This window comes from Antechinus flavipes, chromosome 4, assembly GCF_016432865.1.
Source record: "Antechinus flavipes isolate AdamAnt ecotype Samford, QLD, Australia chromosome 4, AdamAnt_v2, whole genome shotgun sequence".
Lineage (NCBI taxonomy): Eukaryota > Metazoa > Chordata > Mammalia > Dasyuromorphia > Dasyuridae > Antechinus > Antechinus flavipes.
In genome coordinates, this window is record NC_067401.1 from 26,600,589 (window position 1) to 26,736,417 (window position 135,829).

General features: G+C 43.3%; 3 protein-coding genes across 5 annotated transcripts; 1 reads left to right on the plus strand and 2 right to left on the minus strand.

Moving 5' to 3' along the window:
• Positions 1-4,694: 4,694 nt before the first annotated feature.
• Positions 4,695-63,600, minus strand: RPA1 (replication protein A1). Its single transcript, XM_051992168.1, has 17 exons — positions 63,427-63,600; positions 56,737-56,787; positions 56,194-56,272; positions 55,320-55,428; positions 50,844-50,932; positions 38,877-38,969; positions 36,234-36,363; positions 34,556-34,658; positions 32,913-32,981; positions 32,565-32,757; positions 32,282-32,421; positions 31,863-32,011; positions 28,507-28,639; positions 26,431-26,607; positions 24,225-24,332; positions 6,057-6,143; positions 4,695-5,748 (listed from the first exon to the last, which is right to left on the minus strand). The coding sequence occupies exons 1-17, from the start codon at positions 63,457-63,459 to the stop codon at positions 5,635-5,637; spliced, it is 1,857 nt and encodes a 618-aa protein (XP_051848128.1). The 5' UTR covers positions 63,460-63,600; the 3' UTR covers positions 4,695-5,634.
• A 162-nt stretch (positions 63,601-63,762) lies between these two features.
• SMYD4 (SET and MYND domain containing 4) lies at positions 63,763-86,599 on the plus strand. 2 transcript variants are annotated; one of them, XM_051992170.1, is made up of 11 exons: positions 63,763-63,898; positions 68,357-68,499; positions 68,683-68,827; positions 70,607-70,696; positions 73,144-74,308; positions 81,147-81,329; positions 81,647-81,813; positions 83,568-83,700; positions 84,204-84,320; positions 84,509-84,632; positions 85,845-86,599. In XM_051992170.1, exons 2-11 carry the CDS (start codon positions 68,369-68,371, stop codon positions 85,996-85,998), a joined length of 2,409 nt encoding a protein of 802 aa, XP_051848130.1. In that variant the 5' UTR covers positions 63,763-63,898; positions 68,357-68,368; the 3' UTR covers positions 85,999-86,599. The 2 variants fall into 2 exon arrangements, with proteins under 2 accessions (XP_051848130.1, XP_051848129.1); XM_051992169.1 differs by lacking the exon at positions 85,845-86,599 and adding an exon at positions 84,774-85,838 and having other exon boundaries at positions 63,814-63,898.
• A 2,168-nt stretch (positions 86,600-88,767) lies between these two features.
• Positions 88,768-113,485, minus strand: SERPINF1 (serpin family F member 1). 2 transcript variants are annotated; one of them, XM_051992171.1, is made up of 8 exons: positions 113,335-113,485; positions 104,551-104,636; positions 102,333-102,537; positions 100,440-100,595; positions 98,919-99,122; positions 91,431-91,573; positions 90,990-91,200; positions 88,768-89,107 (listed from the first exon to the last, which is right to left on the minus strand). In XM_051992171.1, the coding sequence occupies exons 2-8, from the start codon at positions 104,629-104,631 to the stop codon at positions 88,848-88,850; spliced, it is 1,260 nt and encodes a 419-aa protein (XP_051848131.1). In that variant the 5' UTR covers positions 104,632-104,636; positions 113,335-113,485; the 3' UTR covers positions 88,768-88,847. The 2 variants fall into 2 exon arrangements, with proteins under 2 accessions (XP_051848131.1, XP_051848132.1); XM_051992172.1 differs by lacking the exon at positions 98,919-99,122 and adding an exon at positions 97,914-98,117 and having other exon boundaries at positions 113,335-113,473.
• Positions 113,486-135,829: the final 22,344 nt, after the last annotated feature.

The window sequence follows — 135,829 nt, forward strand, 5'->3', positions numbered from 1 at the left end:
CTGCCCCATTTCACTTGGTGAAATCAGCTACCATGATTTCAAGCACCATCTCTATGCAGATAAGAAATGCTACCTGGAGTGATTTCCTACTCTTCTCTTTCCCTAATCCCCAGTAGCATCAATCTGCTGCTACCATGACTCTACTTTGGCAATAATCTCACGTCCATCTGCCCATGTCTGTTTTCCCTGCCACTGTCCCTGTCGGTTCCTGCTCAGCTGGACTATCAGTAATAGTCTTCTGACGGGCACTGCTGCCTGCAGCTGTCTCCCTGCTATAATCCATCCTTCGCTCCAATGCCAAAATAACCTTCCTAATGCACAGGCTTGGTCACGTCACTGACAGGCTCAAAAACTTTCAGGGACTTCTCATTACCTAAAGGATAAAATCAAAGTCCTCAGCCTGGCCCTTAAGGCACACAATCTGTTTCCCAGCAGCCTTTCCCATGGCATTTCATTCTACTTTCTTTTGAAAAATTCTCTATTCCAACCAAAATGGCCTGTTTCCTGATTTTGCCCTGCGCCTTTCCCCATCCATGTCCTTGCACCAGTCCGTCCCCAAGGCTGGGAATGCACTCATTCCCTTATGGTCAATTATTGAAATGCTTTTCTTTCAAGAGTGGGCAGAGGTTCCAGGCCCAATTCCTCCAACAACCCTGCTCTCACCTCAAATCTTTCACAGCACTTTGTCCCTCTGCTCTGAGAGAGAACCCTATGCACTCCATGGAGAGAGACCTCGATTCGGGGTCAGGCAACCTAGGTTCAAATCTTACCTTAGATATTTGATGATCCTGGGTCTCAGTTCCTTCATAAGTAACATAAGGAGACTGGACTCAATGTTCTTTGGTCCTCACAACTCTTAATTTAGGATTTTATACAATTTTCCTCTGTGTTTATAATATTCTCCTTTATGATAGGTCCATGAATATGTATTCAATATATGCTTATTAAATGAGTAAAATGTTTGCTTTTAGAAAAAAAAGAACAGATTCCCCCCTCAAGTAGGTTTCTACTTGTTTACACAAAAATCTAGGGTAAATTTTTTTTTTTCCTTTTAAGGAAATCTCACTTTGGGGGATGGTGTATACCTAGAACAATACGAAGCTTTCTCATATCCTCCATAAAATCTAACAGTTTTATGAACATCCTAAGGAATAAAGTGGGAACAAATAAATCAGGCAATTTGCATACTTTCTGATCACTTAGTATACTGCCATTCTAAATATTTACCTGAATAACCAGAAGGAAGGAGGCAGCATGGTACAGCCACAAGATGCCAAGTCTGAGAGTAAAGGGAGGTGAGATCAGGGTTCCCTCCAAGCCCATCCCTCATATAACTAACTGGAAGCCAGGTCTATTATCTCTCTAAGCCTCTGTTTTCTCATCTGTGAAATGAGCACAAACTTTTATGACTTATCTTACCAGGATATGGAGAGGATCAGATAAGACAAAGACCTTTTGACTAACATAAGCTTTCATCAGAGAGGACAGGAGCCATAGCAGGAGAGCAGGCCAGAATAGGACCTTGGCAGCCCCTGCCTTATTCAGAACCCAACCAGAATCCAGGAAGCCTCAGCCCAAGCAATAGTAGGAACTGACTGAGCCTGTCCCCTGGGAGCTGCCCAAGCATTAGCAGAACAAAGAGCCAGGGAAACATATCTGGGATCTCACAAGAGGCTTCTCGGGGTCACAGGAAGGGATGGAACAGCCTTCTGGATTCAGGACATTGCAAGGAGAAGAAAGGAATCAAGAAAAGGGTGATTACAAAATCTAAGTTAAGCCACCAAGAAATTGGGCTAAAATGCAAGAATTCCTGAAGAAGGTGGGAATTAATCTGTGTCACCACATCTAAGACCAAACAGGATCTGTTCACATCATCAGAGAGAGACGCACCATGGGAAGGAACATAATGATCCAGACCAGAAATAAGAATCAACAGGAGAAAATGAGGAACACAATGAAGAAATATTAAAGACTGAGAGAAGTCCAAGAGGTGAACCCAGAAGAGTATTACTCCAAAAGTTAGAGCCTTGGAGAAAAGATTATGAGCAGTACAAGAATACCTGGAAGAAATGGAGCAACAGAGACAAAACACAGCATGAAATGACAGCTGGAGAGGACAGTAAGCAAGAAGAATTGATAGCTTAGAACAGGGGATAGATCTTAGCCAAGATTTGGTCTCATTAAAAATTAATATGAGCCCAAAAGAAAGTGATTGCCTAGAGAAGGTGACAAGAAAAGACTGAAAATTACCAGAACCTCGAACCAACTTCATGCAAAACCAAGAAATTCAAATCCACAAACATTTCTGAAAGGCCAGTTCTGGCCACATGAGCATAAAATAGGAGCTCTGAAACTTCTTCCTAACCTCAGGCCTAAGGCCTGGATCATGGACAGCCAAGCAGACCCAGGAGGGTGCACAGCCAAGTTTGAGAGTGATTTGGAAACAAGAGCCTGCTGGTAAGGCAGACGTGTGTGCATCATCACAGCACTCCAGCATATCAACAGTTTTGTCAAAAAGATTGATTGAGAACCTGCCCTCTTCCTGGAATAGTTTCTCAAGATAACTTTTCAAACTGTTTTTTTCTTTAACATCACCAAAACCTTAAATCTGCTTAATTAGTAAGTCAAGTGAAATGGATTCTCGTGGACAAAGTTTCCTTTGCAGGAGATCGATAATGACAAGAACCACCAATTCAATAGAATGCTTCTTCAGGAAAATTCTTGATTTTTTTCCCCCCCAAAAGGCAGAAAATTATCAGGAGAGTACCTCATGAGGCTAAGAGTGGGCAAATCTGGCAGAGAAGCGATTAAAGAAAAAAAAAAAAAAGATGAAATTTTTCCACTAAGAGGAAACCATAGTAGAGGGAACAGCTTTCTAACAAGTGAAAAGCAGGAAAGAGGGCTGGACTGAATTGCTACCTGAGGAGCAACCTGTTTCATTTTCTATAAATAAACCCAGAAGGCATATTGCCAAAAGAAATTCAAGTCAATATAACCTTTCTATAGTGTGCTGCCAAATTTCACTTTCAGACAGTATATTAATTACGTAGTCAATAAGCGTGGGTTTCATTAGTGTATTAAATACCACGATCGATAATATTTATTCTTTTCAAAGACAGGCCACTCAGAAAACAAGGCGAGGGATTTTTGACCCTGCAGTTCAAAAAGTCAGCACAACACACTAGAGACAAGCAGGGCTTTAATGGAAAGCATAAAACACTGGAAATATAGACAGAAATCGGATTATTACGCTTTTGGTTTTTTCCCCCCACCACTCACAATGATACTGAAGGGAATTCAAGAACCATTTAAAATAAAGGCAAAATGATTAGATTTTTTTTTTCCTAATTGCTTAACACTGATGTCATGGTAGACGTGACAGAGGCATTGATCTCTAAGTGAAAGATGTGAGATAGAACAACAGCAACACTCCTCTGACTAAAGCCAAGAGAATTATAAGGACTGTGGGCCAGAATCTATTTAGGAGATCCTTGGGGACTTGAAGCTCTTAAAAGCAAACTAGTGGAGCCAGTTTCTGATGTTTCTCCACTGGTGATCTGATTTCCAGGAGGGAAATCTGCTAAAAATCCTCCCTGGAGGAAGCCTCTTGCAAGAACGCCTCCCCAAATCACAACACAGGAACCGCTGGTCTGGTCACATGGTACGGTAATAGCCCATCCTTCGCCAGGGAGCAGAGGATACACGCCGGGCTCAATGCTCAGGTGCCCATCACATGGACACCTGGGGAACGCAGCCTTTCTCCTCCAGAAGGATATGGGGAAGTGGGGGAGGGGGAAGCAGGCAGGAAAGAACAAGTATGAACAACTAGTTACAAGATGGAAAGAGAGATCATCCCTTCTCACCCACAATTTGTCAATCCAGAGAGGTGCTGAAGACTATAATTTTCTAGTTGATGCTTATAAGCAAGGTCAGAAGGAACAAGCAATTCTACAAAAAAATCCAGAGGCCTCAGCAAGAGAAGCCAGCGCGACTCTGTCACCACCTTCAGAGGCGAAGGCAGTTAAAGAAGGAATCTGGCCAAGCAATTAATGGTCCTGAGAAAAAATGCCCTTCAAGTCCTTTCTCAGAAGTGGAATTCCTTTGCCTCAAGCTTGTAGGCCCTGAAAACAATTGGACACCTCAGGAAGCAACAGGGACTGAGCCAGGGGCTCGAGAAGGAGCCTCCCGAACCTATTTCCATAAATTAAAATCCAGTTCGCAAGGCTGCAGTGGGTCTGCAACACTGCCTATAGTTGGAGGGATGTGCAGCAAATGCCAAGCTGTGAGCTGCAGCCAACGGACGCATAATTAATGTGATTAGAAGCACACAGAGCAAGCATGCTCTGCTGACTGAAAAGCCCAGTAGCATAATTACTGTTTTCTATACTAGCTCACTGTCTGTACAAATTTCAAAGCCTGGTTGGTTTTAGACTGCTGTGTAAACGTCAATAAAATCCCCAAAGTGCCAGATCATCAGCATTCTTGGGCACAAAACATATCCTTTTTTTTTTTCTTTTAAAGATAAATTTCAGGGCTGCAAACATCAGGAATAGAGATCTCGATGCCTCCGTCTAATCTTAGAGTTCGTAATAAGTTAACATCTCCCCCAAGTGAACATTTATTATGAAGGCTAATTAATTGCTTTCCAGTAAGTAGAACCCTTTTGAGTTCAAAGAAAGTAGGATTCACAGAGATCTAAATATACTATTTATTGAAACAAAGCAATAGAAACAGAGGGTTCCCCCTCCCCCTTCTTTATAATTCTCTCCTTATTTAAACACAGCTTCAACCAAAATTGAAGAAGTGAAACATACAAATGCAAGAAATATATACAGGTAGGAAACGTGTACAATCATCAATTCAAAACGTGATGTTAATTGAAGTGAAAACTCAAGCAACGCTTTGTAGTCGCCTAGATTTCCCTAGGGGACAGTGAGTCAATGCTTATCAGCCTTCCTCAGAAGAGACAATTTTGATTAATATCAGGCCCATCTGACTCAGTCTATTAAACCCTGAAGGAAGGATATTCTTCAGATATAAGAGATACGGCTTTGATTAATAATTCTGCCGTCTTGCCATTCCAGGCATTAACAGCGACGTGGCCCCTCCAGGAGGAGGAAGCCTTTGAATTCTAGGAGTAAACACTCATGAGCACACTCAGGTCTTTCTCAGGCTGCTCTCTAGCACTGCCTTCCCGATTCCTTTCCCAGAAAGTTCCCAAAGTGTCACCAACTGGAGCAATGAAACCTCGGGTATACCATTTATTCTTCCGGCTTCAGATTTAGGGCTAATTACTTTGAACAGGACTCCAGCCTAAAGATAATGACATCTTAATAAAATCGACAAATGCCTGGAGCTAATGGCAGTGACAACTGGTACAACACTGAGCGAGACTGGCCCCTGAAGTCTGACATGGATTAGGGGTCACAAGATCTGAGCACACGCCTCTTTACCTACCAAGGGGTTCCCGGGCTCACTCGACAAAGAAAATTGCTTAGTCCACCATAAAGGGCAGCTCTGCCCCGTGCAGCTAAAGCTTAATTGTCACACAGGGGTGGGAAGAGATCAACTTCACATCAGCTCTGGGGTCATTCTGGGGAGTGTCAAACTTCTACCCAATCGGCAACATTCTTCTCACATTTGCCGAGCCGCCGCGTTCTTCCTGATGTTCATGATGAGCCTCTTGCCATATTCTCTATAGTCCACAGGCTTCACGTCCACGACGGAGGCCTTGATGCGAGATTCATCCTGGGAAGGAGAAGAGCTATGGGTGAGGGCCTCTCTGCTCCCCAGAGGACCCCGCTCCTGCCCCTCCCCCCCGACTCCTAAGTCACTCTGATCAATGGGCAGATAGAGCATCCCTTACACTCCCAAAGAACCACAGACTTTGCTAGCAAGGGCCTCTAGAGCCTTCACCTTAGGGTGACAGCAGGGGGACCAGGTCTTTGGGAGACCCACAGCCTCAGCTGCCCCCATAACTAAGTCTGCCCTAATGTGGAGAAAAGAAGCGCAGTGACCCCCCAGGCCCTGCCCTCCTCACTCCCAGTGTTACTTACATTGTAAGTCTCCAGTTTGACTCTAATCCTGAATGTGTAGGAACGAAAGTTGGCGTTCTGGAAGACTTCCTCAAAGGCCTGCTCGTTCTGTAACGGGCAAACAGAAGACAGAGATATTGGCGGGATCACATCATCTCAACACGATTCACACGTTCAAAATCAGCTTAATTTCTGAAGTACATATCTTCTGACAAGATTTTCACTCCCAAGTTGATAGAAATTAGTTGTCAAATCTAATTTCCATCATAACAAATTCCAGACAAGACAAGTATCTTGGTTCTAAATTTTATTAAAATCAACACTTTTGGTCTTCACCTTTCAAGACTGGGAGATCTGGAGAGTAATTCATTCATCAGGACTTTAACAAGTACTTATAGGAGATACACCCTCCCTTCTAAGTTTTCTTGACTACTCTCTCCAGGCTCTCCCCCATCTGCCCAAATGATTCTCAGTCTCCTTTGCTGGATCTTCAACCACGCTACACCCACTAAGCATGTGTCCACCATCTCCGTCCCCACTAACTTGGTGATCTCATCAGCTGCCAATAATTCAATCACCATTTATTCTACCAAATGTATATATTCAGCCTTACTTAATCTCTCCCGAGCTCTCGTATTGAGTCAACAACTGATTTTTGTGCATATCAAAATGGATATCTCAGAGGAACCTTCACATTATCCCAGCTTTCTACTACCATTGAGAGAATCATCATCTTCCAGTTACCAAACTAAAAACTCAAGAGGATTCTTGATTCCTCACTTGCACTCATCTCATATATCCATCCTATTGTCAAATCTTGTTTTTACCTTCTTAACATATCTCATGCAGATCTCCCCATAAAGTTATCATCCTAGAAATAGTAGGAGCCCATCACGTCTTGCCTAAACTATTGCACTAGCTTCGGTTCCCCAAGAGATGGGCTCCTCCTCAGCTTCCAATTCTCTGCCACTACAAAAAAGAGTTGCTATAAACATTTTTGTACATCTTTAATTCGTTTTGCTTAGTTACACTCCCCTCCCCCACTTCTCCTATTCCCCTTGCATTCCCCTGTTTAGTGAAATTTATTTCTGTACCCAACTGTGTATACGTCCCTTTTTCAAGCAGTTCAGATTAGAATGTTGCTTACCCTGGGACCCCTTCCATTTGGATTTGACATACTTTTTTCCTATTTCCCACTTTTTCCTGTGTAGTATGTTTCTCATCTCTATTGAGACCTAACAGAAAACATTCTAGGCCCTGGAGATGAAAAGGGCCAGAGGGAACACATGTATCATCTCCCCATAAAAAATCGTAAACAGTTTATTCTTATTCAGTTCTTTAGGATTGTTTGTTCATGATTATCCATTTGGGTTGCTCTTGACTTCTGTGCCTGCACTTCAAAGTTTTTGTGTACCTCTGGTCTTTTCCTAAGATAAGCTTTGGATTCTATTACATTAAAAACATTTTAAGCTCTTACTTCATCTCTTTCAAGAATTCTTGTTGAATATCTGCCTAAACTGATTTTTTCTCAGAGCCTTTACCTGGAATAGTTTTCTTCTAGGTTTGCATGTTAAGTTTACTTGTCACCATGATCTTTTTTTATGGTGGGATTTTTGGGTTGGCTCATTCTTCTGGTTTCTTTCCTGATTTCTGACTTTAAGTTAGGGATGGGCTCAATGCATTTCTAGAGGGGAATGTCTGGTCCAGGAGGGGCAGAGTGGTGGTTCAGCAGCTACTTTATTGGGGTATTGAGTACTGCCTTATTCCAGGATCCAAAGAACAGCTCGGGCTGGAAACCTACAAGATTTCAGTGCTCCCAAAGTAGCCCGATCCAGAGACAAAGTCTGGTGGTTGCCTTTCTGCTCTGGGCTCTGCAAGGGGATCACTGAACAATGTTTTCTCTTATATCTTTCAAGGTGATATAATTCTGCAATAACTTTGGGAGTGCTTTGTTGGGAGAAAGTATTTAAGGTAGAATTTTGTTCTTCCAAGGAAAAAAAATTAGTGGCAACATTTAATTGAAATAGAATCTTGTACTCCGTATTTTCCAGTCAATTATGTGATGATAGAGATGTGGTCTATTGTGGAACATCACTTGTGACGTGAAAGGTTGCTTATTCCCTTTAATTCCCTCAGAAGGGAATTATTATTGCATATTGGGTATGTAGTCACAAAAAATTCTATATACGATGTAAAGTGGGCCTATATGGTAGTAGCTATTATTTTGATCTAAACCTTTTTACTTGTTGTTGGGTGTCCTTCATTTTTGAAGAAGACCAATGACATCATGAAATGAATTAGAATCAGATTGTGAGAATTAGATTTAAGTGAGACAGAACTGCACAAAGTCATCAACCTTACTCTTCTTCCAGTGACAAAAGTCAAGATATGACTGGTGATGGTCCAGTATACAGTGGATGACCTGGTGCCTAGTGTGTGACCAAGTTCTAAGAGACTGCGCCTACTTTATTCTCTTTCATGGTCACTGGAACAAACTGTTCGCATCCAATGGTTCTGCTGGGAAAGTCTTCATATGCTTGGGACAAACACCCACACAACTCACCAAGGAGCTGAGGTCCCTCAGATATCACATTCTGACTTAATCTGTCAGCCAAGATGGTTTACTAGGGTGCAGCCATTGGCATGCTAGAGCTTCTTAGAGCCACAAATGAGAGGTGCATGAAACATGTGGACATCAAAGGTAGATGAGAAGTCCTGAAAAGGGAGGCAAGTCCTAACACCAGAGGTGCTAATCCTCCTTAAACCCTTACCTCGTTTTAGTAATATAAGTTCTGAGAGTTTTTTCCCAGTCCTTTATCTTTCTTTTCACTATTTATTTTGAAAATCAATCCCTAAAAAGTGACCCGCATGTCCAAAATTGTTTGTGGCAGCCCTCTTTGTAGTGGCAAGAAACTGGAAACTGAGTGGATGCCCATCAGATGGAGAATGGCTAAATGAGTTATGGTCTATGAATGTTATGAAATATTATTGTTCTATAAGAAACAATCAGTAGAATGATTTTAGAGGGGCCTGGGAAGACTTACACGAACTGATGCTGAGTGAAATGAGCAGAACCAGGAGATCACTGTATGCAGCAATAATAAGACTATATGATGATCAATTTTGATGGATGTAGCTCTCTTCAACAATGAGATGTTTCAAACCAATTCCAACTGTTCAGTGATGAAGAGAACCAGCTACACCCAGAGAGCACTGTGGGAACTGAGTGTGGACCACAACATAGCCTTTCTACTCTTTCTGTTGTTGTTTGCTTGCATTTTCTTTTCCTTCTCAGTTTTTTCCTTCTTGATCTGATTTTTCTTGTGCAAGATAACTATATAAATGTGTGTGTGTGTGTGTGTGTGTGTGTGTGTAAGATTTAACATATATTTTAACATATTTAACATGTATTGGACTACTTGTCATCTAGGGGAGGGAGAAAAGGAGGGGTAATTTGGAACAGAAGGCTTTGCAAGGGTCAATGTTGAAAAATTATCCATGCATATGTTTTGTAAATAAAAAGCTTGAACAACAACAACAAAAAAGTAGTTTCACACCCATAAAAAAAAAAGAAAATCAATTCCTAAATGCCCTCAAAATTGGTTCATCCCCAGCAATTGGTTCACCTCCAGTACACATCTCTTCTGTATATATTTTGGTCCTATCCACTTGCTTTTTTCATCCTTGTCCTTTTTTAGTGCCATTTCCCCTTGTATGAGTACACAAAAAAGATAGCTGGTTTAGGAATGAAATCTGTTAACACTTTGTCCTTTAACATTCCTTCTTCCTAAATTTTATATCTTCTAATATATTTTTTGCCATCCTTATTTACTCCCACTTTTGAATCAAAATCATCAAGTATCAAAATAAATGTTGGAGTAATTTAGGAGGATTTATTGAACTTTTCATAATTTCTCCACCTCTTCATCTTCTGAAATATATATTAGTGCAAAAACACCAATTATTTTCATGACAGCCTTCTCACAAAAACTTACTATTATGACTACCCCAGCTTAAGGCCTTTATAGCCTCCTAATTAATTTCTTTGGTTCCAGTCACTCCACTCTGCAATATATCATCCATGCAGCTACTAAACTGCTATTCCTAAAGCACAGGTCTGCTCATGTTACTCAAGAAGTTTTCATAGCTCCCTACTGCCTCTAAGATAAAAAGTAAGCTTCTATTTGGCATCTTCACAAACTGGCCCCAACCTAACTTTCCAACAGATCTCTCATGACTCTCCCTCACACATTCTACAGACCAACTCACAGACTCCACTTTTTGCACTATTTCTGGGAAAACTCAGGCCTGGAATGCCTTCCCTCGCCTCCACCTCCTGGATCCTTTAGCTAACTTAAAGCTTCAGCTCAAATGCCACCTCTTCTCAAAAGCTTCCAAATGCCCCAGCTATCAGCTTATCCACTGGAAGTCCCTTTGTGTTCCTTTGGCAATATCTGCACATATGCTGCTCTTCCCAGCAGAAGGAAGGATCCTTCAGGAGAGAGTTGTTGTGCTTTTCTCTGTGTATCCCCAGTGCTTCATGCAGTGTCCAGGAAGTGCTTCCTGAATTGAGCATGTTACCTGCACCGGTGAATGCCCCATAAAACTAACTCTGCTGACTCGTCATGACTTTTCAAAGTGAGTTACCCTTCCTTTTGTACAACCTCCTTTAATTGTCTGATTCCCCAATGTAATGTGTCCTGACAAGGACTTCAGTTTCAGAGTGTTTACACTGACTTTTTTGTCCCCCAAGAGCAGGACCGAGGGCCATTCTATATTTTTTGTAGTTTCACAGACTGCAAAAGAATTCCTCATCAGTGTCCGGCCTAGCTCTCAGAAAGGAGAAACACACCCATCACTCGTGCCTTTCCAACAAGGTAGAACCTACAAGAACTTGAACAGCCTTTCAAGAACCAAAGATCCTCTTTGTGATGCAATGAAATAACAGATGAGGTGGGACATACAAAGACAAAGAGCTGTCTGCAAGAAGCTTACTTGCACTAGTTAACACATGTAAAAGAATCAAGAAACCCTGAGTTCCAACTTGGCTCCAGATACTTAACTTCCTCAGTTACTCATCTATACTACTAAGAAAATAATAACACTTACCTTCCAGTGGTTATTGTGAGGAAAAGGAAGGAACAAGAATTTATTAAATACCTGCTATCTGTCAGCTACTGGATTAAGCACTTATACACTTATCATCTCATTATCATTTCCTCCTAACTACTGGAAGGCAGGTACTATTATTATCCCCATTTTACAGAATAGGAAACCAAGGCAGACAGAGGCTAAGTGATATGTCCAGGATGTCACAGATAGTTAAGTGTTTGGGGCTTCCTGACTCCAAGCCCAAAGCTCTTTCCACTAAAACAAGATTTTGTAAAATGTACTGTAAAGCTACAATTGCTATGGAAATGCCAGCTATTATTAAGGCAGACTTGGAGGAGGGAAGAACATTAGCAATTGAAGGGATCAGTAATGGCTTCATGTAGGTGGAACCTGAGTCTTGAAAAAAAGACAGGTTCTAAGAGACAGGTGAGAAGGAGGCACATTTCAGGCAGGTAATGATCAGCTTGTGCATGTTGAGCTCAGGGAACAGAGAAGAAAAGGAGTGACAGGAAGACAGACTGGCAAGGAAGGCAGAAGCCAGGCTAGGAGGGCCTTTAAATGCCAGCCTGAAGACTGTTCTTTATCATAAAGGCAATAGGGAGTGAGTGAAGACATCTGAGCAAGAAGAAGCTAACAAGGAAAAACCCAAATCTTAGGAATATTAATTTAGCAGCTAGAGAAAGTTCAAAGCCCAATCAGAACTCATTTCTATAGAACAGGTGTGAGACTATGAGAGTGGAGAAAAGACAGGTGAAAAAAAAGTTGGAAACAGAATCGACAAGATTGGGCAGATAACAGCACACACTTAGGCAGCACTTTGCAGTTTCCTGTCCCACAAAGTCTTTCATCTGAACTGTACAACAATCCTGGAGATAGATGCTATCATTATCCCCATTTGATCACCAAGGAAACTGAGGCAGGGTCCCACAGCTAGTAAGTGTTAGAGCCAAGATTCCAAGTCAGACCTTGGATGAGTGGAGAGGAAGGATCAAACGTGATCCTGAGGCTGAAGATCTGAGTGATCAGAAAGACAGAGGTGTCTTTCACAGGTAAAGGTCATGTAAAAAGGAATCCTTCTTTTGACTTGAACTCTGCATTGGATTTCTTCTGTTTTGTCCTTTGAACCTAACCTATTCCATTGATCAACTAGTCTATTTCTTAGCCAATACCAGATGGTTTTAGTAACTGCTGCTTTATAATATAACTTTAGATCTGGTACAGCTAGGCCACCTTCATTTGATTTTTTTTTCATTAATTCCCTTGAAATTCTTGACCTTTTGTTTTTCCATATGAACTTTGCTGTTATTTTTTCTAGTTCATCAAAGTAGTTTTTTGGGAGTCTGATTGGTATAGTGCTAAATAAATAGATTAATTTAGGTAGTATTGTCATCTTTATTATATTTGCTCGCCCAATCCAAAAGCATTTAATATTTTTCCAGTTGGTTAGATCAGACTTAATTTGTGTGGAGAGTGTTTTGTAGTTTTGCTCATAAAGTTTCTGATTTTCCCTTGGCAGATAGATTCCTAAATATTTTATACAATCAGTAGTTACTTTAAATGGAATTTCTTTTTGTAACTCTAACTATTAAGTTTTGTTAGTGATATATAAGAATGTTGATGACTTATGTGGGTTTATTTTATATCCTGCAACTTTGCTGAAGGTGTGGATTGTTTCTAATAACTTTTTGGTAGAGTCTCTGGGGTTCTCTAAGTATACCATCATATATAATCAGCAAAGAGTGATAATTTGGTTTCCTCATTGCCTATTCTTATTCCTTTAATCTCTTTCTCAACTCTTATTGCCAAAGCTAGCATTTCTTTTCTTTTTTTTTTTTTAAATTTAATTTTATTTAATAATAACTTTGTATTGACAGAATCCATGCCAGGATAATTTTTACACAGCATTATCCCTTGCAATCACTTATGTTTCGTTTTTTCCCCTCCCTCCCTCCTCCCCCCCCCCAAGATGGCAAGCAGTCCTATATATGTTAAATATGTTGCAGTATATCCTAGATACAATACATATTTGCAGAACCAAACAGTTCTCCCGCTGCACAGGGAGAATTGGATTCAGAAGGTAAAAATAACTCGGGAAGAAAATCAAAAATCAAATAGTTCACATTCATTTCCCAGTATTCCTTCTTTGGGTGTAGCTGTTTCTGTCCATCATTTATCCAATGAAACTCAGTTAAGTCTCTTTGTCAGAGAAATCCACTTCCATCAGAATACATCCTCATACAATATCGTTGTCGAAGTGTATAATGATCTCCTGGTTCTGCTCATCTCACTTCAAAGCTAGCATTTCTAATACAATATTAAATAATAATGGTGATAGTGGGCAACCTTGTTTTACTCCTGATCTTATTGGGAATGGTTGCAGTTTGTCCCCGTTACATATGATGCTTACTGCTGGTTTTAAATAGATGCTACTGATTATTTTAAGGAAAAGTCCATTTATTCCTATACTCTCAAGAGTTTTTAATAGGAATGGATGTTGGAGTTTATCAAATGCCTTTTCTGCATCTATTGAGATGATCATATGGTTTTTGTTAATTTGATTATTAATATGGCCAATTATATTGATAGTTTTCCTAATATTGAACCAGCCCTGCATTCCTGGTATAAATCCTACTTGATCATGGTGTATTATCCTGGGGATGATTTTCTGTAGTCTTTTTGCTAATATCTTATTTAAGATTTTAGCATCAATATTCATTAGGGAGATTGGTCTATAATTTTCTTTCTCTGTTTTCAATCTACCTGGTTTAGGTATCAGTACCATGTCTGTGCCATAAAAGGAGTTTGGTAGGACTCCTTCATTCCCTATTTTTTCAAATAGTTTATAAAGCATTGGGGCTAATTGTTCTCTGAATGTTTGGTAGAATTCACATGTAAATCCATCTGGTCCCGGGGATTTTTTTTTAGGGAGTTGATTAATAGCTTGTTCTATTTCTTTTTCTGAAATGGGACTATTTAAGCAATTTACTTCCTCCTCTGATAATCTGGGAAGCCTATATTTTTGGAGGTAGTCATCCATTTCGCTTAGGTTATCAAATTTATTGGCATAAAGTTGGGCAAAGTAACCCCTTATTATTTTTTTAATTTCCTCTTCATCAGTGGAAAGTTCTCCTTTTTCATTTTTAAGACTGCCAATTTGATTTCCCTCTCTTGCTTTGGATTTCTTCTGACAAGCAAATACCTCTGATAGATGAACTTTCTCCCAATTCATGTCTCGATTGATGTTATTTATTAGGGGGATGAAGGGGGAAAGGGAGAGGAAAGCAGTTACTTCTGAAGGAATCTTGTATCTAATATGTACATGAGGGACATTTTGTTGGAAGAAAACCTTTAAGGGAGAATTTTGTTATGTAAAGTAAAACATTACTGTCAATAAACACCACATACTACAGAATCTTGGAGAAGGTTGATAGAGAAGGTAAAATGGAGAGAAATAATACGAATTCTGCTTGTTGACTCTGATACCTATGGGATCTTTAGATGGCTGGTATCCAGCAGGCAGCTGCTGAAGGAGTACCAGAACTCATGAGATTTAAAGATTTATAAATGAGGAGGTAGTTGTGTAGGAATGATAATTGACTTCATGGGAGCTGATGAGGTCATCAACAGAAGGGAGAAAAGGAGAGGACAAGGACTTTTGGAGAACTCCTACACTAAGGAAGCAGGACATGAACTATGACCCAGGTAAAGGAAATTGAGGATTAAGTAAGCAGGAGAGAATGATCAAGTATCTATCAAAAGCTGCAGTAAAGTCAAGAAGGATAAACCTGAGAAAATACTATTAGATTTCATCCTTAAAAGACCACTGGTAATCTTGTATCTTCATTTTTTTAATTCTCCCCTTTCTAATTTTCCCTAGTTACATGTAAAAGAACACTTTTTTTTTTGGTTATACATGTACATTCATATGAATCATATTGGGAGAAAAAAATCAGCAAAAGGAAAACTATAAGAAAAAAAAAACACAGAAGAAACATAGCATGTGTCGATTTACATTCAGTCTCCATAACTGTCTCTTAGCATGCGATTGGCATTTTCCATTCAAAGTTTATTGGAATTGCCTTGGATCACTGAACTGGTGAGAAGAACCAAATCTATCATAGTTGAACATCACACAAACTTGTTGTTGCTATGTACAATATTTTTCTGGTTCCGCTTATTTCCCTCAGCATCAGTTCATATTTTATAAATCTTCCCAAGCCTTTCTAAAATCCAACTGCTCATCATTTATTATAGAACAATAATATTCCATAACTTTCATATTCTATAACTTATTCAACCATTCCCCAATAGATGGGTATCTACTCGTTTTCCAATTCTTTGCCACAACAAAAAGAAGGGTTCGTTCCCTTCTTTTATGATCTCTTTGGGATACAGAGCAGCAGTGGTACTATTGGATTAAAGGACACACACAGTTTGATAGTCCTTGGGACATAATTGCTTTTCAGAATGGCTGGATTGGTTCATGACTCTACCCACAGTGCATCAGTATTCCAATTTTCCAACATCCTCTCCAACCTTGAGGATTTTCCACTTTTTGTCACATTAGCCAATTTGATAGGTGTGAGGTGTACCTTGAAATTGTTTTAATTTGCATTTCTCTAATCAATAGTGATTTAGAGCATTTATATGACTATGAGGAAAGAGCACTTTCAATCAAGTTTCCCCTACCCTTAAAACAAACTCCACTAACTCCTATGATCCTCTCCAGCTATGTCTCCCGTTTTTCTCAGCCAAACTCCACAAAAAAGCTTTTGTCTCTTTCTCTCCTCATTCTCTCCTCAGCTGATAGAAGATGGGCCCAGACTTCATGGCTCGACTGAAACAGCTCTCACCAAAGTTACCAATAATCTCAACCACCAAACTGAATGATGTTTCCTCAGGGTGAATGATTCTCGCCCCCTCTTCAGTATCAGAGACATGTGGAGTCCAGCCCTTCCATCCCCACAACCCTGCTCCAGATTTCCGTAACACTACTCTCTGCTGGCTCATCACGACATTCCCCCAACTAAGGTATTGTACGAGCTTCCATCCTGGGTCTTCTCTTCTCTCTCAGCAACCTTGTCATTTCTGTGCAGATGATTCAAGATCTCTATACCCATCCCCGGTCTCTCCTGGGACTTAGGTCCTATTACAGACATTTCAAACTCAACACATGTAAACTCATTATCTTCTCAAATCTGCCCCTCTGGCTGACTTGCCTATTTCTAGTAAAGGCCTCACTATCCTACCAGTGTTTCACATTTGTAACCTTGGCATTGTCCTGGACTCTTCCCTCAACCATCCATCTAAGTGCAAAATGTGACCATTTCGGGATTCACCACCTTTCCCATCTCTGATCGCGCCTCCCCTCTCCCAGTGCCATCTCCCCTCGGGATCACAGCAATGGCCTCCTAATTGGGCTCTCACTTGGAGCTCCTCCCCCCTCGAGTCTCTCTTCCATACAACTATCAAAGTTGATTTCCTTAAAGCAGATCTGACCCTATGAATTCCCTATTCAACAAACCCTGGTAGTTTCCAGTAGCTTCTAGGATAAACAAATTCTTCTCTTAGCTTTTAAAGCTCTATGCAGTTTGGACCCCAGTGATCTTTCTGCCCTCACTGAGACGAGGAAGGGAAGGAAATAAGCCTTTGTTAAGTGCCCACTTCATGCCAAGTACCGGGATCAGTGCTTCATAAATATCATCTCGTTTGAATCTCACAACAACTCTGAGATAAGTGTTTGATTATCACCATTTTAGTATGAGTAAACTGAGGCTGACGTGGTCTGGCCTTGCAGCTAAACCATGTCTGAGATCGGATCTTTCTTACTCCCAACCCCAGTGCTCTCCACTGCACTACCTTTTAGAATGTAAACTCCTGGTGAACAGCGATTGCTTTACTCCTTGCATCTGGAGCCCTAGCACCTAGCACGGGCTCTAGTGTTTAATCAGTTGATTATGTGGTAAGATCAGAAGCCAGAGTACAATCAATTGACAAGGGAAGAAATGGAAGCATTGAGAGAAGATAGTAAAGAACATATCTATGAAAGAGAGGAAGGATATAGGTCAATGGCTTGGAAAAGTATAACTGAGTGAAAGTGTTTTTTAAAAGTAAATATGTACTGATCTTTTGTTTTCATATTTTTACATTTCCTAATATATCTCCCCTCTAAAACACTATCCCTCATAACAAAGAATAAATTTTTTAAAACAGCCCAGCAAAACTACCCAACCTTCCCCCAAAGTCTGTCCTCCTCCACAGCCACACCCAGTTTCCCCAGTCTGAAAAGGAAGAGAAATGTGTCTGTAAGGGGAGGACAGAAGAGACCTGGACAGATTTGTAGGCATCAAGGAAGAGCCAGGTGATAGGGACCGAAGATTAAAGAAAGGTGGAATAGGCAAAGAGGGTAAGCTCCCAAGAAAGGAGGAAGAGAGGTTCAAGTACATCAGTATAAAGCTTGCCTTTGGCAAGGAGAAAATCCACTTCTCCGTGACATTCTGAAACCAGGAAGAAAAAACAGGGGATGATACAGAGAAGTTCTGAAGTTAAAAATAGGGGAAGGGGAGATCATAACAGATAGCTTTTAATCTCTCTGGAGAGGAGGAGGCAAGGTCAGTTGAAAAGAAGGAGGTAGTAAAGGAGGCTGGAAGAGAGAAGAGGTTTAGCAAAGCTGCTGGGGTCGTGTAATAGTTAATTACAGAAGGAAAAAAAAGCCCTGAAGTCCCAAGTGGGATAAGATAAACTTAGATGGAGCTCAATCAGCCAAGTTGTAAAAAAGTTGTTACTTCCACCAGCAACACAGAGAAGGCAGATGGTGGGAAGAAACTAGGGCCCAGCTTTAGCCAAGCTTGAATGGAAAGCGCAGGCCAAGAACTGACGGCTATCCGATCAGAGGGCAGCACAGGTGAGGGAGAGGGGCTCTGCTGGCTGGGGCCAAAGTCAGGATTTGGTGGGCCAACCCCTGGAAAGGAACTGCAGACAGCTGGAAAAGTGTGGAAGTGTCGCAAGAACGGTGTGAGCTGAGGCTGGGAGGGAGCTAAGGGAGGCTGGAAGAAAAGGGCAAGAGTAATCAAAGGAAAGGCAGGCTGCACGCATGGATTTGAACCAGGGTAAAAGGCCCAGCTTTGCAACCACCAATTTGCTTCTGTTTTCCCTGCTAAAGATTACAACTATTCTCTCCTTCCATTCACCCCAGGGTGGTCATTGGGTGCATGGTTCTCTAGGCTTAGCTGACTTTGCTCTGCATCAATTCCACAAATCTCCACATTCTTTTCCATGATATTGTTTCCTTCAGAACAGCAATATTCAATTACACTCACCCACTAAACTAGAGGTCTTCAAACTATGGCCAGATGCAGCAGCTGAGGATGTTTATCCCCCTCACCCAGGGCTATGGCCCACAAAACAAAGTTTTTTGTTTTAACTATAGTCCGGCCCTCCAACAGTCTGAGGGACAGTGAACTGGCCCCCTATTTAAAAAGTTTGAGGACCTCTGCACTAGACTTTCTTAGATACAGTGTTCCCCAGTCAATGGACACCCAGTTTAAAAAAAAATTTGTTGCTAACAACACAGATCACTGCTATAATCTCTGGGGTTTATGAGGACTTCTGTTTTTATCAATGACCTTTTGGGGCAATGTGTCTAGCAGTGGAGTCTTTGGATCAAAGGATATGGATGTTTTTGTCACTTTTTTCTTATAATTCTAAACTGCTTTCCAGAATGATTGGTCCAATTTCCAATTCCATCAACAGAGCATTAGTATGTCCATCTTTCCACACTCCCTCTACCACTAACTATTCCCATCTTATCTTTGTCAATTTGATGGCTATGAGCAAAACCTCAGAGTTGTTTTGCTTTGCATTTCTATCTATTAATTATTTAGGAATATTCTTTCATATACTAGCTTGCAATTATTTTCTGAACATGTCTCTTTAAAATCTAAATTGGTTGATGAGTTCTCTGTATATCCACACCAATTTTTTTTGGATAACTCCCCCTTTTAACTCTTCATCCCAACTGTTTCTTTGTATCTTCAGAATTTCAGTCTTGAGAGCTTCCAATTCATCCTGAATAACTTCCTTTGTAGAATTTTAGGCCATGAGAGCCTGCCTATTCTTTCTTAAAACATTTTAAAATCTGCTCCTGTAAAATCTCCTGGGTACTTCAGACCATAGCCAGCTTTCCTTTCCTCTAATATGAATAAAATAGAAATGGTTACTTCCCCCTCAGGTTCCTATGTATTCACCTCAGGACCAGTTCTTCCTTGCTGAGAGTGTAACTCAGAAAAGAGGCTGCCCTTATTGGAAAGAACATCTACTCCACTACATGGAAAAAAAGCTTTAAATCTCTAATAATAAGAGTAATGCAAATCAAAACAACTCTGAGGTTTCACCTCACATCCTGCAAATTAACCAAAAAAACCCCAAAAATGGCAATAGTCAATGTTGGAGGAGTTTTGGAAAGACAAGTACACTGATACATTGTTGGGGAAGCTGTGAAATAGACTGATTATTTTGGAAAACGATTTGGAATAATGCAAATGAATGACTAACCATACCCTCTGAACCAGATTTATACCCCAAGGAAGCCACTGATGATAAAAAAAAAAAAAATCCACATACTTCAAAATAGCAGCATTTTTTATGATGGCTAAGAATTGAAAATGAAAGTAAATGTCCATCAATTGGGGAAATGGCTCACCAAATTGTGATAAAGAACATTATAGAATGTAAGATGTTAAATCTATATGAACTAATGCAAAGTGAAGTAAGCAGAACCAAGAAAACAATATAGATATTACTACAACTGTGTAAATGGAAAGAACTATTCATCCCAAAAGCAAAAGCTTACACAACAAAATTATAAAGATCAAGTGGGATGACTGAAGAGATAAGAGAAGCCATTTTTATCCTATACTTTTGTTGCACCTTTACACTAACAGGCATCACACATTGTACAGGTTCTCTGACTTTTTCTATATATCAATCAACCGTGCTGACTTTTTTTCTTCCCTAAAAAAAAGAATGTCAGAAGCAGGTAGGTGGTGCAGTGGATGGAGCACCAGTCCTCAAGTCAGGAGGACCTGAGTTCAAATCTGATCAAGTCACTTAACCCCAATTGCCTCAGCCAAAAAGAAAAAAGAATGTCATGTGGCATATGCTCTCAGGGAAGGGGAGGGATAGATGGTATATTATGGTGATGTAAGAAAATAGCAATAAACTAACAAACACACACACACATATACAAAAGGACATGAATTTCTGAAGAACATAATCATTTCATATCTGCATTTGTATTCCAAGCACCCAATAGTGTTGAGCACATAGTAGGTGCTTAAGATAAATTTTGACTGAATGGTTAAGGCAAGTCAAGAAATTAGTTACTCTTCTTTGGGTAGGAGAGACCATGTCAAGAAATGTTCAGATAAATGAAACTTCCTATCACTATCTCCTCCTCTATTTATTCTTTCTGTGAAGGGACCCAGTTCTCTACTCCAATGGCAATATCCATTCTGTTGTGCCTCGACAATGCTTTGTTTTCTGGACTTCCTCACACAAATTTCCTTTTTAATCTAAGACACCACCCTGCTAAGTGCGAAGACATTCTCCCACACCCCACTCTTTCATCTATCCCATTGTATCTGAAGAAGGTACATCCTTTTCAGCGCCAAATTCTAGCCCTGAACTTCATCTTGAGTCTGTGTCAGATGAAGTCAAATTTGCATTATCATTTTAGGATCGTTAAACTACTTTGTTCTTATTACTTATTACCCCTGCTTCTTATTTAGTTACCTGGAGTCACAGACTCTACTGCGAAATTGGTTCTTGGACATTTTCTCTACCCTTTTCTGGATGTCTTGACTGCTAGCCTCCTTTCTAGACTGTAGCTACTCTCCATAGTATTTAGCTTTGCAGATCTATATAGATCAGAATCATCTGATAAGTGATTCAACATTTCCCTTAGTTTCTTTCTTTTCACAAGAGGAAGGTTTGTCTAAAGCACTGGAAACTTTCAAATGACATTGGGGAGCTGAAGACATGGGAAGCACAGAGGTGGCACCAAACATCTTTAAGAAATAGGGGAGCTGGAAGAAATCCAGCAAAGACCAACCCTGTGGGGGCAAAACCTCTTAGGTTTTGACTTTGCAAAGAACACCCCCCATCCCCCCACCCCACTCATCCTCTCTCTTTGAGATTGCCCTATTGTAAAGGCCAAGGCCATTATTTGTGAAATAAGATTGTTGTCTGGAGGTTCTGACCAGCCAAAATCAAACAATGAGCACTAGCAGAAGTATATAACTCTTTCACTTAGCTAAGTGGAAGTTAAATTTGAAACCTAAGTAGGATCACTTAAAATACCAGTACAATTCAACTATTCCAAAGTGGTTGGATCTCTCTGGCAAGAGTTATTTGTATATTAATCTCAGGGGAACAGGCGTATAAAAAGCTTTGTGCTTGTTGGTCTATTCTTTAAAAGTTACTTTGTAGGGAAATGCTATGAATATGTAAACTGAACATAGTCAAATGTGCAAAAATTAAATCATTTTCTCTCTCCTTCCAAGATGAAGGTAAGTGTCGGGCTCACACTGCAAGCATATGATGGCTCCTATGGGGAGGGGTTTCTATATGTCCTCATTCAGCAGCAGTGAAGGCAGTTAAATTTAATAAGCTAATAAAAAATCCTGAAAGGCCTGCATTGAGTCTTACAATCTGTTATGAAAACAGAGGGCCAAGCAGAACAGACAATGAGGATAACACCACATTTTAAAGCTCATTTTAGTTGCTACTGGTAAACAGTTTGGACAGAATATTTTCAGAAAGCTAGCAGACAATTTTAGAGATGGGTAGGGGATGGGGCAAAATAGAAAGAATTGAAAAGGAGGACAAGAAAGAGAATGTGCCAAATAAATAGCAGATAAACTAAGATTACTAAAAAAAGATCAAGACCTAACTTTAAAACTGTTTTGGGTGAACAAGAAAAAAAATTCCTATTTATCTTTGCATGGCTTAAAGAATATCAAATCTCATTGGTCTAGTTCTGATACTACCTCTCTGGCTGAACTGAAAGGAAATGATCATTAACAAACCTATATGCAAAGTTTATCACACTGGAATAAAACAGAACTTGGCAAATGCAACTAATCTAATTGAGGCCTACCTTCTGGTGTATTCCACAATAAGCATCAAATATACTTTGAAATCCAGATTTTCAATCAAAAACATATGAGATTTTGAGACTTTGTAAAAGAAATACTCATTTTAGGTCTGCTGCCTGGCCTTTCTGTCCACTAAAGTTGTTCTGATCCATGCAGGTCTACTCAAAGGCCTGCTGTTCCAAACAGCAACCTTAGCTGATCTGTATTGCCATGATCAGAAACAATCTCTTTTCCTTTGGTCTTAGCTTGGTTTGTACTTCTTGTTTTCTGCTGCCTCAAGTTTCCCTATTAAACTGCTATGGGTGATTTAATCTTTTAACTCTTATCTACCCCAAAGCATAGTCCAGTGCAAATAATAGAAATTTAACAAATGTTTAAGCTGAATTTCCTTGAAAAAGCAAGTGCCATTTATGCACTGAAAATATGGTCTGAGAATATCTTAAATAACTGAAGAAATATTCAATGTTCATGGCTGGGCTGGGTCAATACAATATAATAAAAATAAAAAATATCACCAAAGTTAATTTACAGATTTAATGCTGTACCAAAGGGATACTTTACAGAGCTCAAAAAAATAATAACTAAATTCGTTTGAAGGAACAAAAGATCTAGGATACCAGGGGAAACATTTTTTTAAAAAAGGAACAAGAGGGGAAGAGCAATCCTCAAACTATCACTCAATCCCTCATGCAATTTCTCAAATCCTATGGCAAGTTTTTTTTAAAAAAATAGACAATGAAGAATCAGAAATAACTGAATTCCACAGCAAAATGTTTGATAAACTTGAAAATATAAATGAACTAGAAGAGAACTCTTATTTGACAAGACCTTACAGAAAAACAAGAGAGAAGTTTGGCAGAAATCAGGCTTAGACCAACATCTTACACTGCTGAGTTCCACAATAAAATTCAAAGTGGATGTGACCTGAATATTAAAGATCATACCATAAAAAAATTAGAAGAGAAGTAGATATTTATTTATCTTGCAAAACTATTAGTCAATGAATTTTTAATGAAGAGAAGGACAGAGGCAATTAAAAAAGATAAAGTAGATAATTTTGATTACATGAAATTGAACCGTTTTTGCATTAAGCAAAGTAGGATAAACATCAAATCAATAAGCATTTATTAAGCGCCTCCTATGTGCTAGGAATTGGGTGAAGCACCAGGGATATAAGGAAAGACAAAAAAGACAGCCCTTGCTTTCCAGAAGTGCAATCCAATAGGGAATACAGCTGTATACTATATTCAGGATAAACTGGAGATAATCAAAAGAGGGAGGGCACTGACATTAAGGAAAATTGGTAAAGGCTTCTTAGAGAAGGCAGAATTTTAGCTCAGCTGTGAAAGAAGCCAAGGAAAACAGGAGGTAGAGAGGAGGAAAAAGAATTCCAGGAATAATTGGGGACAGCCAATGGAAATGCACTGAGTCAGGAGGTAGGAATGTTTTGTGCAAGAAAAAGCAGAGGCCATTGTCACCTAAAGACTGGGAAGGTAGAAAGGGGCAATGTAAAAACAAGATAAGCAATGAACTCTATTATTAAAAGCTGATTGGTATTCCACCCAGATTTTCAGAGGCATCAGATGTATAAAACAAGGTATGCCCTTACATCAGATGATCTTGGAACCTCTGTTGATTTGAGCCATCCTAGTATCAAAAGCACAGAACTTGGGTGAGCACACCACAGTAATCAACGTTCTACATTTAGCTAAGTCTCACAAGTGCCACATAATCTGATCTCTTCCAGGGCATGCGTATATAACAATGTACAGGACAAGAATCTGGGTTTCAACGTGAATTAGATTGGGAAACAAAACACAGAGAAAACAATCTAAAGAGGAAGAAATCATCAGAAAAAAACAATGTCCACCCAGAAGGTCGTTGGGAAATCTGTATCCTTCAAATCAGAAAGGTGACTGACCTTGTCTTTTAATTCCCCAAGATAAGCAGTGTTCTGCCCAAGGATAGCTTCTGCAGATTCCTGGAAACAAGTCACCCACTGATTCTCCTGGAAATCCGCAATATTGACCTGAAAAAACACAACCCCAAATTATTTCCCCCAGAGAAAATAAACAGAAGCCACAAAGGTGGTCTGGTGATTTCAAATCATGTCTATTAAAGCTGTACAGGAAACTATTATTATACACCAATAGTCAGCCCATAAAAAGAATCTGTTTTAAAACCAAAACCCAGATGAAAAGGAGAGCACAGTACAACAGTACAATGTAGACAGAGGTGAAGACATAGTCTCTCACAACCCCTGACACACAGAACTTGAGTTTGCCCACATCCATTTGCCACTGCCCTTGAATCTGGATATTTTCATAAGCTTCTCCTTTATGACACGAGATTTATGCCTTTGGTTTTTTATTTCAGTGAGACTATATGCTCCATGGGTCACACTAGGGACTTCACCCAAGGCTCTCTCTCCCTTACTAACAATTCTCCATTGGTGGGATGGGGGTGGGGTGCCAGAAAGACAGACAAGGCATAAATGTGAGTTGAGGGGTTTAATCCGGACTTAAAATCTTCTTGTTGTAAGGCAGCCAGCAAATTTACATTCAAACCTAAGTGAGCAAATGAGATGAGAACAAAGTGTTCCCAACTTGGACAGAGCACAGGAAGCTTGAATCAGCAACAGCATCACCACAAGTAAGTGAGGGTGGGTGGGAGGGTGCGGATGGAGGATCAGGCTGCAAATATCTCAGCCTCGAAAGTAAGCAAGAGAATCAAGGATAAGACGGGAGGAAAGCCCTGGCCCAAGAAGCAGAAAAGGGGGTGGGCATCCCAGCCCAACCACCAAGGACTGGAGGGGATTACAGCTGCATCACTCTCCATCTGAGGCTCAAGTCTTTCACTTTTACATTCAATGAATTACTGGGACTTAAAGTACCCTTCTCACTATTTCTGGAATCCATGGGGTTTATAAAAAGGGCTCATTCTGTTACTGACATGACCTGATAGGTGAAATATGGTAATAAAATGTGGTAATCTTTCTAAAATAACAAGCAGCCACACAGGGCACAGCAACGGATCACATGTCTACATGGATCCCAAAGCTGCCACAGTCCCTAAGAGAGGAAAAAATGGCCTCACATTCAGTGAAACCAGAGTGGCAATCGTGAACACATAGATCCAGGAGGAATGAGTGAATGTGCATGGGAATTCTGCCATTTAAAGTTTAACAAAAAAGCTATTATGAAAGAAATGTCTACAAAACAATTTATCTCAATTCTGCAAAAAGTGCAGGGTAAAAGACCCCAAATAATAAACCTGACTGTAGACAAGAGTTTTTCTGCTAAACTAAGGTTCTGCATGGCAACTTAGGGTAGTTATAAACCCTTAATTTGTAAGAGGTTTTTAAAATGGAAAGAAGCTCAACTCTAGCAGAGGAAGAAGACGCCACCATTTCAACATCACTCAGAGACGTTTTCCTCTGAGGCAGGCTCCATTAAGGCCTGGGAAACAGAACATTACCTACAAGAAAATGAACTAAATATAGGGATCAGCTGTACAAGTGCAATTACTGCTCTCCAGAAATGCCATTTCAAATTAATTTATCTTCATAACTGTTAGCAGGCAAGTGCCACCGATGCTCTAATTGCACCGCAGGCCATACTTGTGGACTAGAATCAGGAAGGGTCGCCAAACTCAAATTTCTGGCAAGAAGAATGACTTTTTGTAGGAACAAGGTATGCCAGTAAGTTTGCTGAAAGCCAGCTTTCCTCCCTGCTCATTTCCAGGACCCTCAAAAACTGTTGCATGCTCACTGTTCTATGGGCTTTCTGGCTGCTTTACCCCAGCAGACACTGTGCAGATGCTGCACGCCCAGGGGAGTCAGGAAGTCTGGGTTCACGTTCTCCTGGGTGTTGGCTCTGAGACGGCAGGGAAAGAGGGTAAGCTCCATGAGACGGTGTTAGCAAACGTCTTCCTCCCTTCCGCATACATCATAATGCTCCACAGTAGATGCTAAATGAGTTTCACAATAACCTCAACCTCAAGACCTACATTTTTTCATCTGTAAAATTGGGTCTCATAAAGTAATCCATCACAGAGAGTTATCACACACAAAATGCTCGGCAAGTCGTAAAGGGCTACTTATATGCGAATGGGCCTCAGAATCTTACCGACAAGATCATCCGGTACTTGAAGCTGGGAAATTCACGGTCACACTTCTCACATCGATAGAGTCCATTCTGCTGGTCTATCACTTTCTTATTGCAATCTTGAGAGGGACAAGCCTGGTACATACAATTCTCCTTGCGAAGGTACACCACTGTTGCCACACAACTAAAGTAATCCGCCTTTCAGAGGAAGAGAAGAACAAGACACTGGTTCACTAAACCTATAATTCGGACTACAATCACAGGCAACTGGAGGGCTTCAATGACAGGCTATTATGTAGTGTTATTGAACTATTCAAGGCCTTAAAGATCCCAGGGTTCACAAGGAAAGATTTCTTCTAGAGTATTAGAGTTCAAGCATACCAGTGAGAAAACAACCACCCCCACCCCCCCACTTCCTATAAACTGTTAATATGAGTCTTCTCTTTCAAAAGACAAAGATTTCTGTCCTTTGATTTTTCTTTGCAGAGTGATCAATCGCCAGCATGCAGACCTATGAGAGAGCTCTATATAAAATCTAGAAAGCTTTGGCCAACCAGCCTTTTAGTCAATCTGTTTGGGGGGCATGGGAGAAGACCATGGTTGAGAATGGTCTTTGTCTGTATTCAGTCCTAAAGCAGGTTCTGGGATTCCCTCGAGTCTTCCCTCTGGGATATAAAAGCAGTGATAACTACCTACTTCAGAGGGTTGTTATGAGAGAAAAGTACTTTATAAATCTGAAAACTTGATATAAATGTGATCTACTCCTACTATCAGCTTTGAGGAGCTCTTAAGGTTCCTTCAGATTCCCATTTAAGTGGTACAGAATAAATTTTTAAAAATATACAAAATTAAAAGGAAAAAAGATGACATTTTCTAAGTCCTAATAAAATGCTGGGAAATCAGTGCCATGAAAATCAATGTGAACTCAAACTCATGGGCTTCAATAACACAGAAAGCAGCTCAGTCCCCATTAACTATGGGTGTGTCAGGACCTTCCACACCACATCCTGAATTCAGAGAAATATTAGAAGTTGAGGAACTACTTAGGACCGATTATTGTATGTTTTTTCTTTGTCACAAAGGTGGGTTCAAAGAAAATGTATATGTACACAAAATGGCTGTGTGTAAAAACAAAAAGGCATCAATAAAATTACTTTTAAAAATATACTTAAATATAAATAAATGTTTAAAAACACAAAGAAACTGAACAGTTCTGGAGTTGAGGTTAGGACTGGGACAACCACATGAAAGCTCCAGCCTTCCTGGGGGTGTTTGCTTTAGACCCAAATGAGCTTCCAAGGCCTCAGATATAATTCAAGGCCTTTGACTATCTGCTATACAGCCCCAACGCAAACCTCTCCAATCCCCAATCACAATCTTCTTGATTTTCTGGCCTGGGCCAAGTCCAGAACACATGCTAGAGGAGAGAGCCTGTTCTGTACCAGAAGACAAATGGTTTCATGGGTGGCTGCTCTTCAGTCCCTTGCCTGCTGTGAGGGGAGCCAAGGCAAAGGGAACAGGGAAGTGGCTGCTAGGTGACTATCTGTTTCATGTTTGATCCTCCAACATATACTGATGAAGATGATGATAAAAACAGATGAGGGAATGCAGTGAGTGAAGTGAAGCAAAAGAGAAGAGAATTCTTCTGAATAAGTACTGAAAAGATAGCTGGAAAATAAGACTCCATGCTAGATGCTGTCCTTCATAGGCAATGTGAATGGTCACTCTCAGGCTGAAATCTGACAGAAACTAGCAAAGGCATTAACCTCAAAGGCCTCCAAATTCTCAGGGTAAACAAAAACATCAGAAAATACACCTATTGGAGGAGTAAACACTTTAAGATCCAAGATCAATCACACTAAAGAACACCATGAAATCAAAGGAATTATTATTGCTATTTCAATCTTCTCTTGTTCTAAGTTCACAACAAACAGGAAAGTCCTTGAAGTTAATTCTTGATGTTACTTGTTTGACATTTGAAATGATTTCTGGGTTCTGAAGTTAAAATAAAGAAAAAGGAGAGGAAAGGATTTTTTCCAATCCTGATTCCTGCTGCTGACTTTTGGGACCGACAGGAAAGTAAGGAGTCCGGCTTACCTTGTCACCTTGCCCCAGATTCTCAGATTTAACGTCATACAAAGTTTTCCAATTGGCATTACTCCCTCCAGTTCCTCCACCTCTGGCATCAGAGATCGAAACAGCTTCTAAGGCCTGTCCTTCCGAGTCAAACCTGAAGAGCCAAGAGAACTAGAATAAAGGAGCAGCCCCCAAATGAAATCAATGCCAGCTTTGCCAAGACCTGACTTGCTCCCTGAGGCTAGAGAGCGGATCTTTATTTTTCCTCCCCATAGATTGTTACAAACAACAGACATTTGCGTAGGACACTCACTCCGACCACATTTGGGTAAAAGTTAGTTCCATTCTGATTGCATTTTGAAGGCAATTAACACAAGTTGTAAATGACCTCCACATGCTTATCTCAATCGCTATGATGCCACCCAGTGGTCAAGGAACACACTGCAAAGTCCTAATTCACTGAACCACTTTCCTGGGAGCTATCAACACTGGTTAGGGGCCTAAATCCTAAAAACAGTTAAATTCCAAAATGGCAAACAAACAAACATCTTTCAATTAAAGCAAAAAATAAAGCTGAAGCTCTGCTAATAACACTCCTATGTACATGGCCCTTGAAGGCTTACAAAGTTCCTCCTTTAATATTAGCCCCTATTGGACTAGTGATACTCAGTTGGCAGAAACAGTACTACCACTACTACTATGAAGAAGTACATCACATGGCAAAAACGCTTACACCAAAATATTGTTTTAAAAGTTGATATGGAAAGTCAAAATATTAAATAATCCCCAAATCATTTACGTTAAAATTTAAAATGAATTGCACCCTTCCTCCCATCATGGATTTAGCTCTTTTCTTAATGAGGTCTTTATGTTATTATAAAAACTAATTTGTGTTCCCTAAGCAATATGAATTGATATGAAAGAGACAAAAAGCACTGCTTGAAGGAACCTGTCGAGCAACAAGGAAATGCCAACCTGGCATTAAAAATATGCTGCAGATAATGGAGAAAGTGGATAACTGAGAGTTGACCCTCCCCATAATTGCCCACTTATGGCAGGCCACCTTGCCAGGCTGAGCTGCAGACAAATGCCTTCTTGTTCTACCAGGTAAGCTGCAAAATCCCTCACACAGAAGCATCAGTCCATAAATCTGTCTCAGCACCACCAGCAATACTAGTTTACTGTCTCAAAAGCTCCAAGGAGACATTTCCCACCATAGACAGCTCATCAGGAGTCAGCAGAGCAAGGAGAGAACAGCCCCTCTTACAATAAAAACTCCCCGTTGTTAGAGCTGAGAACTAATGCCCCAACACACACACACACACACACACACACACACACACACACACACACACACACACACCTCTCTGTCTCTCTCTCCAGGCAATAGCAGAGTGTGTACAAAAGTCTCTAGCCAACCCTCAGGCATCTATTTAATTCTAGTGACTTTTTATGTTGGCTGGGATCAGTCCCCTCAAAAAATTAAGGGAAAACAATTTAATGTGCCCATACCAATTAGACTTGCCCTTCTGGATTTAAGTGACTGTTATTCACTAGCCTAATGTAAGGGGAGGGGGATTAAGCATATTTTAAAAGTTAGATTAAAAACTTGCTAAAAAAAGGCATGAAAATTGATGTATTCATTACATCCATGTTTCACTTATAATCCTCATTTTTGGTTATTATATATGTCAACATCATAAGCCTGTTGATAATCCTAGTTTATAATGCAATATTTTCTTTAAATAAACCTTGGCAAAGGAGGGAGCCCCTGGTATGGAACCACTTTTGCCGGAGAGAGGGAGGCTTCACTTCTAAGGAGCGATGGACCCAAGGAGCAGGATGAGGCAAGCTTAGACGTGTCTTAACTATGCTTGTTGTTACATAGACTATGTTTTTCTTCTTGTATTGAAGGATTTGGGGGAAAAAAGGAGCTAATGATAGGATCATCCAAAAAAAGGAGAGAGAAAGGGTGGGGCAGGCCACTGAAACATTTTTAAAATGCAGAAGAGACGAAGTTCAGAAAAAAACACAGCCAAAAAAGGATAATTTTCAAAGAAACATGTAACCCATAAGCTGGATACAACAATCACATTTTCACATGTAATTCTTTCTTTTCAATTCCCCTTTCTTATGGAAATTTTTTTTGGGGGAGGGAGAAATTTATTAAAAATTTATTTTAAAAGGTTATCTAGATCAGACCCTTCATTTTCTGAAAGGGTTTGGGACTCCTAAGATTCATGAAGAAAAGTTAAGGCCACACAGCTGGTTGGCACAGCAGCATGGCAAACCAGGTAATGGTTGGGCCTCCAAGCAGTAAAAAGCTGAGTTGGGATTCAGGCTCTGACACTTTCTGGATGCTGAGGGATCAGGGTCAATTCCCCTACTTTTCTCTCTACTTCTCTAACCTACGTAGCTTCCTCTGCTTAAAAAAAAAAAGGGGGGGGGAGGTTGGGGGGAAAGAAGATATATATCTGCCCATAGAATCAACCACGATATATGAAAACCAAGTTTTGCACATCTCAAAAGACCACACAAATGCCCGCTATCACTCCTGCTGGCAGAACCATTCCCTCTAACTCTACTAGTATGTCACAGTAAAGGCTTAGAACCCTAGAACCCACAAGATTTTATCTACTTTCAGAGTGAAATGGTTCTTTATTTAAACTCTGTGACACAACCTGGAAGCCATGCATGTCTCCCTTTAACTACAGCCACATAATTTAAGCTAAAGCTAGTTAAGATGTTTTCTTTAACAATTCTCACAAATCATGTTTCAATTGAAGTGGTGTTCTTTCAATGCAGATTCTAACTTTCTGAAAAAGAAGATATATTGTAGAGACCTTAGCAGGCTTTCCTTCTCCCCAGAGTGCCTTGGGAGTGTCAATGGCCTGCTGACAAAAGCCCATTGTTCTCATAGCGCTTTATCACAGAGTCCAATGAAAAAAACAAAGAAGAAGATGATGTACTCCAACACCAAATATTTCAAGCACTCCCCTCCCCCATATCAAGGAAAACCTTAAGAGACCCATAACATGGATCAAATCTCAGAAAGAAAAATGTTCTCTCCACTAAAGCTCCTCAAAGCAGAATTGCTAAAGTCTAACTGTGCTTGCTTTGGGAGGATCTGGGTCAGCTGGCAATGCTCTCACTTTAATTGCCTCCCTCCGACTCTTCAAGGTTTGTCATGGGATTACAGGTTTGTCAGTTTAAGAAGCAGAAAGCCATCCTCTCAGAGGGCATGATGCCTCCCAGAAACAGAGAAACCAGCCCCCCAGGCGACAGGTTACAGGCCCGACAGAAAAACCAAGGAAAACCCCATTCTCCACCAGGCGAGGAGTAAGGGCCCCTTTTTGGGTGTCCCCACAAAGACCTACCATCCACGTAGCTTAAAAGCCTCTGGAATGTCAGGATTCACAAGCATGGTGCTTGAAGACAGCACAGAGAGGCTCCGTCCACCAAAGTCAGAGACCCGGGCTCCCTTGATGGCCAGCACGGGCTGTCGCGAACCATCGAATCTGTCAGCCTGCAATAATCAGCCAAGTCACACACAGAGTTCTCGGGGCTCGAGGCACTCCCTCAGGCCGGGTCACACCTTGAGTGGCTTGTGCACATGTTCAGGCCACCCAAGAGGCCAGGATTCTCTCAGCATTGCCCCAGAAACCACAAGGTAAATCTTTAAAGAGCGATATGTTTTATCAAAAAAGGATCAAATGGAGGACTTTGCATTCCTCAGACAATTCCCCCTACTAATTCCAGGCCCCGACTTCTACAAAGGTCCCGATTGAGAACTTACCTCTTCTCCCCACAGAGTGGTTGTCACCACCTTCCCCGACGTGTCCATCAGGTGGATGTTCCTCTTGGAAACTTCTCTGTTGGATGACTTCACAACCACCTTGCTGGCATCTTCGTAGCTTTTACAGACCCCAATTATGTCTGAAACAAGGCACCTAGTGAGGGATCTGGGAAACACTGCTCCCAAAGGAAACCTGAAGGACCCCAGTCCTGCATCCCCCAGCCTTGCCCACACATAACTGCAGGATTAAGTCAGTGGCTGCCCACCTCACACACGCACTTACCTACAAGTGAGTCTTTAGCCTTATTCTCTAGGTCACCAATCACTGTGAAGTCAAACTGAACTGTAGGTAAGTGATGGGCATCCTCACAAAGCACAACAGAGGTCTCATTATTGAAGGTCATTTCATAGTCATTCTTAACAGCTGTGAACTGCTTATTAGCAATCTTCAGGGTGCCTTTGGAGAAGTAATACACCTAACAAAGACATATCAAGTCATGAGATCTCAAAGCAGGGGTATTAACTTCAACAATCATCATGATTCCCATCCCCACATACGTATTCCATCATTGAACTAATTTCTAGGCAAACAAATAACTGTGTGACTCAATACTTCTAGTTTCAAGACTACCTTATTCACATCGATGAGGGGAAAGAACTTGTCTACTTGATCATTGAAAGCAGTCGCTCTGATCTCACCCTGCAAGAAAATACAAGCAACAGTTAGAATGTCCAGTTCTGTGCAAAATCTTGCCAGACCAATTCATAAAATCCAAAAAATTCACTAGTGGATTTGAAACAGGCAGCCAAGAAACACCCAAATGTATATAAATTCAGTTCCAAGTAGGATGAAACTCCCTAACAATTACAGCTGTGAAAAATTGGAATGAGCAATCCTAGAAAGCTATCCCCTTTCCTCAAGAACTCTTCAAGTAAAAGCTTCCCAGAACCTTTGATGAGTATGTTGCAAAAAGGATACATTTTTAGATAGAGATAGACTAGAGGGAGCACAAGGTGTTCCTAACGCTGATATTCAGGGATTCTGTACAATTACACTTTTTCAGTTTTTCAATTATTAGATTCCGTCTGCATGCCTTATTGATTTGGAGTTAGGAACAATAAAGAATAAAATTCAGCTATGTTTCATATTTCAACACATAACTAGCCCAATTCTCTCCACCCTTCATTCCCACATTAAATTGTTAGGAAATTAGAGATTCACTAGTTCTGCTGCAAAAAAAGTTTATTTACTTCTTCAATTAGGTATTGCTTTATATCTGCCAAGTTTGGTGTGACAACCCATTCTTAAAATACATGGCAACTAATGCCAGATCAATAAATTGATTTTCAAAGTTGCTAGTAGCTTAGTTTTTACTTTCACTGTCAGTTAAAATGCTGCTGATAGATCAAAAATGGAAATAAATGGCTGAAACATCCCACAAAGATAGATTAGAATCATAAAAATTCAATTCTGAAAAGGACCTAAACACTCATCTATTCCAATCCCCTCAGTTATTGACTAAAAGAGCTAGAGGGGAGAGGTTCATTGACTGCCCTTAGATATGCACGTGTTGGCTCCCTCAAAACCCCACATGAAACTAAAGTGAACTCCAAGAGGTCAAAGATGTTACTTAATGATTGGCACAGTCTGTGAATTCTGGTAGAATTAGAACTCAGGTCTCCAGACTCTTGGGCCAAAGCCCTCTCTACTGCCTTACCCTGTCTAAACATCTAAGTCATTGTGGGCTTGTCACAAGACCTAAGTTCTGGTTCCATCTCTGTCCTGCCCCAAATCAGTCTAAAATTTCTTCTCATTTCACTAACCCACCCAATCATTTTGTTTGGATAAACCATAAGGAAGCTACAGCCAGGAATCATTCCCCAAAGTCCTTTCACTCAGACCAAGGGATCCTGTGGGCAGCTCTGTGCATTGCAACACCCACTGTTCTGCCCAGCAGCCAGCATCACAGCACTAGCACTTTGCTTGCCAAGAACCCAACAATTCTTCTTGTTCCTTCTGCCCAAGGGACCATTCATGTATTCAGAAGTCTAGCTCCAACAAGTCTAAAAGCTCTCATTTAAGACTAAGATACAAAGTCTTATTTATGACTCTCGGCCCCAAAATGACCCAATACAACAGTCCAGGTCAAAAGAACTCTATCAGCTTTCCTTTTGCCTATCCTGGCTTTCCACTGGACAGATAAGCAAAAAGATGAGTCCTCTGTTGTTCAAGGGGTCAAATGCTTCTGTTTCCCAATGACAGGCCCAACTTACACTTTCATCAACCATTTCAATAGAGAAAAGCTTTCCTTCCCCTCGGGAGTTGCTCCAGGTTCGGATCTGACTTTTATTAGTAACACGAGCACAAATTGTCCACCTGGAAAATAAATAAATATCAAATGTTCAGAGAATCCCATTCAAAGAAAACATGGCAATCCCCCTACAACCCCACAATGGTCTCCTTGGCCCAGGCCATCTCTGCTCACTAAGCAGGTTATTTTGATCAAAAGAGAATACTCTGTCAGCTTAAAGAAAAAGCAAACAACAAAGTAGACAAGATGATAAAATGTTAACTTATGCTCTCAAAGAAGTAAATGCATAATCCATCTTCCTCTCACAACATAAACTAAGGCAGCAACAGATCCTTAATGAAAAGCCCTAAGCTAAAAAATCCAGTGCCCATCAGTCAACACTTGCGGTTTATCAATTCTTTCTAATTCTGTGAACTGTTACAAATAATATTAAATGTCATATCCCACTTCTGATATGAAGAAATGAACCCCAAGTTATGGCCTATGGCAAGGCTTCTTAAACTTTTAAAATTATCATGTATATATCAAACATTTACTGATAATCATAATTTCACAACCCCACATTAAGTTACAAGACCTCACAGTTTAAGATTTGGTCTATGGAATCAATCACACTGCATAACAAACCCAAAGGATCTCATGGGTACATATCTAATTTTTAGATTTGGTCCCATTCTTCTAAACAAGATCTAGATGACAACCCCCACAACAACAATAATAACAATGATAAAATTTATCATTTAAGGTTTACTTTAGTTTTACAAAGGTAAAGTGCTTTAAGGTTTACAAAGCATTTTACAAACATCTCATGTCACCTTAAGTGAAGAAGCTAAGTTGCTAGAAAGACCTCTTACAATACCTCATATTACTTTTCTACTCAAAGGAAGCTATTAAAAAAGTATTATCCATGAAAGGGCCTGGAAAAGAAAGAGCCTCTTTTTAAATTGCTCAGGTTAATCTGATTTAACAGATTAATCTAGATTACCAAAACTGCACTACAGTCTGCAACATACTGCCAATTTTAGCCAAGATCATCATAATTATCTATTTTGAGGATGACAATCTCCTGCTGATGATAGGTATTCAGAAGCACAGCATTGTCAATGGACACCAATATTCATTGCTGGTATTGTATTGGTCTGAATATAGGCTGTGCTTTCCACCTATTAGGGCTTATGTAAAATCCACATTTATTCATAATCAGATTTAGCTTCCAGTGAAATTGAAATAGGTTTTTTTTTTTCCCCTCCTTTTAAAGAGATTTTATTTAGAAATAGGGCATATGTAGGGAGAGGAAGGGGAGTTAAAAAGGGAAAAAGCTTAAATTTAGACCAACATCCTATTCTTTTAATTACTATCAGCTGATTATTTTTTAAAGATTCATATTTTTCCAGTATAATAACCTCCATTACTTGCTTGCTTTGTGAAGTTTACACATTTCTCCTTTTTTATAATTTTAATGTCTAGGGGACTTTTTAAAAAGCTGACAGATTATTCAAAAGATAAGAAATTAGCTCCAACAACAAAATTTCCACAAACATCTGGTATTCCTACAATTGGCACACAAACTTCTAAAAAGATCGAAACCACTTTTAATAATGAGGAAGAACGTCTTGAGCTTGGCAAGTCTCACAACTCACTTGGACTGGTACGGATTGAGGCTGGCAATGGGAACAACTTTCAACTGGGATCCTCCGGGGGTGCTTAGATTAGTGCTTCCAACTTTACCAAATGTCTTTGAAACACCATAGCTCTTAGTGGCCGTAGAACCTTTAAAATATACACAAACACCAAAAAAGCCTCATATTATTTATCTTGTATAAACATTGTATTTACAGCCAGCTCCATGATGAGATTTATATAAAACAGTAGGAAACATATTCAGGTGATATTTCACTTCTATCCATATCCAATTAAATAAATTAATAGAGGAAGGATGGGCAAGGTAGTCTACAGGAAGAGTAGAAGAGGGGTTTGAAAAATGGTGTTACTAGGTTCTAATCCTTCCCAGTTCTATTTCTTAAGCTTTATTTGGGAGTGTTGGCCATTCATAAGATCATGGAGAAGCAAATACAACTTTTTTTTTTTTTTTAAAGAAACACAATATGATATTGGGGCAGCAATCACAGGCAAAAGAAAAAGGTTCTTCTGGACTTGTGGAGATCTCATTCAGATAAATAAATTACAACCTGACAAAAGTGTCATTTTGTCTCAAGAGAAATTACTGTCCTAGAGATGCTAAGATAGACTAGGGCATGAAGACAATGGTGTGACTCGGCATTTGGTCACAGGGCAAGTGGTTGGCAGAAGAACAGTTCTGATCCCACCAGTGTCAATGAACAGCCCAGGCCAGGCCAGGCCATACTGTATGCTCCCTGGAGAGAGTGCAGCAGTAACTAATGCTCCTTAGCAGTTGAGTCTCCTCATACATATTCTGTTTCTATAAATACTAAGATTATAAATTAACAAACTATCCTTAAAAAAGAGGTTGGTTTAAATTTAAAAAAAAAAAAAAAAGGGGGAGGGGGGAGGGAGGGGGACTCTGTCACTCATTTAACAAGTATCTATTGAGGGCTTGACACCAGTTGGATATTTGAGATACAAGAGTAAAGAAAGGACATAAAAGCCTGACCTCAAAGGGTTTTCATTCCACCAGTACCAGCAAAAGACACAAGCTGTAACCAACATTAGTAATTCTCAATGAGACAAGCCTATAACACTCTTAAGGGAACCTCTGCAACCAGTTTGGCTTCTTCCACTACAAAGGTCAGGTTCGGTTCTCCTTCCACCACCCAGCAAACGTGGGTTTAAGGTTGCATGAACTAATTTTAAGATTAACTGAAGACAGACATGGGCATAAGTAGATTGCAATGTATGACCAATGATGATGTCCTGAACACAAGAAAAAGTATAAAAAGCATGCTATTGTGTATGCATATGATGGGAACAGAAAGCAGGCTGGTCACATATCAAGAATGAGAGATAACAGATGGACAATACAAGAGAGATACTGTTCCCACGAGATCCGCAGAGGGAATGAGAACAGTATCACATTGGTTAAATACTTTGTTAATGAACAAAAATATTTTATGTTAATGGACAAAAATCACCCAGGATGAGAAGTTATGAAGGGATCACAATGTGTCAGTGAAATGATTACACACATTGATGAAATTCTCTATTCAAAAGATCAAAGATATTGGGAAGGTACATCTGAGAGGAAAGCATATGAAACAGTCTCAGTAAAATGAAATGACTTCTGGCCTACCCTTGTGTTAATGCCCCATGACACTGCAGCCATTCAGCAGCACAAAAATTTGGGAACTGACTCTATGGTCAAACAATCATCACAGAAGCAATGAGAGGAACCCCAAGTGGTAAGAGGAGTGAACAGTGAAAGTCCTGGAAGCTGACTTTCCAGGAGAGCAGGAAAGAGCATTCTGCTCACCAAATGCACTTAATGGCAATGGCAATGTATCATGCCTATTCTGAAAATATCAAAGTTTTAATTTCGCTCCTCTCAGAATTTTAGCATTGAAAAACACAAAATGACTCTTAAAAAGGTGTGGGGGCAAAAGGAGGACTTAGTAATTTCTAGTTAAAGCAGTGATTGGAGGAATGGGGGGAAGAGCAACACCTGAAAACAGACCCAACCAAATTTTAAATTATGGGCTCCAATTTGGAGGTTTCTCAAATAAAGGGCCCTCAAAAGCAAACAAAATGATTCAATTAAAATTTTCCTGGATCTTCCATAAAGTCAGAAGAAAATACTATTTTTCAATGAAACTGAAAAATAAAGACTTTCTGACCAATATAAATGATATGGTTCTTCAAGCAAAAGATAAAAACCCAAGAGAAACTAAAATGGAAAAGAGAGAGAAAAAGAAACTAAATTTAATGAAGCAGATGGTGAAGAACAACTAGCTAAAAGATAAGAATTTTAAAAGGTATGCAAATGAACAGAAAAGTAAGAGGATATAAAATTCAAGGATGTGTGAGAAACTCTAAGGTAAACTCTGAAATGCTAAGCATACTACCATACATTAATACATAGATTGGCTATACATCACTTAAAATGATGGATGGCTAAGTTAACTTTAAAAGTCTTGATCGTTAACTCTGTCTTTACAGCATGCAGTTTACAATCAGAATTTGAATTATTTTTAAATCGTCCAAAAAAAGTGTCCATTAGCCTCCTTTTACCCCAGATTCAATAGCAAGCACTATGCAAAGACTTCTTATTCATAAAGCATATCTGTAACTCATCTCATGGCAGGACTTACCCAGTCCTGAACTCCCATTCTGTTGCTGGGGCTTAGTGGCTACTGGATTAGCGGCTGGCCCTGGGGCTGGGGCTGCTTGCTGCTGCCCTTGTCCTATGGATGAAAAAGGAAAAGGCAATTCAGTACAAAGAACTGGAGTTACAAGTTACTTAAATCATCTTGAGTTAAGTGAGAAATATAAAAAGTCTTGATTTCACAAAAGATGTTTCTGGGCCTGAATTCACACTGGGACATTCAAATGTGTGCAGTGAATTTGCCAAGACAGAAGTGGGGGGAGAGGAGGGGCGCATGCAAGCAAGTTTATTATAAAAAGAAGCAGGGTTGTCTCCATTGACCTTTCACCTCCTCACAATTGATGGCTTTCAGTTTTAATAAGGTTCTTCCCTAAAGCCTACTCCTTTCTCCTACATGAACCTGCAGTAAAGTCACCGGGCTGAATCTGTGACATTATCGCTATTTCCATAGCAACAAATCGATGTCATCAACAGAAGTGCGAGTGCACTGCAGGCTTTGGCAGAAGAAAAAGCTGGGGGGTAGGAGAGAAGCCTGAAAGCATCTCAATTGGCTCTGAAGTGCTCCAACTTCAAAGGGAACGGCTCCATTCAGGAAGGCTTCTCTCTCTCCCTTTCCCCCAAACAAAGCAACCTTCTTTCCCAACAGACAGTTGATGGAAAATAAGAGCTGAAAAAGTCGTTGGTAACCATGAAGTACAAGTGAACTGCCTCAGCAGGGAGAGCTGAGGAGAGGGTTCAGAAGCAGGGGCGTCAAGGAAATAGCAAGATTAGTAGGAGCAGGAGGTTAAAGGAATAAGACTCTCAAAAAGAAATAAGCAATGACTTCTAATGATATTAAGGTACTGACTTCTCTCTAATCACTCAGACTAATTTTTATCAAGTAGAAAGATAAAAGTGGAAAAATATTATTTAAAAATCATTTTAAAAGCAATACATCTAATTTTGGGGATTTAACTATGATTGGGCATTAAATTTGGCAGTTAATCTAATCTATCTTTTTTCAACTAGAAAGCATACTAGTGAGGTTCAGAGCACTGCTTAGGGTGCTATGGCAACTGCAATGGAGAATGATCCTGGAGACTAATTGCTTTCTACAGCTGGGCTCCCCAGGCTTAGGCCATTCTCCATCAATGGTTGTTCCAACTGGGGAGATGAAAGAAAGGTCTTGATCCCATTTTTCTGGGGCTAGATGATACAGTACATAGAGCACTTAGACTGGAGTCAGGAAAACCTGAGTTCAAATGTGGACTTAGACACTTACAAGCTGTATGACCCCGGACAAGTCACTTCCTCATCTACAAAATGAGCTAGAAAGCCACTCCCATATCTTTACCAAGAAAATTCCAAAAGGGATCATAAGGAACTGGACACAACTATAACAGCTCAACAACATACAGATGGCATACACCAACTTCCCGTCCTCCTTTGTCGCCACAGTCAATCAAGAAAAACAGGCCATCAAGATAATATAACTGAGCAAAAATGGAAAGGTTAAACAACGATCCTCATCTCTAGCTCTTCTGCTGTTGCAGTCTTTTTGGGAGGAAGAGAGCTCAGAACTGTGATTTCACTGATTTGGAGAATGCCCTCTACCAGGGAGATCACCAACTCTTCCTTATAGTTTAGTGAGTCAGCAAGACGTGGAGAGACCACCTCAAATGGGTCAGAACTAAGACTTTGTGAAGCAAGATCTTCCTGCTCCATCTACCTCATCCATTATACTACTTCTCCCTCCTTCTCATGCTGACTCCACTCAGGAGTCAACACAGTACTGCATCATATGGTCTGAGCCCAAGTAATCACACAATCACGTAACCATCCCAACTGCAGCCCATTTTCATGTCACCTTACAATGGAGAGTTCTTTCAGCACAGAGAACACCAACGACCTCTACAAAACTGCTTCTGACATTTTTGTAAAGTTAATTAATGACATGTACAAGATGTGCATTTTCTACAAACTAGACATATATCTGTATATTTAGTTGTATGTTCATATTGATTGTCTTAACATTGTCTATATTTCCTAGTGTTTCTCTTCCCCCCTCAGAAAACTATCTTTTTTAATAAGGAATAAAAAAAAATCTGCAAAACTAATCAATCAATCAAAGAAGACTGACATTGTATATAGTGTTATCCACCCAGTCACCCACCTCTGCAAAGCAGCAGGGTAATCTCTTATCCCATCTCTTCTTTGGGTTCAATTTTCCATATATGTCTGTTGGGTTTTTTTGGTGCTGCTATGTCCACTTACACTGCTGGAGTCATTCTGTACACTGCTTTCATGCTTCTCTATAGCCATCATATTTATAGTTTCTTACAACACAACAATTTTTCATTATATCCATGTTCCCTAACTTGTCTACCCAATATCCAAAACAATGATGTTATTAAGAATGGCAATTTCATATTTAAAGATTCTTTTCATTCTTTTGTGCATGTCAAATTTACAACGGCATTTGTAAAGCATGAATGCATTTCCCTGATGGTGTATCATGAAAAAAACATCTATAACATGGCCCAGTTCATAAGATATACCAAGTGAAAAAAAAATTTTTTTAATACCCCATTTATAAATTGGTATCTCCTAGTATGTTCACTTCTACTGGGAACCTCATTGGAAACCTCTTGTCAAATGCTGTTTAAATTTTCTGATTCTCTCAGATAATAAACTAAATTGGAGTCCTTCAAAATCTGCTTGTTCAAATCCTTTATTTCAGAAGGGGAAATTTGAGGGATGGAGGTGTTGTCTGCCTAAGATCACACAAGAGATCACACAAGAGATGGCCAAGCTGAGATAAAATCCAGATCTTACAATCTGCAGTCTGGTGTTCCTTCAACATTATATGGGGTGTCAAAAAGTTATCAAACTGTGCATACCCTTTGATCCAGCAGTGTTTCTATTGGGTTTATACCCCAAAGAGATACTAAAAAAGGGAAAGGGACCTGTACGTGCCAAAATGTTTGTAGCAGCCCTGTTTGTAGTGGCTAGAAACTGGAAAATGAATGGATGCCCATCAATTGGAGAATGGCTGGGTAAATTGTGGTATATGAATGTTATGGAATATTATTGCTCTGTAAGGAATGACCAGCAGGATGAATACAGAGAGGCTTGGAGAGACCTACATGGACTGATGCTAAGTGAGATGAGCAGAACCAGGAGATCATTATACACTTCGACAACGATATTGTATGAGGACATATTTTGATGGAAGTGGATTTCTATGACAAAGAGACTTAACTGAGTTTCAATGGATAAATGATGGACAGAAACAGCTACATCCAAAGAAGGAATACTGGGAAATGAATGTGAACTATTTGCATTTTTTATTTTCTTCCCGAGTTATTTTTACCTTCTGAATCCAATTCTCCCTGTGAAGCGGGAGAACTGTTCGGTTCTGCAAATATGTATTGTATCTAGGATATACTCCAACATATTTAACATATATAGGACTGCTTGCCATCTTGGGGTGGGGGGGTGAAGGGAGGGAGGGGAAAAAAACGAAACATAAGCGAGTGCAAGGGATAATGTTGTAAAAAAAATTATCCTGGCATGGATTCTGTCAATACAAAGTTATTATTAAATAAAATAAAATTTAAATTAAAAATAAAATAAAATAAAAAAATAAAAAATAAATAAAAACATTATATGGGGTGTCCCAAAAGTCTTAATGCAATATTAAGCTTTAATGGTAACAAAACTATACTAAGACTTTTAGGAGAACCTGGGTTAATACTGGAGTATAATGTCATCCTCAGGACTACATCACAGTTCTGAGTTACGGGGGGGGGGCTTTCAAAAACAACATCTTGAATTGAGAACTAAACCAATTTAAAATGTACTTTGTGCACTGGATATCATGTAAAGGTATAACAAATAATCATTTTAATTCCATAGTATGGGTAACATTTAAAAAATTCTACTAGGGAAGGAATGCATGCAACACACACTTATTTGGACATACATTCACAGAAAGGCATGCAAACAGAGGATCCTGCCTCAATTGTTTTAAAATTTCCTGATAACTTAAAACTAACAGAATCCAACTGGGGAAAAAAATCCACCTGATCAATTTTCTTTGTATTTCACTAAGTTCTCAATAATGAATCATATTCCCATCAACACAGCTAAGTACTATACAAGACAGATTAATTACAGGCAGTAACAATTATATTTTATTTGCTCAAGATAATGTAGCAAGTTTGATTACATATACACATGCAAATAGGCAGTGTTAAACATAGGAGCTTCAAAATCCAATAATCGTCCAATCCAATAATCGTCCAGTGTCTACAGTATATGAAATATGAATCTGTACTCTTGTGCATTAAAGCTTTATTACTGACATTTCGAAAACTCAATAAAAATTACTTTATTTAAAGTGGGAAAATGACAGCATAATGGGATTAAACAAAAACCCTTCAATCTACATTTCAGTATTCCTCTGCCCACTTCTTGGATTGAACTAAATTATAGGGATGCTCTAAAATATGCCCTACTCACTCATCCCATAACCAATGCTTCTGCATTTCAAAATACAAATAAAATCTCATTACTGCATTACACCACCGTAAATAAGCATTCCCTGTAACAAAGCCATTTTCAAATCTCAGTGCTTTATTGTAACAATGTTTTATTGATCTAGTTTCAATGAATCTTCACTACAGATAATCCCAAATAACAAGTGACTTTTGGAGTCCTTACATATGTAAAACTTTCACTAAAAAGAAGAAAAGTTAGATGATTTGCCCAGGGTCACAGAGCTAGTGTGGGAGGTCAACTTTGACTTCAGATTTTCTTCCTCCCCATTAACATAGGCTTAAAATTTTTTTAATTTATTATTTATTTTGAGCATTAATTAAAAAACAAAAACATTGAGTTCTGATTCACTCCCTCCTTCCTACTTCTTTTCTATTCAGTGTAAAGGCAACAATGGGATCAAAAAAAACTTCAAATTTATTATTTATTTTGAGAGTTAATTAAAAAACAAAAACACTGAGTTTTGATTCTCTCCTTCCTTCCTATTTCTCTCCTACCCAGGGTAAAGGCAAGAATGTGATATCAATTATACATATAAAATCATGAAGAACTTATTTCCACAGTAACTATGTTACAGAAAAAAGAAAAATAAAGAAAGTGAAAAAATTATGCTTCAAGCAGTATTCAGACAAAGTCTTTCTTTGGAGGCAGACAGCATTTTCATCATTAGTCCTTTGAAATGGTCTTACATCACTCTATGGCTGATAAGCAGCTAAGTCATTCGTTGTTAATCATTGTATAATATTGCTGTTACTGTGTACAACTTTTTCCTGTTTCTGCTCCCTTCATTTTACATTGATTCATCTAAGTTTTTTCAAATTTTTCTGAAAGCATTCTGCTTGTCATTTTTTAACAGCACAATCCACTACAACCATATAGCACTTGTCTGGTCATTCCCCAACTAATGGGCATTCCCCTCAATTTCCAATTTGTTGCTAGAACAAAAAGATTTCCTATAAGTATTTTTGTACATATATGCCCTTTTTCTTTTATCTCAAAATAGTGGTATTCTAGATCAAAAAGCATACAGTTTGGGGGTATAGTTCCAAATTGTTTTTCCAGAATGATTGGATCAATTCTAAATTTCATCATCAGTACATTAAATTAATGTCACTTTCTCCACATCCCCTCCCAACCGATGTCATTTTCCTTTCTGTCACATTAGCCAATCTGACAGGTGTGAGGTGGTACTATTTTAAAAACTACTTGTTTTAATTTGCATTTCTGTAATCAATAGTAATTTAGAGAATAGTCATTCACATGACTGTAGCTTTGATTACTGAAAACTGCCTGTTTATAGCCTTTGATTATTTACCAGTTAGGGAATTTTTGACGCAATTCTCTATATAGTTAAGAAATAAGAATGTTTTATCAGAGAAACTTGCTATATATATTTTTCCAATTCCCTGATTTTTTCTAATCTTGGCTGCATTAGTTTTGTTTGTGTAAACTTTTAAAATTTAACGTAATTTGTATTATCCATCTTACTTCCCTGTAATCTTTTGTTTGGCCATATATTTTCCTTTATCCATAGATCTGAGTATCTGCTCTAGTTTTCTCCTCTGTAAAATAAGCTAGAGAAGGAAATGGCCAACAGCTCCAGTATCTCTGTTGAGAAAACCCCAAGTAGCTAGGTGGCTCAGTGGATAGAGCACCAGTCCTGAAATCAGGAGGCCCTGAGTTCAAATATGGTCTCAGATTCTTAATACTTCCTAGCTGTGTGACCCTGGGCAAGTCACTTAACTCCAATTGCCTCAGAAAAATGAGAGAGAAAGAGAGAAAGAGAGAGAGAGAGAGAGAGAGAGAGAGAGAGAGAGAGACAGAGACAGAGAAAGAGAGAGAACGAGAACCTCAAATTATGGCAGGAAGAGTTAGATGTGACTGAAAGAGCTAAACAACACTGCAGTTTGAAATCTGATCCTGTCAGCCCATATTTCTTTTTTTTTTTTCCATTAGTTCCCATGATATTCTTAAACTCTTGTTCTTCCAAATGAATTTTGTTAGTATTTTTTTCTAATTCTGTAAAATAACTGTTTGACAGTTTGGTTGATATGGCACTGAATAAGTAAATAAATTTAGGTAGAATTATTATTTCTATTACACTGGCTCAGTCAATGCCATGAGTTTAGACCTGTCTTATCTGTGTGCAAATTGTTTTGTAATTGGGTTTGTCCTTGCAGGCAGACTCCTAAGTACATTAAGCTATCTACCATTGACTTCATATCTTCTTGATTCCAGGTTCAATGCTCTATCCGTTGTGGAGCCCAGATGATAAAAAGAAAAAAAGAAACCAAGAACACTGAGGAAAGGAACAGAAAAACCAGGATGGTGCTCTCCCTCACTTTTCCAAGTGGCTTCAGGAACTTCTTATGCCTAAAGAAGCAGAGTTCCACTCATCCTTGACCTAACTTCTACAGACCGGTATCAATCACTTGCAAAACAGGTATTTTAACAAATTCTATAATCACAAAACAATTGGTGATCTTCTGGAGAATTCATAAGTCTGGAATTTTATGGACCCTCTATTTCTAAGTTATATTTCTCCATTTTCTAGATTGGCATCAAATTACCACGGTTTAGAGTGGATGTAAAAAAAAAAAAAAAAAAAGGCTAAAACTCCAACAACTGATATTTTATGTTAATACTTATTAATTTTTTAAAAATAAAAGCTTACATAAATTCAGTCTCAAAACACATTAAGATTCAAACTTATCATCACGGAACAAGATGACCTATGACTAGTACAAATCACATCTGAGATAATTTTTTCAGTAATTTTATAAATAAATGTCACAACAAGTCTATTAATAGGACAAATGGGATTTTATTAGGGCATCTTTTAGTAATGGGGTCAATCCTTAATTGATGAAGCAAAAAAGCTGACTGTGACTTGAGAGATAGGAATCTGCTCATATGCAACAGAGCCCTAAAGCATGTTTCCATCTCGCTTAATCCCTCTCAATAAATGAACCAACCAACCAACTGGCATTTATTAAGCAGCTACTATGGAAGAGGCACCATGCTGAGCACTAGAGATATGAATGTAAAAGTGAAACAGTCCCTGATCTCGTCTATCAAGGGAAAGCATGCACATAATCATATACAAAATAATATCTGATAAGTGACAGGGGCAAAAGAGCAGACACCCCTGCCAGGCCCTTGGAGACCTCCACAATTTGGCTTCAATACTGTGTCCCTGGATAGAAAGGCCTGGTGTGCTGTGGCCCGGGGTCACAAAGAGAGATGACTAAATGACTGTACAAGAACAACCACAATTCTCTCCCAGCTTTTTACTAGACTCTCCTAATGTCGTAGAAAGCTCCTTAGAAAACTAGATTAGTCTCCCACTTCTGTGAATTTGCAATTTGCTGCAAAGGTGACAGACTCTCCTATTGATGATCCAGCCACCACTTAAGGAAATCTTTACTCCTTTTAAGTGAAGTGCATCACATCCTACGAAAGTACAAATTTCAAGAAGTCTTCCCTAATCTTTGCCCCAGCATATGAAAGTTTTCTTAATGTCCCTTACACTTATCCAAGTTTTCCAAATCCAGATCACCTATTGTGATATATGTATATCGCATCCTCCTTATTTTATTTTACTCTTTGTATTCCAAATGCCTTTCACACAGTGAATGGATGCCCAACAGAACTGAATAATACTTTCTGGTGAAAACCACAACCATCTGTGCAAAGATTATTGGGGATTTGGGGGAGGCAACTGGGGTTAAATGACTTGGCTGGGGTGACAGAACTAGTCTATTTGAACTCAGGTCCTCCTGACTTCAGGGCCTGTGCTCTATCCACTGAGCTACCTTGCTGTCCCATGACCAAAGAGTATGAAGTAAACAATACAATCCTAATAACCACAGCTATTTCCACAGGAGGACAAACTTTCTTACTTTGGATGAACTCATTTTCAGTTGAGAAATCATTTAGAGACAAGAAAAAATGAAAAGCTAGAAACCAGAATTAGAAAAAAATGAAAAGAGAAAGAAAAAGATACTGACCAATTTAGAAGTACAAGCTAAAGTTTCTCACGCTTATAAGCTCATGTTTATATTACAAACACTGAATAGATATACCCATATTTGATAATTCTGATTTTTTTAAGTCATTATCTTTTCAATGAAATATGACAAAAATATCTCCCAATAGCCATGACAAAAACCTCTTAAACTAAAATTTTTCTACCTCCTATTGACTTCAAAGTATAACATCTAGTTTAATTGACTTTGGTAAACAAAATAAAGAGAACTTAAATTTTTAAATTTGCTCCACCTAGAAGTGAGCCTTGGGGCAAAACCTATCTGGCTGTTGACTGGAGGCCAAACTCAGCATTCCATCCACCCAGGCCCACCCTGACCATCTAGCAGGACAAGAGTTTTGCCCTCTGTCTGTCCTCCAGTTAATTGGCTTCCAGGTTAAACCTCACTCCCTGACTGTTTACCACGTTCCCTGCTCTCCATGTTCTACTTGTTCTTGGGGACTTGGACTTAGATGTTAACATACCCTCATGTAGCTTCTCATTCACCCATCTCCCACGATCTGTTCCTCTCCCCTCCAGAAGTGACTCACAGCTTATCCCATTCCACCCACAAGTGTTCTAGTTCTACTACCCATTATGTTCCTCTGACCATGGCATTTTATCAATCTATCGCTGCCCAGACCTCCTTCCCTCTCGCTCTGTTCCTGTCCTCCCCCCAGCCCTGTCACTGTACCCATGCAGGCTCCTTCCCATTCATACTCCTCCCTTCAATCTCTTAACTCAAGACTTCGCTTATGTCTTCCTTATACTCTTACGCTCCCTGTTTTCACCATTTTGCTGTTCATTCCTTTCCAGCTGCAACCTTGGAATATTCCCATCATTTGCGTTCTCTGCTCCTACACACAGGCTGCTGAATGCAGATGGAGAAGTCACACAGCCAGGACTGGGCCCCTTGCTGCTGTGCCCACATCCTTGGCCTCCCCCACACAGCTGGCAAGCTTAGGTTGGCCCCGGTCATGGCCCTGGGCAAGAGGTCTAATCCCAAAGCCTCCTAGAGCAACCACAAACTCGTCTCTCAGACTCCAGAGCTTTTCCCAGCTGGGGCCACCAGTTGTCCAAACTCCTCCTGGAGCACTCCTTCAAACAAACTGACCTTCTCTCTGCTCCTGGCACACCCCTCTATCCTCCATCTTCACCCTGTATACAGACTGCCCACTCCCTCCACTTAGAACATCTCTCACCTCCACCTCCCAGGACCCCCACGTTCTCCATTCTCAAGCCCCAAAGTCCTCCTCTCCCCACAGAAGTGATCTGATTTAAGAGGCCCATTTTAATTCCTATTCACATGCTGTTCTCCCTAACAGAACAGATCTTCAAGGGCAGAGATCACTTTGTACCCCTAGCACCAAGACAAGTGTTAAATACATAACAGGTATTTGAGAAATATTGGTTAAATAGAGTTGTTGAAAATAACCAAAACCATTTATTTTCAGATATGACAGAAAAAAACCAGGTGGCTGGCCTCTGCAGGGAGCATCCAGCTGGTGCCACCCAGTACTGGATCTCTCCAAACCAAGCAGCCAGAGTTCTGGTCAGCAGTCCCGATCCCCAGAATTGAGGTTTCTGCCCCTGAGACTACTGAGATAAGAGCTTTCGGCTGACTTTGCTTTCTTCTACTTGGATCCCCAGCACTAAGCCCAGGGCCTGATGTGGAGTAAGCACTCAGCAAATGCTTTGTCATTCAAATCATCATAACTATTCTAAAAAGAAACTGCCATCGCTGATGTTGACACTGATGATGACATATCGAACAAATTTACATCAAGCAACAGTACAGCTCTGTAGGAAAAATTATGAAGTCTTCCTGACATTCATTTTTATTTTGAATTAAATAAAATCCCACCCTCTCGTAGCATTTGCTCTGTCCCTAATATTAGCTCGAGTCCCGTCTTCACTGTTTCTCTTCCCTCTGGTCCCTGGTTTCTATCTGAGCATCTTCAGATGCCCCAGCCTCCATACTAACTCTCAGAATCCCTACACAGAAGCCCTGGCTTCCAGCAGGATTTTCCCAAGTGCCACAATTTCATACTATATATAAAATTGCTAAGAGGCCTCTCCACGCATTTGAATATAATTTGCACATATTTACATGGATGTATCATCAATTTTCAAATTCAAATTGGGAACCCTGAAAGTAGCCATCTTTTTCTTTTTTCCTTCTTTATTAATCTCTCAAGCCTTACTAGAATGACCCAGATTCTTCCCATAGCATAATAGGGAAAAGCTCCAAAGTATTTCTTTGCAAGATTTAGGTAGACTAAGTAAGCTCCTCTTAGCCAGAACTCAGGCATTCAGAAGCATCGGATCCAGAGAGTCAAACAGAGTCTTGTCAGGCCATCAATAACCCTCAGTCTCTGAAGGCACAGCATCTTCATCTGCCTTCCCAAGTCTTTCAAGAAGCAACAATTAAGACAAATAAAAAGAGAAGCTCACACCAATCTATGACTCGATTTATGAAACAACCATGATCCAGACATGGTCCCCAGCCATTTCAAAAAATGATGATCATTTTTAAAAGTCCAGTTAATCACTCTAGTGCAATGATAGATCCTTTCTCAAGTCAACCAAAAGGAGTAGCAGTATTCATAAGATTTCCATCTTATGAAAGATTCAAAATCAAGAACTATTTAATATAAAATATTAATGTATCAAATACACCTTTCCAAAAAACTACAAAGGTCGGATCGGCTTGTTATCAGTTACTAAATATCTGAAGGCCAAATTTAACATTTAGCAGAAGATTTCATTAGAATAACAGTTTGAAGAATTTCTAAGAATGTTTAGCTAGGCAAGATAGCAGTTGCCTCTTAGCAACAGTAAGTGATACAGAGACAATTTCAACAGATGACTAACTATAGCTCACGAGAAATATGCTGTCACATTAGTCAAGAACCTGGGGAGAAAACAATCATTTATGTAAAATAAGCTATGCGCTGATTTTCCAAATAACAATGATATTTTAATATGGGATTAGTCTCACTGATGTTATTTTCCCTTATCCAAAAAAAAAAAAAAAACTCAGGTATTTAATTTTTTAGTCTTTAAAAAGAATTGTAGATTTTGTCATTCATGACATATTTATGTTATATGCACTTTTTATCCCTAGAGACAAGAATGCATTTGAAGAAAAACAGCTGAATTTAAATCATGTCCAACATTAAATAGAATTTTCCCTCTTTTCTTAACTCAGCATGTAACAGATTTCCTTAGAAATGGAAAATGATGACAGAATGACAATTATTACCAAGGGCCAAGAATCCTCATTTTTTTCATTAACGTATAAGTAAAATGAGAGGGATCAAGATGGTATACTCTAAACATTCATTCAATTTGGTCATCTGAACTATGCAAACAGCTATGCCCTACCTTCATTATAGGGCACTGGATTGCCAATCTTTCCTCCAACTTCATCAGCAGATTGCAAAACTTCTAAATCCATCAATATAACCACCTTCCTATAAGGGCAAAAGAATACAAAGTTAGAATCAGTAAAAGGAAAAGTACATGTAAGCTTAAGACCTCGAGCTCTCATGCAGGCTGCTTCATAAACATTCAATCCCTACTGACTATTCTAATAATGACTTTCTCTGCATTAACTACTTCTGAAATGGCCAAATAACTTGGGAAATAAGTTATTCTAATGATTCTCACACTGAATATTTCCCTAATTTTTTCACTGCATATTTTGTGTTCCATGGGTACATTTTCTCTGTTCTAAAACATAACCCTTCCTTGCACCTCTTAAACATAATAATGCATCTTATTTCATAAACAGCACCTCTTCAAAAGGGGCAAATGACACAAGGAAAAACTCCCAGTAGTAATTCCCAGCTTGTGGTTCATTGATTTCTCAGGAGCTCCAGAGCTATTGCAAAAGGTATGTGTGTACACACACACACACACACACACACACACACACACACACACTCCCCACCCCCAAGCAGAATGATTCTGTTCTTTATTTAACACCAACAACATGCAGTGTGACTCATTATAATAAACACATTTTCCATAGACTGAATGTCTCACACATATATACATTATTTTTCAAATGTATACAGACACCAATAACATTCATTGGTGAATGCACAGCAACCATGTTATCATTTATTTTCTCAATTAATACCTACAAATAACAGAACTACTATCATATATATAATGTCCATGAAACTTTTTGAGGTTAAAAAAAATGGTCTTTATATGAAAAAAGGGTAGGAACAACTACAGAAGTAGAATGTTAAACAGCTTTAACAAAAAGATTTTATTTTCAATAGTATCAGTGTATATGTATATGTATAATTAACTGATGTGGCTTTTATATTTTCAGTAAAAATTCAACTTACACCAACAGTTGTACAGATTCAATAAGAGAAATAATAAAAATAGGCAAGACCATGATGCATCTGAATCAATAACTCCATGAAATAAATGGTACAAATATGATATCCCCAACTAACAGATGAGGAAACTGCGGCAGAGGTAACTGATTTACTCAATATCCCAAAGCCAACAAGTGAGAGGCCCCTATTAGAACTTGGACCTCCTGACTTTCAGTCCATATGAAGTTGCCTTTCTCAAAAAACTCCTTTTTTAAGTCTTCAACTGTTAAAATAAAAAAAGATGAAGATCCAATGGACCCTCCAAGAAAGCCTGAGTCTACTTCCCAAAAACCTGCAGATATTATTTTATATGAAAAAACCTTTGATCAGTGAACCGAAATATGACACTGCATTCCAGAACAGGAAATCAAGGTTTCTCACAGAAAAAGGTACTTCAAAAATGAATACACTCCAAAGCTTCAGATATTTAAAACACTTTTTGAAATATATTCTAGCATGTTTACCCATGTTGCCAGGTTACAGGGCTAACATTTTTTCAAAAGTGAAAGGATCCATCAATTAATTGGACCTTTGCTTCTCAAGAAATAAGGAATGGGGGGCAGCTAGGTGGCAAAGTATATAAAAGACCAGCCCTGAAGTCAGGAGGATCCAAGTTCAAATTTGACTTAACACGTCCTAGCTGTGTGACCCTGGGCAAGTCACTTAACCCCAATTGCCTGGGAGGGAGGGAGGAATGAATAAAAGGTAAGGAACACAACATTTCTCAAAATAATTAATAGATATCTAGGATATACTGCAACATATCCAACATATAAAGGACTGCTTGCCATCTAGGGGAGGGGGTGGAGGGAAGGAGGGAAAAAAAAAAATCGGAACAGAAACGAGTGTCAATATAAAGTAATTATTAAATAAAAATAAAATAAATAAAATAAATAAATAAATAAATAATAGAAATCTTTGTTCAGCTTGCCTCAATTTGGTATCCTGCTTTCAGGATTTTACCATTTTATCACCTAAAACACAAGTAAACAGGTATGAAATCCAAGTTGATAATTAATCAAGTTGATAACACTAATCTCTTCTCCAAATCCCATAAGGTTTCTAGACTTTGTTTGTGGTCTTTAGTTAGTCTGTTTTGATTGGGGGAACACAGAACTGAGAGATGCAGGCTGGAATGAAGGAGAAAGGCTCCCCAAGTCCTGTGTCTGGCATATACTAGCTATCCGTCTGCGGATTCCAGATACTCGTCTCCAACTGGAAGCCATCAAGGAGATGCCAAAGAGGCTTTGGGAGAGAACTCCCCACCAAAGAGTTCACAGGACCAAGTATTCCTTCTCTTCCTCCTCTCAAAAAATATTCGCCAATAATTGTGAGTTAAAAGTAAGAATCACAAATCTTGGAGAAACTAGAACTCATGTTCCCCCTCCCTTTCCTTTGCAAGTGGAAGAGAAACTGTGATTCACCAACATCAAAGGGTCAAGCTCACAACCAGAAAGAGTCAGCAAACTGAATCCTAGTACAATGTGAGCTCCTGATCCCTAGCTGGGACTTAAAAGCCAACTGAATGAAACTTCAAGTTTGGGAGATCTAGGGCTCATGGGAAGAATGTTTCCTTCAGTCACTTGGACATCAGATGACAGCATGGAAGAGCAGCCACCTAAGAAAAAGAATCACTGGTTCTGAGTCCTGGACTTTCCCTCAAACTTTAACAAGTACTCTCCCCTCTCTGCTCAAGTCTATAAAATCAGACTAAAGATGCCTGTTCTGTTGAATTTATGGGGCAGACGGAATCAAAAGGCAGCACTGCACCATGGTCACAAATCACTTCAAAGACATAGGCCTGCAATGTCACGGAAGACAAGTTATGTAGACACAGTTAACAAGAGGTGAAAACCACAAAAAATTACAAGCAGCAAAAGTTATTTTTACACCTAAAAATTTGCTTTTCTCTCAAGTTAAAGTAAAAATGAGCAGTCATAGACAGGCCTTACTCAGAAATAAGTTTTTAGTAATATGGGCTATTTGAATTCTGAAATACTATAAATTATCACTTAAGTACATTCTTTTAATTCTCATGAAAGCTATGCTCAGAAGGTCAGATTATTTATTAAGGTGGTTAATATATATATACTTCAACAACAATACTATATGACGATCAATTCTGATGGACCTGGCTATCTTCAGCAATGAGATGAACCAAATCAGTTCCAATGGAGCAATAATGAACCCAACCACTACACCCAGCAAAAAAACTCTGGGAGATGACTAAGAACCATTACATTGAATTCCCAATCCCTATATTTTTGCCCGCCTGCATTTTTGATTTCCTTCAAAGGCTAATTGTACAATATTTCAGAGTCTGATTCTTTTTGTACAGCAAAATAACGGTTTGGACATGTGTAATTATTTTTTATTTAATTTATACTTTAACATATTTAACATGTATTGATCATCCTGCCATCTAGGGGAGGGGGTGAGGGGAAAAATTGGAACAAAAGGTTTGGCAATTGTCAATGCTGTAAAATGACCCATGCATATAACTTGTAAATAAAAAGCTATTAAAAATTTAAAAAAAAAAGATGCTAAATATAACTAAATGTGGCCCTCATTTATTTAAGATAAAACACCATTTAATCTTCAATTCAAACATTTAAGTACCATCTAATATGTTGGAATACCGGCACTGGGAATACAAAGACAAAAACTAAACATTTCCTTACAGTCTAGGAGGGGTGTGTGTGTGTGTGTGTGTGTGTGTGTGTGTGTTAAGGATGAACCATGGTACAGGAAGTCTACTATAGGCAAAGAGCCAGGATTCAAATTGTCCCCCTGTAACTGGCAAATCATTTAATCTCAATGGTTCCCAGGTACCTTATACTAAAACAAGGGAGCTACAAGATACTTGGAGCCTCTGAAGAAGGCACAGGATGACCGCTGAGATGCCTTCCAGATCTTTATGATTTTCTGAGTAGAAATAAAATACAAAAAAATTTTTTAAATGGGGGGAAAAAAGGGAAAGAGAGGGAAATCACAGAATTTGAGAGTAGAAAGTAGCTCTCCACTCCAACCACACACAAAAGGATTCTTTACTATAACATCTAACAAATGTCATCAGAAAAGGAGTCTGATAGGTAATACTAGGTTAGGTGCTTGAAATGTGTCTTTACATTGGGGCTCTACTTCATAAAAGTAAGCCATTAATCTAAAAGCTCCGATGAGAAATAAATATATAAAAGGAAGTCAATGTAATAAAGGATCCTTCCCTCTGCCATCAAAAAGACATTAAAAAACAAAAAGTTGAGATATACTTTAACTAGTGATGTTGGATAACCAGTATATTCGAGGTCTGAACCAGTCCTATTACTACTACTTAATAAAGCCTCAATTCCTGCTTCCTAAGGGCTGCCCATTTTACAGACCTAGAGTTAGATTTATATGCTCATTTTAACAAATTAACATCCCCACTCAATGAAACAGGAAAGAAAGAAAAAAGAACACAGACCTTCCAAATTTCAGGGTATTAACAATGTACCGGTTAACCTGGCAAATGCAGTTGCTTGACAAACGCTCTTCCTCCACCAGTACATTCAGCTGTGTTGCCAACATGAAAGCTGAAAAGTAAGAGAGATTTAATCTCTACAACATGTCGAGTTGGTCTCCTGACACTTCAATCCAAAGAACATGAATGCTGATCAAGTTGGGGTAAAAGTCCTATATCAGTGTAACAGTGAGCACGTAATAAAAACAGATGTTCTCTGAAATTAAGGCGAAACTGTGATTTGCACAGATTCCCTGCCCCAATTTCTCTACTCCACAAGATGATTACGACAGTCATTTGCTGTTAGCAAATATTCATCGCAACATATCTATACACCTTTATCTCAATGTGCCCAAATTCACCTTTTAGAACTATTCTAGTTCATGACCAAATACAAAAAAAAACCCCAAAAAAACCCACCCTTAAGAGTCTCTCACATGCAGAACATGTGTTTGCTAACTCTAGCAACAAATTCCCCAAAGTCTATCTCCCTTTTTAAGCTCCCAACATAGAAATAAAATTCAAGAGAAGCAGGTATAGGACAACTAACCCATCACATTCACTTAAAGTCAATATCATCCTCAGGGAAATTAATCACACAGAAAACATATAGAGCCAGTTAGAGAAAATTAATTAAGCCAAGTGGCAGCTTTCCACTTGGACTGTTCTATTGTTAAAATGCTCTGCCAGCTGCAATTCTGTCAGAATTATATTGCCAACTCCATGTATGCCTTAAAATAAGGCTCTTGAATGTCATAAAATGTTGGATTTTAAGATGGTGGGAGTACTTCTATCACTTCAACAGAACCAAATTCTTAATTCTATACACTGTACTCACAGGATACAGTATTCAATCCATCACTCATGAGCATTCGATAACGGGGTGGAGAATTTCCTGTAGCAATCGGCCGGATGTTCTAGGATAGAAAACTTGAGTTATTAACCTGCCTTCTTATGGACTCTCCTGCAACACCCAACACAATGGCAGAGAATAAATCTGACATTAGCACAACACGAGACAAAAATGTTAAGACCACTCCCTTGGATACCTAAAAATAAGTGAAAAGAAACTGGATTGAAGCATTTCTCTTTCACTCCCCACTAAGACCTTTGTTCCTTCCCTTCCCCAAAATCAAACCCAATCCACAAATAAATCATTAAGCAAGTGTTCACTGAGGACTTGCTGCTAGTAGGGAAGGGAAAGCCTCTGATCAACACCTTGAGCCAAAGTAAGTCATCACCTCTTGCCGAAGTTGCAAAGACCCAAAGCTGCCTCCTACCTGCTCCTTCCGCTTTCCCACAAACATCTTATACAAATGTAGCACTAATTTCATTTGCATTTATAAGTTAGAAAGATAATGTTGTGTACTTGGATACTTACAATGACTTGGAGTATGGGTTTTATAGTAGTATCTCCTTGTTGCATTATGAGCTGAAAAGAGACAATGATAATTTTAGTTATAACTGAACTGATGTGAAATTTTTTCTGCACAAACATAAAACCTAGTAATAGTTTAGGTCTCAGAGACCTTAGGAAGAGCTGATTAAAAGGGAAGAGGACACTCAATCCTTAGAAAAGCTTCTTGTTTAAAATCAACCTTGTCACCTTGAACAATGCCCCTTCTCTCCTTCCCCATACAACCCCAGATCACCACCACACTTGGCTCAATTTAAGTTCAAGCAGGACAAGATTTATTCTTTCTCTCAAACATGCAGACCATACACATACACCACAAAAAGTGGCTCTTCATATTCAAAGACATTAGCACTACTAACAATGCAGCTTTATGTGATACCTAACTTTTAAAACAGATGATTAGTATTCCATGACACACTGGCTAGCTACATGCAGAATCTCTTTTGCTATCATAGGAGTTCTGGCCTACAGACTGTGATCTGCATCTTTTGGCTCAAAATCATGGCTAAGTGCTTCTGATTGACAATCAAGGTTGGAACTGGACAGATGGTGAGGATGAAATATAGGCGTATTTACATTTCAAATTGACTAGAACAGCCAAGAGAATTCCATGTGAATTTCATGGTAAAGTGATGAATCATTCCTGCTTTACTTCAGAACACATCTAGTGCAAGCCATCTCTACCTGTATGCCCAAGGGTCAGCCAATCCTACTATAGTCATTTCCCAACCCTCACCATCAGTGTTTCCCTCTATCTCCCTACCACTTTTTATTTCCTTTTCTCCACGGCTCCAAACCCCTCCTCTACTAACACACACGTATACAGAGTCCCAACTTCTTTCTGACCCTCTCCATAGGCAAAAGATTTCCACCTTTAAATGCCAGCAATTACACACAATTACTACCCTTCTCTCTATACTATACAAATACCCCCCTCACCACCAATAACGCTCACCCCTCAGGATCAAAATCCTAGAAAGAAACCAAGAACATTTAAAATCTGTGACCTGAGAAAATGAAACAAATGCACAACACATGAGGTCACAAGCATCTCAAAGCAAAAGGGTGAATTCAACCTTGCAGGCATCACAGACTTGATAGGAAGTGTTATTATTTGACTATGCCTCTGGAAGGATGTACCTTATTTAAAAACTATTGTTTACAGAAAAGGAACAGAGTAGCAATATGTAATTTTTAAAATATAACCAATCAAATAACAAGCCCTTATTAAGCAACTACAATTTTCTAGACACTGTGCTGGAAATTAGGGATACAAAGATACAAAGTCACTGTCCCCCCATAGGTATGACTCCCAAAACTTTTGTTCTTAAAAGGAAAAGAACCTATTCCAACTGAAAGAGACAACATGAACATACACAGCTACATACATAACAATTTGGGGAACAAGACCAGCAGCTCAGAAATGGGAGAAGGCTCCATGTGGGTGGTGCTTGAGCTGAGCCTCAAAGAAAATTAGGGATTCTAAAGGGCAAAAACAAGAAAACAGAGCGTAAGACCAGAATTCATAAAAGAGAATCATGTGTCATAAGCCCAAAAATGTAGAGACAGATTGTAAAAAGCTTCAAACACCAAAAAGAGATTATATTTGATCCTAGAGGTATTAGGAAGCCCAAAGAGATCTGCACATTTTAAACAAAATCACTCTGGTGAAGTGAAGGGGAAAGACTTGAGGCAGGGAGACCAATCAGGAAGCTATCACAACAATCCAATCAATCATCAAATATTTATTAAGCACCTACTATGTGCCAGCATTGTGCCAAGCACTAGGGATATAAAAAGAAAAAAGATAACCCCTCCCTTTAAAGAACCTATAATCTAATGGGGTAAATGTAAACAAATCTATACAAAGCTAGCCATATATGCCATAAATAGGAAATAATTAAGAAGGAATTTAGAAGTCAGGGAAGATTTTCTGTAGAAAGTAGGATATTATTTGGGACTTTAGGAGGCCAGAGAAGAGAATAGTCAGAATGGTTAAGGAAGACCACTCCAGGAACCAAGACAGCTAGAAAATACCCAGAGTCAGGAGATGAAGAGTCTCATTTGTTAAACAGCTTGGTTCATAGGGTACACTGCAGGGAGTAAGTTGTGAGAAGTTTGGAAAGGTAGGAGGGGGCTCTGGATGCCAAACATTTTGTATTTGATCCTGCAGGTCACTCGAAGTCATTGCAGTTTACTAAGTGGGAGAGAGGAAGAGTGACATAATCATCTCTCTGCATTAGGAAAATCACTTCAGGGAATGAATGGAGGATGGATTGGGGGAAAACCTGAGAAGGCAGACCCACCAATAGTCCAGGTGTGAGGTGATGAGGGTGGTGACTGGGTCAGAGAAGAGAAGGTATATTCAATAGCTGCTGCAGAGGTAAAGTTGGTAGGCCTTAGCAACAGCTTGGATATGGGGAGGAGGAGTGGGGTTCAGATGATGAGGGGCTCAGGATGATTCCTAGACTACAATCAAGAGGTGATGAGGTCAGGGAGCTGTGTGAGTGGAGAAGTCCTATTTGAAAGCTGCTATGGAGCCATGCCATGCCCCAACTGGTAAACGGTCAAAAGATATGAACTATGCCCAAAGGGCTATAAATACACAATACTACTAAGGACCTACATGTACAAAAATATTTATAGCAGCTATTCTCTCAGGGCAAAAAATTGGAAACTGAGGGAATGCCCATCAGTTGGGGAATAAATCATGATATGTGACTATGATGGAATATTATTGTTTTATGGGAAATGATGAGCAGGATACTCTCAGAAATACCTGGCAAGTCCTCCATGAAATCAAGCAAAGTGAAATGCACTGTGTACAAAATAATAGCAATGTTCTGGAATGATGCAACTGTGAATGATTTAGCTATTCTCAGCACTACAATGATCCACAACTACTCTGAAGGACCTATGATGAAAAATCCTATCCATATCCAGAGAAAGAATTGATTGTCTGAATAGAGATTGAAGCACACTTTCTTTTTTCACTTTATTTTTCTTGAGGGTTTTTTTTCCCCCAAGAGGGGATATCTATGTTTTCTTTCACAACATGACTTTTATGGAAATGTTTTACATAACTTCCCATATGCTTTTTTAATGGGGGTTGGGGTTGAGGATAAGAGAGAGAATCTGGAACTCAAGAGTTATAAAAACAAATGTAAAAAAATTGTTTTAAATGTAACTGGGGAAAAATTAAAATATTAAAAGAATTTGGATGCTAAAAAAAGAGAAATGTTACGGAGGTAAAAACAAGAAAACTAAGCAACTTACTGAATATGTGATGAGAGGTTCTGAAGGATACTGAGTTGCAAAACTGAGTGACTAAGACAGGTGGTGCTTTAAAAAAAAAAAAAAAAAAAGAGGGCCATGGCAGGGTGAAGCATGCCTATAAGCCCTACTGGCAGGGACTTCCAGGACATTATGATGGGGTATCTGCAATAACATGGGTAGCCTCAAGAGCTTTACAGTAGGAAGCCACCAGATTACCTAAGAAGGGGCAAACCAGCCCAAATTAGATATGGAGGCCAAAGCTCTTATGCTGATCAAAATGAGATCAGTTTCACAAGTGGCCCCTGTACTTTCAGCCTAGACAAGAGAACCCCAATCTCCCTGCCCCCCAAATTTAAAAAAGACATAGGGAAGTTCAGAAGGATGGATTTGAGGGGGAAAACAAGTCCTCCTTTGGACACACTGGGTTTCAGCTGTCTATTCCACAGCCAGCCAGATCGACTAGCAGGCAACCGGTGATGTGAAACTAGAGATCAGGAAAGAGACTGAGGCTAGATCTGAAAGTAACAGAATAGAGAGAATCAAACCCTTGGGAGTGAGGAGTTCACAAAAAAAAAATCTCCAAATTTGAGGGAATCCAAATGGTGACAAAGAATATGCATTTGAAGATTAACAGGGATGGGAGCAGCTAAGTGGCTAGAGCATCAGCCCTGACATCAGGAGGACCTGAGTTCAAATCTGACCTCAGACACTTAATACTTCTTAGCTGTGTGACCCTGGGCAAGTCATAAGAAGCTGAATGGTCTAAGATATAATATACAGTGGACTGTGGGAGAGCAGATTTCAAAGCATTCAGAGAAAGAGTAGGATGTCTAGACATGGTCTACAAAGACGCCTTCTAATTCTGTGATCCATGAAAATCATTAACCATAATTAATGAATCAGAAAAGGAAGAAATGATGGTGAAAAACCAGAAGGGTTTCATCAAGAACAAGTCCTGCCAACCAATGTCAAGTCCTTTTGAAAAATCTGCTTTTCCCTAAAACATTTGACAAAGTTTATTATGCTCTTGTAGAAAATGTGGAGATGTGGACCACAGATTCCCATACAAAACAGGCTGAATGAGGATATAAACAGACAATTCTCAGACAAAGAAATTGAAACTAGAAATAGTTTCTAGATGGCTAGAAATAGTCATATGAAAAGAGGCTCCAAGTCATTATTAGTCAGAGAAATGCAAATTAAAGACAACTCTGAGATACCACTTCACACCTGTCAGATTGGCTAGAATGACAGGGAAAGATAATGCGGAATGTTGGAGGGGATGTGGGAAAACAGGGACACTGATACATTGTTGGTGGAATTGTGAACACATCCAACCATTCTGGAGAGCGATTTGGAACTAAGCTCAAAAAGTTATCAAACTGTGCATACCCTTTGATCCAGCAGTGTTTCTACTGGGCTTATATCCCAAAAAAATCTTAAAGAAGGGAAAAGGACCTGTATGTGCACGAATATTTGTGGCAGGTCTCTTTGTAGTGACCAGAAACTGAAATTGAGTGGATGCCCATCAACTGGAGAATGGCTGAATAAATTGTGGTATATGAATATTATGGAATATTATTGTTCGGTAAGAAACGACCAGCAGGATGATTTCAGAAAGGCCTGGAGAGACTTACACGACCTGATGCTGAGTGAAATGACCAGGACCAGGAGATCATTATATACTTCAACAACAATACTATAGGATGATCAATTCTGATGGACCTGGCCATCTTCAGCAATGAGATGAACCAAATCAGTTCCAATCGAGCTATAATAAACTGAACCAGCTACACTCAGCAAAAGAACTCTGGGAGATGACTATGAACCATTATATAGAATTCCCAATCCCTATATTTTTATCCACTTGTATTTTTGATTTCCTTCACAGTCTAACTGTACAATATTTCAAAGTCCGATTCTTTTTGTACAGCAAAAAACTATTAGAACATGTATACTTGTATTTAATTTATACTTTAACATATTTAACATGTATTGGTCAACTTGCTATCACGGGGAGGGGATGGGGGGAAGGAGGGGAAAAATGGGAGCAAAAGGTTTGGCAATTGTCAATGCTGTAAAATTACCCATTCATATAACTTGTAAATAAAAAGCTATAATAAAAAAATTTTTTAAAAAAACAGGTTGAATGGATGGGCCCATTAAATCTCAATGTCAGGCAGTCCAGTGGAGTGCCTGAGATTAGTCTTTTGGACTATGAACATTTTTATCAATCACAGGAAAAGGCACATCAAATGCTCATCAAATCTTCAGCTGCATAAAGTTGGGAGGGAATGGATAAATATTCTGCTAAATCAAATAGGAGGCAATTTAATAGGGATGAATTTAGTCTTACAGTTGAGTTTAAAAAGATCAACTTGACAAGTACAAGATCGGTAAGAGGCACAGACAGCGGGGCATCTGAAAAAAAGCTAAACTGAGTTGACTATAGCTCAATATGCATCAATGATGAGGTATGAAAGTTTAAAAAGAAAAAAGCCGGGGCAAGAGCTGCCCAGACTGTGTCCAGAGAAGCATGGAGGAGTAACAGTCCCACAGTGTACTGCACAGTTCAGATTTTATCTGGCAAATGAGTCTTGAAGTCACATTTTAGCCAGGCCTTTAATGAATCTAAGAGCCACCAACCAGAGGAAAGCAACCAGAATGGTGGAGACTCGGTTCACAAGCGTTTATTAAAGACCAACATGTGGCAGGCCCTGTGCTTAAATGCTGAGGATAATAAGGCAAAAAATCGGCCCCTGACCTGAAGGGGCTTACGATCCAGGGGCGCATCTGGAGGACGCTGAGCAACAGGGGGCCAAACTCAGCGCTAGCCCAGAAAACCTCCGGGACCTCCCGATCAGGAAGGGCACACTTGGGGGGTGGAGGCTGTGACCAGGAAGGCCTGGCAGGGCTAGACCGGGCTGGCCTGGCCCCTGAACTCGGACAGGAGCCACAGCCAGAGAGAGTCCCGGGGACAAGGGGGACTGGGACCGGCTGTTCTGGGGGACGCGGGGCTCCCCCCTTACTGAGGGTCTTCCAACAACCACTTGCTGAGAGGCGAGATTCTGGTTCAGGCCTTAGAGGGGGGAGGTCTGAAATCGCTTCCAACTCTCCCAGGCCCCCTAAACACTGCTCCCCCAGAATCCTCTGAACAGAGTCCCTCATATCTTAAAACGCCCTTCCCCCATCCCCAAGTCACTGGGTTCCCTGGTCCCCAACACAGGCCCCATCTTTTAGAGTCCCCACAACACTGACTCCACCCCCACCCCCCGGAGCGCCCCCACTTCTCCCAGCCGGCGCCTCTCTGGCTCCCGCCAACAGAGCCGCGGCCCTCCCCCCCAGCAGCCGGCCCCGCGCCCTCCGCGCCCCCCTCACCCCAATGGCCCCCTCGCTCAGGCGCCCGCTCATGGCTGTCCGCTGTGCTGGCCCTCCCGGTATCCGACAGTTCTTTCGGTTCCTGGGGGGTTCGAGCGGGGTCCGTGGAGTCCTAGGGTGGAAGGGGGTGGGGGGGGTCTCTCCCGCGCGCTCAAGCCTGATTGGTCCGGGCCGGCCGTGACGCGCGTCGCTCTCGCGCTCCGGACGCGGGCGGCGTGGGAGGCGGGCTCAGAGCGCCAATCTGGTAGCCCATTGGCCAAGTTTCCTCGAGCGCGGGGAGGATGTGAGGCCCCGCCCACCGGCGTCCGGCCCCTGAGCTGAGCGTTCGGGGGCGGGAGCGCGGGCCGGCGCGGGCCGACGCGGGGCTCTACCCGGCGGAACCTGGCCCACGCGGAGGAGGAGCCACGCGCGACTGGGAGGCCGGCCCGGAAGTGTGCCAAGGCCTCCGCGCCCCTCAAGCCGCGTTGTCCAGGTGAGAGCGGGTCAGCGCACACCCGCACGTCGCTGCTGGGGCCGGCCGGGGCGTCCTGTTCTCGAGTTTCTCTTTCCCTGGCTATAAAACGGGAGCGAGCATTTATTGAGCACCTACTATACGCGCGTTACAGTCACGGTCTCTTGGATTCTCACAACTCTGGGAAGCAGGTGCAGTTTGAGCCCCGTTTTACAGATGGGGAAACTGAGGCAGGCGCCGGCTTCCCGACTCCAGCCCCAGAGCTCTGCCCCCTTCCGGCTTCTAGGTGCAGTGGGCAGGAACTTCCCCTGTCATACTCTCTAATGTTTGGGGGGAGAATCCAGTGAGCCCGTGGGTGTGATGCTGACCTTAAAGGTCCATAATAACGATATAACGGTACTAACATCCTGAGAAATTAACCTAAATTTCAGGGGCAGCCTTGTGCTCACTAGGGCAGTCGTTCCACAAGCATCTGCTAAATTAGGAACCAGACAGACTTCGAGGTGCCGGAAATAATTAACCAACGTTTTTTCAATCATGTCCTTACTTTTTATCTTTATTTTGTGATATGGTTGATAGGGAAATGTGTTTCTCATGATTTAACGTGCATGATTGATGATCTGCTGTTTGCCTTCTCGTTGAGTGGGGGAGATGGAGGAGGAAAGGAGGGAGAGAATCTGGAACTCAGAATTTAAAAAAAAGACTGAAAAAGTAAACAATAAATAAATTAGGAAAAAACATTTATTAAACCCCTACTGTTTCCTAGGCACTATGCTAAGTGCCTGAGGTACAAAAAAAAGGCCAAAGAGAAATTCCCGCCCTCGAGGAGCTTACAATCTAATAGGAGAGACGGCAAACCAACAATTGTACAAACAAGCTATGAGATAAATAGGAAATAACCTAAACAACCTTGGGAAGGCTTTTAGTTCTGACTTAAAAGGGAGCCGGGGTGATCCAAAGCAACCCCAATAGATTTTGGACAGAAAATGTCATCTGCATCCAGAAAAAGAACTAAGGAGACAGCATAAATCAACACATGCTAGGTTCACTTCTTTTTGTTTTGTTTTATCTCTCCTATGGTTTTTCCCTTTTGCTCTGATTTTTGTCACATGATTCCTAAAGTAATGTGTATTAAAAATAAAGAAATCTACTACAAAAAAAGAATATAAATAGAAGACTAAAGTTAAGGAGAAAATAATTGGTAAAACTAAACAAATTAATAAAAAGGGAAATAGTAAAAAATAAATAAAAAATAAAGGAAGGCAGGTAGGTCAAGAATCGGAGCAGAAGAGGGAGTGCCCAAGGCAAAGCAGGAGGTGGAGGATCTTGTTTGTGGAACAGCTGGAGTCACTGCATCAAAGAGCCTGTTAGGGAACAACAGGGAGGTAGGAGGCATCTGGTTATGAAGGATTTTGAATGCCAGCATTTTGTATTTGTGCCTGGGGGTAATAGGAAGCTCATAGAATTTACTGGGTAAGGGGTGATATGGTCAGATTAGTGTTTTCACAAGATCCCTTTAGTGTCTCATTGGAGGATTGAAATGGGGAGAGGCTTGGGGCACGAAAATCCACAAGCATGATAACAGGAGGAAATCCCCCTCTCCTGAGCTTACATTCTCTGGAGTAAGCAATTATTATCTAAGAACGTGTGAAGTAAATGCAAGATAATTGGGGAGAAATGTCATCATGAGCTTATATTCTATGGAGTAAGCAATTATTGCTTATCTAAATACATGAGAAATAAATGCGGGCTATTTTGAGAGATGTCATCATGAGCTCACATTCATTGGAGTAAGGGGCAGGCAGACCCAGTTGCAGAAAGAACATCCCTGGCCTCATGAGCTTATGTTCTATGGAATAAGCAATTATTACTTATCTAAGTATTTTGGGGGAGAAATGTCATCATGAGCTCACATTCTATGCAGTAAGTAATTAGGGATTTTGTACATGCAAAGAAAATGCAAGATATTTGGGGGAGAGATGTCATCGAGATGGAGGCCCTTTGGCTGAATCTTGAGGGAACCGAGAGATTTTAAGAGGCGGAGATAAGGGAATGCATTGCCGCGTCAGGGCAGCTATGAAAGGGGATAGAATGAGGGAGGGGTGCTCTCCTGGGAAAGGAGGCCAGAGCCACCTCCTTTGAGGGTGGACTGATTGTGGACTTAGGGATTTCAAGAATCCATGGGCCCAGGATCACTGATTTACTCACTTAGCTGCTTAGTAGAACAGGTAATGTTAGAACCACGCAACTGGAAAAAAGCAAAGTTCTACACTAGAATACTTTAGTTGTTCACGGAGTATGACTTCATTGATGTGGTTATTCTCCACTTATGGAAATTGAACTCCTTAGTGACTTAGTAGATAATCTGTGAAAATTGTTACATCTGAAATATTCATCTTGCTTTTGCCATCCTGATGAGGAACATTCCCAAACATAACTCAATCAGCCTCAATTTTGGAACTGAAAAAGACCCCAGTCAACACCTAGTACATCCTACACTTGAAAAGGACTCCCCATTTTAGCCAGAGGACTTTACTTTCTATAAATAAAGCAATGGGATTGTGAAGGAAATCAGTTGTACTGCAGTGCAGCTATCCAAATATTTTTAAAAATATTCACAGAGCCTGAGTCAAGAACCTGCTCGACAGCAAACCTGATGGGCAGTAATACAGCCTTTGACTGAAACCATCCATCAAGAGAACCTTGTATTCCTGAAGGCAGCCCAGTCCACTTTTATAACTCTGACTGTTGGGAAAATTTTCCTTTCCCCAAGCCCAAGTTGGCCTTTTCTGACATCCACCCTTGCACCTGGTACCCCTAATGACTCACCTGCAAGAAGCTTTCCCGTACACACACTCCTTAGTGCTAGGTATTTGCCCTCTCTTCAATAGTCTCTGATTTATCCTGTTGATATCTTGTTTGTTCAGTTTTTTTTTTGTTTTTGTTTTTTTTTTTTGTTAGATTGGGAGCTCCTACAGGGCAGGAACTAACTTTTTTTGCCTTTCTTTATATCCCCAACACTTAGCATAGTACCTGGCACATAGTAGGCACTGAATAGAGCCAGGTCCTGATTTATGTGAATAATGAACCTGTGAAATAGTCACTTATATTCCAGATGGTCTATTTGGGGTTATAATTGTGTTAAATATGGTCACTGGTTCCAACACAGTAGAACTATGCAATATAGGTTTAAATAACGGGATCACTTCACAGGGTTCCTTCTTCAAACTAATCAGACTAATCTAAGTATGTTAGTTGATTGGCTAAATAAAATAATCCCTTCTCACAATGACCTTACAATGGGAGACAAGTAACACCTAAATAGATACATAGCATAACATATATTAATGAATACATGTGCATAAAAATTAAATACAAAGTCATTTAGGAGACAGGGCGATAGCCACGTCTCAATCAGAAAATGCTCCCGAGTAGGAAGTAGTCCCTGAGCTATATCTTTAAGGAGGCAGACACGAGGGAGCATGCAGGCTTAGGTGACTTCCCCTGGAGCTTCCCCGTCCATTAACAGTTTCCCTGGAGACGAGGCCATACAGGAAACAGAACTATGAGTTGCAGGGTTGTGATGTGATAAAAGGAAAAATAACCAGATTGGCACAGTGGATAGGGCGTGGGGCCCGAAAACTAAGCTCAAACCCAGCCTCTGACTCTCCTGGCTGCGTGACCCTGGGCAGGTCACATCACCCTGTGTGCCTCAGTTTCCTCACATGTCAGATGGTCTGGAGAAGGGAATGGCAAACCGCTCCAGTGTCTTTGCCATGAAAACCCTAAATGGGGCTGGCCGCAGTAACAACAAAAGGAAAAGCCCCATGATGGTGAGAGCTGGGCCAAGGGGAAGGCACCCAGTAGGTGCTTGCTGAATGAATGAGGAGCTGCCGGCTTTTCTTAGCACCGCAGTTCAGACCTGGCCAGGAGCCCTTGGAGGCTCGGCGGGTGTTCCCTGGGTTAACGACCCTTCTGTGTGCCCTGGGCAGGAAGCCTGGCCCGAGGCTCCCAGGCCGGTGTCCTGGCCCAGTGTGGCCGCAGCGCGGGGTGCTCAGCCTCGAACCGAGGGAGGTGCTCCAGCCACAGCAGCTCGGGGGGACGGTCGTGGCAATGACCAACAACAGCCCAATGAAGGCAGCTCCTCCAGGGGGGACCGTGTACATCTCCCAGCAAGGAAACGGAGGCTCCAGGCCAGGGGGTGGCTTGTCCTTGGCCACATACTTAGTCGCAGAGGCAGGACCTTCCTGACCCTTGGTTCAGCCGCTTTCCCTTGTGCCAGGCTGCCTCACAGCTGGAGCGGGGAGGGAGGCCACATGCCCAAGTCCCCTGTCTGGGGAGCGTTGGAAAAGGGCAGCGATGAGCTACGTGGCTCAGGGTGGGAGCGGTGGGCCTGGAGTCGGGAGGGCCCGAGCAGCGCGAGGAGGCAGGCGCGCCCGAACCACAAAGCCTGACGTGGCTCTTCCCCCGACTTTGCAGGTCTGCGGCAGCATGGACCTGCCCGTGGAGGAGTGGCGGGCCCACGTGCACCGGCGGTGGCGGCAGCTCCCCCCGTCTGCCCAGGCGGCGCTCCGCACCAGTGCCCTGCGAGAGGTCCTTCGGCACTGCTCCTCCCTGCTCCAGTAAGTCACCGGCGGCCCCGGAGGAGAGGGGGCGGCCCCCGACCTCCCTCGGCCTCCCCCAGCCTCTGCTTGGCACGCCTCCCTTGTGCTCCCGGCCCTTCTGAGAGCTGGGGTGGGGGACTCGACCCTGGTCCCAGGGGCAGGAAACGAGCACGCTGGCTGAGCCTTGTCTCCTCTCTGCAGGCTTGAAGACGAGGCGTTCTTGCAGAGGCTCGCTGACGGTTTCTCGGTGGAGAAGGATCCCGACGCCTGCCTCCTGTATAAGGAAGAAGGGAACAAGGCGTTCCTGAGGAAGGCCTACCGGGCCGCCGCCGGGCTCTACTCCAAGGTGAGGGGCAGGGCCAGCCCAGCAGGAGGCACCCCAGCCACACGGGAGAGGGGCGATGGCGCTGCCTTCTGGGGCCCTGGGCTGCCCCAGGCACTGTTGTCACTGCCCTCAGACTCGGTCTGTAATTAGAGGTTCGGGCAGAAAGGAGGACGCCTGGCAGAGCCTCCTGGGCTGGGCTTAGGGAACAAAGGGAGCCTTGTGCCGGGGGGCCTGCATTCCCTAAGAAAGCCCCGGGTTCCTAGCGCCAGTGTGTGGTCCCAGGCCGTGTCTGTCAGCCCCAGCGGGTGTGGGTGAAGCCCTTCAGTGATCTCTGAGCCCTGGGGGTGGGAGCACACATGGAGCCCGGGGTGACTCGGCCCATGGCCTTTGGGAGTGGCTGGGGCAGGAAACCTTCTCACCCTGTGGCCCACCTGGCAAGGACTCTGAGCTCATTAACTAGGCTGACCCCAAGGACAGATGTCCCCGGACCTTCCTCGGAGACTGCCAGAGCTCGCCCTCCACTGGCAAAGCCTTGAGATCCCGGGGTCACCTTTGTGGCTCAGCGAGGCATTGCAGGATGCCCGTGGAACATGTAAGAGGATGAGCTGGCGAGAACTGTGCTTTGCTGGGCCTGTGTGGGACCTTTAACTGCAGAACAAATAGGTCATAGACAGCCATGGCTGTGCGGTGCTCAAGACCCTCGGGGACATTTCCTGAATGGTGAGCGATCAGATCCGCCCACAGACATCCCGGCCCTCTCATAGACCTGAAAAACTTACTTCACTTTCCATGCCTCTTGCCTCTGGGATACCTGTGTACCCTGCCAGGCCACCGCGCCTCCTCATAAGGTCCAGGGGATCAGAGAGTGTGGGGAGGGTCTTCTGGCTTCGGAATGTTTGGGCTGAGTTCAGGCCTGATTTGGACCAGGATACTGAACATGGAAAACGTGCCCCAAGGACAGCAGCTTGTGGCAATGGTGCCTTCGGCTCCGCTTTGCCAGGCACTTCACCTGGCCCCTCTGAGAGCTGAGGAATTCTTGGTGGGTATTTGTGCTGACAGATCTCCCTAGTTTCCTGTTTGCTCAGAATATTATTTTCAGGACAGGCCCACCATGGAATCCCACCAGCCTCACAGTTTGAGCCCCAGTTTTTGTGGGAAGCTGGACTTACCTTGGGAGTCCTCTTGTCTGTTTTGGTACGGGAGTAGAAAGACCCAGAAATGAACATGTTACTCAGTGGTGCAGTCTCTCCTGCTGATTGTCTGCCGCCTCCCGGCCAATCACAGGGCTTGTATGTGGGGACATGACCAAGAATTGGAATGGACCAGATTCCTCTGGGGGTCCTGAAGGATGACTGATGATCAGTTCCTGTCAGTCTCTCCAGGCCTCTCAGAAACCATCCTGCTGGTCGTGCCTTATAGAACAATCATATTCCATAACATTCATAGACCATAACTTACTCAGCCATTCTCCACCTGACGGGCAGTTTCCAGTTTTTCACCACCACAAAAAGGGCACAAACATTTCTGCACATGTGGGACCGCTCCCGTTTTTATGATTCTTTGGGACACAGGCCCAGTAGAGACACTGATGGATCAGAGAGTTTTGTGCTTTTAACCTCTTCCCTCAGTCCCACAGCCTGGCCTGGAAGCTAGGCGGGGCTACTCTCCTTGTGCTCACCCCAGAAAGGTCCAAGATTGTGCCCAAGTGGATGCCATGACAAGTAGGAGTGGGTGTGGAACGCGGGGCTTCGTCCTCTGATAATCTTTCCATTCACTGGCCTCTCCTTATCCCTCTTGCAGGGAGCATCCCATGCTAGACCCAACACTCAGGAAATGGCGCTGTGTTTTGCCAATCGCTCTGCGGCCTTCTTCCATCTGGCTCAGTATGAGGTGAGTACCAGGATGCCCGGGGTCATGGGCAGAGAAGGGCGTTTATTACCCAGGAGTCACAGCAATGTTGTAAATTCTGCCCCTTTCCCCAAAGCCCATGAGTACTAGGAAAGTCAAAAAGGAATGGAATGGGGGGAAGAGACGTCTCTCCAAGTGGGGCCTGCTGTTTCCAGCAAGAAAGCAGCTGTAATGTGTCTTATGGGGCGGGAGGAGAGGGGCTGGTATGAAACCCAGGGCCTGCAGGAAAACTTAGGGGGTGCAGGATTCCCCTGGGAGGGTAAGTGGCGTCTTGGGCGGGAGCCAGGAGGAGAAGATGTTCTTCTGACCTTTCCTTGTAGGTGGTCCTGGCAGGGGGGTGAGAGGGGGGGACTGGAAGTTCTGCTTTCAAAGCCCCCAGCTCAGCTCTGCCCACCCCTCTTCCTGGCCTGGAAAGAAAAAAGAGGCTTGAACCTTTGTGAGACTCTTGAGGTTTGGTTGTAGCTTCGGAGACTCTGATCTCTCTGCCTTTCTTTGTCTGAGATTTCCTCAATTCCTTCATCAAACAAGTACTTCCCATCAAAGGGAAGCAGCTCTCTTTTAGTCTTGGGTCCCCGTGGGACCAGGCCTAGACAAAATCAAACATGGCTTCTGGCATCCGAGTGGCGGCACGGCGTGGTCGGGGCCGGGAGGAGGGGGCCGCTGCATGGGAACCCGGGAGGCTCAGAGACTGCCCGCAGCCGGGCTGGGCCCGGGCCAAGTCAGGCCCCTTTGCTTCTCTCTTACTCCTTGTAAATGGGCTGACACCCGGCCCTGCCCCACTGCTGGGATCTCTGTGGGGAGAGCACTGTACGCAGGCCAGCTTATGGAACGAGAAGCCCCCGGTGCCTCCTGAGCTTCTCTAAAGCCTCTCCTACGGAGCCATGGAGGGGACCCAGGGTTGGACTTGTCAGGAAGACAGTGGCTCGGGGCCACCTCGGACACTTCCGTCACTCAGTCAGTCGATAAACAATTATTAAGAGCTGCCGTGGGCCAGGCACCGGGCTCAGCCCTGGGAGTCCAAAAAGGCAAAATCCAGTGGCTGCCCTCGCTCACATTCTGATGGGGAAGGCAGCATGCAAACACATCTGTGCAAAGCAAGCTCTGGGCTTCCCGGAGGAGGTGGGATTTTAGTCAGGACTTAAAGGAAGCCAGGAAGGACAGTAGGTGGAAGAGTGGAGGGAGATCCTTCCAGGCATGGGGGAGGCCACTCAGTGCCTGGGCCCAGAATGGAGGGTCTCCAGCCAAGGAGCCGGTGTCCCAGGATTGAAGGAACTATGACCCTAGCTGGCTAACCCCCCTCTCCGGGTCTAGGTGGATTCCTCTTTACAATGAGGAAGAGGAGGACCTTGGGGGACCACCAGGGTCCTTTCACTTCTACATCTCTAATCCCATGTGTTTGCTGTGGCTCTGGTCATCTGTACAGCATCCAGCTGGGCTGGCACACGGCAGATCTGCTCACGTGGATAGAGTTCTGGTGTGAGGCAAGCGGGTCCCCGGCTGGGCTGGGGGCGGTTTCCATTGGCAAGTCCTAGGGGACTCATTATAGGGGATCATCCAGGCTAATGGAGATGACCTGAAGTTGCTTTGTGACATGATGGGTTTTGCACATTCACTGGAACTAGCTTGAACTTGGGTTCCGAGGGGAAAGGGCCAGGCTTACAGAGGAAGCAAGCAGCTTTAAGAAATAAAAAATTAGCTTATAAGATCGTCACAAATGGATTGCAGTTTTTTACAAAAAATCTACTTTGGACAGAAATTAACTCTCATGGTTAAGAGAATCAATCATTTATTAAACTCCTGCTGTTCTCCCCCCCCCCCCCCCCCTCCCACCAACATACACATCCCAAACGAGAGCTACAAATACAAAAGTGAGGTAGTACCTGCTCTCGGGAAGGTTACATTCTACTGGAAGGATCCTACAAGTCATGTCCCTCGGGGGGAAGGAGGGGAGGGCAGTGCAGGGTTAGAGGAAAGGCCTCTGGGCAGGGGCGGGGACAGAGCTTTCAGGGCTTGGGAGGGAGCCAGATTTGGGAGGGCCCTGTATAGGGGACAGTACCGACTAGGATATCCAGTGCCTGAGGGGGAATCCTGAGAAATCATCCTGGTGTCTCTCTCTGATTGGAGCCAGACTGTTGTGGGTTTTAAATGCCCAGCAGAGCAGCTTGGTTTTTCTTCTCAAGGCCCCGGGGAGCCTTTGCAGCTTCTTGAGCAGAGCAGTGACACAGTTGGAATCACCTTGTGAACTTCCCCACCCCCATTGCAAGAATTATTGGTTGTAAGGCAGGCATCTAATGTGGTACCTGTTTATCCAAAGAAAGGTCCTATGGTGATGTTCTTGCAGGTTCTCGAGTTCGGGGACAACCAGAGGTTTCCTTTGTAAAGCATTTGTGAAGAGTGGAAGTCATAGCCCGTTTCCTCTCTAATTTTAGACATGTCTCGAGGACATTGGGAGAGCGCAGAGGCACGGGTACCCAGAAAGGTTGCGACCCAAGTTGATGCTGCGCAAGGCGGAGTGCCTCGTGGCCCTGGGCAGGCGACAGGAGGCGGCCCTGGCTGTTCAAGACCTGGAGCAGAGTGGGGCAGCCCAGCAGGCCGGCACCGGTGCTCCTGATCTCCAGGCCCTGCAGAGGAGGCTCAGCCATCTGAAAGCAAGGGTGCGGGAGGACACGGGCCCTGCGGAGGCTCCTCCCCTCGGTGCAGCGCATGCCTCCGAGGAGGTCGGTCCGAGCGCCAAGAATGAACGGATTCCCGGAGCATCGCTGTCCGTGAGCTTGCGCAGTGACCCTTCCAGAGGACGCTATCTGATCGTCACCGAGGATATTCTTCCAGGTGAACTCCTAGTGAAAGAGGAGGCTTTTGTGAGTGTCCTCAACCCTGGAGAGACAGCGGGGCTACGGCGTGGCTCAGAAGCCCAGCGAGACGGCCGAGCTACCCCTGGAGACTGCCATTGTCACCGGTGTTTGAAGCCCGTTGTGGCTACGGTGCCCTGTCAGGGCTGCAGCTACGCCAAGTACTGCAGCCAGCAGTGTCTGCAGCTGGCCTGGGAGCGCTATCACTGGGCGGAGTGTCCCCTGGGGGGGACACTCCTCACCTTAGGGGTCTTCTGCCACGTGGCACTGAGGACGGTCCTCCTGGCTGGATTCGAGGCTGTCAGCAACCTCGTAAAGACGGTTCAGGGAACAGTAAGTCCTGAAGCTGCTTCTGTACCTGACGGCCAGCCTCCCGGGCAGAAGCTGAACGCTCGGCCCGACCCGGCGGAAAGCAGCCCACGTGGGGGGGCGTCTGGGGCACCAATCCCTGGGTGCGACAGGGATGGCAGTTACCAAAGCTCTTACTACGCTGTCTTCCACCTCTTGCCCCACACCGAGAAGCACAGCCCGGAGCACAAGTTCCTGTGTGGTCTCAGCATCGTGGCCTTGTGCAGGAAGCTGAAAGAAGCCGACTGGCCTCCCCGGGCCCAGGGGCCCTCTGCGCAGGAGGCAGCCCTGACCACGGAGCGGACCCCGGAGCCCAGTGTCTGGGCAGAGGCCATGCTGAGGCACGTGTTACAGCTGCACTGCAATGCCCAGGGAGTGACTGCCCTCCAGGAGGCGGGTAAGGGTGCCCATCAGTCCCGTTGGGGTGGTCCGGGGGGCAGGGGGTCCCATCTTAGTCTTTATAATGGAGCGATTAACAAGAAAGTCAACTTAAAGGAGCATCCAAGAGAGTTAGCCAAGCATCCTGGAAGAGTTCAGGACAGGGAAGAGAGGAAGGAAGAAAAGAATGAGGAAAGAAAGGAAAGTGGAAGAAAGGGAGAGGAGAAAAAAAGAGAAATGGGAGGGAGGGAAGAAGAAAAGGAGGATGGGAGGAGAGGAGAGGAAGGAAGAAAGGAGAGTGGAAAGAAGGGAAGAAAGAGGAAAGGAGTGGAGGAGCATTCAATAAATACTGACCCAGTTCTAGACCCTCTTCATTCTGCTGACTGCGCCCTTAACACAGTGCCTTTCTCCCTTCTATAAAAGTGCGAGAACTTCTTTCCTTCCCACCTCCCTCACAGAGTTATTGTGAAGCTCCAAAGAGCTCAGTCAGCAAGAATTGCTTAAGCACCTACTCTGTGCTGGACCCACTGTATGCCAAAGAAGTGAGATGGCCCCGTCTTCCACACTCTGTGCCAGTGTAGCCAGCCCAGTGATTTGGGCGGAGAAGGGCTTCAAGCTGGCCCTGGGGCCGAGTCTTAAAGGAAATTAGGGACTTTGGAGAAACCCTTTGAAGGGATCTGGGGATCTACAAAAAATGACGCAATAATGCAGCGCTTTAGAAAGTAAACGTCCAGGGGAATTGAGGTAGAGACCGTGTGGTTCAGTAGGTAGACACTGGACCTGATTCAGGAAGGTCTATGATGAAATGCTATCAAGGTGTGTGACCCTAAGCCTACTGGCCCACCTCTGTCAGTCTCAGTTTCCTCATCTGTAAAATGGTCTTTATGCAGCAGAACGGGCTTTTGGTAGCACCTGTGGGAGGTGTCTCACAACAGGCCTCACTTCCCCTCCCGGTGGGAGAGCAACCAGAATTGAAGCCTCCTGTGACCGTGGCTTTTTCGTGCGGGGCTGCCCGCTGATACTGCCCACTGGCACTGCCCCTTGGTCTGTTCTCAGGCCCTTGCCTCCCTGCATCATCCCTGTTTTCCAAGCAAAGGCCACTGAGTAACTTTCAGAGCTTGCTTTTTTTTTCCTTGGGTATATTCACTTGCATTTTCTAATTAAATCTAATTTGGTTTTAATCTGTCCGTATTTCTAATCTTGGTTTTATCCCTTTTTATTATTTCACTGGGGCTCCAACACCTCCCAATTTAGTGTTCTCATTGAATTTCATTAGCAGCTGTGTCATTAGTAACACAGAAGGAGGATTAAAGTGTTAAATAAGAGAGAGACTGACAGAGAACCTAGGAGGCATTTGTTGTGCTATTTGCCGAAGTCCTGTTCCTGAAATTTTTGAAGAAACCTCTCTCTAACGCTCAGGGGAGAGAGCTTGGGGTGAAGCGGGCGTCTCCAGTCGAGCGTTGGAAGGCCGGCAGGCTCGGACCGCGCAGAATAGGCGGCTGCCTCGAAGGCCCCTTGCACGGCTCCAGGAGTGCTCGGCGCAGTGGGCGGGATTTTCCCAACGACTCCCAAGGGAGCAATCATGAGCTTGAATTCTCCCTTTGGGGCCGTGCCTCGGCCTGTGTTTGTAGGAGATGCCTGCTGCAGAAGGCTTGTACCACTGTCTCCACCAGCCGAGTCTTTTCTTCAGGACAGTAGGCCCACTTGTTGAGAGGGATGACAACCAGCACTGGATGTATTGCTTTAACTTTTTAATTTTTTTTTTTTTTGCCAAGGCAATTGGGGTTAAGTGATTTGCCCGCGTCACACAACTAGGAAGTATTAAGTGTCTGGTCCTCTGAACTCCAGGGCCAGCGTTCTATCCGCTGGACCGTTTAGCCCCCTGATGTATCACTTTACAGTCTGTTGGAGCCTTTCCACAGCCAATATTAGCTCAGCCAGTTTTCCCATATCCCTGTGAGACAGAGATAACCAGTGGTACTAACCCCATTTTACAGATGGCAGACCTGAGGCAGGCTGAGTCTCAATGCCCTTGGCAGGATGGGACCTCACGTGTTCGTCTTTCCAAGATGGGCCCTCAAGTTGCCTCTCTGAATTGTGAGATTTGGGGCCTGAGGGGATCCCAGAGGCCAGTTGGGCCTGCCCGCTCATCTGGCAGATGAGCAAACCGAGTCCCAAAGGGGAGAGTGGCAGGTAACAGGAGAGGGGCCTCCAATTCCAAAGCCAGCATTCATCCCACAGCACCAGGGAAACCTCCCACTCCTCCTTCCCTCACCTCCTACAGCCAGATGTTCTCAGCGGGTGTGGACGCTCCATCTGCCTCCTACCCCGCACCCTCCAAGGTACCACCTTGCACCCTCTTGGAAAAGTAATTGGGCTACACTCAGTCCTGATTCTGATAATTGCAGAATAGAATTAGACATTTGAATATATTCTCTGATAATATATTCTCTTTATCAACTTTCAGTGACTTGCCATTGTTGGGAAAAGTAAATTCCTGATGCTGCCATTTCAAGCCTTGCCTGCCTTGAGTGCTTCTCTCTGGTCGAAGCCCAGGACGGAACTTCCCCTGTTCTTGTCCAGCCCTAGCCCCCTGCCACATGTCTGCCCCGGGCCCACCTTCCCAGCTTGGGACTCGTCTTTTTATTTTACATTATCTTGCTTGATAGATCCTCTCCCTCCCACTTCTGCTCCCTGTCCTCTTCTCAAGGCTTTCCTGCTCCCTCAGAGGAGAATCACCTCTCCTACCTGCTTTTCCTTCTCTTAAATTCTTGGGTGGCCCTTTCTTCATCAGAGCTCTGCGAACACATGGCAGCTCTGCCCACCTCCTTCCTTCCCCTCACACTCCCCTTGCCATGACCAGCCAGTGGGCCTCTTGGAGAGCAGGGTCTGTGCGGCGCTCTCTATCTCTCTCTCTGTCTCTGTCTCTCACTCTGTCTCTCTGTACTTTCTCTGTTTCTCTTTCTGTGTGTGTGTGTGTGTGTGTGTGTGTGTGTGTGTGTGTGTGTGTGTGTGTGTCTCTCCTCTCTGTTCTTTCTCTGTCTCTTCTTCTCTCTTCACCTCTCTCTGACTGTGTCTTTCTTGTCTCTCTCCCTATCTCTGTCTGCCTTTCTGAATTCATCTCTCTCTCTCTCTCTCTCTCTCTCTCTTCTCTCTCTCTCTCTCTCTCTCTCTCTTTCTCTGTCTCTCTCTCTCTGTCTCTCTCTCTCTCTGTCTCTGTCTCTCTCTGTCTCTCTCTGTCTCTGTCTCTCTATCTCTTTCTCTCTGTCTCTCTCTCCTCTCTGTCTCTGTCTCTCTCTCTCTCTGTCTCTCTTCTCTCTCTCTCTCTTCTCTCTCTCTCTCTCTCTGTCTGTCTCTGTCTCTTCTCTCTCTCTCTCTCCTCTCTCTCTCTCTGATTCTCTTTCTCCTCTCTGTTCTTTCTCTCTCTTCCTCTCTTCACCTCTCTCTGATTCTGTGTCTCTCTTGTCTCTCTCTGTGTGTCTGTTGTCTCTCTCTCCCTGTCTCTCTCTGCCTTTCTGACTGTGTCTGAATTCATCTCTCTCTCTCTCTCTCTCTCTCTCTCTCTCTCTCTCTCTCTCTCTCTCTCTGTCTCCCCCATCAGCTTTCCACAAGCACTTTTCCTGTCTCCCATCTATATACAACAGTCCCATTTGATGCAGCCCTTTATAGTTTACAATATGCTTCCCTCGCAGTCAGGTAGATGGAGTCAGCCTCCTTGGGCCCATTTTACAGAGAAGGAAGCTTAGGCTCAGAAAGAAGTGGCCCTGACTGCCAGCCTGCCATGTCTTGCCCCTTGTCGCTCAGATGAAAGTGGAGTGACTCAGCCAAAAGAAGGATGATGGATCATTTCTAAATCACGTTTTTTGGAACCCAATCAGAGACACACCCAACTAACACTCATTTCTGTTCTCAAGCCCACTCCTGTTGGGGAGAATCCATAAATAATTTGCAAAGCTGATATCTCTGACTGGAGTGTGATGTTTTTAGGGAAAATTTTAGCAACTCTTTTCCTGTCGATTGTCAGCTATCACTAGCCGAGAAGTGGGCTAGTCCACTCGGAATTATTCAGAGGCTGCTCCTCCATACAGGGCACTGGCCCTGCCTGTCGTGGAGCATTTTCTTAGCTCATTAGCACCTCCAGGAAAGAGGAAAGAATCAAAAGTCCCATCAGTCAAGCTGATGCTTATTCGATACCTTAGGGGACAAAATTCGCGGGCCATTTTCAAAAAAAAAAAAAAAAAAAAAAAACATTATTTGGAGGTCTGGAAATTTTACTCATCCAAGCCTTCCCTGTGATCCGACTAGAGGGATGGGCCAGAAAGGGAAACCGTGGGTCCTGCCCTCGCCCTGGCGTGGGTGAGAAAGGCCTCGTTGACTTTGGATAATCCAAGAATGACAAGGGAACCGACCGCTGGGAAGAAAAATCCGCCTTCTCTCTGGCTGTTTAAGCAGAGGAAAGCGAACAAGCCATAACCTTTTCTTGATGCCTTAGGGTCAGTGTTCTGCACATCCCTTAATGGACTGTCAGGTAATAGAGCAGTGCCCTCTGGGGCTGTTTGCCTTCCCACCATCCTGGCCCTCAGCTGGCTTCGGATAATTGAGGTTACTCGATAGCTGACCTCTGATAAGTGAGACGTTACTGTGGAGTAACTGCTGAAAATATTGGCCTGTCTTAAGTAGGATTCCTGCTCCCTCTGACCCCACATTGCCTCTGACCTTTAAAGTTCTTGTCTCGATTAGCGTTTTTCTTTCCTCTCTTTGTCGGTTAGCTGACATGTCTTGCTGTTCCAGCACTGCCTGCCGTAAGCGACTGTTCCCTTTCCACTAATTTGCCGCTTTTATGTGCACTGACCTGGGAAAACAGTTTAAACAAACTTGTTAGAATTGCATCTAAAATAAGAGTAAACAGTTTTGGAATGATGGCCTGAAGACAGATCCAGGAGTAGGGATAAGCAAAGTGATGTCCCCCAGAATGCACTCAGCGAGGGACAGTGTTGCCTATTGCTTTTTTGTGAATAAACATGTTTTTAATGCCAGCAAATTCTATCCTTTGTGGCATTTATTGACAGCATTTATTTTGTGATGGCAATTAGCCCAGGTCTCAGCAGAAACTAAAGACTTCTCTGAGATAGTGAGACACAGCACAAGGGACACGGCATCCAAGTCATTTGTCCCAGCTCTGTGGGAAGGGCCGTCCTGTGAGGAAAGAACGGGAGCTTCCTCGTCAGCATTTTGCACCATCTGTTGTGGCTACTTGTGGGCCTCTGGCCTTGTCATTGGCTGTGTTTTTCTGGAAAGTCATTTTGCAAGAGAAAGGACCTTCAGATAAGGAAAGACACGGCTTAACCATCAAAGTGCCTCAGCCGGTATGGGGGCTCAGATTTCTGTCAGGGGGATCTGATGCTGGAGCGGTTTCCCGGGAAGATGTTGGGCAGACACATGGAACCTGGTAGCTTTTGAAATGGATTGAATGAGCAAAACCAGTCTCCTTGCTGCTCACTTAGAGCGAGATGTCTCAAGGATGTGCTGTGTGCATCTATACTTAGCCCTCCACTGTTCAACATTTTTATCACTGATGAAGGTATGGCGAGCACGCTTGTCAAAACTGGAGACTGCAGAAAGTGGGAGAGGCGATCAGACATGTTGAATGACAGAATCAGGATCCCAACAGATGTGATGGACCAGAACGATAAGGCAGAGCTAATTAGGTGACATGTCTAGGAGTCAGCGTCAAGCCCTCCACTTGGTTTCAAAGACCCCATTTCCCAGGGACAAGATGGCTAGATGGGAAGGCAGAGACAGACAAGTGTTTGTGTGAAGATGATCTCGGGGTCTTAAGTGACCATCAGCACGAGCTGAGCCAACAGTGTGATGTGGAGAGAGCAGCATCCAGGAAAAAAGGGGCATATGTGGCTGTGCTCTGCCCGGGGCCAACCCCCTCTGGTGGTTGGGTTTTGTTCTCACTAAGCTGGAGTGAGCCCAGGAAAGGTTAGGAGGCTGTGGGAGCTCAACCGTGCTGTACAAGGACCTAACAAGAGCAGGCATTGAGCCCGTAGGGCTCAGCATTTGAAATGAGAACTAGCCTTGCTCTCTTTGGCTCAAGTGGGCCAGGACTTGGAGCAGTGGGCGGAGGTTAGAGAGAGCAGAGTCGGACCTGGGGAGGAAAGTGTTCCTGTGAGCACTGTCTGAGAGGGGAAGACATCCCTTTGGAAGATGGTGGACTCCCTTGGTTTCGGGAGGCCAGATGTCCATGTCAGTGATGGTCTAGAGGGGATTTGGGGCTGGGACAGGGGCTTGGACTAGAGAGTCTCCTTCGTAAGGTCCCTTATCTCTGCTTCTGCTAAAGATTCTTTCATAAATTTAACGCAAATGTGTGAAAAATGTAGTTGGGCAGCGGCTAGGACACTTGTTAAATTAACCAACCCAGTGTCTGATAAATCAAAGCATTTGCTTTACAGTGATTGGGAACGTCTCTGGGAAATAATCCTGCCAGTTGCTCTGGTCTCTGTACCCTCGCGAACATTCTCGTACCACCAGGCAGGAAGCTTCCCTGCCGATAATTCCTTTTTGATTATTATTTAAGATATTTTAATCTTTGGGTTCCTCTTGATGGTAATGAGGAAGAATGATTAGGCTCCAAGATTCCGAGGGACTTTTGCTTTAAATGTGTTCATTCCCTTTGCCTCCCGGGGACAAGAGAATGCTGTGAGTCATGTTCCTTCCTATTTATACTGGATCCGCTTCTGAAGACATGAGTCAGACAGGCTCAAGGCCCAGTTTCCTATCTCTGCCTTCTGAGAAATGGGTAGCTGGGCTAGAAGCGCTGTCCTGATGTGGCTGTCCTCGGGCCCTTTCAGGATCGGAAGGGGACCTTGTTACAGAGCGCCGGCAGGTCCGCCTCGCCACGGGTCTCTTTCCTTCCATCAGCCTGATGAACCACTCATGTCGCCCCAACACCAGCCTGTCCTTCCGGGGCTCAGTGGGCTCCGTCCACGCGTCACGGCTCATTGCACGAGGGCAAGAGATACTTCATTGTTACGGTGAGCCCCCCGCCCCTGAGGAGGAGGACCCCCTAGGGTCATCACTCCCAGGAAGAAGGGTCTGAGTTCTAATAGAGAGGGCTCTTGCACCGACCCCCTTGTCACGCAGCTGCACGCGTCCCTGCATCGGCCTTTCCAGATGCCTTCTTTTCTGAAAGTGGTCTGGCCAATGCCCCCGTGTCTCCTGCCCTAGGGACCGTGGAGCCTGTATCTACTCCCTGTGTTTGCCTGAGGGGTCACAAAGGGAGAGGGTTGTCATGGATCCCCTGCTGGGCCTTTCCCCTTTTCCACGCTATCTCCATTGTGTCTCGTGGCAGGACCTCACGAGGGCCGCATGGACGTTGCCACGAGGCAGCAGAAGCTGAGATCTCAGTACTTCTTTGACTGCCGCTGCCAGGCTTGTCAGGAGGAGGCGGCGCACGGGGCCGGCGTGACACCGAAGCAAGGCGGGTTCCGTTGCCCTACCTGCAGGGCAGCTCTGCAGGTACCCCTCCTCCACCCTGGGTCTCTGCCTTCCGTACTGCTCTCCTCTCCGGCCCATGGGTTGAAATTCTTGGGAGAGAAGTGTTCCCTGGCTTTGGGGGTGACTCTCCATACCCCACCACCACCCAGATTCTCCCACCAGTAATAACAACAAATGGCTGACACCTAGAGCATTGAGGTTATAAAGTCCTTCACCTGCATTCTCATTGATCCTCACAGCAAACTATGAGAGGCTCTCCCTTGGGTACAATCCTGGCTTCGGTTTTACACTGGAGCAGAGGGAAGCTCAGAGAGAGGTTCGTCCTTGATCCCCCAGCTCCTGGGTGTCAGAGGTGGGACAGGTCCTTGGCTCTCCTGCCTCCAGATCTAACCTTCACCTCCCAGTACTAGCCAAGCACACAGCAGATGAAGGTTTTCCTCTCTGATTCTTCAGGCATGTTGGAAAATACCTTAGTGTAGCAAGGCACTGATTGATGAAGTATAATGAGAAAGGTAGTCAAAGGCCCTGGGTTCTAATCCTGGCTTTATTACTTACTGCTGCTTTATCCCCCAACCCATCAGAGGATTAGACTAGATGGCCTCTAAAACCTCTTCCATCTCTAAGCCTGTCATCTTATGGAATATTAGAAAATGACAGGAGCCCACCCCACCCACATTCAGCCCACTTCAAGCGCCATCGCTTTTTAGTGACATTCAAGCTGGCACCTGCCCATTTTGAAAAACAAAAAACTCAGGCAAAGTTTAGGAACTGAGAAGAAAATGGCTTGTGGCAACTGCAAGGAGTAGCTGGTCCGGGCTGCGGTAATCTGGTTGAAAAGCCTCCATCTCCAAGGGGTCTCCATGTCATACTCTGCTTAGAGGAACAGTGCAGATGAACCTCGGAGCCTCAGCATCCTTTGTGAATCAGAGCTTTATATTGAGAAGGAATTGGAGAGACATGTAGTCTCTCATTTTACAGATGAGGAAGCCTGACAGAATCTCAAGAAAGCTGTCCACAGTGACATTGGCTGTAGGTGGTTAAACCGCCTTCCAAATGTAGGCTCTCTGACTCTGAATCCAATATCCTTGCCTCTAAACCTCGAGTCAGTGTGAATACTTCCTTCAAAGAGTAAGTCATTCCCTTCCTACACAGCCTGTTAAGGAGCTAAAAAGAAATTTGAAGATGAGAAAGTCAGATGTGAGTAAATTGAATGGGGATAGAAAGGAGTATGCCTTTTTCTCAGCTGTACAAGGCACATTCATAAAATTTGATCATATGTTAAGGCATCAAAAAACCTCACAAACATGTAGAAAATTAGAAAGATTAAATGTATCCTTTTTGGACTATAATGCAATAACAATTATATTCAATAAGAGGTTGTGAAAGCATAGCCTAAAAATCATTGGAAATTAATTTAATCCTAAGGATCATAGAACAAATCATAGGAAAAAACCTTCCAAGACAGCCTGTTTCACTCTGGAGCAGCACTCTTAGCAAATTCAGCCAGGTTTTGGCCATGATGTGAAGACATGCTGTTCCCTCTCCTCTTCGGGGCCAAGAACCCAAAGGCATCCTCTGATGCAAAAAGCCACTGGTGGCCCATAAGAGTGTACACCCCTGGAGAGCAGAGAGCTCCCTTCTGTAGCTGTGTCCCTTCCTCCCAGCCCAGTACCTTAATGCTGATTGAATTGAGTAAAATTGGCAGCAACCCTCCCCTCATCATTTGGCTGTTGCCCCAGCCCAGAAAGAAGGGTAAGTAAAGCTGCCTCCCCCAGGGACTGGACCCTCTGGGCTGCAGCAACGGATCCTGCCGGGCCCAGGTGAGCAGGACTCACCTGCTGGGCCAGTTAGGAGACCTTCAGCAGCGGGTGGAGACGGCCGGGGAGCTGCTCAGGGGAGACCGGACAGGTGAGTCCCTCCTCTCCACCATCTCTGCTGTTCTCCCTCAGGTTCAGTAAATGCTCATTAAGTGAAACGGGGTTATCCCCTTGTCAGCCACAAGGTGGCTGTGTCATCCACAGAGACCAGAACCCGCTTTATCAGTTGGAAGGACTTGGAGAGGCTGGACAGCGTGGCTCCTGCAGCCAGGCTGGCAAACCTCCCATGACGAAAGCGTTGTCTCTGACATGTGTGGGCCCCTGCGTCATTCCCCTTGGTTGGGATCCCAAGGCTTCACTGACTCAACTTCCCAGAAGTGTGGTTGTGTCCCAGAAGGGGCTGGGTGCTTCCAGAGGGCCAGGGGGCACGCTTTACAGAGGAGGGGTGGGGAGTGAAACCCCAGAGCAGTGTGGGGTCTGTGCTCCCCGCCTGCAGCTGATGGGTCACAAGCAGGGAAAAGGAGGGAGGCTCCTTGCCAGCTGCCGAGACCCCGGCTCCTAAACTGCCGCCGCCGCTTTTGCTTGCCTTGGAAGCTCGAGCCGTCCAGCTTTTGTTGGCGTGCCGGCGGGAGGCTGAGGACTTCTTGACCTCTGAGCACGTGTTGATGGGAGAGATCGAGGACCGCCTGGCCCAGGCGTACGCCAGCCTCGGTAGGCATTTGCCCAAAGAGGAGGGAGGATCACCTAGTTTAGTCTTGGCGTAACTGCTCTAACAGCCTCAGTCAGTGTCCCCCAAACTCAGACCCTCTCTCCCTTTAGTTCCCCCTCCCACCCTCCCCTTGGCTGTAATAGAGTGGGGGGAGGTTCTCTTCCTGGAATCAGGCTGTGTTTCCTGACAGGGGACTGGCCCAAATCTGCAGCCCATTTGCGAAACAGTCTTCAGGTGGTGGAGGCCCAGCACGGACCAGCCAGTGTGGAGATGGGCCATGAGCTTTTCAAGTTGGCCCAGGTCCTTTTCAACGGGTAAGGCTCCCTCCCTCCACCGGCACACACCTGGCCCGCCCTCAGCCAGGCACATTTTGTTCCTTGTCCCCATCCTGGAAGCTTCATTAAGTTCCTTAGGGTATTTTGAAATTCTGAGTAGCTTTCTTATTTCCTCTTCAGGGGAAAATTGAAGGTCTCTCTTTCTGACATAATGAGAACATTTGTGCACCATGCTGAGAGATGACCGTGCATTCAGATCCAAAATAGGCTCCCCAAGGGGAATGCGTCATTCCCACCCGCTGCCGATCCTCCCTGGTCAGTGTCCCCAGTCCAGCCTTGTGGGCTCTCACTAAAGTGCCTACTCTGTGCCAGGCAGCAGAAGGGGAAGCGGGCCGTCCCTTCCCTCCATTTCTCGCCAGCCAGGACTCGGCTGTCTTCTGTGTCTCCTCCCCCCCCCCCTTTAATGGGTGTTAGTCATACCTTCTGATCCTATTGTCTCTGCCTTCTTTTGGAAACTCTGATTTCAGCATTTCTGAGCACCCCCCCACCCCGAAACTGTTAGCGTAGCAACCACTGAATGCGTCAGGCTAAAGAAGGCTCCCAAGTTGCTTTGGAAAGGCAAAGTGCCGGACTGATTCAGGAAGGTCTGGGTTCAAATCCTTCCTCAGACACCAGCGAGTTGTGGAGCCTGGGGCAGCCTCTGAACTCCCCAGGTGTTGGGGGTCTCATTAAAATTAGGTTTCAGTCTACTTGGGGGGCACAGGTTCATACACCAGGGGAGTCACAGGGCCTCAGCTTCTCAATGGGTGTAGAGGCACCAGGGAGAGTTCATCTTGTGCCCAAGTGAGAGAACAATGGTGAAATGACCTACAGCTAGTCAGTCAGCAGCATTTATTAAGCTCCTGCTTTATGTCAGGCACCCCATTAAGCATTGAGAGTCCAAAATAAGGGCAGAAATTGTTGCCACCTTCAGGGAACTCACAGCCTAATGGAGGAAGCAGGTGACATACATGCTCAACCAACATTGTGCAAGCCGGGGGATGAGATGTTGGGCAGACTTGTCCATTCTCAGAGGGATTGCTGCATTAGAAACTGCCACAGGCTACGTGTGTTTTCTGGTCCCTGGTATCCCGCCATGTCTGTCGGCTGCTGCCCCGAGCTGCATGTAGCTGGGGCCCCGCTCCTCTCCCCAGAACCCCTGGCACCGTCACTGGATGGAGGGCTGACCTCTGCTTGTCTCTTGTGGTTCAGGTTTGCAGTCACTGAAGCAGTGAGTGTGATAGAGAAGGCGGAGAAGGTCCTGTCCTTACACTATGGCCCTGAGAACGAGCAGGTGCAGGAGCTGCAGCAGATGAAAGCCTGCTTACGGGAGTTACCCAGCCGCCCTGGGGGGCCCACAGCCTAGGCCGGGCCCTCAGCTTCTGCTTGGGGCTGACATAGTCACACGGGCTCCTACAAGAGGTCCCTGGGCACCTTCACGCCTCCAGGAAACGCAGACCAGCGTGCGGCAGAGCGCCCTGGCTGCTGCTGTGAAACAGCGGGTCCCCTCCGACCTGGCAGCCCCACTGCTGGCGTCGGTCCAGAGAGGCTCAGGAAGCTTTCCGGCAACAGGTGTTTTTGGTGGTCAGCTAGACGATGGCGGCCTGAGTGTGTATGGGACGTGTACTGTGAGAAGGGACAGCCAGGGGGAAATCCTGGGCCCCTGGGGAGGCTTCTGTGGAGCAATCAGAGGGAAGTGAGCAAACCCGGGGAAAGTTTCCTGGCGGAGCATCGCGATGTAAAAGAAAACCTCTGAAGAGCATCAGGGCCAGGGACAGCTCCCTGTGGCACGCAGGACTTCCCCATTTGGCAGAGGTGTGGGGGGCCACGGGTGCAGAACAGGGCACACATTGTTAGAGGAGGCTGATGCGTCAGCTTGTTAACTTCGTTGTACTTTGGTGTAAGTCCAATATTGGGAAATGACTAGAATTTTTTAAAATAAATATTTAATATCTTTTAAAAAGTAACGGCTTTGGGGGGGTCCTGTGCCTGTTCTGAGATGTGGGACCGGGGAGTGGTCACTCCATAATGACTCTGGTGAGAGGTGGGCTTCCGGACCCTGCCATTGTTGTGAGTGCTGTTCTGCAGTGAGAGAACATCCCACTCCACGGACTGCAGACGGGTCTGGAGACTTCAGGCCCCTTCAAAGGGAGCTGGACGTTCCCCAGAACCGGGCTGAGTCCTGGACTCACGACCATGGGCCGGCCTCTCAGTTCTCCATTTGGCTTCAGTGGAATCCCCTGGGGTTTCCAGGGGTCACGGTGCCCCGGTGGGGATCTCACTGATGGCGATGGCGTCATCAAGCACAGAAAGAGTGTTCTAGGAACCCGTGGAGTTGGTGAGGTTCCCTCCCTGTAACAGGCCCCTGGGGTTTCACCCGCCGGGTCTCCTTTCACGGGTTGTTTGTGGGATGGTGACTGGACAGCGTCAGGTTTGCTTAAGCCATTTTCCTGGTCCTTTCTGCCTAGCGCCAGCCTGTTCCCTCGCTCTGCCTCCTGAGACTAATGAGTGCCCGCTGTCGGAACTCACGGTGCTCGGGCCCCTTCTGTGACTTCCCAACTTGGAAGGGACATTGAATGGGCCCCTCCGTCACTCCTAGAAGGGCAGACCACCCCAAGGCCAGAGCCACCGAGGGAGCATCCGCGGGGAGGAATAATTACAAGGGTCGCTTGTGGCTTCAGACCCGCAATAATCAGGCTGAGGATGATGACTGGCTGCCTTAGACCCCAGCCCACCCAGAAAGCTAGCCAGCCCCCAAGGGTGGTCCCAGGACAGAGCCCCCGGGAAGCTTCAGGTGGGCTGGAGCCCGGCAGGCAAGGCCAGCTCAGCCCTGTCCCCATGGACCTGGGTGATGACTGGGGTCCCTTGTCAGGATTAGAGCACCCTCGGGGCCAGGGGTCCTTGACCTTGGAGCCCGCAGAGCCCCGGGGTCTGAGCTTAGATTTCAGGGAACTCTGGGAACTTGGAGGCAGCCTACATTCTGAGAAGGGATCTTGTAGGTGTCCTGCCACGGGGTCCGTGAGCCCCAGGGCCCCGGAAGTGGCAGGAGTTTGCAGAAAGTACTGGATTCGTATTCTGCCTGTACTCCTGGGCGGATCACCTCTCCAAGCCTCAGTTGCCCCATCTGTAAAAAGGGACCCCGCCTCAGGCTAGCTGGAGTCCCAGTGAGGGAAGGGGCCCCGTAAGCGGGCCAGGAGGTGGCGCCGTAGTGCACGGTGCATCAGCCCGGCCCCAGGAAGGCCTGGAGCTCGCTCACTCACTTTGCAGCCCTGGCCGAGCCCCCCCAGCCCCTCTGCCTCAGCTTCTCGTTTGTGAAATGAGCCGGAGAAGGAAACGCAAACCAGGCCGTCGCCTCTGCCAGGAAAGCCCCGAATGGAGTCAGTCAGACACGACTCAACGTTCTGAAGCATCGGCTGTGCCAGGGGCAGGGTCCCGGTCCCTTGGCCGTCTGTCAGATGGGGATGGGGGCGCTCCCCCATCTCCCCCACCCCACAGAGTTAGGGGAAAGAGCAGAGGTCGCCGTCGGGCTGGGCCTGGGGCACCCTCCCCTGGAGCTTTGTCCTTCTAAAGGAGAAAATGCCCGAGGGCCTGCAGCGCCTCAGCCTTGGAGCCTGAAACTAGTTCTCTCCCCCACCCCCCACCCCCGCCCCCTTGGTCACTCCCGTGTCCTCAGGGATCTCTCGGCCTCTGGCTGAAGGTGGGGAAGTGAGGGGGGAGGGGGCGGCCTCTCGCTTTCCCTTTCTGTCTCTAACGCCTAATTTAGTGCCTTGTGCATGTAGGCGCTTAATAACCGCTTGTTGGAGTCATTGGATCCGGGAACCCACCGGCTTTCAAGGCGGCTCATTCTTAGGGCGCCCCCAGTGCCATCATCAAGCTTAACTTTCCTCCTTGTAACTTGTGCCCCCGGGGCTGCCCTGAGGCCCCCTCCCCCCCATGTGGCAGCCCCTTAAGTACTTCCAGGTGCCCTCAGGCTGGCTTTAAATGGGGGGACGACGGAGCATGGGCGGGGAAGGGGGGGCGATCCCCGGGTTATGAAACTGAGGCAACTGCCCGTTAACGCAGGCGGTGACTTCCGGGGCAGGGAGACGGGCCCAGAAGTCAGAGACTGGGGGACAGAGGCACGGCAGGCGGGGCAGAGGCTCAAGGACCACCTTTATTAGAGAGCGTGGGGGCAGCCCCTGTGCCGGGCAGCCGGGGGCATCTCCGCCCGGGCACTTAGGGGCCCCTGGGGTCCAGGACTTTGCCAAGGAAGAGAAGGGCCCCCGTGTCCGTGTCCCGGAGAACGAAGATGAAAGGCTTGTTGAGGTGGTAGTCCAGGGAGAAGGCGAGGCGGGCCGGCTGCGGGCTGGGCCTGGGCGCCTCTCCCGCCCCGTCCTCGTTCCACTCGAAGGCCGCCCGGTGCTCCACCTGCGTGAGCTTGATGGCTTTGCCCGTGATCTTGCTGAAGTCCGGGGAGTCAAACAGAGACTGGAGCTCTAGAGAGAGGAGAGGGGGCCGTGAGCACCCAGAGAGGGCCCGGGGCCAGGGCGGGGCAGCCCCGGAAAGCCGGGGGGAGAGCGCCCCAAGGAAGGCCGTCCGAGGGATCGGCTCCGGAGCCGCGGCTCTGCCTCCAGTCACCGACTCAGAGCCGGGAGCTGAGCCGGATCCTCGCGGGCCCAGCTGGGCCCCTCTCGCCGCACCGGCTGGGGCTTAGACTAGGCAGGGAGGCCCGAGGGAGGGGACGGGCCCAGAGAGGGCCGTGGCCGGCGGCCGAGAGCTCCAAATGCTAACGATCAGTGGGGGCAGAGGGCGAGAGAGAGCCCCGTGGGCTGCTGGTACTGGAGACTCAGGCTCAGGTTTGGTGGCTTAAAAACAAAGCAGAGACAGGGGAGGGGCTGGTCTGTCCCTTCTCAGGGAGGCCCAGGGCAGCAGGAGCCGGTGGTGACACGGAGGGAGGCTGGGCAAGGTCACCTGTCCCCCCTTCCCCCCCAGAGCCACCTGCCAGTGACCGGATATAAACCAGGACAGCGGGAGGGGGCCGGGGGTGGGGGGGTGGGGCAGGGAGACAGAGACAGAGATGGAGGGAGAGACAGAGACAGAGGGAGAGGGAGGGACACAGACAGAGAAGGAGAGGGAGACAGGGAGGGAGGCAGAGGCAGAGAGAACGTCTGCCTCCAAATCCATGCCCTTTCCTGGGCCTGAGCTACCTCCCTTTAGCAGGCGCTGAGGGCCCTGGGTCCCGAGGTCCCAAAGTAAAGTGGACCAGCCCCTGCCTTCAGGGACTTTCCATCCTGATGGGGAGGGGCCGTGTCCCTGGGCTTGGCTCAGACAAGAGCTTCAGGACGATCACTTTGCAGCTGAGATGAGGGGGACCTGGGCTGGGCCGAGCTGGCGGGGACCCCGGTGAGGAAGCTGGTGCCCCGGGGCAGGGGAGCGGGATGAGGGCCTGTGCCGGCGGAGCCCAAAGGGCAGGAACTGCCGCGGGGAAGGAGAGGAGGAGCCCTGACCAGGCCGCAAGGGGCCTCGCCTTCCTGCCAGCTCCGCCCCTGGTCATCCCGGACTTCAGAAGACCCGGTGGCGAGAAATCCAACCCACACCACCCAGGTTAGGGGGCCTTCCACATCCAGCAGCTCTGGGGATGATCGCCTCGCCCCGTGAAGTTGTGGACAGAACCCTGAGCTCGGGTCCACAAGACTGGGGGGGAGGATCAGCTGTGACACTAGCAGGGCCAGGGGGACAAACTACTCCCTGAAGTCTCCTTTTCCTCATGTGTCCAAAGGGTATAATATGTATTTGTTCTCCTTTGGACTTCACTTTCCTTCTCTGTAAAATGGGTATGATAAGGCTTCTCCCACCTCCCTCTCAGAGTTATGTCTGAAACGAGATAATGCATCTTAAAGCTCTGCAACTTTTGGGAGGGAAAACACTGTTCAAATGATGGTTATTATTTATTCCCAGGACTGGGATGAGAGAAGATTTTTGTAAAACCTAAAGTATCCTGGAGATGCTCAGTGTTTGTAGGATCAGCTACAGATTCCCCTTAACATGTAACCTCTTTCCCTGTGGGGCTCTAGCTACACGCACATTTACACGGATATCTCGTATTCACACACATGTGCACATGCGCACAAACGTATGCAGACATGCGCTCAGAAATACAGACATGATCAGATACATGGGCAGAGAGACGACAGACATCCCGCATTCTAGCCAAACCAGCCTGTTTGCTGTGGAGGAAATGGGTTCATTTCTGTCCCTTCCTGTCCTGTATGGACTGAGCCAGTCTCCTAGCCCGCGAGGGCCTCAGGCCCTGCTTTGTGGAAGCCCCTCGGCCCCCCGCCCGAGAGCCCCCCCGCAGGCCGCCGCTCCCCCACTCACTCAGCTGCTTCACGGTCTCGGTGACTTCGCCATCGTAGGTCAGCTTGATCTTGGGCACGGTCAGCACGGCCTGGATGGTCTTCAGCTCCCTGTCGATGTCGTGGATGAACTCGGAGGTGAGACTCTCCTCGATCAGGGTCAAGTTCTGGGTCACTTTCACGGGCAGGAAGAAAATTATAGACATGCTCCCGCTCAAGGGCAGCTGGGCTATCTGAGGAGGCAGAAAAAGGAAGCGGTCCAAGGGTAGCCCGCGCCCAGCCGTCTCCCCCGGAGCTTGCGAGGGGGGCGAGCCCCCGCCCCATCCCTCCCAACCAGGTTGGCGAGACCCCGGGTCTCCATGGCGGGCAGCAGGCGAGAATCACTAACCCCCCCTACAGATGAGGCGGCTGGATCTGGAGCCCCTCGTTCCCTTCCCCCACCCCATCCCCACTCCCATCAGACCTTGCAGTTGAGGTCCGAGTCCAGGCCGTAGCGAAGGATGGCTTTGGGGTCTGACATCATGGGCACCCGGATGGTCCTGTCTTCATCCAGGTGGAAGTCCTGAAGGGAAGTCTTTCTGGAGTCAAACTTGGTCACCCACTGCCCTGGAAGGAGACGGCAAACAGGAGACATCAGCAGCGCGAGGGCGGCGGGACGGGGAGCGGGTGAAGCAACGGGCTCATCCTAAGCCTCACAGAAACCGGGAGGATTGGGGGAACCGGCCCGTCAGGGGCTCTATCTGAAGAATGAGCATAGGGCAGTTCCCAGAATCCCAATTTTCCCGTGTAAACTAGACATTAAGAGCCAAGGCCAGTGTGCAGGACATTGTTCTTCTTTAAGCAGCTTCAGAAAAAGCTAATTTGACATTTTTACACTGATAAGAACCAAACCGGAGAGATCATCTGGTCCCCTCCCTTCATTTTGGAGACAAGGAAATGGCCACAGAGGAGATGAAGTGACTCACTCCTATCACACAGGCAGGAAACATCGGAACAGACTGTGATCCCAAGGGCCCGCTGCCCGGCTTAGAGCTTGCCCCACATGGCCTTCCTCTAAAGAAACACAGTTTTGTAGCAATCGGAGAATGGAAACTGCCTGGAAAGACTTGGGTTTCTCTTTTTTGGGAGGGAAGGACACGAAACCCTTTTATAAAGCTAGTCTGCAGACACAATCATTTAAATAATGGGGCGTCCGAGCTAGGAAGGGCCTTCAAGGCCCTCCCATCACCCACAGTGGGGTGAGCCAGAAGGATGAAGGACGTAGGTCTGACCTCAGTCCCTCCGGACTTCGTGTGTCCTTGCCTGTGAAAGGAGGGCTGATAATGGCCCCGACCCCATAGGGTGGTTCTGAAGATAAGTGAGGTCACATAATTGGGACACTTTGTAAATCTAGAAATCACGTACAAGTATGGGCTGCTGTTGTTTTTATTTGTTAGTTTGTTCTTAAAGCCGGACCAGTGACTTCATAGCAGGGGGTTGGTTTGGAGAAATCTTCCAGCCCCTGTGGACCAGCTCCTGTTCTGGTGTAGCTTTGGAAACCCTAGAGCTTAAGGCAGTCACTGCCAGAGATCACACAGACAAACCAAGTCCGGCATTGGAAGTCAGGGTTCAGAGCCCCAGAAGGAAATAGTGGAATAATAAAAGGGAGGGAGACAAACGGGGCAGGGTGGGGGCAAAACACCTTTTATAAAATTCATGTAAAGAGACTATAACAAAATTTGAGATTAGAGATCACTTGTCTCTAATGTATCTGACGGGGTAACCCTAGCCACCTTATTTATTTTTATTATAATAATATTATTATAAATAGGTGGTATTGTGCATATCAAACATAGGCATAGTTTTCAACACTGACCCTTGCAAAACCTTGTGGTCTATTTTTTTTTCCTTCCCTTCTTCCTACCCTTTCTCCTACACAGCAACTAATCCAATATATGTTATACGTGTGCAGTTCTTCTATACGTATTTCCACAAATATCTTTCTGTACAAGAAAAATCAAAGGAAAGAAAATGAGAAAGAAAAAAAAAGCAAGCAAACGACAACAAAAAGAGTGAGAATGCCGTGGTCCAGTTCCCATGGTCCTCTCTCTGGGGGCAGATGGCTCTTCATCAGAGACCACTAGAACTGGCCCTGGCCATGTCATTTAACCTCTGAGGGCTGCTCTCCAAGACTAGAAATGGCCCAGAAGCCGCCGGCCTGCCTTGGGGAGGGGTTCCTTATGCGGGCTATGATCTAGCTCTTTACAGATGTTGTCTTCACTCTCCCCAATAATGGAGAAAATGAAAAGTGGCTCGTCCAGAGCCTGTCAGTCCCCCAGCTAGGGTCTGCAGCCACATTTGAATGTGGGTCTTCCTGAGCAGTCCCAGGCCCTGCACCTCCAGCTGCATGAATAAAACCACAGGTTGGAATATAAGCCAAACTCCTCTGTCCTAGGGCCTTCCCTCTCAGATGCCCCAAGCGTGTCCCGTGTGTGTCCCGTTGCCCGTAGCCGTGTGCCGGCGTCTCTCTGTCCGACCGGAGCATCTCGGGCACGGGGGCTGTCTTTTGCCTCCTTGAAACCCTCAGCGCGCTGCCCGGAACCCCATTTTTTGTGGTTAATCATTTCTTTGTGAGCCCGTTGGGGGTTTTCTTGGCAGAGATCCCAGCTGGAGCAGCTTGCCATTTTCTCCTCTAACTCACTTTACAAATAAGGAAACCGAGGCAAGCGGGATGGAGGGACTTGCCCAGGGTCACCCCAAAGTATCGGAGGCTGGATTTGAACTTCTGACTCCGGGCCTGGCACGCCACCCTCTGTGCCACCTCGCTGCCCAGGGAACCCACGCTTGTTTTGGCTTAGACGGACTGTTCCTGCTCTTGCTGTTACAGAGAAAGGGAGTGAAGTGCAGAGAGGGGAAGCCAGTCAGTCCGTATTTGTCAAGCACCTACTGTGCGCCAGGCACTACATCAAACGCTGGGGATCCCAAGAAGGGCAACGGACAATTTCTGTCCGAGGCCGACGGTCGGATGGGGGAGACATCGGGCAAACACCTCGGGACAAGCCTGATACACAGGGAATTAGCGGGGAGGAATCACTGAAGGAAAGGCGTTAGAATTGAGAGCCGGGACTCATAGAAAGAAGCAGGAGGGAAGGTCTGCCCTCAGTCAAATAACCAGCCGGGGGATGCTGGGTAGGGAACCTCAGCCCCGGTTCCACGCGGCTTTGAAATGCTAATCCCACCGCTTCTCCCGCTCGGCTCCCCTGCGGTGAGTCTGGAACGAATATTCCTGCCTAGAAGTCGGTGCCTGAAGCAAGGGCGCCCTCCAGCTGCTTTCCCAGGCTCCCTCCTCCTCCCTCCAAGCCCGGCTCCCAGTGCCCATCCTTGGCCGCCCCGCGGCATCCTGGGCCGCCCCTGGCTCCTTAACCCCGGCCCTCCCCCGCAGCAAAAGCTGCAAGCAGGTCTTCAGCTCCGGGACAGCTTCTGCCCAGCGGGAGGCGCCCCCTGTGCCCGCCAGCACGGGCACCTGGATTATCCAGGTGAGAGTCCTCGGGGCAGCCTTAACGCTTAGCATAACAGGTTTCACCTATACTGGATAACTTACAGTCCGGGGGAAGGGGAAGGGAGGAAGGAAAAAACTGGAACCCGAGGGTTCTGCAAGGGTGAATGCTGAAAATTACCTGTGCACGCGTTGTGGACAGAAAAAGCCTTAATCAAAAATAAATACTCCAAAAAAAGCTTTAAATAAAAAGACTCCAGCCAGATTATCTGATGGTCACGTCTGCTGGACGTGGTTCTTAACAATGAGACATTCGGGCCAGTTCCCATGGACTTGGGATGGAGAGAGCCATTCATACCCAGAGAGGATTATGGGGACTGAGTGTGGATCACCGCATAGCATTTTCACCTTTTTTATTGTTGTTTGTTGGCATTTCGTTTCCTTTCTCATTTTTTTTCCTTTTTTGATCTGATTTTTTTGTGCAGCCAGATAATTGTGGAAATATGGAGAAAAGAATTGCACATGTTTAACATATATTGGGTTACTTGCCATTTAGGGGAAGGGGATGCAGAGGAATTGAAACACAAGGTTTTTGCAAGGGTGAGTGTTGAAAACTATCTGTATATGAAAATAAAAACTTTTTTTAAAAATCCAGTATAGTTGATAAAGAGCTGGGCTATCAAGAGGGGAGGAAATGCACGAAGGAGTGCATGTGGAAGAGTTAGGAAGTTCAAATCCTAGCTGGACCATATTGGGTGGGTCATCTAACCACTGGGGGCTTTGGGCAATTCTATCTATGTAAGATGCGTAAGGGCAGCAAGATGGTGCAGTGGAAGGCGCACAGCCCTGGAATTAGGAGGACCTGAATTCAAATTCAACCTCAGGCACTTATCTGGAGAAGTCACTTAATTCCTGATTCCTCCAAAAAAAAAAAAAATAGGTAGATAGATAGACAGACAGACATTAGATAAGATAGATAGATAGATAGATAGATAGATAGATAGATAGATAGATAGATAGATAGATAGATAGATAGAAAGAAATTGCCAAGAACTGTGTTGGTAGTGGGAAACTCTTCACCAGGACCTGAAATCACAGGCCAGTTAAAAAACAAACAAAAAAACAAGCAACAGACAAAACAAAAAACTTTTCTGGTAACAGCAGAGAGAAGTCCCTCCTCTCAAGGGATTTCTCTAAAGCAGGCTGCTCTGTTTCCTCTTCATATCACCCATGGGATTTACATTTTTACATAGTAGGCCCTTAATGCTTCCCTCTCCCCTTCATTTCCCCTTTCTGAGCTCCCCTTCACAAATTCACATAACATTCTGTCTCCCCCTTCCATGCCTTTGCCCAGGCTGTGCCCCATGCCTGACACATGTTCTCAGCTCACTTCCATCTCTCAGAATCCTCAGATTCGTTCAAATTTCTGGTCATATCACCTCCTCAAGAGATAGTTCCTATGTATAGGAGAATTATTTGCCATCTAGGGGAGAAGGTGGGGAAAAGGGAGAGAGAAAAAACTGGAACACAAGGTTTTGCAGGCACAAATGTTGAAAATTATCTGTGCTTTTGTTTTGAAAATAAAAAGCTTTGTGAGAGAGAGACAGAGAGAGAGACAGAGAGACAGAGAGAGAGACAAAGAGAGAGAGAGAGAGACACAGAGAGAGAGAGACAGAGAGACAGAGAGAGACAGAGAGACAGAGAGAGAGAGACAGAGAGAGAGACAGAGAGAGATTACCTACCTAACTCCTCAGTTGCCAGTGCTTCCCATTTCTCACTCTGCTTTGGATATATTTGACATACTTCTAACTATACATTTCTCCCAATAGAATCTAAGTTCCTTGAGGGAAGGAACTGTTTCATTTTGTTGTTGTTCCTGATACTTTAGCATCTACTACAAGGCCTGAACCATAATAGACACTTGATAAATGCTTTGGGAGTGAATAAAGAAAGCGTTTCTCCCTTGTTCACACAGGGAAGTTCTCTCTCTCCCACAATTTAAGCTTCTTGGACTTGGCTCAGCTCTACCTTCTGTGTCCTACTGGGATAAGTCATGCAGATATTACCCCCATTTTATAGATGAGGAAATGAGGTGCTTTTCCCAAGGTCTTACAGCTATCAAGTAGCAGAGCTAGGCCATGTACCAAGGAGAGGCAGTGGATGGGTTTGAATTCTAACTTTGCTGATGACTCTCCAACTCTAATGTGCAATCAGGAGTCTAGTGCGCCGCTAAAGGTTTAACAACCAGCTTTTTAGGGGGAGAGGGAAGGTACTCACAACACACTTTTCATTTTAATCTGCATTATTTACCTTTTTTTCCTATCACTTTCTTAAGTCTAAACAATCAACAAAACAATAAACCAAGTCCTGGTTGTATTGTTGGCTGATTTGTGAAGTGTAAGCGATCACACTTAAATTTTAACAATCAGCTCTTGGGCCTCTTCGACCTGACTCCAACACACCCCTGATTCTAAGCCTGCTTTTTTGCTGTTGTACTTCTTTCCTGCAAAAAGGTTATGTGTAAATGAGATATTATTTTCCTGAATGACTGTAGTAAAAACCCTTCCCAAGGGAAAGCTTTTGGTCTCTAGGGAGAACAAATAGAATTGTTTACTTTGCTACATAGTCATTTGTATTTTTCCTTGTTTTTTTTTTTTTTAAACCTTCATAAACTTTCCAATAGATACTATGCCCCAGAGATTCCATTTTGAATTTTTCGTTGTGAGTCATTTTTTAGTCGCGTCTGTCTCCCTGTGATCCCATTTGGGATCTTTCTTGGCAAAGATACTGGAATAATTTGTTTTACTTCTCTAGTTCATTTTACTTGTTGAAGAAATTGAAGCAAACAGGGTTAAATGACTTTCCCCAAATCACACAACTCGTAAATGTCTGAGGCCAGATTTGAACCCAGGTTCTCCTGATTTCAGGCCTGGTACTGTACCCCCTGAATGCTCCCACGAATTTCCTAAATTTCAATGATTTTATTATCTTATGTTAAGATCCCCATTTTATTCATTTTTTAATTTTTTTTTTTGGGGGGGGAGCGCGGTGTGAGACAATTGGAATTAAGCGACTTCCCAATGCCACACCGCAAGTATGTGTTTAGTGACTGAAATCAGATTTGAAGTCGGGTCCTCCTGACTCCAGGGCTGGTGCTCTATCTACTGTGCCATCCAGCTTCCCCTTTATCCATTTTTTAATCTTCCAAGAATACCAGACTGTTAACCCTTGTCCAGCTTGGGAAGAAGCATCTCTGTGACCCTCCTCTGCTTGTTGGACTCTCTCCCTTCCATTCTTTCTTACATAATAACACTTCCCCTTGATTAAACCCATTTTTCTACACTGGGCAGGACCCTGGGCTGCTCTGCCCTCAGTTTCCTCAACTGCAAATAAAATGAAGGCAGATCAATGGGGTCCCCTAAGCCCCAGACCCACCCCTAGCTGACCACAAGCATTTCTGGGTTCTCTCACCTTTGAAGTGAGCCACGGAGAAGAGCAGGACGCTGATATCTCTGGGCAATTCTCTGGAAGACCTGGAGATTTTCCCTTTCATCTGAGCTTGAAGCCAGTTATTCATCTCCTGGAGATCGATCCGGGAGTTGCCGGTCAGGATCCTGGGCCTAATCCCATAAGACTTTTCCAGAGGAGCAACAAACCCAGATTTTATCCGCAGCTCTGGGGAGCAAGGAGATAGTCAGTGTAGGGAAAAAAAAAAATCTAGTTCTTTGCCTTTGGAACATGAAACAGGCCCAGGCTGTAAATTATCATGGACTGATCATCCTCAGCCCTTTTTATCAGCACGCAAAGCACTCCTACGGTGCCTGGTACGTAGTAAGCACTTAATAAGTGTTTACTGAAAATTATAAAGACGGAACTTGATTTGAAAGAAGAGATATGAGAAGACCCCTCCACCTCACTGTTTGCAGAACTAGAACATCTGCACAAATAAGAGATGGTAATATTTTCAGACTTTTTGGAAGTATGAACCAGTTATGCTGATTTTTCCTCTTCTTTTTTCTTTTTTTAATTTTTTTTTTTGGGGGGGGAGCGCGGTGTGAGACAATTGGAATTAAGCGACTTGCCCAATGCCACACCGCAAGTATGTGTTTAGTGACTGAAATCAGATTTGAAGTCCGGTCCTCCTGACTCCAGGGCTGGTGCTCTATCTACTGTGCCATCCGGCTTCCCCTTTATCCATTTTTTAATCTTCCAAGAATACCAGACTGTTAACCCTTGTCCAGCTTGGGAAGAAGCATCTCTGTGACCCTCCTCTGCTTGTTGGACTCTTTCCCTTCCAGTCTTTCTTACATAATAACACTTCCCCTTGATTAAACCCATTTTTCTACACTGGGCAGGACCCTGGGCTGCTCTGCCCTCAGTTTCCTCAACTGCAAATAAAATGAAGGCAGATCAATGGGGTCCCCTAAGCCCCAGACCCACCCCTTGCTGACCACAAGCATTTCTGGGTTCTCTCACCTTTGAAGTGAGCCACGGAGAAGAGCAGGACGCTGATATCTCTGGGCAATTCTCTGGAAGACCTGGAGATTTTCCCTTTCATCTGAGCTTGAAGCCAGTTATTCATCTCCTGGAGATCGATCCGGGAGTTGCCAGTCAGGATCCTGGGCCTAATCCCATAAGACTTTTCCAGAGGAGCAACAAACCCAGATTTTATCCGCAGCTCTGGGGAGCAAGGAGATAGTCAGTGTAGGGAAAAAAAAATCTAGTTCTTTGCCTTTGGAACATGAAACAGGCCCAGACTGTAAATTATCATGGACTGATCATCCTCGGCCCTTTTTATCAGCACGCAAAGCACTCCTACGGTGCCTGGTACGTAGTAAGCACTTAATAAGTGTTTACTGAAAATTATAAAGACGGAACTTGATTTGAAAGAAGAGATATGAGAAGACCCCTCCACCTCACTGTTTGCAGAACTAGAACATCTGCACAAATAAGAATGGTAATATTTTCAGACTTTTTGGAAGTATGAACCAGTTATGCTGATTTTTCCTCTTCTTTTTTCTTTTTTTAAATTTTTTTACTTAGTACATTTTGAATCTGAATTTGAATTAAAATCCTTTTGGACTCAGTTGAATTTGAATTAAGTTCATTTTGAACTTAAATCCAAAAAAGACCAAAAAAAGAACATTTCCAAGTATAATAACAGAAAGAGAAGATTCCATATAAAACTACACAATTCCATTCCAGACCGTTTACTTAAAAAAAAAAAAAAAAAAAAAAACATTATTTTCAAAGTTATCCTGCTTTTCCGTGCTTCCTTCTAAGTTTATTTTTGTTCTGGACTATGCAGTTTTTTTTCTTACTCCCTCCTCACCCTGCCCTAGAGAAGGTTACAATTAAATACTCTCCTTTTTTCTCTTAAAAGAGTACTATTTATTATATAGAATATATTGTATTCTATATATTTTGAAGAATTTTATCAAAGCAAAGGGGAAAACCATAGTAATATATTTTTAAAATGCAACCAAAAAAAACTTAAGATAGATAAATGCTTGTTGATCAATTGATTTCTTTTTAATTTATTATTATTTTTTCCTGAGGCAATTGGGGTTAAGTGACTTGCCCAGGGTCACACAGCCAGGACGTACTAAGTATTTTTAAGACCAGATTTGAACTCAGGTCCTCCTGACTTCAGGGCTGATGCCTTATCCACTGCACCACCTAGCTGCCCCTGAATTGATTTCTAAGAGTTTTTATTTTTTTTAATGGATTCTCCTTCCAAGAGACCCTTCCACTTCTTGTTATTCCGTTCCTCTACCAGTTCTCAGCTTTGCCTGGTACCGTCCTCGGCCTACCATGCCGAGCCGTCCGGGTTGTGATCCTGGCAGCCCATGCGGCCGCGGAGCAGAGGAAGCCACGGTCACCAGCCCCTCCTTAATGCCCAGTAGGAGCGGAGCGCCAGGTCCGGCACGGGAGGACACGTGCTATACCAGGGGGCCAATGAATACCCTCTTGCCGCCTCTGAGACCAAAGACTTACTTCTTTCTAAGACGATCCGAGAGGCGCTCTTTAGGTTCTTCTGTGAAGCAGTGACGGAGGCCAGGAGCTCCTTGTAGGTGCCGTGAATGTCTGGGTTGGTAATCAGGTCGTAATAGAGGGCCCGGTGAATGGTGGACTCGGTCCTCTGGCCAGCACCTGCCAAGGGAGGACCACAGATCATGGAACCAGAACCTCAGATCAGGAAGGGACGTCTTCGGGCACATCATCCCTCGAAGCCCCTCCCTGCACAGAGAAGAAACCTGCAGTCCAGGGAAGTTCAGTGGCTGCCAGTTTAGCATGAGTTGTAAGCAGCCTTGCTAAGATTTGGACCCAGGGCAATTGGCTCCAAACCCATCCTTTCTATTTTATTGAATGATATGAGATTCACTCAGTGAACTGAGAGGAAGAGAAGGGTCTTGGCTGTTGGGTTCTTATTCTTTTTGGGTTTTCTTGGCAAAGATATTGGAATGGTTTGTTATTTCCTTCTCCGGATGATTTTACAGATTAGTAAACTGAGGCAAACAGGGTTAAGTGACTTATCTGGAGTCATATAGCTAGTAAGGGTCTGAAGCCAGATTTGAACTCAGGAAGATGAATCTCCCTGACTCCAGGCCTGCATACTCTATTTGTGCCACTTGGCTAGGATACTACTCATCTATTCTCTTTTATTATTGCCCTTTTTGCCCAAGAAATTTTATATAAAATTTAGAGATATAAAATAGATATATAAAACAGGTATCCAAATCACTTATTGATAATAGAATAATAAATCATAATTTTGTGACCCTAACATTCAGTTAAGTGACCCCCCCATATGAACCACAGTTTAAGGGATCATGAACTACAGTTTAAGAAGCTTTGGTCTAAAGGACCAAAATGGATATGTATCGTGAATATAAGGAAGACTTAAAAAAAATTTTTTCAGGGCAGCTAGGTAGCGCAGTGGATAGAGCACAAACTGAGTTCAAATCTGACCTCAGACATTTAACACTTCCTAGCTGTGTGACCCTGAAGAAAGAAAGAAAGAAAGAAAGAAAGAAAGAAAGAAAGAAAGAGAGAGAAGAGAGAGAGAGAGAGAGAGAGAGAGAGAGAAAGAAAGAAAGAAAGAAAGAAAGAAAGAAAGAAAGAAAGAAAGAAAGAAAGAAAGAAAGAAAGAAAGAAAGAAAGAAAGAGAAGGAAGGAAGGAAGGAAGAAGGAAGGAAGGAAGGAAGAGAAAGAAAGAAAGAAAGAAAGAAAGAAAGAAAGAAAGAAAGAAAGAAAGAAAGAAAGAAAGAAAGAGAAGGAAGGAAGAAAGAAAGAAAGAGAGAGAGAGAAAGAGAGAGAAAGAAAGAAAGAAAGAAGAAAGAAAGAAAGAAAGAAAGAAAGAAAGAAAGAAAGAAAGAAAGAAAGAAAGAAAGAAAGAAAGAAAGAAAGAAAGAAGCATAGATGACTAAAGAAAGCTATGGGGTACCCATCACTAGAGACTTTCAATAAGAAAATAAATAGCCATAGACTCTGAATGTGAGGATACAAGTAAAGGAACGAAGGGAAGAGGGAGGTTACCTGGGCAAACAGTGTCCCAAGATGTCCCTTGTCAGCAGATGGAGGCTGATAAGAGCCTTTACTTAGTGAGATCCTTGTGTTAGCACAGCCCTCCCACATGGACACACATAATCCAGCTCTTGGGCCAGACGCCTTCCTTTTTCCCTACCCTGAGAAAGTGACCCTTCAGCTACTGTCTGACCAAGTTCTAGCTTAAGCAGTCACCCGGGTGAGAACTAACAGAGAGCTAGAACCCAAAAGGAGGGGAGCTCAGAGAACATCTAGAAAAAAGGAACCCAAATATCCACAAAACAAGTTCCTGAAGCCCGGGTGAGGAGCGCTGTGCTCTGCCCAGGTTTCCCGAAATCTCACCCAGAGAGAGCGCGGACAGGGCAGTGGCCACGCTCAGTGGAGACAGAAGCACGTTGGTCGTGGGGCTCTCGCTGGACTTCTGGCGGTAGAGGTCGTAGCCGAAGTTGGAGACCGCCGCCGCCAACTTATTGACGGGGACTTTGAAGAAGGGGTCCTCCTCCTCTACCACCGTGGCCCCCGTGGCATCAGGCCCTGGCAGGGGTTCCTGGGAAAAGCACGAGAACTCCAGGTTAAATGAGGAAGGGCCCAGAGATCCCCAAGCCCCTGGAAGCCATTTCTCCTGGGCTTGGGGAGGCAGGTGGGACAAAGGCGTGGGTGGTGTCTGTTGTCTTTGGCCGGAGGGTTTCGCCTTTAATTATGGTCATTCTGGCTCGATGTTAAAAGAAATTCCTCCAGTACCCATGAGTTCGTGGAGGGACGGACAGACGGACAGATAGATGGATGGATGGATGGATGGATGGAGAGCCACCCAGAAGCAGCCTGGTTAGCCACTAATTGACCAACCAGAATGTATCACGTGCCAGCTGTGTGCCAGGCGCATGGGAGGCCCTGAGGAGAGGACACTGACCCTGCCCTTTGAGGAACCTAGTAGTCAAAGGACACTCAAGGAACCAGCCAGGCGGACACTCAGCTAGAGCTTGCTCAGGCAAGGCCCAGAGTGCCAGGGGTCCAGGGAGAGACTGGAGGGGCTGCATAAGCATACGTGATGGACAGAAAATAAATAGCAGGTGATGGGCTACAAAGCGGTTAGGGAGCCAGAGTGCAGCAGCCCCAAAGCCATCCTGAGAGTCAAGGGTGAGATAGAGAGGGGGTCCACAAAATATCCACGTTTGGGAATGGACAGTGGAGTCCTGTGTGCAAATGAGAGGTGAAAAGGAAGCAAAGGCAAGAGAGAGGAGGGGGGAAATGAAGGAAGGGAAGGAAAAAGAGACGGAAACAGCGGGAGAGAGGAAGAGAAAAATAAGTGACAGGAAGACAGAGAAAGAAAGGGAGAGAAAGAGAGAAGAAAGAAAGAAAAAGAAAGAGAGAGAGAGGGAGGGATGGAGGGAAGAAAAAAGGGAAGGAGGGAGAAGAAAAGAAGAAAGAATGGAGAGAAAAAGAAAGAAAGAGGAAGGAAGAAAGAAAAGAATAGAGGGAGGGAAGGAGAGAGGGAGAGGGAGAGAGAGACAGAGAAAGAGAGAGAGAATTCATTTAAATGATGACATAGAACCTTAGAACAATATGGGAAATAATTGGTACTTAAAAAAAAAAAAAAGAAAAGAAAAAAAGGGGGGTGAGGTGGGGGGAAGAGGTGTTTCAGGAGAAAGTGCAGGATCGCTAAAGAATTGTGTAATTTTGTAGCTGTGGGTCAGGGTGGATCCTGCAAGGTCACACTGAATAAAGGGTACTTAGCGTGTTTACAGGGGAGTTAGCAAAAGTTTACCTAGTAAGAACCAGGAGAAGGAAAGGATTGCTGGGAGCTGAAGCGGAGCAGGTGCTTAGAATTCAGCTCCCAGGAGAAAGTCCTTGCCCTCCAGAAGCCCTGGCCTCCAGAAGCCCTGGCCGCCAGACACCAGGTAGTCCGGATCCCCATTTTACAAAGGAAAAAACTGAGGCCGGAGTGGGGAGAAGCTGGCCCAGGGTCAGAATTCCCCTCCGAGCTCCTTTCCATATGCAGCCATCCTTCCACCCAAAGCTCCAGGCTAAGGGAAGCTGGGGGGTGGGGGGAAGAGGGAGGGAGAAAAGAGGGGAGGGGGAGGTTGTTTGTGCTTATTTGTTACAAGGGACTTTCTATGGGAAAGGAGGAATGCGTCAGGAAGTGAGAGAAGAAGAAGAGAAAAGCGCAGCTAAAGCCTGGAACAGCAGCTTCTTCTGCAGCCTCGCAGAGCGCGCCGCAGCCTGGGGTTAGTTCAGGTCACGTAATGGGCAGGACGGCCCTGGCGAGCTCAGGAGCTTTGCCTTCCAATGTCCTTTCGTAGAAAAACAAAGACAGAGGAGGAAGGGAGGGGGGAGAGGCGCTTGTGGACGACTTTACAGTGTATGAAATACTGAAGCCCCAGCGTTATTATTCCCATTTTGCAGATGGAGAAATGCAAGGATTTGCCCACAATCACCCAGTAAGATCCAGGATTGACTCTTTCAGGGCCTCCCAGTGTCCCAGGACTTTCCCCAGGGCCTGAGACTTCTGAGATTCGTTCACCCTCGCTCCAAACCCAGACACACCCCGTTCTTCACTCACCTCAGTCCCGGCTGTGTTCTGGGAGCTGCTGTAGCTCACGAAGGCTATGGCCCACAGGAACGCCACAAGGGTCTTCATCATGGAGCCTGGGGGGGGGAGGAAAGGTGGAGAAGCGCCAGCTTGGATGGAGCCCACGCCCCAGGCAGAGTGTGGGAACTGAGGCAGAGTCAGCCCCAGGCTGCTCCTCCCACTGGGGAATGACTGGCTACGTCAGTGGCTCAGGAAACACCTGTTAAGCTCTTACTGTGTATCAGGGGCGACAACCTTGGAGTCAGGAAGTTCAAATCTGCCCTCAGACAAGTCACCTAGCCCTACTGGCCTCAGTTTCTCCTTCTGTAACATGAGCTGGGAAAGGGAATGGCAAATCACTCCAATGTCTTTGCCAAGAAATGAGGTCACCGAATCGTCTGAACAACGATCGAACAGCACGATGTGACGGCTCCCATAGTTACTTCTTTCATTCTCTATTTGGCTTCTACAGGTTCACAGACGCGGCAGATTCATCTCCCAGACTTTCTGCTTGGGAATCACGAGACCGTTTTGAGAGGGAATTTATAAGACTGAGAATTGAGAGATTATCCAGTACAAAAGGAAAATCAGACTCAGAGATGGGCAGTTATTTACCTAAGGTCACACAGCAGAAGTAGCACAGGTAGCAGAGTCATAAATTGGAAACTAACAGGGAGCTTAAAGATCGTCTAGGTCAGGGGTCCTCAAACTACGGCCTGCGGACCAAATGCAGCAGCTGAGAACGTTTACCCCCCTCCCCCAGGGCTATGAAGTGTCTTTATTTAAAGGCCCACAAGACAAAGATTTTGTTTTTACTATAATCCGGCCTCCAACAGTCTGAGGGACAGTGAACTGGCCCCTATTTAAAAAGTTTGAGGACCCCTAGTAGGTCATAGTTCTCAGAGGACTCTTTCATACGCTTAAATATTATTGAGGACCCCCAGTGAGCTTTACGTGAGCTATCTCTACCAATATTTACCAATGTCTTAGAACTTCTTTTCCTCCCGTGCCCTTCCCAATCCCCCCGCCAAACAAAAGGGTCCTTGAGACGTCCCTCAGCCACCCCACATTTGAGGACCCCTGGACGGTACATTTTCATTCTATAGGTGAGAAAATAGAGACTTCCCCAAGATCACACTGCTGATGTCAGAAGCAGACTTGAACCCAGGACCTCTAACCCTAGAGACATTATTCTTTCCATGAATTGCTTTTATTCTAAACCTGTGTTTGCTCCCAGGATTTACAAAAGCTCCTCTCCACTCCCGCTGCCCCCTTGGCACCTTCCTCAGGCTATTTAGCACTATCCAGCTCCAGGAAGTAACCATGAGACCTTGTGTTTTCAGCTAAAGGGTCAAAGACACCAGAGGAAGGTTTAATAGGATGGATTGCTGTAATCTGACTGTTTCAAATACCTCCAAAGAGATCCAAGAAAGAGGGAAAGGAGCCTTTCATATGCACAAAACTAGTTAGCTGTTGTAGCAAAGAACTGAAAGTGAAAGGAAGTAAGATGCCCCTCAACTGAGGACCAGCTCAACTAACTATGGTAGAGGGATGTCATGGAAATATTATTGTGCCATAAGAAATAACAAAAGGAACCCAGGAAGACTTCCATAAACTGATTTAGAGTGAAATGAGCAGAACCAGGAAAACAACTTATACAATAACTGACTTTTTTTTAAATCTGAAAAGATTTAAGAACTTGAGTTCTTAAAATATGGAATTACATTATATAAGTCAAAGGCAAATCTACTAATTTCCCTGGGCTTCAATGACTTTAGTTGTTAAAATGAGGGAATTGGAAAAAAAAATTAATGAGAGAAAAAAATGAGGACCTGTTAGATCCTTTCCAGTTGTAGGTCAATGCAATAATTAGACCAAGGATAAAACATGATACTAACCCCTTGACAGAGAAATAAGGGATTCAAGGGGTAAATTGAGATATACATCTTGGAACATGGTCAATGTATGGATCTGTTTTGCTGAACAGTGCTTATTTTTCTTTTTACAAGAGGTTTTAAAAAACTGGGGGTGAGCAGACGAACATAGAAAAGAAAAATGATCAATAGGGAGACCAAAAAAAAAGATAGAAAAGAAATAAAATAGGGTCATTGTGACATTTTTTAAAACTCCCGGAGTAATTTTTTAATTCCTGGACAAGAACAGGAGCAGGAAAGCATTAAAATTACTACTTGAAATTATGTTCTTTTCCAAACATAACCAATCCGTGCTTTTGCATATAATTTTCTTTAGCTGTTCTGTGTATATGGAAATGTTTGTCTTTGATGATGTTTCTTAAGTACCCGTCAACAACAAAAGAAAAAAATTAATTGCCTCTTTCAATTCAGTAAGCATTTATTAAGGATCAGGGCGGGTTGAGGGAGTAGAGGGAGAAACTAATATGTGATTTCGTTGTTATAAGGTATTCCCAGGAACAATAGTCCTTTTAACCATGTGGGTCAGCACCAACTTGATCACTTATAGTCTTAGAGGGATGCCTGAGTCTCTGTGAGAGAAGTGATTGGTCCAACATCACATGGCAGTATTTATCACAGGCAGATTCTGGGCTCACTCCTTCCTGACACAGAGGCCATCCATTAGGTCATGATGCCGACAAGAAAAAGACAAAATGAAAACATTTCCAATACACAGGGGATTTATATTCTAGTATGTGTGTGTGTGTAAAATAAGTAAGCAATTAATTAGGGTAAGTAATAATGGAAAAGACTCATCTCAGAAGATGTCACTTGAGCCAAGTCTTGAATAGAGCTAGGTATTCCAAGAGGAGATTGTGAGGAAACAAAATAGTCTTAACATGGGAACAGCCTGTGCAAATGCTGGGAGGTGGGAAATGGATTGCCCTATGCAGGGAACAACAAGTATATTTGATTAGAATGGAGAGTCTATGAAGGTAAGTAACCTGAAATTAGTCTGGAAAGCCCAAATAAGAAAGTCTTTGAATGCCAAACCTAGAGGTTCAAATTCAATCACGTTAAGCTTCTTGGGCAGTACATAATCATACCTCTGCTTTTATAAAATAGCTAGATTCTCTGTATCTCAAAAATATTTTTTTAAAAGGAAAGGATCTAAATGTACAAAAAATAGTCATAGCAGCTCTGTGGTGACAAAGAAATAAAAAATAAAGAGATGCCCATCAAGTGGGGAATGACCGAATAAATTGTTGTATCTGATTGTGATGGAATTCTATTGTGCTGTAAGAAATGACAAAAAGAAACTATTTTTTCAGAAAAAAAGGTGTATGAACGATGCAAAATGAAGTGAATAGAACCAGAAGCATATTGTATACAGTAATAGAAATATTGTAATAATGATCAATGGTGGACAATGATACATTTATTACCTAAAGCAGATTGCTTGCTGTCTTGGGGAGATAAGAAAAAGGGGAGAAAAAATTTGGAACTCAAAATCTTACAGAAATGAATATTGAAAACTAATTGGAAAAACAAAATACTGTTGAAAAGAGAAAAAAAAAGAAAAGTAAAAAGATACCACGATACAAAACAATTACAAAGATCTCATGAAGAAAAGTGCTATCTACATCCAAAAGTGATAAACTCTGAGTTCAAATAAAGCATACCTTTTTTACTTATTTTATTTTTCTTGCTTTTTTTTTCAGCAACTTGGCTAATGTGGAAATATGTGACTTCACATGTATAATTGATATCATATTGCTTGCCTTCTCAATGAGTGGGGGAAGGACTAAAGGGAGGGAAAGAGTTGAGAACTCAATTTTTTTTAAAAAAATGAATGTTAAAGTATAATTATTTTCTTAAAAATACCTTGAATCTGATTAATGTGAATAATTAATCCCCTGAAATGGCCTCGTGTATTCAAATTTGCACTATTTGAAGTTTAAATTGTTTAAAACATGGTAATTGGTTCCAGCCTAATGAAAATATGCAGTGTGAATTCAAATACTGTGACTATTTCAGGAGATTTATTATTCACATTATTTAGAGTCTAGGTATACAACTTTGGCAGTTTTGTAGAGAATAGATTGGAGAGCAGAGAGATTGGTGGTAAAAACAAGAGTAACAAAGGCCTAAACTAGGGCAGTGGTCTCATGCCTGGAGAAAGGGGGATGGATTTGAGAAGTAGAATAGACAAGACATGACAACTGGTTGGATGTAGGCAGTGAAGGGAGAGGAAAGACTAGAGAGTGGCTACGAGTTTGTAACTTGGGTGACTGGAAGGATCATGGTGTCTCCTGAAAAAAAATAAAGTTAGGAAGAAGAGTAAGGTTTGGGGGAAAGATATATTCTGTTTGGAATATGATTAATTTTAGATCATTGCAATATTTCAAATCTTAAATTCAAACTCTTTAATTTGTACATGAGGGAACTAAACTGCAGAGAGGATGAGGGACTTGCTCAGAGTTGAACAGATGGTAAGTGCTTAGAGTGAAGGCTTCTGGGTCTCATCATGGACAGACTGCTGGACCTGAAGTCCAGAACACTCAAGTTCAAATCTTGAGACTTACTAGTTTAGCCCTGAGATGCTGGGCAAGTCACTTAATGTGTGTCTCCCTCAGTTTCTTCAACTGTAAAATGGGGATCATAATAGTATCTACCTGCCAGAATTGTTATGAGGTTCAAATGAGGTAATATTTATAAAACACAGCACAGAGCTTGACACATAGTAGGTATTAATAAATCATTGTTTCTTTCCCTTACATCCAGCACTCTATCCATTTTACCATATTGCTTCATCTCCCAATGAGGACATCTAATAGGCATTTGGTAATACAGGACTGGAACTCAAGAGAGAGACTTCAAAATTTTTTTCCATTAAGATTGGGTCATTCTCCCCAAGAAGCCACAGCTTTTCTACCAAATGCTGAGCGCTGGAGCTCTAGGTTTCCACACAGGCTCTTGCCTTCTGTAAGAGGGGGGCAGAGATTTTTCTTGCACTCAGCATGGTAATTGTGGAAATATGTCTAGAAGAATTGCACATGTTTAACATATATTAGATTACTTGCCGTCTAGGGGAGGAGGTGAGGGAAGAGAGGGGAAAAATTTGGACCACAAGGTTTTGCAAGGGTGAATGTTGAAAATTATCCATGCCTACATTTTGAAAATAAAAAGTTTTAATTAAAAAAATAAAGAGCGGGGCAGAGGAAGAGGAGCAGGAGGCTGACCAAGTGAGAGTCGGCGGAGAGCAGCTTTTCTCTGTGTGAGATAAAAAATGCTAACGTTCCCCTGGCTTCCAGCTGCCCACTCCACCCATGGAAGAACCCCACCCAGAGCCGATGGGACTTTCTAGCCGGCCTCAGTTGAGAATTCAGGCCAACAGAGGCTGAGGTCCAGAGATGCACCCAACCGATTAATTTGGTATTGGGAAAGGCAGCCTCAGAGGATCCAAACCTGCCCCATCACTAAGAGAGGAGCTTTTTGCCTTCGGCTCCATCCCTGGAACGAGGCTTGGAACCTGGTGCCTGCGATGGGAAGAAAGCTGAATAGTTCAGGGACTAAATCATTCCCCCATGTTGAAAAACAGTCCCGAAGCGTCCAAGGGCGTTCTCTCTCTGGCTGGACTCGTCTGAGACATTTATCCATCTGTCAGTGAAAGCTAGGACTGGAAGGCACTGAAGGGGTCAGCCAGACCAAAAGCCTCCTTTTACAGATGAGGAAACTGAGGGCTCCAAAAGTAAACGCCTAACGTCACATAAGTAGTAAATGGGGGAAACCAAGATTCAGGCCCAGGAACTTTGGTGCCAATGGAACAGGCGCTCACAGATAAGGCCCTTCACTCAAGGGCTCCAGAGGCTGGAGGGTCCAGCTGTCAGGCCGAGGGGGTGGAAGGAATTTCTGTTCGGGTGAGGGCTGGACTACTTGCCCGCTGAGAACCCTTCCAACGGACATCTTTTGGTCCTGTGACTGGGTAAAGTTTTTGAGGGGCCCTCAAGCCTCACTGGGAGCTTCACTGGGCTGAGGACCTTCCGTGCACAGCCAGGCTTGTCCTCAGGCAACAAACGCACTGGCCGCCATTTTGAAATTTGTCCAACCTAGGTGAACCGCCCATGTGATTTTGGGCAGGTCATCCCACTTTTCTCAGTCTCAGTTTCCTCATATGTAAAATGAAGCGGTTGGAATATAGATCATTTCCACACAATGAGACAAAAACCAAAAAAAAAATTAGTTGGTTCTAATTTCTATTTGGACGGGGATGATGTGTGACTATAGAGGAGGTTTTATGCAAACAACCCCCCACCCAAGGACCATGAAATAGAGGTGCTGGGGTCTCTATGGCAGTAGGGGCGGGATGCTCTTCTCAGACCAAGAGCCATTACTTAGGCTGCCCTCGTTGGGACACATCTCCTCATGGTCAGACAAAGGTCACACAGTTTGGCAAGAGCCAGAGCTTGTTATCTCCTGCACACATGTGGGGAAAAAATGGCGCCATCCCATCCAAAGGCTAATGGCTGGGCTGGCCCCCGGGCAAGCTGGGAGCGCTGGGGGATGGGCTCGGGGGGAGCCGACCTCGTGCAGTCCAGCTCACTTGTGAGACCGGGGCCGCTCTGGCCCAGCCCAGCCAAGTCAAGGTCAGGGGCCCACCCTGAAGCCACATCCTCCAAACCCAGACGAGGCAGCTGGTATTTAACGAACCTCCCTGCAAGCTGGGAAGACAAGTAGGAGCCGGCACATGTGTTTCTAATTAAGTCCTGTTGTACAGAAAACACTCCTTCTCCTCCCCCCAGACCCACAAGCCCCTGAGCACCATATGGAGGCTGAAACAGAGGAAGGGCCTGCCCCCTGCCTGGGCAAGGGAAGGATTCTTCCTCTGCGAGGGGCCCTGGGAGAGGTCAGCCCCTGTTGGATGAACCCCATCCAAAGCAGAATCAAAGACTAATGATGGCAAGCGTCGGGAAACTTGACCGGGAGAGCCGGGTAGAAGAGGCTTCCAGGTCAACTTTGAAAAAGGGAAAGCCAGGGTGTGAGAGGGAGGGGTCCGCCTGAGCTGCAGCCACCAAAGGGAGCACATACAGCTCAGACGCATCACAGAAGCCTCGAGTTAGGCTGGAAGGACTTCCAAAGTCCTCAGAGGAGTGGACTGCCCTTTCCTTTTCTGGTTCATTTGTGGAAACTGAAGCAATGTTAGGTGACTTGCCCAGCTAGGAAGCTCTGAGGCCAGATCTGAACCCCTGACTGGGCCCAGTGTGCCAGTTAGCTGTCCTGAAGCCTAGGTGATAAGTGGCCAAAGTCAGATTTGAATCCAGGCGAGCTCCTTCATTTTAACCATTTACTTCTAATAAGAAAAGGCAGTCTGGGCAGTGGCCAGAGAAGCAGGAAAGTAGAAGCAGCAAGAAGAGCTGGATTCAGGTCCTGCCTCTGACATGGGCCGACTGTGTCCCAGAAAACTCTAAGATTACCCAGTGTACAGAAGACGGCATTCGACATTTGTAGAGGAAGGATCCTCATTAGCTATCCCTATATTTATGATGTTCCAGGTCTAGTCCAAAAGAAACTGCTAATTAGGTGCTCGGGAGTACAGCGCAATCAGCCCCACTCTGTTACTGTTTCTGAGTCAAAGCCCCAGTTGTTCCACCCTAGTTAAGGCTCTGACCAGACATTAAGTTCTTTGCGAACTACCGGCTCAGCAATCTCAAGGTCTCCTACTTAAGGCTCAAGTTTTCAGAACGGGTCAAGCCACAGTGGGTCGGGAAGAGGCAGCCTGGGGAAGGGCCTGTCCTGCCCTCTGAGGGGGTCCCCAGGGCCGCTTCTCTCATCTCCCCCAGGGGCCGGGCTCCATCTGTGGGGAGCAGACTGTCCTCACCCCGGGGGAGCCACACTCCCACCTTGCTGCCCTCGGGGAGCCTCGGCTTTTGGCAGGGGAGCCACCCTCCCTTCCGTCCTTGGCTGGAGAGCCAAGCACTATGGGGGAGAGCCAGGCGGTGGGGTTTCTGGGAAGCCAGGAGGTTTTCTTTGGCACCGAGTCTAATCTTCACTGCGGCTTCCCCCTGGGAGCAGAAGGGGTGCGGCGGTCTCGGGGCCCTTGGCTCACAGCATCCCACATCAGATAAGCCGGGCTCGGCCAAGAGGCGGCGCTCCTTTGGAGGGGCCGTCGGCCCCCGGGAGGTTGTGCTCCAGCACATCTGGAAAGCGTTTGGCTGGCATACCGAGGCAGGAAGGGGAGACTGAGGATGGGCAGGGCCCAGCTGCGCCCCCCCCTCACCCCCCTCCGCGGAGTTCAGCCGGACAGCTGCTTGCAGTTCTGGGAAGTTGCCTTTGAAATCAGCACCAGCTGATTTGGAAAAGGAAGAAGAGAAAGCAGGCGGGGGAGGGGGCCCAGGAGGGGCTTTCGGTTCAGCTGCTCCACGTGGGAGCCCTTCCCCAGCCCAGCTCCCAAAGGAGAGGGGAAACGCGTGAAGATCAAACGAGAGCATCTACAGAAGGCACCTGGGGGGCCGTTAGCCCCCCATTATCTCCATCCCCCAGCCTCTACCTACCTCCTCCCCCCTGAGTCTCCTATCATCCTGGGAAGTGTCCCAGGCCTCCTTTTATGGCTAGATGGGGAAAGTCTGCAAAACCCGGGGCCTTCTGCTGCCCCCACGTACCCGCTGTGCGCCCCTAAGCCCCCTGGCCGCACAGCATCCGTTCCATCCTTGCCCAAGCCCTGGCCACTCCCCCCCTTCTGCGGGGGTCCCCTTCCTGCAGCCCGGTCCCCAGCCCTTTTCCCCATCGCCCTCCCCTCCCTCCCTGCCTGTGCAGGCTCCTCAGCCGGAGCCGGGGCCGCCCAAGGCAGGCGGGAGCTCCTCACCTGGGGATCCTGCCCGCCGCGCTCTCCACTTTGGTCGGCCGGAGCCTGCACTCAGTGAGGGATCCGTTCGAACAAGTACATTAGCCGCCTTCTTCTTCTTTTTTTTTTTTCCCCAGCCTCCCAGTCCAACAGCCAGCCGGCTTCAGATTACAGCTGTGCCTTTCTTAAAGCAACCCCCTCTCATTTTGAATGTACTATTGCAACATAGCCTGGGGCGAACTTCAACCAGACTCCCCCTCCCCCCAGTCCAGCACCCCTCATACACGGTCTCCTTCCAGACTAGTCACTTATTAATAGGAAAACTAACACTCTTTTTTGAGTGTGTTTTTGTGAAGCAAATGGGGTTAAGTGACTGGCCCAGAGTCACACACTGAATTTGAACTCGGAACTGGTGCTCTATCCAGTTAGCTACCTGAAAGTAAGACTCTTTCTTCCCTGACTCCCAGTGGTTTCAGGGCCAGGAACGTCTCAAGCCAAGGCACTCCAGGTGTGAAACAAAGGCAGAGAGAATGCTGTACTCTGGAAAATAGACATCTTTTCCTCTCTCAGACTCGTTTCCTCTTTTGAAAAAGAATAGGCTGGGGCAGATAGGTGGCGCAGTGGGTAGAGCACCAGTCCTGAAATCAGGAGAATCTGAGTTCAAATTTGACCTCAGACACTTAACACTTCCTAGTTGTGGGACCCTGATCAAGTCACTTGACCCCAGTTGCGGAAGGAAGGAAAGAAGGAAGGAAGGAAGGAAGGAAGGAAGGAAGGAAGGAAGGAAGGAAGGAAGGAAGGAAGGAAGGAAGGAAGGAAGGAAGGAAGGGAAGGAGGGAGAGAGGGAGGAAGGAAGGAAGGGAGGGAGGGAGAGAGGGAGGAAGGAAGGGAGGGAGGGAGGAAGGAAGGAAGGAAGGAAGGAAGGAAGGAAGGAAGGAAGGAAGGAAGGAAGGAAGGAAGGAAGGAAGGAAGGAAGGAAGGAAGGAAGGAAGGAAGGAAGGAAGGAAGGAAGGAAGGAAGGAAGGAAGGAAGGAAGAGAGAAAATTAGACTGGATGAGAGATAACTTGTAGCTTAGTAAAAAAAAAGCAGCAAACTGGCTAACCCTGATCCCTTGTGACTTTAGGCATGTTCCTAAGCCCCCTTTGCTTTCCTTCTTTTAATTATGTCCCATTTATCTTGTATGTATCTTTGCTTTGTATACATTTGTTTGCATATTTTCCCAACCTTTAAATTGTATGGTCTTTGAGAACAGGCAATGCTTTTTGTCTCCACTGGCGTCTAGCACAGAAAAGCACTTAATAAACGCTTTTGTTTTTGTTTCATGAGGCAAGTATTAAGTGTTTGAGACCAGATTTGAATTCAGGTCCTTCTGATTCCAGGGCTGATGCTCTATCCACTGCACCAACTAGCTGCCCCAATAAATACTTATTAAATTAAATTGAACTTCACCTTCAGTTCCCTCCTCTATAAAAAGACAGGTCCATTCTATAGTAGAGCATGGAAAAAAAATCATTTGTCAGATCTGGGGGCAAGGAAAAAGTCATGACCAAACAAGAGATAGGAGGTAAAATGGATGGTTTTGCTTATATAAAAATAAAATGGTTTTGTGGAAACAAAAGCAATGCAGCTAAAATTAGAAGAAAAGCAAGTAACGGGAAATATTTGCAAGTTTCTGATAAAGATTTTATTTCTAAATATATATACATATATGTGTGTGTGTGTATGGAACTAAGGTCCCTTTCAGCTCCAGATCTTTGATCCTATGATATGAGGTCCCTAATAACTGGTCAGTTCTAAGATCTAAAAAAAGAAAGGGAAGAAAAGTAACTCAGCTGCCTAATAGGTACTTTGTAATGCCAGCAAATCACACTCTAGGAGAGAGAGGCAGCCAAGAGGGAGAAAGTACTAGATTTGAAGTGAGAGGACCTGGGTTCAAATTCTTCCTGTGTGACTTTGGCAAGTTACTTCACCTCCCCTAGGCTCAGTTTCCTCATGTGGAAAATGAGGGGGAGGGACTTGATGGCCTTTGAATTTTCTTCCAGCTCCAGAACATATTCTTAAATAAAGCAGTTGTTTATCTGTTTGGGGAGAGGAAGTTTCCTTGCTGGTCATTCTCTACACCAATAAAATCTCTTTTCCAAAACAAAAATCTGCAATAAAGCAGAGTGTTTCTCTAGGACCTGTTCTGTGCTTAGTTCCAGGCTAGGCAGGAGAAAAAAAAAGGAAAGAGAAAATGGACTGTGTCCTTGGGGGGTTTCCACTCTAATTGTGGGATTAATAAGCAATTGAGCAGAATTGAACAGAGTATCACACCAAGTGCTAAATTGGACAGTGGTCACACTAAATTAAATGGGAATTCAAAGGATGGAAAGAACAATATAGGCAGGAGTGGCAAGGGAAGATTTCTTGGCGCTCGAACTATCCTGGAATAAAAATAAATAGCTCCCATCCTCAGAACTTCGCATGTGACATACAGTCAGCCCTTGCTAAGTGCCTGCCCATCATTCATTCACTATGTTGTGCCTGGGGATTTACGCTTTCCTGGCACGGCACAAATGTATTCAGCGCCCAGACACTGCTGATATAATTATGCCGATTTTACAGATGGAAAAACTGAGGGTCAGAGAGGCAAAAAGTGACTTACGTATGATCATATTTCCATACAGCGACAAAAGCATTGGCTTGTGAGTCCAATGACCTATATTCAAACCTATCTCTGACTGTGTGACCTTGGACCCACCACTTCTATTCCTTAGGGTTCTAGGAGATGAATCTTTGTTACAAAGCCCAACACATGATCAACCCAACCAACATGGAACATCACCTAGAGCAACAAGATTGAACTCTTCTTGCCTACACGCTCGTTGAGCAGACTTAGAAAAGTCATTATTTGTTTTACTTTCTGTGTGTCGTGTGGCCATGACATCCCTGGGACCTTAAAAATCACTTTTCTAAAGACTTCTTGAAAGTAGCAATGAGAAAAACCCAGATGTGGATTCAAACCCAAACTCTGGCCCATTAATTCAATGTGTGACCCAAGGGACTCTGGTCCTTTCCAGTCCTGAGAATCTACCTGGTACATCCGGTTTCTAGAGAAAGGATAAGAGAAGATGACTCCGGAGGAGGATTTGTAACCTCCATAAGTCAAGATGAACAGCATCTCATGTTGACTCAACATCACAGCAACCAGAAGTTTATCTAGACCCTGCAAGGCTTCCAAAAGGATTTTGAAGCTGTTAGTCCATCAACAAGCATTTATTAAGTGCCTACTGTATGCAGGCACCAGGCTAAACTCTGGGGAGACAAAGAAAAGCACAACACAGTACTGACTCCAAAAAACTAATGGGGGAGGCAACATGTAACCAGTTATGTACAAACAAGAGCTAGAAGGTTAAATTGGAGTTCAAGCTAAATGGGACAAGACTTCTTGTAGAAGCCAAGATTCTAAGTGAGATCTTCCAGCTTCCTCCAGATGAAGAGGGTGGCTGAAGGGAGAGATGAAGCATTGGAAGACAGCAAGAAGGCCAAATCATTTTCCCCACTCGAGGGAGGAGCCCTTCCCTCAGCAGACTACTCCTTATTAACCCTTTGGAAGGATTCAGGCCTCTCTCCTCTCCTGCTTTCTCACCCCCCTCTCTTCCTTCTCTTTCATCTTCCTTCTTTCTTCTGGTTCCTCCTTCCTTTCCCCTTTCTCTTTCACCCTGGACATCTTGTCTGTGACTCCATCAGACATACTTGCAAGACCCATCAGTGAGGAAAAGGGTTGGGCTCTGCAGGTAAATGTTTAACAACCGGCTCTCTGAAAAAAATCATTTGTGGGACCCATTTTTATCCATATATGTATGTATATGTGTATGTGTACATATACATACACACACACATATTTCTTCTCTCTTTATCTATATATATATATATATATAGAGAGAGAGAGAGAGAGAGAGAGAGAGAGAGAATTCATATATATGGACCTTAAAAATCATATATATATATATGTGTGTGTGTGTGTGTGTGTGTGTGTGTGTGTATGTGTGTATATATAATATATATATATATACACTGTTATATAGAATGGATATATTATATATAATTATGTATAACATATACATTGTGTTCATAATATGTTATATACAACATATATTATATCTACAAAAATCATAATGTTCTATATGTAGTTACAATATATTATATATTATAATATTCTATAGTTACAATGTATCGTATGTTATTTATACACAATATTGTTTATTACATTTATTTTTATCTTCATTATTAACATTTTCTCCATCACTTTCTGTAGTCGAGATAATCAACAAAACAATTCATCAAGCTCTAATTAGTGTTTGCTGATTTCCAAGGTGTAAACGCTCACACTGAAAACTGAACAGCCAGGCAGTTTCAGCGAGCTCCACCGAATCCCTGAAGCCCAGCTAGGAAAGGAAGAAGGCAGAGGAGTGCTGAGGAGAGCTTCTAGGGTGGGGAGAAAGGGCAGCAAGCAGCTGTTTGGGAGAAGATGAACAGTGCTGACCTTGAATTCTCTAATGCACCACTTAATGAGCCACTCCGGGTACCTGGTGCTGTACACGAGTATGTTCTTTTATTTTTTTTTAACGAGATTTATGATTTTACTGGGCAGCTAGTGGCACAGTGGATAAAGCAATGGGGCTGGAAGTCTCAATTTTAGCCTTAGACATTTATTAGCTGTATGACCTTGGGCAAGTCACTTAACCCTATTTACCTTAATTTCCTTACCTGTCAAATAAGCTGGAAAAGAAATGGCAAACTACTTCCATATCTTTACCGAGAAAACCTCGAATGGTTCCGGAAGAATCGAATAAGATTGAAAGGACAGAACAATAATAATTTCATTGACATTCTCTGCATGAGAAAACTCCCTCTACCAATCTAGATCACCACTGTAATATAGTCTAAAGAATTGCCCAGAGTACTTAGAGATCAAAAGATTCTAGATCTAGTGATGAATTTGAACCTTTAAGACAAGCCTAACCCCCTCATTTTACAGGTAGGGAAACTGAGGCAAGGTTAAGTGACTTATTCAGAGTTAAATTATTAATGTTTGGGGCAGAATTTGAAAGTAGGCCCTCCTAGATCTAAGTCCAGTTCCTGATTCTCTATATCACTGCTTCCTTTCCTATTCCAGAACTCTAAAATTCTGGTGGTATTGGTGGGAGATATGAATGACAGTGTTCCTCAGACAATCAATTCTAGGAGCATTCCTTTATTTCCTTCCCTCCTTCCTTCCTTCCTTCCTTCTTTCCCTCCTTCCTTCCTTCCTTCTTCCTTCCTTCCTCCCTCCCCCTTCTTCCTTCCTTCTTCCTTCCTTCCTTCCTTCCTTCCTTCCTTCTTCCTTCCTCCCTCCCTCCCTCCTTCCCTCCTTCCTTCCTTCCTTCCTCCTTTCCTCCCTCCCTCCTTCCCTCCTTTTCTTCCTTCCCTTCCTCCTTTCCTCCCTTCCTCCCTCCCTCCTTCCCTCCCTTCATCCCTCCCTCCTTCTCTCCTTCCTTCCTTCCTTTCCTCTGTTCCTTTCTTCCTTCCTTCCTTCCTCCCTCCCTCTCTTCCTTCCTTCTTCCTTTCCTTCCTTCCTCCCTCCCTCCTTCCTTCCTTCCTTCCTTCCTTCCTTCCTTCCTTCCTTCCTTCCTTCCTTCCTTCCTTCCTTCCTTCCTTCCTTCCTTCCTTCTTTCCTTATCAATCAAGGTTAAATGACTTGCCCAGGATCACTCCAGGGTCAGCACTCTATCCACTGAGCCATCTAGCTGCCCCACTCTTTTGTTTTCTTGATTCAAATAGGGATTCACCTGCCATAGGAATTAGACCCAGCTAATCTTATTTTAACTCTAACTTCTTACAGTCAAGGTATTTTAATCTAAACTATTGAATGTGTTCTCCTTTTGGGTCACTTGAAATAGAGAAAGAGATAAAAATTGTAATGGGAAAAGAGACAGGAGCTATATCTGGAAATTTACCCAGACTATAGGCATAGAAAAAATAACTAACCAATTTCATGATACATTTATAAAGCATTGAATGGAATGGTTTTTACTTGCCAAAGGAAAAGAGAAAGTTGGGCCAAGGTAGGGACAAGAAGCAGGTGCTACTGCATTTAGATAAAACTTGCTAAAGTGTCCACTGCAATAGCATGGGTTCCTTACAATGAGAGAGAACCTGGTTAATCACCTTGCTCTATATGAGGGAACTGGTCTACCCTTTAGGACAATGGTTCTCAGCATCCCATTATATTATTAAAAATTATTGAGGATCTGTCCAAAGAGCTTTTGTTTATGTGGGTCATATTTATAGATATTTACCATAGGAGAAATAAAAACTAATTTTGAACCCTCTGAAAGGATGTTAGAGACTTCAGAATTCTCTGGACCACATTTTTGAGAACCTTTAGGGAACCTTCTATTTTGCACATGGAAAATATCCTACTATGACATTCCACTCATAGGATTTAAAGATCCAGCCTATAGATCATAATTTACCTAGATTATGTACAAAGCAGCTGCTAAAGTCTCCCTATTCTTACAAGAAAAAATGGAGAGATCTGGACTACAATGGTCCAATTAGGTGGATTTGAATAAGTGTGGTTAATCAGATTTTAAAAAGTCATTACGACTTTATTATTAGGTTCGAAGATATCTTTGGTAGAAGACTCCCAGGGATCTGTGCAAAGTTTCATGCTAGTTAACATTTTTACCAATAATTTGGGAAGGTGACTTTTTTTTCAATCATATGTGCTTCTTCTGATACAAAGCTGAAAGACTTGCTAATATGGTAGATAAAAAAAAATCAGGATTCAAAATGATTTGGACAGGCTGAAGGAGAAACAGCAATCAAACACACATCCAAAGCCCCATCACTTCTAAGGGCTACTGGAATCTGAGGAGGATCAAATTGAGGAAATACTTAACAAAATAAAGCAAAATGCAATAAAACATAGATAATGTTAATACGTGGGTTTTCTAAGTCAATATGTGGCCTGTGGAGCTCATTGTCTAATGTTTAGCGGGCCAGTTTCTATTTGGCTCTGACACCAAATAAGAGAGAGCATAGGCCAAATGGAAAGAGAGCTGGAGCTAGAGGCAAAGGAGGTGGGTTCTGATCTTAGTTCGGCCAAATACCGCCTATGTGACCTCAGTTTCCCCAATTGTAAAATAAGACTTTTGGATAAAAACTCTGCTGAAGTCTATTCTAACTCTAACTCAATGATTCTATAAAGAAGAAAATTTACAGGAATAAATGCAAGTCTTACATTTGGTCTTAAAACATCAACTTTGAAAGGACAAGATGTCCAAAATCATCCCAATTGACTTTGGATAGAAAAATGCCGTCTGCATCCAGAAAAAGATCTAAGAAAACTGAGTGTAAATCAGCACATGCTATGTTCACTTCTTTTTTCTGTTTTTTTAAAAATCCCTCCCATGATTTTCCCCTATTGCTCGGATTTTTCTCTCCCAATGTGATTCATAAAGTATTATGTATTAAAAATAAATAAATTCACTGGGGGGGAGGGGAGAGAAAGGACAAGATGAGAAGTGCAAGGATGTTCATTTGAAAAACATCTGGGGACTTTAATGGATTGTAAGGCACCTGGTGGTACAACGGATAGAGTGCCAGCAAGATCTGAGTTCAAATGTGGCCTTAAGCACTTATTGGCTGTGTAATTCTAGGCAAGTCACTTCAGTGCTTGCCTCAGTTTCTTCATCTGTAAAGGGGATATAACAGCATTTATCTTGGAGGGCTGCTATAAGGTTAAAATGAGATAATATTTGTGAAAGTTCTTTCAGATCTTAAGCAGCTACATAAATATTAGCTATTGTTGTTATCCTGTTATGATACAGTATTAATCCATATTAAAAGAGGCACACACATTTCAGGAATAAGGAAGTGATCCATACTCTGTATCCTGCCTTGGACAAAACAGAGCACTATGTAATTTTCAGGATCAAGCCCAGACCTAGAGAAGTGAGTGAATGAACCACCCTCTCTTCTTTGAAGAAGTAGGGAGTACAGGAGTGGAATGATGCATATACAGCTAGACTCAGCTGATATGTTGATTCCTTTGCTGAACTGCTTTTATTTCTTATTTTTTAAATTTTCATTCTCAAGAATGGCTTTTTGGAAAATAGAAACGTATATTTGGAAAGAAGGTGATAGAAAATCAATATGAATTTTTTTTTAAAAATGAAAGCCATCAATTTCTTATGGAAACTCACAGAAAGAAGCCAAATGGTTTCGTTTCTCTCTTGTTAAAGTTACTAGATATTTTTTTTTAAAAAGAAATTGATCAAATTCTTCTTTCACAACATGACTAATGTGGAAATATGTTTAACATGATTGGACATATATAACCTCTATCAGATTGCTTGTTGTCTTGGGGAGGAGAGAGGAAAGGGAAGGAGGGAGAAAAATTTGAAACTCAAAAATCTTATAAAAATGAATATTGAAAAATCAATGCAGCCAAGATTAGAAGGAAAGCAGAAACTGGGGGAAAATTTACATCCAAGAGTTCTGATGAACGCCTCATTTCTAAAATATATAGAGAATTGACTCAGATTTATAAGAATACAAACCATTCTCCAACTGATAAATGTTCAAAGGATATAAACAGACAATTTTCAGATGAAGAAATCAAAGCCATTTCTAGTCATGTGAATAAATGCTCTAAATCACTATTGATTAGAGAAAGGCAAATTAAGATAACTCTGTGGTACCACTTCACACCTCTCAGATTGGCTAAAATGATAGGAAAAGATAATGATAAATGTTGGAGGGATGTGGGAAAACTGGGGCACTAACACATTATTGGTGGAATTGTGAACTGATCCAACCATTCTGGAGAGCAATCTGGAACTATGCTCAAAGGTCAATCAAACTATGCATACCCTTTGACCCAGCAGTGCCATTACTGGAGCTGTATCCCAAGGAAATCATAAAGGAGGGAAAAGGACCCACATGTGCAAAAATGTTTGTAGCAGCTCTTTTTGTGGTAGCAAGAATTGGAAAAATGAGTGGCTGCTCATCAGTTGGGAGATGGCTGAACAAGTTGTGGTATATGAAAATAATAGAATATTATTATTCTATAAAAAATGATCAACAAGCTGATTATAGAAAGGCCTAGAAAGATTTACATGAACTGATGCTGAGTGAAACAAGCAGAACCAGGAATACATTGCACACTATAACAGCAAGAATGTGCAATGATCAACTATGAAAAACTTGGTTTTTCTCAGTGGTTCAGTGATCTGAAGCAATCTCAGTAGACTGGACAGAAAACACCATCTGCATCCAGAAAAAGAACTGAGGAGACTGAATGTAAATCAGCACATGCTAGGTTCACTTCTTTTTTCTGGTTTTTTTTTTTTTCATTTCTTCCATGTTTTTCCCCATTTGCTTTGATTTTTCTCTCCCGATATAATTCATAAAACAACATGTATTAAAAATAAATCAACTAAAAATAATATTTTTTTTAAAAAGCATCTAGCCCAATCCCCTCATTTAACAGATAGGGAGATTGAGACCTGGGCAGGGAAAGCTAATAAGTGTCAAAGGAGGAAAAGTTGAAGGAAGTTAAGTCAAGTCAATAAGCATTTCTCTGCCTCAGTGCCAGACAAGACCTGGAGGTATAAAGGAAAGCAAACTGCCCTCAAGGAACTTACAATCTAATGGAAATGAGGTAGATGAGACCAAAGCAGGGAGGGAAGAAAAGAGCATCCATAAAGACCACTCCAAAGAATCTGAATTTGAGACGATAGGATTCTTCATGTTCTTCATAAGAAGTAGACATAACAAAGTGAAAAGGTATTGGATTTAAAGCCAGGATTGCAGAAGCTCAGATTGGAAAGGCCCTTAGAGGCAACTGAGTCCAGCTCGGACATGAATGAGAATTCTCCCCTCTGACAGTCCTGACAAGTGGTCGTCCAGCCTGTGCTTGAAGCCCTTTGGTGATGTCTATTCCACATTTGTAACACTCTGATTGTTGGAAACCTCTATCCCTTTGACATATGTCTCTGAAAGTCCAATCCTTCTCCAACATTTTAGGCCTTCAAATAGGCCTTTAAGGCAGTTTTCATGTCCCTACTAAGCCTTCTAGGTTACACATCCCCAATTTTTTCAATGGAGTCTCATCTGTGATGATTTCCACTTCATTTTCCATCCTGTAGATCCTTATCTGGGCACGCTCTATCTTGTTTATGTCCCTCCTAAGATGCGGCATCCCAGGACTGGACAAAATATTCCTGAAGTGGTCTAACCATTTATAGCCGACAGTTGATACTACTTTCATTTATACCAATAAGGACGGCACATTTTCTAGACTGATTCCCCAATTTGCACTCATACCCAAAGATTGAGGTCTCAGAGGCAGCTATTACCATGGATTCTGGGATACCCTGTAATGGCTCTGCTATTGAAGTCCACAAGCCCCCACCAGGGTGCTTCCAATGACCAATCAGCTAGGAGCACCATCAGCTAAAAACAAAAACATTTGCTAAACCTGGGGTGTCTACACAATATCCCTGGGGAGAGTGGGCATAAATAAAGAGTATAATGATGGTGAGATGTCATGAATACATGGGACCAAGTTATTATTTACTATTCTAGTACTAGAGTGCCTGAAGTCCTTCCTCTTCTACAGAATCCTCCAAAAACTCAAGCAAAGCTCTTCAGCTGATTCCTATGACTATCTCTCACTTAAGTCTGTAGCCAGCTCTTTGAAACAGCTTCCAGCCTTGAGTAACTGAGCCTCTGAATGCATGTCTGTCTCTGCTCCCTCCACTATGCTCTAACTCTCTCAAACGGACTCTCCAAACGCTATCTGGGATGCCTTGTTGTACACTCTGTGGCTAATGAAGAACAGAGAACAAGAGAAAAATCAAGAAATCCTCTCCTCCCGGTGCTTTCATTCCACAATTTCTCTAAGGACTGCCTACTACCTTCCCAAACCTGTAGACTTATGTTTTCTTCCAGGGCTTAGCAATTGAAAGACATAATCAATTTTTTTTAATGAGATTGTACCCTTCTGGCTCATCAAAGAAAGGTGTTCACACTGCTAAAGAAGCAGGAAGTGTTAATCCTTTGTTAACACATTTAAACGTCATCATCTGTGAAGTTACATGACTACAACAACAGGGATGGGTGGGGTAGAGGAGCAATACTCAAATCAAGTCTCTGCTCTCCTACACAAGTATAAATTTCCTATCACTCCTGTAGTCATTACATATATGCATTTTGTTGTCCTAATTATAGACTCTTAAGAGCCCTGAAGACAAGAATTTTGTCCCCCTTTAAAAAAAAAATCTTTCCTTCCAATAATTGCTATAGAGAACTTTTAGTTCCTACTGTCTCCCTGTCAAACAAGGAAAGAGGGAAACCCTCTCCCCAGTTCCACTGCTCCTGATGCGCTCCAGACAACACAGCTCTGTGCCTGGATTAGCTTGGACAATTGGACCATGGGAAAAGCATGAGACACCTCTCTCCAGTATATCTTACATGCTAATGCCAGATTATTTATATATCATTTCCCTCCTCAGAAACCTTCATTGGCTCCCCATTGCCACCAGGATACAATTCATATTCTTCAGCAGACTTCCAAAATCTGACTCCAAGCTAGATTTTGTCTTATTTCATATTATTTCCCTAAATAAAAACTTTGTTCCAGTTAAACCATGCTTTTCCCAAAGAGTCCACCATTCGCCTTCCCATCTTTGGGTCTTTATCACACACTAGTCCTTCTGCCTATCATGTTCTCTCTGAATATCATGGGATTGCAGCTTTAGGGTGAAAAGGGACAATGGAAGCTGCTAATCCAAATCTTTCATTTTTCAGAAGAGAAAATTGAGTTCAAAGGAGGTGGAGGCACATATCCAATATCCCACAGAGGGTAAGAAGTGGAGATGAGAACTGACCTCTAACTTCAGAGCCAGTTTTCTTTGCATTATATCAATATCTATGATCTCTTTATCTTGCAAAGTCATTTAGCCGTTCCTTTCTCTCTTAAAGCACCTTATTGAATTTGTTTTTCTAGATTATGCAGTTATCTATTAAGGGCTTTCTTTTTCTTTTCTTTTTAAAACTTACTCATTGTGGGGTTGGATGGTAATGGAAGGGAACAGATAAAAAAAATAGAAAACCAACAAATTTGTACTTTGATATGCCACATTTATTTCTGTATAATTTATTGCTGTGTAGTGATGTTATTCTGAATTAAAACTCAAACACTGAACCACACTGCCTAAGGGGGAATCATGAAAATCCTCCTTTTGCTAAAAAAAAATATATATATATAGGTGGGGGAGCAATTTCAATTCATGACCTTAAAAGGTAAAATTGTATTGAAAAGTACCTTTACAATAATTGGAAAAAAATAACATTAAGTAATTTTTTAAAAGTAGGATTGTCAATAATATTGGGAATGGATAGAGAATTTTTATGGCCAAAAAATGTGATAATTACATAGGTTTAAAGTGGAATCATTTGTATTTTAAAATCATTGTATTATTTAGGTAAACATGATGGATAATTAAATTAAATTTTAAAATAAATCAACTAATTTTCATATTGGACAATGCAACTGTAGTTAGTTAATATTAGCCCTCCCCTCTCCTGCATCTCACCTTTCCATACCATACAGCTGGACCCCCATTCTCCAAACTTTATGGGATTTCTCCTTCCTTGGAGCTATTGTGATGAGTCACACAATACAGAATGCCAGTACTAGAAGGGACCACAGAGACAATCTAGACCTCATATTTCAGAAGAGTAAATTGAGGCACTGTGCTAAGCACCGAGGATACAAAGAAGGGCAAAAAAAAGGGCCGAGCTTGGTCATTCTCATTACAAAAACTTCAGTTTCAGAGGGTTGTTTTGTTCTTTCATTGTCCTAGAAAAAGCTGTCTATATTCATATCTACTTCATTCCCTTTCCTTTCTTCAAAACCCTCTGTAACATCTCCCTACTCAATCCATTCTTTCTCACGTTTTTACAAATCCAGCCTTGGTCTCTGACTAAATTTCAGTCCCCATATCACCGGTTGTCTTTTGGATTTTACAAACTGGATGTCCCATGAGCATCTCAAAATCAATGTGTCCAAAGCAGAAATCATTATCTTTCCTCACAGACCCTCTCTTCCTTTCTTCTGAATGTCCTTATTTTTGTAGAAGGCACCGTCAGAGCTATTTTGCTAGTAATGGAAGAAATCCTTTGCGTTGTATTGTCTAGCATATATTTTCCCATATACACTTTCTCCGGTTTCTATTTTGTTATCCACTTGGATAAATGGTTTCTTTGCTATTTATTATGTATGCTCGTTGTGGAACTGGCATTTGGTGGGAAAAGGGTCAACCGATGGATATAAAGCATGGGGGTCTCCTTTCCTCCTTCCCTCAATTAGTGAACAGCAATCAGACTTTTAATTTGAACCTGAAAAACCACATCCCTTAGACTAATAACATTTAAGGGAGCAGATAGATATAATTTTATCTTGAGAAAGCAGGCTCCTGGTTCCCCTCCTGGCAAGAACCAAAACCTCCCCTAGAAATCCTGGGGTTTTGCTTCAGCGTGAAGCAGCAGATCCCCGGACTGAGGTACTCCCACCAGCATCCAGCATTTGCCCTCCTAGAGGCCTGGGGTCCAGACAATCCCTGCATTGGCGCCAGCCACGTGGTCTCTCCTATGGCCATAAGCACCAGCTCTTGGTTAGGGGTCTCAGGATTAGAGGCTCTGTAATTACCCCCCTCTTTCCAAAGATAGTGAAGGAGGGCACTATTCTGGGCAGACCTCAGCTTCTACAGAAGCGCTAGAGACAACCAGTCCTTTGTGGTGGGCTGATAAAGAGTAGCTTTCCAGTTTTCCAAAACTGGTCAGAACCCTCAGAATCATGGGCTAACCTCCCTTGAGAATAAAGTCTGTGTGAGACATTCAGGGCTAGCAGAGGGAGTTGCTCCAGACTAGATACTTCCCATTACCTCCACTTCCTACTCTACCCTTGGTATTACTGGTTTAAAGGCTGATTAGGGAGAAGTGAGACTGAAAAGCAGTAGTCCCATCATCAGTCAGCAAGCATTTATGGAATGCCTTCTATGCATCAGATGCTGTGCACTCCAGGGTTACAAAGAAAAGCAAACACAAGATCCTTCTCTCTGGAGACTTACATTCTGATAAAATATAGAATGTGTGCATGTCATATATACAAGATGTGCACAGAGACCATGGAGGGCATTCTCAGAGAAGAGATCAGCAGCTCAGGTGACCAGGGAAAGGCATCCTGCAGACGAAGGGGGTCTCAGCTGAGTCTGCTGGGACTTAATGGGACCAATAGGTGAGATCGTGCGTGAGAATGAGAGCAATGGGGGAGGTAGAAGGAAAAGAGAGGAAAACCCACAGTTCATGGGCATCCTTCAGGAATGTGTCAGTCTATTCTACTGCTCCTCGGGACACAATATCTCAGAGAGAAAAGGGTCCTAAGAGATCATCTTGTCCATGCAGTATCTCCATAAAAGCAGTGTGCACTTGGGAACAGCACTAACTATAAAATCAGGGGCTCTGGGTTCCAATCCCAACTCTGATGGTAGTTGAGCATCTCATCTGATCTTTGACACAGTTTCCTGATCTGAAGTTTGAGGGTACACTAAGTATCCTTTAAGGTCCATTAGAAATAAGATCCTAATTAAGAGTCTCCTAATGATGTCAGAACCAAAGATCTCAATTAAAAAAAAGTTTTTTAAAAGCCCACAATCTCCTTTTCAACATCTCAGACAAGTGAAATCCAGCTTCTGATTGAAGATCTCTAGGAAGAAGTAGTTTGTTACTTCCTGCAGCAGTCCATTCTTCTTTCAGACAGGTCTAATTGTTAGGAAGTTTCCCTACATCCAACCAACATCTGCTTCTCTGCAATTTCCAGCGACTGTTCCTGTTTCTGCCCTCGGGGGCCAAGCAGAATAGGTCCAATTCCTCTTTCAAATGGCAGCCCTCTAAATACTCAAAGACAGTTGTCATATGTTCACTCTATCTCCTCTTCTCCTACCTAAATATGTTTAGTTCTTTCTCTTTTTGAAAGTTATGTATGTTATGATGTGTTTTTATTTATTTTGTTAACCATTTCCCATTTACATTATTTGACATCAATTTTTATTGATACCTTTTTTACATGTAGTTTTCCCAAGTATCCTCCCCCTTTCCCTTCTAAAGAGGGATAAATATGACAAATATTTATCTGAAAGGGGGAGGGGGAAGTGAGCACAACTGATCAATACAATGAAAAAAAATCTGAAAATTGGTGCAATGTATAAAACCTATAGACCTCCTACTTCCACTGCTAAGGATAAATTAAAGCGATTTTCTCAGACCTCTTCTTCTTAGTCTTTAAAATTTGGTTAATTTACTTGTGATTTTCTGGTATGTAGTTGTTCTGGCCATTTACATTGTTCTAATCACTGTGTATATTCTTTTCTTATCTCTGCTTTCTTTCCTATGCTCAATTCATATTCATCTTTTCATGCTTTTTTGTATTCCATTCATGTACAATACTTTGTTTAGTCAATTCCCAACTGATGGCATCGACTTTATTTCCAATTCTTAGCTATCATAAAAAAGTGCTACTATAAATATTTTAAAGTATATGGGAACTTTCTTCTTATTGATGGCTTCCTTGAGGTATAAGCACAATGATAAAGAGTCTCTGATTCAAAAACTATGGACATTTAAGTAACTTCATTTGCATAATTCCAAACTGCTTTCCAAAATGGTGCAACATTCCATAGCTCTACCAACAAAATATCAGTGTGACCATCGTTCTACAAAATCTCCAACGTTGACTATTGCCATTTTTGGGGTCATTTTTGCTCATTTTCAGGATGTGAAGTGAAATCTAAGGGTTGTTTTGATTTGCATTTCTTCTATTATTAGTGATTTAGAGATTTCTTCATGTGATTGTGAATAATCTGTAATTCTTTTGGGAACTCTTTGTTCATAATCTTTGAATATTTATGAATATTAGTCATATGTGTACATACATATACATATGCTTATGTGTGTTATGTATATGTATATATTATATATAGTTGATATAGCTTGAATATTAAACTTCACCAGTAAAATTTGATATGAAGATTAGTTTTGTTTGTGCAGAAGCTTCTCATTTTCAGGTAATCAAAGTTATCTATTTTATCTTTTGTAATTGCTTTTGTCTTTTGCTTTAGAATGCATTTTCTATTCATGGTTGTGAGACATATATAATCTGTTTTTCTTCTCTTTTATAGAATATCTTTATTATTAAGGTTTCATGTCTATTTCAAATGTATTATGGAATATGGTATAAAGTGATGATCTAAGCCTTATTTCTGCCAGACTGCTCTCCTATTTTCTCATAGTTTTTATCTAATGAGTAGTTTTTCCCTTGTTAATTTGTTTTCCATTGTATCAAGTACTAGAATATTGATTTCTATGTTTCTGCTTCTCCCTTGTCTAATCTGTTTCATTGACCTATCTATTTTTTAACTGAGAACAACTGGTTTTGATGATTGATGCTTTATGATATAGTTTGATATTTGGAAGTACTACTCCCCCTTTACTCCTACTTCTTTTCATTATTTTCCTTAATATTATAGATCTTTTCTTTTTCCAATTAATTTTGTTATTATATTATCAGTTTCTATAAAGTATCTCCTTGGTAATTAAAGTATAACATTAAAAGAGTAATTTTGGTGGGATTATCATTTTTATTATATTAGCATGGTCTATCTAGGACCATTGAATATTCCTCTAGCAATTTAAGTTGTTCTTTATTTCTTTAAAAAATGTTTTATAACTGCTTGCATTTTTGTTTTTCTTCTTGGATTATTTATACCTTCTGAATTCAATTCTTCCTGTGCAACAAGAAAACTGTTCGGTTCTGCACACATATATTGTATCCAGGATATACTGTAACCTATTCAACATGTAAAGGATTGCTTGCCATCTGGGGGAGGGGGTGGAGGGAGGGAGGGGAAAAAATCGGAACAGAAGTGAATGCAAGGTTGTTGGTGGAGTTGTGAACGAATCCAACCATTCTGGAGAGCAATCTGGAATTATGCCCAAAAAGTTATCAATTTGTGCATACCCTTTGACCCAGCAGTGTTTCTATTGGGCTTATATCCCAAAGAAATACTAAAGAAGGGAAAGGGACCTGTATGTGCCAAAATGTTTGTAGCAGCCCTATTTGTAGTGGCTAGAAACTGGAAAATGAATGGATGCCCATCAATTGGAGAATGGCTGGGTAAATTGTGGTATATGAATGTTATGGAAAATTATTGTTCTGTAAGAAATGACCAGCAGGATGAATACAGAGAGGACTGGCGAGACTTACATGAACTGATGCTAAGTGAAATGAGCAGAACCAGGAGATCATTATACACTTCAACAACGATATTGTATGAGGACATATTTTGATGGAAGTGGATTTCTTTGACAAAGAGACCTGAGTTTCAATTGATAAATGACGGACAGAAACAGCTACACCCAAAGAAAGAACACTGGGAAACGAATGTGAACTATCTACATTTTTGTTTTTCTTCCTGGGTTATTTATACCTTCTGAATCCAATTCTCCCTGTGCAACAAGAGAATTGTACGGTTCTGCAAACATATATTGTATCTAGGATATACTGCAACATATCCAACATATATAGGACTGCTTGCCATCTAGGGGAGGGGGTGGAGGGAGGGAGGGGAAAAATCGGAACAGAAATGAGTGCAAGGGATAATGTTGTAAAAAAATTACCCTGGCATGGATTCTGTCAATATAAAGTAATTATTAAATAAAAATTTAAAAGAAAAAAAAAGAAGTGAATGCAAGGGATAATGTTGTAAAAAATTACCCTGGCATGAGTACTACCAATAAAAAGTTATTAAAAAATAAATAAATAATGTTTTATAATTTTGGAAGTTTTTAATATGATTAATTATGTTGACTATTTTTCCAATGTTGAACCGTTCTTCCTTCCTTGGTATTAATCCTACTTGATTAAATGGTATCTTGGATAAATCACTGTAAGCTGTTTGATGGAATTTTGTTCAAAATTTTTGAGTCAATGTTCATTAATGATATTAGCCTATATTTTTCTTTTTGCACATAAGTCTTTTTGTGTTTTGATAAGCCAATCCCCAAATATTTTATGCATTTTGTAGTTATTAAGAGTGGGACTTCCCTTATATTTTGTTATTATTATATAGAAGTGTTGTGGAATTTTGAGGATTTATTAGCATCTTTCCTGATTCCATAGAATTTCCCAAGAAAACCATTGTATTATCAGTTAAAGGGGATTGATTTATATCCTCTCAATCTATCTTTCTATCTACTTCCCTTCTCTTGTCTTAATATTATAGCCTTTTCATACTATATTAAACAAGGAGGAGAGTGTGCATTCTTGCTTCACTCCTGTATTTAATGGAAAAAATTCTAGTGTGTCCCTTTTGCATATGATGCTTGCTATTGGTTTTCATGTCCTTATCACTGATCAGTGTGACTGCAAAATACTGTGTCTGGATAGTTAAGATGCACCGGAGGTCTTTGGCCCATAAATAGTTTTCAGGGCATCATAGAAATGTTCTGGATTGTTGCTATGAGCATAAAACTGAATTTCATTTGCCTTCTTACTGATCCAAGAATGCTGCATCTCCCTAAGCTTCACTTGAACTTTACTTTTGATGGCATTAAGCCATTGGTTGCAGAAAATGGAGACGTTTTGAATGCTGAAAATAAGTGTACCATCCTCGATGATAGTATATTGTCCATATGGATAAATGATAAAGTTGACACCTGCATTGCCAAAGCTAGCTCAGCATTGGAAAGCTCTGAAAGAAAGTGTGGAAAAGGTATTATTAGTCTGCCTACAAAATTGAAGATCTACAGATGAGTTGTTCTGACTTCATCACTGTATGTCTGTGAAATCTGGATAGAATATCAGTGCCATAGCAGAAAATAGAACCACTTCAATTTGAATTGTCTTAGGAAGATACTGAAGAGTGCCTAGCAAGATAAGGTACCTGACACTGAGGTACTCTTTCCAACTGAACTGCCTGAATGCTAAACATACGTTTAACTAAGACTATTTTATGGAGAACTCTCACAAGGCAAGTGATCACAAAGTGTTCAGGAAAAGAGGTACAAGGACATTTTCTAGGTCTCTCTGAAGAACTTAATATTGCTTGTAAGAAATGGGAGATAATGGCATAGGACCAACATGTCCACATCAAAGAAGGAGCTGTGCTCTATGAACAAAACAGAATCATAGTAGAACAACAACAACAACAACAAAAAAAAAAAAAACCATGAGAGCCAGAAATCTACAGACATTTCCATCCTAAATGTTCAAACAGATTATTTGTGTCTGACCTATGGCAGAGCCTTCTGAGCTCATATTGTACTGATCAGCCACAGTTGAACACAGATTATAGCCTGATCATGATGTCATTGATACTCTACAAACAAAGGACAAACAACGTTAGTTTTGGTTTTAGATAGATGCTTTTTATGATATTAAAAAAAGCTTCTTTTATGCTGATACTTTGTAGGACTTTTAGCATAAAAGAGCATTGTACTTTGCCAAAGGCTTTTTTGCATCTATTCAGATGATCATCTGATTTTGGATATGTTAGTTTGGTATGATTTGTTGATTGCCTAATTTTTAAAATGCATATTCAATTCATTAGTCCTCTTTTTCTATTTTGTTCATGTATGATTATAAGAATATGATTTCCTGAATGTAAACTGTTTGCATTTTTGTTTTTCTTCCCAGATTATTTTTTACCTTCTGAATCCAATTCTCCCTGTGCAACAAGAGAACTGTTCGATTCTGCACACATATATTGTATCTAGGATATACGGTGACATATTCAACATGTATAGGACTGCTTGCCATCTGAGGGAGTGGGTGAAGGGAGAGAGGGGAAAAGTCAGAACAGAAGTGAGTGCAAGGGATAATGTTGTAAAAAAATTACCCTGGCATGGGTTCTGTCAATAAAAAGTTATAATAATAATAAAAAAAAAGAATATGATTTCCCCCCTGACAGCTGCTTTAGCTTGCATCTCAGAAATTTTGATTTTTATCACTATTATAATGATTACAAAGTAACTGTTTATGTGATTTTTTTCTTTGACTTTCCCATTATTTAATATTTTATTGTTAAATCTCCATTTGGATTCCTCTTTTGTTTGTAGTTCCCTGTATTATGTGTTACAGATTTGTAAAGATCTGTTAAGGACATGTTAACTAGTTCTGCCTTTTAAAATTTGTTTGCCATATCTCTGTGCCTGATCAATTTTTGTAAAAATTCCATGTGGTGCTGAAAAGTATCTATATTCTTTGTTGTTTCATTTAGAAGATGTCATACTTCTAACTCTAGTTTCTTCAACAATTAGTACAGGTATGTATTTTCTCTTTTGTTTATCTTTTGTTAGACTTATCCAAAACTGAAAAAGAGAGATATTGAAGTCTCCTGTCACTATTGTGCTACTTTCTATGTTTTTTTTATAGTTCAGATTATGTTTCCTTTAAAATATGGATGTTACATCCAGCCCTTCTGGAGAGAAATTTGGAACTATGCTCAAAAAGTTATCAAACTGTGCATACCCTTTGATCCAGCAGTGTTTCTACTGGGCTTATACCCCAAAGAGATACTAAAGAAAGGAAAGGGACCTGTATGTGCCAAAATGTTTGTGGCGGCCCTGTTTGTAGTGGCTAGAAGCTGGAAAATGAATGGATGCCCATCAATTGGAGAATGGTTGAGTAAATTGTGTTATATGAACGTTATGGAATATTATTGTTCTGTAAGGAATGACCAGCAGGATGAATACAGAGAGGACTGGCAAGACTTACATGAACTGATGCTAAGTGAAATGAGCAGAACCAGGAGATCATTATATACCTCAACGATACTGTTTGAGGATGTATTCTGATGGAAGTGGATCTCTTCGATAAAGAGAGCTTTAATTGATCAAAGATGGACAGAAGCAGCTACACCCAGAGAAAGAACACTGGGAAATGAATATAAACTGCTTGCATTTTTGTTTTTCTTCCTGGGTTATTTATACCTTCTGAATTCAATTCTCCCTGTGCAACAAGAAAACTGTTCGGTTCTGCACACGTATATTGTATCCAAGATATACTGTAACCCATTCAACATGTAAAGGACTGCTTGCCATCTGGGGGAAGGGGTGGAGGGAGGGAGGGGAAAAATCGGAACAGAAGTGAATGCAAGGGATAATGCTGTAAAAAATTACCCTGGCATGCATTCTATCAATAAAAAGTTATTTAAAATAAATAAATAAATAAATAAAATAAAATAAAATATGGATGTTAAAATATTTGGATCATATAAGTGTATTACCGACATCAATTTGGTGTCTATATTTCCTTTCTGCAGAATACAGTTTCTTTGTCCCTTTTTATTTTTGGATTCTTGTTTTTGCTTTGTCAGATAATATAACTACAATTCCTGTTTTTTGATCCATTGGATGTATAGAAATTTTTTTTCCAATTTTCCCAGTTTTATTTTGTGTCTGCTTTTTAAATGTGTATTATGTAAGCAACAGGTTATAGAATTTTGTTTTCTTACCTACTCTTTCATTCTTTTTAGTTTTATTAGATTAAGTTAAATTTATGACAGGTTTGTATTTTCCTCCATATGTTTCTAATATTGCTTTTTCCAAAAAAAATTTATTTTTCTCCTTCTGCTCTAAAGAGAATACCATGTCCTTTCATTTACTTTACATTAATCTTTTATAGGTGGCCTTATTCTCATTAGTTTGTTTTTTTTACACCACTAATCCCCTTCTCTAATTTGTTACCCCCTTTCCTATCAGAGCTTATTTGCTTATTTGCTTCTTTTTCTCTTTTACTTTTACCTGGTTTTACAATTCTTCCTCCTCTTATTTCCTCTTAGTCGAGTAGATTCCTTCTTCCTCTCCTCCCTTTCAACTACTCTTATTAGTTTTTTATTTCATTTTTTTTCCAAAAAGAAATTTTTCTTCCTCTTCATTCTCTCTGTCTTCTTTATACTCAATTCTCTGATTCATGACCCTTATAATTATCTGGAAGGGGTCCTCCCCTACCACATTTCTGATTATGCAGCCATCACCAATCTATACATGCCCCTAGTTACCTTTATCCTTATTGTTTCAAAATCTCCTTCCTGAGTCCATGTTCTCTCATTCTACCAAGTTCCATTGTCCCCAGGAGTTCCACTCCTCCCTTCCCAAGGTAAGGAACATCAAATCTCCCAGGGCAAAGTCCCCATCTCCCTTTACATATCATCATCCCTCTTTACCCATAGGATTATTCATTAGTACAATTTCCTCCCACCTCCAAAGTAAGATCTCTTTCCTTTCTTTCTCCTTTTCAAACATTTCCTTTTCCTCCACTTCCCAAATGTTCTTTTCTTTCTGAGATTGCAAAAATCAACTTTCCCTCACCATTAGCCCTAGATTTTACCTTGGCACATCAGATATTTTTCTCTTTTATATTGC

Bases quoted from the DNA above. Each gene is read 5' to 3' on its own strand.
- SERPINF1 (XM_051992171.1), bottom strand. From the start codon at position 104,631: ATGATGAAGACCCTTGTGGCGTTCCTGTGGGCCATAGCCTTCGTGAGC. The intron at 100,596-102,332 runs GTGAGATTTCGG...CTCCCTTGGCAG, and splicing joins CCTGTCCGCGCTCTCTCTGG to GTGCTGGCCAGAGGACCGAG. The intron at 91,201-91,430 runs GTCTGATGGGAG...CTGCCTCCTCAG, and splicing joins ACTCGGACCTCAACTGCAAG to ATAGCCCAGCTGCCCTTGAG.
- SMYD4 (XM_051992170.1), top strand. From the start codon at position 68,369: ATGGACCTGCCCGTGGAGGAGTGGCGGGCCCACGTGCACCGGCGGTGG. The intron at 68,828-70,606 runs GTGAGGGGCAGG...TCCCTCTTGCAG, and splicing joins CCGCCGGGCTCTACTCCAAG to GGAGCATCCCATGCTAGACC. The intron at 81,330-81,646 runs GTGAGCCCCCCG...GTCTCGTGGCAG, and splicing joins AGAGATACTTCATTGTTACG to GACCTCACGAGGGCCGCATG.
- RPA1 (XM_051992168.1), bottom strand. From the start codon at position 63,459: ATGAGCGGGCGCCTGAGCGAGGGGGCCATTGGG. The intron at 32,422-32,564 runs GTAAGTGCGTGT...GCCTTGTTTCAG, and splicing joins GGCTAAAGACTCACTTGTAG to ACATAATTGGGGTCTGTAAA. The intron at 24,333-26,430 runs GTAAGATTCTGA...GTGTTTTTTCAG, and splicing joins AGTACCGGATGATCTTGTCG to GTCAATATTGCGGATTTCCA.